At 42.2% G+C, this 108,851-nt stretch overlaps 1 protein-coding gene across 1 annotated transcript; it reads left to right on the forward strand.

Annotated features, from left to right (window-relative positions):
• Positions 1–5,570: 5,570 nt before the first annotated feature.
• On the forward strand, positions 5,571–87,512 carry LOC140739658 (adhesion G protein-coupled receptor E3-like). The gene is made up of 21 exons (XM_073068032.1): positions 5,571–5,626; positions 27,866–27,961; positions 29,148–29,264; positions 30,002–30,139; positions 36,962–37,102; positions 37,735–37,894; positions 51,507–51,682; positions 53,225–53,356; positions 55,495–55,580; positions 58,174–58,257; positions 60,790–60,964; positions 62,721–62,840; positions 66,760–66,947; positions 67,367–67,537; positions 69,008–69,202; positions 70,651–70,886; positions 72,367–72,433; positions 74,972–75,063; positions 82,059–82,227; positions 84,160–84,246; positions 86,458–87,512. The coding sequence occupies exons 1-21, from the start codon at positions 5,587–5,589 to the stop codon at positions 86,497–86,499; spliced, it is 2,712 nt and encodes a 903-aa protein (XP_072924133.1). The 5' UTR covers positions 5,571–5,586; the 3' UTR covers positions 86,500–87,512.
• The last annotated feature ends 21,339 nt before the right edge of the window (positions 87,513–108,851 follow it).

Genomic DNA, 108,851 nt, shown 5'->3' on the forward strand with positions numbered 1-108,851 from the left:
AATTATTTATGGTTTTATATTGCTATATTTCTACACTATTCTTGGTTGGTGCGACTGTAGCAAAACCAAATTTCCCTCCGGATCAATAAAGTATGTCTGTCTGTCTGACTCGTGTACGAGTAACCTCGCTCCATGGTGTTTAGGACTATCCGTTCTAAGTCAAACCTTGTTCCTGAATTATCTACCAAGACCAAGACTCTGGGTAAAACACCCCTTGGAACCCATCCCACGCTCGCTACGACGGCAGCGTCTCCCTCCTCGGCCTCCGCGCCCGTGTTCAGCACTTGGGTTCATTCCACCGCCACGTCCTTGCAACAGACCTTTTTAGTTTCCTTTTGTAAGCTTTTAAAAACTTCCCAATCCTCTGTCTTCCCACTATTTTTTGCTTCCTAGTATGCCCTCTGCTTTACTTTTACTTTGGCTTTGACTGCTCTTGTCAGCCACGGTTGCATCCTTTTTCTATTCAAAAATTTCTTCTTCTTTGGAATATACCTGTCTTGCACCTTCCTCACTTCTCGCATAAACTCCAGCCACTGCTGCTCTGCCATCCTTCCCGCTAGTGTCCCTTTCCAGTCAACCTTGGCTAGTTCCTCTCTCATGCCACTGTAATTTCCTTTACTCCACTGAAATACCGACACATCAGATTTCGACTTCTCTTTCTCAAATTTCACAGTGAACTTAATCATGTTGTGATCACTGCCTCCTAAGGGTTCCTTCACTTCCATCTCTCTAATCACCTCTGGTTCATTACACAATACCCAATCCAGTACAGCCGATCCCCTAGTGGGCTCAACAACAAGCTGTTCTAAAAAGCCATCTCGTAGGCATTCTACAAATTCTCTCTCTTGAGATCCAGTGCCAACCTGATTTTCCCAATCCACTCGCATGTTAAAATCCCCTACAATTATCATAACACTGCCCTTCTGGCAAGCCTTTTCTATTTCCTGTTGTAATTTGTAGTCCACATCACTGCAGCTGTTTGGAGCCCTGTAGATAACTGCCATCAGGGTCCTTTTACCCCTGCGATTTCTTAGCTCAACCCATAAAGATTCTATACCTTCCAATCCTATGTCAACTCTTTCTAATGAGTTAGTATAATTTCTTACCATTAAATCCACGCCACCCCCTCTACCTACCTGCCTGTCCTTCCGATACATCGTGTATCCTTGGACGTTCAGCTCCCAGAGACCTGCATCCTTTAGCCACGTCTCAGTGACGGCCACAATATCATACCTGCCAATCTGTAACTCTACAACAAGATTATCCACTTTATTCCTTATGCTGCGTGCATTTAAATATAACACCTTAAGTCCAGTATTTTGTATTTTTTGCATTGATTGCACTGCAACTTTATTGCACTGTAACTCATCCCAATGGCTGCAAATTTACTCCATCACCTGCCTGTCCTTCCTGACATCCTTACTGCTCACTACCTTAGATCTATTTCTGTTTTCCCTCTCCTCTGCCCCACCATTCTGGTTTCCATCCCCCTGTCAAATTAGTTTAAACCCTCCCTAACAGCTCTATTAAACCTTTCCACCAGGATATTGGTTCCCCTAGGATTCAAGTGTATCCCGTCCTTTTTGTACAGGTCACATCTGCCCCAAAAGAGGTCCCAATGACCCAGGAACTTGAATTGCTGCACCCTGCTCCAATCCCTCAGCCACACATTTATCCTCCACCTCATTCCATTCTTACTCTCACTGTCACGTGGCACAGGCAGTAATCCCGAGATTACTACCTTTGAGGTCCTTCTTCTCAACTGCCTTCCTAACTCCCTATATTCTCCTTTCAGGACCTCTACCCTTTTCCTACCTATGTCATTGGTACCTATATGTACAATTACCTCTGGCTCCTCACCCTCCCACTTCAGGATATCTTGGGTGCAATCAGAAACATACCGGACCCTGGCACCAGGGAGGCAAACTACCATCCGGGTCTCCTGATTGCGTCCACAGAATCGCCTATCTGACCCCCTAACTATCGAGTCCCCTGTTACTACTGCTTTCCTCTTCCTTCCTTTCCCTACCCTTCTGAGCTACAGGGCTGGACTCTGTGCCAGAGGCATGGCCACTTTTGCTTCCCCCAGGTAGGCTGTCCCCCCCAACAGTACACAAACAGGAGTACTTACTGTCAAGGGGTACAGCCACTGGGGTACTCTCTAGTACCTGACTCTTCCCTTTCCCCCTCCTAACCGTGACACACCTGTCTGCCTCCCGTGGCCCTGGTGTGACCACCTGCCTGAAACTCCTCTCTATCACCTCCTCACTCTCCTTGACTAGGCGAAGGTCATCGAGCTGCAGCTCCAGTTCCCTAACACGGTCCCTTAGGAGCTGCAGATCAGCGCACCTGGCGCAGATGTGGACGTCCGGGAGGCTAGGAGACTCCAGGACCTCCCACATCTGACACCAAGAACAACAAGCTGCCCTCACACTCATACTTCCCCTTTCCACAAATAACAGGAAAAACTGAAACTTAAACCTGCCTTGCTTCGCCTGTTTCCGCCCAAGCCCGTTGAGCCAAAGCCCCTAAGCCTTCATTCTGCTCCCGGCTCAACCCTCTGCCTGCAAACGACGCTGCCCGCTGTTTAAGGCTGTGTCCTTTTTAAATCTTCCCCGCTTCACTGCCCGACGTCACACGCCTGCACGATCCCGCCTCTCTTAACTCCAATGAGAATAACAAAAAATCAAAATGAAACAAATAAAACTCATTCAGGACTTCCATTTGGAGGCTCGTCCCACAGTCTGAATTGTTCCAGCAGCTGGAACTCGACTGAAACTCAACGGGTCACGTATCATCTATGGAGGGGAATAGACAGTCGATATTTTGAGTTGAGACCCACTTCTGCACTGTAAAGGAAAGAGGCATACGCCAGAATCAGAAGATGGGGAGGGGAAGGGAAAAAAGCTGGCAGGTGATAGGTGAGACCAGGTGAAGGGGAAGGTGAGTAGGTGAGTAGTATGAAGATAGGTGGGGGAATAGGTGGAAGAGGTAAAGGGCTGAGAAGATGAAGGAATCTGATTGGAGAGGACAGTGGACCTTGGAAGAAAGGGAAGGAGGATGGGGGACTAGAGGGAGGTGATGAGGGAATGGTACAAAAGGAAAGGAAAGGGGGAATTATAGGAAATTACCTATCAAACAGTAGTAAAGCAAGGCAACTGGACTTGCTGTGTTGTCTATAACATATTTCTCCACTCATCCGAGAAGTTTCTTCAATTCCCATCCATGGTGGGTAGTTTTTTGGCTTATAAACTCTAAGTTATTTAAATGAATAGAGATGTGAACTTTTGTAGAGGCGCGGGGGGTGGATTAGGGGTGGTATTAGGACTGCATTGTAGGTAACTTATAGGTGGTGTCATACCCCACTGTCTCTGTTCAGCGATGGGTTTTCCAATTTGACGAAGACGGCTTCTTTAACACCTCTTACAAACCACCTGTCCTCCCTGTACAAAACGTGCACATTGTTATCATTGAAGGAGTGTCCCTTGTCCTTTAGGTGTAGATATACAGCTGAGTCTTGACCTGAAGTCGAGACTTCCTATGTTGGGCCATCTGTTTGTGGTGGTTGTTTTGCCTCACCAATATGCAGATCTGAGCAGTTCTCATTGCATTGGGATAGCCTATACAATATCGATCTGTTTATTTCAAAAAGCACAAAATCCCTGTGTTTCCACACTGAGGATCCTACACCCAAGCCTAAACAGAGCAACATTGTATATTCTATCCAATGGATTGCAAACGGCACAGATCGTTGTCAAACTGGAAAACCCATCCCTGAACAGACAGGGTGAGGTACAACACCACCTATCAGTTACTTACAATGCAGTCCTAACAAATCACAGAGTTTATAAGCCGGAAAACTACCCATCATGGATTAGAACTGAAGAAGCCCCTCGGATGAGTGGTGAAACGTCTTCAAGACAACACAACAAGTCCAGTTGCCTTGATTTACTACATTTGATATACAATGACCTGGATGACTGGGAACCTTCATAGAAGTTATACAGGAAGTTATCTTTCTCCCTCTTCTTGCTTCTCCTCCCTCCTTCTCTATTTTTCCATTCTGGTTACCCTCCTGACCTTTCTCCTCACCTACTCATCACTCCCTTTTGGTTCCACTCCCTCTTCCCTTTCTTCCATGGTTTTACCTTTACCAGTTCTTTACCTCCTCCAATATCACTCCTCCCCCACAAACTCACCTTTCCCCCCTTCACCTGGTCTCACCTATCACCTGACAGCTTGTACTCCTCCCCTCCCCCATCTCCTTATCCTGGCTTCTTCCCCCTTCATTTCCAGACCTGATGAAGGATCTTGGACTGATTGGGAGGGGTTTTCAATCCTTCGTTACTACAGTGGGAGTTTCTACCTGCTTCAAAAGGGCAGCAATAATACCGGTGGCCAAGAAAAGCAGGTGAGCTGCCTTAATGACTATCGTGCAGAAGCACTCACATGTATGGTGATGAAGTGCTTTGAGTGGTTAGTTATGACTACAATTAACTCCTATCTCAGCAAGAATCTGGACCTAGAGCAATTTGCCTATCGTCACAATAGGTCTACGGCAGTTGCAATCTTATTGGCTCCTCATGCAGCCTTGCACTTACTGGACAATACAAATACCTGTGTCAGGATGCTCTTTATTGACTACAGCTCAGCACTTAACACAATCATTCCCACAGTTCTGATTGAAAATCTCCAGATCCCGAGCCTCTGTATCTCCCTCTGCAATTAGATCCTCAGCTTCCTAACTGGAAGATCACGATCTGTTGAGATTGGAAATAACATCTCCAACTCGCTGACAATCAGCACTGGCACACCTCAGGGATGAATGCTTAGCCCACTGGTCTACTCTCACTACACCCATGACTGTGTAGCTGGGCATACCTCAAATACCAGCTGTGAATGTGCTGACGATAGAACTATTGTTGACAGAATTTCAGATGGTGACAAGAAGACAAGGAGTAAGATTTATCAGCAACGAGTGGTGTCACAGCAGCAACCTTGCACTCAATGTCAGTAAGACCAAAGAGCTGATTGTGGACTTGAGAAAGGGTAAGATGAGGGAACACACACAAGTTGTCATTGAGGGATCAGAAATGGGAAGAGTGAATAATTTAAAGTTCCTGGGTGTCAATGTCTCTGAGGATCTGTCCTGGACCCAACATACCAATGCAGCTACAAAGAAGGAAGGACAGTGGCTATATTCATTGGAGTTTGAGGAGATTTGGTCTGTCACCAAAGACATTTGGCCCCTTATTGAAATGATAGTTGGGACACAACCTCATGATGCCCAACAAATATGAGTCTTTTCAGTTTTACACAAGAGCTTCTGCAGATGTTGAAAATCCAGTCCAACACACAGAAAAGGCATAAGGAACTCAGCAGGTCAGGCAGCATCTATGTAGGGGAATAATGAGATGACATTGCGTGCTGAGACTTTCATCAGGACTATTGCCTTTAAATGTTTTCAGGAAGGGAGTTTCATTTCTTTCTCTATTGATAAGTCAGTATGATGGTGAGATTATACAGAGTATAAAACCCAGAGCTCACAGTGACAGCTGACATTAGAAAGGGCGAGGTGTGCAGAGAATGGGTCTCGGCAACTTGAGTAGCTGCCTGCCTCTTCTGGGTAAGTGTTAATTCTGGAATATTTCTCGTTTTATCCCTGGTCCACTCTTTTCCCTTCCCTCTATTTCACTTTTCTCTCTACTGTCTCTCACTTCTATTTCCCCTTTCCCTCCTGTCTCCCTCTCCTCTTCTTCCCCTTCTCCCTTAACTTTCCTCATCCTATTTCTGTTCCTTGTCCACTCTTTTCCATTTCTAATTCTACAATAGTACCCACTTTTTTCAGCAGGTTTGATGGAAAAGTTGTGATTAGGGTGGAGAGAGTGGAGGGCAGTATGCTCAAATTGCATGAGGTTCAAATAAGAGAGAGGAGTGCTAAAGTTGAGACAGCTAATGACATGTCGTCAGTTAGAGATAAAAAGCACCAGAGTAATAAGAAGAACTCATTTTCTCAATATATTTATTTATTTGTTTGTTTGTTTGTTTGTTTATTGTTTTGTATTTGCAGAGCTTTTTTTCTTTTGCACGTTGGTTGTTTGTCCATCTTTGGAGCAACAGAGGTTGAGAGGTGACCTGATAGAGGTGTATAAGATGATGAGAGGTATTGATCGCGTAGATCGCCAGAGGCTTTTTTTTCCAGGGCTGAGATGGCTAACGTGGGGGGCATAGTTTTAAGGTGCTTAGAAGTAGGTACAGGGGTATGTCAGAGGCTAGTTCTTCACACAGAGAGTGGTGGGTGCATGGAATGCACCGCTAGTGATGGTGGTAGAGGTGGATACAATAGGGTCGTTTAAGAGACTCTTAGATAGGTACATGGAGCTTAGGAAATAGGGGTCCATGTGGTAAGGATTTTCTAGGGAGTTTCTGGAGTAGGTTACATAGTCAGCACTACATTGTGGGCCAAAAAGCCTGTAATGTGCTGGAGATTTCTATGTTCTACGTAGGCTGATCCAGAAGATTAAGGCACACGGGATTGATAAAGAGTTTGTAAATTGGATTCAAAGTTGACTTAATTATAGAAGACAGAAAGTAGTGGTAGAGGGGTGTTATTCTGACTGGAGGTCTGTGACCAGTGGTATTCCACAGGGATCAATGCTTGGAGCTCAGTTGTTTGTGCCTCATAGAACTGACTTTAGTGAAAACATGGACGGGATAGTGATTGCCAAACGATACAGCAAAATATAAATCAATGTTCAAAGTTCAAATCCAAAGTAAATTTATTATCAATGTACATATATCTCACCATATACAATCCTGAGATTCATTTTCTTATGGGCATTAACAGTGAATACAAAGAAACACACAAAACAAGATAGACAAATAACCAATGTGCAAAAGGCAACAAACTATTGAAGAGTTGCAGATATGGACAGGATGATTTCAGGTGCAGTTTAATGCAGCCAAGTATGAAGCATTGCACTTGGGATCCAAATCTATTGTACCCTGAAAGTGAATGCAGAGTTTAATGGGGTGATAAAGAAGGCAATTGGTATGCTTGCCTTGTCTTTGAGGAATTGAGTTTAAGATTAAGGAAATTATATTACCCAATGATAACATGGAGTCTTGATATGACAATCAACCTAATTTGACCTTGCACTCTCTTGTCTGCCTGCAGTCTCTTTGTAACTGTAACACTTAATTCTGCAATCTGTTATTGTTTTTCCTCCTACTACCTCAATGCACTGTTGTAATGAAATTATCTGTAGGAATGATGTGCATAATAAAGTTTTTTGTTGGAGCTCAGTTAATGTGGCATTAATAAATCAACTGATCAGTTTACCAGCTTTATAAAGTTCTGGTTAGGCTGCAACTGGAGTATTGCATTCAGTTCTGGTCGCTCTAGTCTGGGACTGATATGAGGCTTTGTAGAAGGTGCAGAAGAGATTTGCCATGGTGCTGCCTTAAAAGGAGGGAATGCACGGTAGGGAGAGGTTGCACAAACTTTGGTTATTTTCTTTGGAGTAGGAGAGGCTGAACGAAGGCCTGATAGAAGTTCGTAAGGTTAGAAGGGGATAGATAGAGCAGGGAGCTGGTATGTTTCTCCAGGGTTGAAATGTCTGATACTGGAGGGTGTGCTGTTAATGTATTTAATGTGTGTGGCTGGGGGATGGGGAGGAGTTGAAAGAAGTTATGTGGGGCAAGCTTTTAACACAAAGTAGGTGGTGCCTGTAATATGGTAGGCACATGAATAAACAGAGAGGGATTTGGATATTGTGTTGGCAGAAAGGAAGAGATGATTTAAATGCTAGTTTAATTAGTTCAGCAGAATACTGAGGAGCCTGTTCTGCGGCTGTGTGCAGAAGTAGGTCCTGGGTCAATTTAATGTGCCCAGAGTCCAGTAAGGGTATTCATTTCCCAGCCCTTTGGGCATCTTCTCCTGATTGAAGAAGGAGCGGAGATCAGTGGACCAACCCTCTGAAGTTGTTGGACCAGATTTCAGATTAAACGGACATCACCCTAAAAGGACCAGCCATGAATTCACGGTTTTGTTCAGGATAGATCGCATGGGCCAGTGCATGGTCCAGTGGGTGAATGTTCACTGGGCAAAGATGCTGCAATCGGAGGTGAGGGAGGTGACTAGACTCGAGCTTCTGAGGAAGTGAGAGTCAGCGGACCAAGGTTTAGTCTTGATCTCAGGTACTGTCTGTGGACTTTGCACGTTCTTCCTGTGAACACAAGGTTCCTCTGGGTGTTCCAGTTGCCTCTCACATCCCAAGGATATGCAGGGTTAATTCTCACTGGAAAGTACCTCGTAGAGTAGGTAAAGAGTGAAATAGCTAAAGGGGAATTAATGGGAATCTGAGGGAGAATGTTGCCAGAAAACAGAGAAATAAGAAGGGAAACAGGACAGATGGGATTGCTCTGCTGGAGCTGGTATGGAATAGATGGGCTGAATGGCTTCTGGCTGTCACACAAGTCACTAACATGGCAATGACCATCCAGTGTCACGAGAGGGACATCCACCCAGTCACCTGGTTTACCCAAGTGCTTGCTTCCCGAAAGCCCCAAGGATCTCAGTTCATCCTGTCCTGCCCTGGAGACTGACTTATTGAGAGCCCATGTAGGACAATGGTCAGTTCCACCAATGTTAGGGAGTATGTGAGCCAATATTTGGACTGTCATCCCACAAACCCTGCTGGATTAATCAGGTGAGAATAGATTCTGTTAAAGGTACAGGCCAAGTCTCCTATTCTCTCTGGATCCTTGACTGGGGACAGGGCAGGAAAATGTTCAGAAATGGAGCACCATCCATAATTATCACACTGATAGCAGAGGCTTGGAGGGTTGAATGGTCTCATCTTATCTTCTATGTTTCTATGGGCAGGAGGAGCTGTCATCGATCATATCTTCATGATCTGGTGATGAAGCCTCCACCATTTCCCCACCAGTTAGAAGTGTGAGCCACATTTCAAAGTATCTGGGACCTTGCAAATGAGTCTTAGTGCATTATCAGCTGCAGGTCTGTCAGTGGACTCTCCAAACCCTGGTACCCATCCCAGGACAGACTCCTTCACAGCTTGAGCCAGGAATTACAACCCACACATCTGTCTCTGATCTGCCCTTCATATGTACTTGATTGGATGTCATAGAGGTAGATTTAACATCCGCCGGACGACGCTGAGGATGTTCTACGAGTCTGTGGTGGCCAGTGCTATCATGTTTGCTGTTGTGTGCTGGGGCAGCAGGCTGAGGGTAGCAAACACCAACAGAATCAACAAACTCATTTGTAAGGCCAGTGATGTTGTGGGGGTGGAACTGGACTCTCTGATGGTGGTGTCTGAAAAGAGGATGCTGTCCAAGTTGCATGCCATCTTGGACAATGTCTCCCATCCACTCCATAATGTACTGGTTAGGCACAGGAGTACATTCAGCCAGAGACTCATTCCACCGAGATGTAACACTGAGCGACATAGGAAGTCATTCCTACCTGTGGCCATCAAACTTTACAACTCCTCCCTCGGAGTGTCAGACACCCTGAGCCAATAGGCTGGAGTTGGACTTATTCCCACTTGGCATGATTAACTATTTATTATTTAATTATTTATTTATGGTTTTATATTGCCATATTTCTTCACTATTCTTGGTGCATCTGTAATAAAACCCAATTTCCCTCAGGATTAATAAAGTATGTCTGTCTGTCTGTCAATACTCTGTACATAACTCATGTTGTCTCTGCCCACGATATATTTGATGGGATCATTAGTGATTGGTTTCTGAGTTGTGTTTGAAAGAAAACAATAGTTGAGAGCTTAACATCAAAGATAAACTTTGTATCGAAAGGACAGGCAGGACAGCACAGGCAGTCGTGTAGCTCTGTTGTTGGAGATGGAATTACATCTTTTGAAAGAAGTGATACAGGGTCAGAGAATGTTGAATCTCTGTGAGTGGAGTTAAGAAGCTGCAGGGATTTAAAAAAATGGGAATCATATATATATCTCCAAATAGTAGGCAAGATGTGGGGTTGAGATTGCAAAGGGAGCTAGAAAAGTCAAGTAATAAGGGTAATGACACAATAGTAATGGGGAACTTCTATATGCGAGGGGATTGGGAAAATCTGATTGTTGTCGGATTGGGAGGGAATTTGTTGAAGGCATATGAGATGGCTTTTTAGAGCAGTTTCTGCTTGAGGCTACTTGGGAAAGGCGATCTTAGATTGGGTATTGTGTAATAACCCAGGTCCTATTAGGGAGCTTAATGTAAAGGAACACTTAGGAGGCAGGGATCATAATATAATTGAATTAATGCAGCAATTTGAAAGGGAGAAGCATAAGTCACATGTATCACTATCGCAATGGAATAAAGGGAATTAGAGAGGAATGAGAAAGGAGCTTGGCCAGGATTGAAGGAGGATACTGGTGGGAATGACGGCAGAACAGAGATGGCTGAAATTTCTGGGAATAGTTCACAAGCGCAGGATAGAAGTTGTTCTGTAATTCCAAAGTTACAGAACCTGGGCCTCTGTACCTCCCCCTGCAACTGGATCCTTGACTTCTTAACCAGAAGACCACAATCTGTGTGGATTGGTAATAATATCTCCTCCTTGTTGACAATCATCACTTGTGCACCTCAGGAGTGTGTGCTTAGCCCACTCCGCTACTCTCTTTATACCCATGACTGTGTGGCTAAGCATAGCTCAAATACCATGTATAAATTTGCTGATGATACAGCCATTGTTGGTAGAATCTCAGGTGGAGACAAGAGGGCATACAGGAGCAAGATATGCCATCTAGTGGAGTAGTGTCACAGCAACAACTTTGCACTCAACGTCAGCAAGACTAAAAATATGATTGTGGACTTCACGAAGGGTAAGATGAAGGAATACACAATCCACATAGAGGGATCACAAGTGGACAGAGTGAGCAGTTTCAAGTTCCTGAGTATCAAGATCTCTGATGACCTAACCTGGTCCCAACATATTGATGCAGTTATAAAAAAGGCAAGACAGTAACTATACTTCATTAAGAGTTTGAAGAGATTTGGTATGTCAACAAATACACTCAAAAACCCCTATAGTTGCACCATGGAGAGCATTCTGACAGGCTGCATCACTGTCTGGTATGGGAGGGTTACTGCACAGGACTGAAAGAAGCTGCAGAGGGTTGTAAATTTAGTCGGCTCCATTTTAGGTACTAGCCTACAAAGTACCCAGGACCTCTCCAAGGAGCAGTGTCTCAGAAAAGCAGCGTCCATTATTAAGGACCTCCAGCACCCAGGGCACTATCAGTTAGGAGGTACAGAAGCCTGAAGGCACATACTCAGTGACTCAGAAACAACTTCTTCACCTTTGCCATCCGATTCCTAAATGGACAATGAACCCATGAACACTACTTCACTTTTTAAATATATATTATTTATGGTTTTTGCACAATTTTTAATCTATCCAATATACGTATACTGTAATTGGTTTACTTATTTATTTATTATTGTATTCCTTCTATATTATGTATTGCATTGAACTGCTGCTGCTAAGTTAACAAATTTAACGACACATGCCGGTGATAATAAACCCGATACTGATTCTAATTATTTCAAGGGTAATAGAATATAAAAGCAAGGAGATAATGCTGATGCTTAATGACACTAGTCAGGCTGCCCTTGGAGTATTATCAACAGTTTTGGGCCCCATATCTCACAAAGGGTGTGTTGTCATTGGAGAGAGACCAGAGGAGCTTCACGGGGATAATTCCAGGAATGAAGGGGTTAACATATGAGGAGCTTCTGGCAGCTTTGGGCCTGTACTCACTAGAATTTAGAAGAATAAGAAGGGATCTCATTGAAACCTACTGAGCGTTGAAAGGACTAGATAAGGTGGATGCGGAGAGGATGTTTCCAATAGTGGGGGAGTCCAGAACGAGTGGACACAGCCTCAAGATTGAGGGGCAACCTTTTAAAACAGAGGTAAGAAGGAATTTTTTAGCCAATGAGTGGTGAATCTGACACCTAGTCTGTGGGTATATTTAAGGCGGAAGTTGATAGTTTTCTGATAGGTCAGGACATCAAATGATATGGCAAGAAGGCAGTTGTATGGAGTTGAGTGGATTCCAGATTCAGCCATGATGGAATGGTGGAGCAGACTCAATGACCTGGATGGCCAAATTCTGCTCCTATGTCTCGTGGTCCAATGTGAAGGGAGATCCATTCTGTACTTACCCCATGATGTCTCTGCCTCAGATGTGTTTGTGGCACACTGCAGAGGGAGATTTACCATGTATTTAACCCATGATATCCCTGCTCAGGATATGTTTGATGGGACAACACAGAGGCAGTGTTACTCTGTATTTACTCCATGTAGTCACTGCTCTGGAAGTATTTGATGGGATAGTGTTGAGCAGGGGTTCCAGACCCTTTTTTATGCCATGGAGCCTCACCATTTACTGAGGGGTCTATGGACCCCAGGTTGTGAACTCCTGGTATAGAGAGATATTTAAATTGTGTTTAACCCTCTCCTGCCCTGTCTCTCTACATTTGCTTTGTGACACTGAGTGGATGATCAAATCCTTGTCCTAATTTAGTTGGAGCTTCTGTGCCAAAATCCAGTTGAACCTTGATTAAATGTCGGGAATGAGTATTTTTCTGAATCTAACAATTGTTGGGCAACTGGAATGTGCTGCCGGGGTGGTGGTTCAAAGTTCAAAGTACATTTATTATCAAAGTATGTACACATATAGAACTTTGAGATTTATCTCCCAACAGGCAGCCACGAAACAAAGAAACCCAAGAACAAACCACACATATATAAATAAAAAGACTGTCCAACACCACATCATGCCCATAAAAAATAAAAGTATAATCCATAAAAAAGACGGTCGAGTTGAGTACCCAACGTGCAATGAAAAACAAAACATCATGCAGACAGCAGCCGCAAATAGCGTTGAAATGGTAAAGTCCCACAGTTCAGTGCAGAGCCGAGTAAACGTGGAGCAGCAATCAGAACCAGCTCATACTTCACCCCAAGCCTCGAGACCCTGACCTTTTCAATCTGGCCCGGTACTTACCTCTCCATCCGAACAACGGGTTCTGCCACCTGGATACACTGGCCCTGCCGTCTCGATTCAGCTTGTAAACTTCCATCTGCATGTCGTGTTCAACGCTCTGGGGCCTGGACCCCGCGGCTTCGATTCGGCCTCTGCCCAGCCTTTAACACTTCTCCACACTCTCGGTGACAGATCCGCCACCTCGCCTCCGTTCTGCCGCATCGAATTGCCTCCAAGTCCACAGGAAAGTTACAAACTATTACTTGTTATAATTGTTTGTCAGAAAAAGTGTGGTTCCAACGACCCCAGAGACTTCCAGCCTCTCATTCCAACTCCAGCCTGCACAGTAACCGCCAGTACATCCAGGCCAGGACTTTCCTTGTCCCACCCCACCCACCACCATTCCAACCCCTTCTCTTTCAGGCCCCACCGTCAGCGCTTGTATCCACAGAGCTTCCGTCTTCCTCCCACTCCCGTAGAAATGCCTGTCTTCTCCTTACTGCTAGAGACATTTACTGGTGGCTTACTTTCAGTGAGTTGGGACCATGAGTTGATCACTGAACACCCCAACCCTCCTCTTTCCTCAAACACTACCAAACCTCTTCCCTCCTCTGATCCCAGCTCTCATCCACGCCGGGTCTTCTCAATTCCCTCTACCCTCCTCCCACACCCCACCCGGGGCAGAACGTTTTGTCCTCCATAAGAATCCCATCTTTGTCCTTCTGCACCCGCTATGAGGGCAAACTCTTCTTCCCACGCCCCCGCCTCCACCCTTACTTCTTTGGCAAGGACTCTCCTGTCTGCAATCTTCTTACTCACTCCTTGAGTAGGACCCCACTAAGGAGCACCAGGCCATTGTCTCGTGCGCCATTATTGACTCTGAGGATCCCTGACCCACTGTCACCAGCCTGAGAGTTCCCTTACTCCGCACCTCCCATTTCTACCTCCTTCCCAAAGTCCAGAAACATGACTGTCCAGGTAGACCCATTGTTTCTGCCTGTTCCTGTCCCACTGAACTTGTGTCTGCACACCTCAACTTTTTTATCCCCCTGGTCCAGTCCCTTTCATCCTAAGTCTGTGACACCTCATACACTGTTGATCATTTCAATGACTTTATGTTCCCTGGCCCCGATGGTCTCATTTACACTATGAGTGTCCAGTCCCTATAATCATCCATCACTCATCAGAAGGATGTTAAAGCTCTCCTTTCTGGACAACAGACCCAACAAATTTCTCTCAACCACTACTCTCTTCCTCAATCATTTTTCCATCAGCTAATCCCACTTCCTTCAAACCAAAGGTGTAGCCATGGGCAGTCATATGTGTCCCAGCTATGCCTGCCTTTTCATTAGCTACGTGGAACAGTCCATGTTCAAACCCTACACCTGCATCACTCCCCAAATCTTCCTACTCTATATCGATAACTGCATTATTGATCATCTTGTACCCATGCTGAGCTCATCGATTTTATCAACTTTGCCTCCAGCTTCCACCCTGCCCTCAAATTCACTTGGTCCATTTCCAACACCCCTTTCTCGACCTCTCTGTCCAATTGACTCTCATAGCTGTCTGGACTGTACCTCTTCCCATACTGTCACTTGTAAAGCTGCCATTCTCTTCTCCGTTACTCCACTCCTGCCACATTCCAGAGCAACTGAAATGTCCCCCTTCTTCAAAGAAAGGTGCTTCCCTTCCTCCACAATCAATGCTGCCCACACCCACATTTCTTCTATTTTGCACACATCTGCCCTTACCCTGACGCCACACCAGGGATAGGATTCCTCTTACCCTCTCTTACCAGCCCACTAGCCTCCACGTCCAGTACGTAATTCTTCGTAAGTTCTGCCATCTCCAACGGGATCCCGCCAACAAGCACGTCTTTCCCTCTTCCCACTTTCCGCTATCTGCAGGATTGCTCCCTACGTGACTCCCTTGTCCACTCGCCCTTTCCCACTGATCTCCCTCCTGGCACTTATCCTTGCAAGCGGAACAGTGTCACACCTGTCCCTACACCTCCTCCCTCACTACCATTCAGAGCCCCAAACAGTCCTTCCAGGTGTGGCAACATTTCTGTGAGTCTGCGGGGGTCATCTCCTGTATGCAGTGTTCCTGGTGTGGCCTCCTGTTAACAGTGAAACCCCACATACCTTGGGAGACCACTAAATTCAAGTCTACTCAATGATCCCTATTTTAAGGAACAAATTAAAAAAGAAATTGGTATTTACTTAGAATTCAATGATAATGGAGGGGTTTCACCTCCCATTCTGTAGGATACTCAAGGCTTTCTTAAGAGCTATGGAAAGCTATTATAAAAGAATATAAACAAGCGGTTCCGGTGACGTCATCGTCCAGAATGGCAGCTTATGTCAATAGTTCCTCAGAGAAATGCTGTTTTCAGACATCCCACCTCTCCCGGAAGTTCCGGCTCCCTGACGCCCACAAATTATATACAATATCCCGGAAATTGATTTTTTGAGCGAGAAAGCGCGCGCGCGAGAGGGAGAGAGAGAGAGAAAGTGAGCGAGAGAGAGAAGAAAGAGAGAGAGAGGGAGAGAGAGAGAGGAGAGAGAGCGCATGGGAGCGAGAGAGAGAGAGAGAAGAGAGAGGAGAGAGAGAGCAAGAGAGAGCGAGCGAGAGAGGAGAGAGAGGAGAGAGAGAGAGAGAGAGCGAGAGAGGAGAGAGAGCGCGTGGGAGCAAGAGAGAGAGAGAGAGAAGAGAGAGGAGAGAGAGAGAGAAGAGAGAGGAGAGAGAGAGCGAGAGAGAGAGAGCGAGCGAGAGCGAGAGAGGAGAGAGAGAGCGCATGAGAGCAAGAGAGAGAGAGCGCGTGAGAGCGAGAGAGAGAGAGCGCGTGAGAGAGAGAGAGCGAGAGCGAGAGAGAGAGCGAGAGTGAGCGAGAGCGAGAGAGGAGAGAGAGAGCGAGAGAGAGCGAGAGAGAGAGCACGTGAGAGAGAGAGAGCGAGAGAGGAGAGAGAGAGAGTGCGTGAGAGCGAGAGCGAGAGAGGAGAGAGAGCACGTGAGAGCGAGAGAGAGAGAGAGAGAGAGCGAGAGAGAGAGCGAGAGAGGAGAGACAGCGTGCGTGAGAGCGAGAGAGAGAGCGAGAGAGAGAGCACGTGAGAGCGAGAGAGAGAGAGAGAGCGAGAGAGAGAGCGAGAGCGCGTGAGAGCGAGAGAGAGAGAGCGTTTGAGAGCGAGAGAGAGCGCGTGAGAGCGAGAGAGAGCACGTGAGAGCGAGAGAGAGAGAGCGAGAGAGGAGAGAGAGAGCGCGAGAGTGCGAGAGAGCGCGTGAGAGCGAGAGAGAGAGAGCGCGTGAGAGAGAGAGAGCGAGAGCGAGAGAGCGCGTGAGAGCGAGAGAGAGCGCGTGAGAGAGAGAGAGAGAGAGCGAGAGCGAGAGAGAGAGAGAGAGGAGAGCGAGAGAGAGCAAGTGAGAGGGAGAGAGAGAGAGAGTGTGAGAGAGAGCGTGTGAGAGCGAGAGAGCGCAAGAGCGAGAGCGAGAGAGAGTGCAAGAGAGAGAGAGAGAGAGCGAGAGGGAGCGCGTGAGAGCGAGAGAGAGCAAATGAGAGAGAGAGAGAGAGTGAGAGAGAGAACGAGGGAGAGAGAGAGAGAGAGCGAGAGTGAGAGAGCGAGCGAGAGCGAGAGAGGAGAGAGAGCGCATGAGAGCAAGAGAGAGAGAGCGCGTGAGAGAGAGAGAGCGAGAGCGAGAGAGAGAGCGAGAGTGAGCGAGAGCGAGAGAGGGGAGAGAGAGCGAGAGAGAGCGAGAGAGAGAGCGCGTGAGAGAGAGAGAGCGAGAGAGGAGAGAGAGAGTGCGTGAGAGCGAGAGAGAGAGAGAGAGAGCGAGAGAGAGAGCGAGAGAGGAGAGACAGCGTGCGTGAGAGCGAGAGAGAGCGAGAGAGAGAGCACGTGAGAGCGAGAGAGAGAGCGAGAGAGAGAGCGAGAGCGCGTGAGAGCGAGAGAGAGAGAGCGTTTGAGAGCGAGAGAGAGCGCGTGAGAGCGAGAGAGAGCACGTGAGAGCGAGAGAGAGAGAGCGAGAGAGGAGAGAGAGAGCGCGAGAGTGCGAGAGAGCGCGTGAGAGCGAGAGAGAGCGCGTGAGAGAGAGAGAGAGCGAGAGCGAGAGAGCGCGTGAGAGCGAGAGAGAGCGCGTGAGAGAGAGAGAGAGAGAGCGCGAGCGAGAGAGAGAGAGGAGAGCGAGAGAGAGCAAGTGAGAGGGAGAGAGAGAGAGAGTGTGAGAGAGAGCGTGTGAGAGCGAGAGAGCGCAAGAGCGAGAGAGAGTGCAAGAGAGAGAGAGAGCGAGAGGGAGCGCGTGAGAGCGAGAGAGAGCAAATGAGAGAGAGAGAGAGAGCGAGAGAGAGAACGAGGGAGAGAGAGAGAGAGAGCGAGAGTGAGAGAGAGAGCGAGAGAGAGAGAGAGAGCGCGTGAGAGTGAGAGAGAGAGAGAGCGAGAGCGAGAGAGAGCGAAAGCGCGTGTGAGCGAGAGAGAGAGAGCGCGTGAGAGCGAGAGAGAGAGCGAGAGCGAGAGAGCGAAAGCGCGTGTGAGCGAGAGAGAGAGAGAGAGCGCGTGAGAGCGAGAGAGAGAGCGAGAGCGAGAGAGCGAAAGCGCGTGTGAGCGAGAGAGAGAGAGAGAGCGCGTGAGAGCGAGAGAAAGAGAGCGAGAGAGAGCGAGAGAGAGAGCGCGTGAGAGCGAGAGAGAGTGCGAGGGAGCGCGTGAGAGCGAGAGAGAGAGAGCGAGAGAGGAGAGAGAGAGCGCAAGAGTGCGAGAGAGCGCGTGAGAGCGAGAGAGAGAGAGAGTGAGAGCGAGAGCGAGAGAGAGAGAGCGCGTGAGAGCGAGAGAGAGAGAGAGAGCGAGAGAGGAGAGAGAGAGCGCGTGAGAGCGAGAGAGAGAGAGAGAGAGCGAGAGCGAGAGAGAGAGAGAGCGCGTGAGAGCGAGAGAGAGCACAAGAGCGAGAGCGAGAGAGGAGAGAGAGAGCGCGCGTGAGAGCGAGAGAGAGAGCGAGAGAGAGTGAGAGAGAGAGCGCGAGAGTGCGAGAGAGAGCGCGTGAGAGCGAGAGAGGAGAGAGCGAGAGAGGAGAGAGAGAACGCGTGAGAGCGAGAGAGAGAGAGAGAGAGAGAGAGAGCGAGAGTGCGAGAGAGCGCGTGAGAGAGAGAGCGCGAGAGAGCGAGAGAGAGCGAGAGAGAGCGCGAGATTGCGAGAGAGAGCGCGTGAGAGCGAGCGAGAGAGAGAGAGCGAGAGAGGAGAGAGAGAACGCGTGAGAGCGAGAGAGAGAGAGAGAGAGAGAGCGAGAGAGGAGAGAGAGCGCGAGAGTGCGAGAGAGAGAGAGAGAGCACCATGGCAGAGTGTTCCATAGAAAGAAAATATGAAAGGTACTTCACCCCAGACTACACTAAAGCTGCCTAATAGAGGTAAAAAATAATGACAGTGTTGCTCGCTGCACCGTTTGCAACAGTGACTTTTCTATTGCCCGTGGTGGGTTAAATGACTGTTGAGGTGAGTTTAACAGGTGTCATTCGTTCGTTAGCATAGCTAACGTTATTTAAACTAGCTGGCTCACTGCTAAGGAGCTTCTCTATTGCAGTCATCCCACCTCTCTCCCGCAAATTGATGGTGCTACCTCCCTGAAATGAGTTTTTGCAGGGTGGGATGTCTGTATTTTGCCCCGTTAATCCATCAAATATAAGATCTTTCAAAAATATCTGAATTGATAAGGGGGACAAGAATGGGGAAAAAGAATGGAGATAAAAAAGCATCACTGTGGAGCCTGCGGCCGAGCGGGGTGCAGCGAGCGGCTCTCCTACCCGACCGCGTGGTAGCGAGGCTGACGATGGGCCTCGTTCAGGCGAAGTGGCAAATATGATCAAAATTCTGGAAGAGATATGGGAGTTCCAAAAAGATATAAAACAACAACTAAATGATATCAAGCCAGAGCTTGACAATGTCAATCAAAAAATAGCGGTGGCAGAGACACAAATTGAGAAGATGGAAGTTCTCGTGCAAAACGTGGAATGGATACTAAGTAAGACAATAAAAATATTAAGTCAACAAGTAAGTAAACTGATTGACCTGGCAGGAAGATCACAACGGAAAAATATCAGGATATAATAAATGTTCCCAAAGGAGCGGAGGGTTTGTCTATAATGGAGTTTGTACGAAAGTTGCTGTGAGACGCGCTAGAAATTCCTTCGACTATGGAGCTTGAAATTGAGAGGGTGCATCATGTGCTCGCCCCGAGGCCTACTGGAGACAGAGAAGATAAGCTATGCTCAATAGTAATTAGATTCCTTCGATACAATCCCAAGGCGGAGATTCTATGAAGGTCTGGGATAAGAAGGGGATGTTTTTGGATGCAAAATTAATATATTTCGATCAAGATCACCTCCCCAGCAGAAACATAAAGAATACTCTGAAGTAAAGCAAGTATTAAAGCAAGGAAAGATTAGATTCCAAACTCCGTACCCTGCTAAACTGAGGGTGTTTTATGACGATGGTACCCAATTATACCAGACAGTGGAAGAGGCGACTACAGACATGAAGGCCAGAGGGTTGCCCGTCACTGGGATCAAACCGAGGGAACATCTGGCTGAGCAGTTATCCCGCTCTGCTTGGGAAATAGTGAGAGAATCGAGAAAGCAGGGGATGGCAGGAAGGCGAGAGAAGTATATCAGGAAGAGACTGTGAGTTTTCCGAAGACAGCCCTCACCCCCTCCAGAACAGCCATAAGGTTTGGCTAACGTTAAATGTGTTCAGAAGCTAAACAGAAGCAAAAATAGACAGTGATATACCTATCTCGAGAAATACTCATTATAATGTGGATTTTATATTACTCAATTATTCTTTTTTATTCATTCATTCACTCCTTTATCCCCACCTAAATGAGAATATATATATATATATAATACACAGGGAAATCTTTTCTGTGTAATGGATATTGATTTGTTTATTTTTATGGGTACTGCAATGGGGGCCCTCAACACACAGGTAGGAGGGGCTATCCCCCACAGCTAAACGTTTCCTCTAGCTCAACCCAGGGTCATCTACTAGAGACCTCAGCCTTAGAATCACACCTTCGTTGCCTTTTTTTGAATTATTATTCACACTTCTTGATTCTTAATTGTTCAGGGAGTAGATTGATTAAGCTTTATTCTTCTAATTTCAATGATAAATTGACAGACAAATACGCATGGCTAAGGACAAAGTAAAATTCATTTCTTTTAATGTCAATAGGCTGTTAAATCCAATCAAACTTAGTAGAATTCTATCCAAAATGAAAAAAGAACAAGCCCATATAGTATATTTACAGGAAACTCACTTAAGTGATAATGAGCATGGAAAAAAGAGAATGGGCTTCACTAATTTGTTTTTCTCCTCATATAAATCAGGACGTAGGAGAGGAGTTGCTATTCTTATCTCAAGTAGGCTAAATTTTGAAAAAGTATTCGAAATGGGAGATAAGGAGGGCAGATACATTCTGGTAAGAGGGAATATAGATGGAAATTCAGTTACTCTATTGAATATATATGCACCCCCAGGAAGTGATATTGGTTTCTTTCAGAAAATAAAAAAATTATGGTAACAGAAACAGAAGGTCTCCTGATATGTGGGGGAGACTTAAATTTACAATTATAATAAAGTTAGACTTTTCCAATAGAAAAACCTATGAAACAAAATCCTTACATAAGAATGTCAATACATTTTCTGAGGATGTTGGTCTAGTTGATATATGGAGGGACCTTTTCTCCAACAGAAGGGATTACACTCATTATTCTGGCCCCCTCATTCTGTATGTACAAGAATAGACTATTTCATAACATTTGGAAAAGACAAAGACAAAATAAACACCTGTGGAATTGGGACAATAGATGTAAGTGTCCATGCACCTATATATTTATCTGTTGATTTTGACCTACAGCTAAAGAATACTATTTGGAAACTAAATTCAAGTCTACTCAATGATCCCTACCTTAAGGAACAAATTTAAAAAGAAATTGGTCTTTACTTAGAATTCAATGATAATGGATATGGGATACTCTGAAGGCTGTTTTAAGAGGGAAAATTATAGCGATATCTTCATATAAGAGAAAAATAAGGTATAAAACATTAGAGGAATTACAAAATAGGCTGAAGGAACTAGGGAAAAAACGCAATTTGAATTTGGCACTGGATACATTAGAGGAAATTTTTAAAATTAGGAATGAAATTAATAGTTCGGCTATGCAAGAAATCAGGAAAAATGTAATGTTTCTGAAATAGAGACATTATGAAAGTAGATCTAAGTCTATGAAAATGCTGGTGTGGAAACTGAAAAAAAGATAGCAGAAAATACAATTCATAGAATTAGGGATCCAAGAACAAAAATGATAAAAAAAATAAGCCAAGGGAAATTCAAGAAGCTTTTGAAGTGTTTTACAAAACTCTATATTCCAAAGTTCCAGGGGAAGCATAACCCAATGATCTGAAGGTCACTGGTTCGAGCCTCAGCTGAGGCAGTGTGTTGTGTTTTTGAGCAAGGCACTCAACAACACATTGCTCTGCGATGACACGAGTGCCAAGCTGCTTGGGTCCTAGTGCCCTTCCCTTGGACAACATCGGTGGTGTGGAGAGGGGAAGGCTTGCAGCTTGGACAACTGCCGGACTCCCATACAATCCTGCTCAGGCCTGCGCCCTGAAAACCTTCCAAGGTGCAAATCCATAGTCTCACGAGACTAATGGATGCTTATAAATAACCCAAATTGACACCTTCCTGAATTCTCTAGAGTTACCCGCTTTAAGCGAAGAACAAAATAGAACGATGATTGCTGACATAACTGAAGTTGAATTGAAAGCTGCAATTAGTAGGCTTAAGTTAAGCAAGGCACCAGGATCAGATTGGTATATGGCAGAGTGGTACAAAGAATTTAAAAATGAGTTAATTCCTGTCTCTCTCTGCACACTGACCTGAGCTCTAAAAAAGGCACAAATGTCACCCAGCTGCAGGGAAGCAATAATCTCAGCTATAGCAAGGATAAAATGGAATGTGGCTCATTTAGAACAATATCTTTTCTTACTGTAGATTATAGATTATTTACCTCCATCATGGCCAAACAATTAGAAGAGTTTCTACCCACACTGATACATAATGATCAAACAGATTTTATACAACAACGCCAAACACAAGACAATATATGAAGGACACTTCATTTTATGGATCATGTACAAAAAAATAAAATTGAAGCAATAGTGATTAGCATGGATGCGGAAAAGGCATTCAAGTTGGTTAATTGGAATTTCCTTTACAACGTTTTACGTAGATTTGTTTTACATGACACGATTATTAAAACTATACAGGCACTATATGACAATCCTACTGCTAGGATTAAAATCAATGGAGATTTATCAAATAGTCTTATCCTAGAAAGGGGCACGAGACAGGGTTGTGTATGGTCACCGCTGCTCTTCGCATTATATCTGGAACCATTAGCTCAATACATCAGATTAAATGAGACAGAGCATAAATTGGCCTGTTACACGGATGACATTTTGATATATCTAGGGCAACCAATATACTCTTTACCTAAATTGATGCAATCCTTTGAACAATATGGTCAATTATCAGGATACAAAATCAACATAGATAAAATCCAATTACTCTCATATAACTATAGCCCACCAAGAGAAATTGAAAGTAGATATCCCTGGGCATGGCAAACAGAGTCTTTCAAATATTTGGGCATCATTATGCCAAAAGATTTGGCAAAATTATCAGAATGCAATTATCCGCCTATATATATATAAAAAACAAGGAAGATATAACAAGATGGAACCTAATTCCTTTTTTTAGTTTCAGTTCAAGGATTGACTGCATTAAAATGAATATACTGCCCAAACAATTATATCTCTTTCACACCCTACCAATAGAGATTAATTAGAATCAAATCAATGAATGGAACACAATGTTATCAAGATATATATGGCAAGGTAAAATGCCTAGAGTTTGTCTCAAAATTTGCAATTAGCCAAGGAAAAGCGGGGAGGGGGCCTACCTCTCTTAGAGATTATTGTTTTGCAGCACAGTTGAGAGCTGTGATATGTTGGTGCAACCCATCATATGATGCTCAATGGAAAAATATTGAAGAGAGGATACTTTGCATTCCCATACAGGCAATTTTGGCTGATAACAACCTACAAAGTACATAAATACTATTGATAACCCATGGGTGAAATGGACTCTGAAAATATGGAAAACTATTAAAAAAGAATATAAACTAGAGGGAGATATTGCAATTCTTAAATGGTGTCCATATGACTCGGACTTTACGTCGAATAAACTGGATGCTAGATTTAAGGACTGGACAGCTAAAGGAACAACAGTTTTTTGAAATATAATGAAAAAAGGTACACTGTTCAGTTTTGAAGTGCTTAAAGAGAAACACTTATTAGGAGGGTTAAAAATGTAACCAAGGCAAGTACATGTTTGATGGAGCTATTTAGAACAGCATGTAATTCAGATAATGGTAGGAGAATCATTTCAAGTGTGTATAAGGGTTTGTCAAATCTTCATACATATTCGACTTCATACATTAAAACAAAATGGGAGAAGGAAGAAGGGATAATTATATCTGAGGAAGAATGCACAATCATATGGAGGTATCAATGGAAGTGTACCAATTCACAGAAATGGAAGGAGTTTGGATGGAAAAACTTGATAAGATATTTTATTACACCCTTTCAGGAATCCCATTATGATAGTAACCTCCCTGTTTGCTGGAGAAATCATGGAAATCAAAATGCAAATCTTTATCATATATTCTGGGATTGCTCTGTGATCCAAGATGATTGGAGTGGGATACACAATGTCCTACAAGACATTTTAAAATGTGAAATACCCTTAGAAAGTAAGACCATTTTGGGTATATACCTCAAGAATGGTTGAAAAGAGGTAAATATTTAATGAATATACTGCTGGTGGCTGGTAAAAAGACTCTTACCAGGAAATGGTTATCACAGGAGAGCCCAACTTTAAATGCATGGATAGAAATTACAACGGACATTTACAAAATGGAGAAGATAACAGTATCTGTTAATCATAAGTTGGAACAATTTGATTTATACTGGGAAAAATGGTTTAACTACATAACACCTCATAGGCCTGATTGTATTCTCACAAATCAATGAATATGTTGTAAAAAAAAGAACACTCCCTATTAGTACATAGTTTTTTTTTCTTTTGCTTGTTCTTTCTTTCCTCTCTTCTCTGTAAGTGTATACCTCAGATAAGTACTATGTGGAGATTTGCGGCAAATATGAATATATGATATATATGTACAGTCTAAAATACATCTTATGGAAATGTTTGGTTGATGATGAACTTTAATAAAAAATAAATTACAAAAAAAAGGATTGGGAGACCACTTTGCCAAGCACCTTCGCTCCAGCTGCCACAAAAAGGGATCTCCCGGTAGCCACCCATTCCCATTCCTATTCCGACATGTCAATCCACGGCCTCTTCTGCTGCCACGATGAGGCCACACTCAGGTTGGAGGAGCAACACCGTATGTTCCATCTGGGTCGGCTCCAACCTGATGGCATGATCATCAATTTCTCTAACTTCTGATGATTGACCCACCCCCACTCCTCTCCATTCCTGTTTCTTTCTTTCACCTTATCTTCTTACCCACCTATCACCTCCCTCTGGTATCCCTCTTCCTTCCTTTTTTCCATGGTCTTCGGTTCTCTCCTATCAGATTCCCCCTTCTCTAACCCTTTATTTCTTTCACCAATACAGTTTCCAGCTCTTTAGTTCACCCCCCCTACCCCTCCCCCATTTCCCGGTTTAATCTATCACTTGCCACCTTGTACTTCCTCCTCTCCCACCACCTTCATACTCTGACTTCTTCCCTTCCATCCCAGTCCTGACGAAGAGTCTTGGCCCGAAATTTCAACTGTTTACTCTTTTCTATAGATGCTGCCTGGCCTGCTGAATTCCTCCAGCATTTTGTGTGTGTTGCTTGGATTTCCAACATCTGCAGATTTTCTTGTGTTTTAGTTGCAAGAGAAATGATTGTCCCCTTATCTTGCAACTATATACTCTTGTCCGTTTCTCTCCCAAATCTTTCTTTCCAAATTCCAGGGAAACCAAGTTTGCCCCCAGTGGCGCCATATTGTGATGCACAGATATTTCTTCCCAGAGAATAGCAAAACCCTGGAACTCTGAATTCACAAGGTTGGTGAAGGCTGGATCATTAGAAATATGTAAGGTGGAAATAGAAAAATATTTGCAAAATCAAGGTATTGAGTCCTTGGGAAATTGGCACAGAAGTATCAGAACCAGGTTCATTATCACTGTCTCATATGACATGAAATTTGTGCTTTATGTCAGCATTATAGAGCAGACTTAAAATTACTGTAAATTATAAAATAAGTGCATGGTACAAGAAGAAGGAATAGTGAAGTAGTGTTCATGGGTTCTTGTACCATTCAGCAGTCTGAAGATGGAGGGGAAGAAGCTGTTCCTACGATGTTGAGTGTGTGTCTTTACAATCCTGCACCTGTTTCCTAATGGTAGCAATGAGAAGAGGTTATGTCCTGTAGAGTGAGGTTCCTTAATGATGAATGCTGCCTTGTGAGGCACTGTCTTTTGTAGATGTCCTCGATGATGGGAGGGTGTTGCCTGTGATGGAACAGACTGAGTCTCCCACCTTCTGCAGACCCTTTCAATTCTGTACATTGGAGCTTCCACTGGTGGTGATGCAACCAGTCAGAATACTCCCCTCCATAGAAATTTTCAAGCCTTTGTTGACATACCAAATGTCCTCAAACTCCTGGCAAAGTATAGTGAGTTTGTATACGATGACTGCGTCAATGTATTGAGCCCAGAATATGTTGTGCTCCTGGCAAGTCCAATGGTACAGCACTCCAGTCGTTGGAGGTCATCTTTTGGAGGGATGTGACAGAGAATAATTAGTTCCTTTGTTGATGGTTGAGAGAAAATTATATTTAAACTGGAAATCTTAAGTTTAAAGTAAATTTATTATTAAAGTAAGTATATGTCGCCGTATATTACCTTTCAATTCATTTTCTTGAAGGTACTTACTGTATAATGCCCTGGTTAAGATTTTTACTGCTATGCTGTAGGTATTTCATTTTTGCAGCTTTGTAGGAGCAGTCTGTTCTACTTTTAGCATGATATGGTTTGAGCTAATAATAGGGGGCAACGTTGTATCAGCCAATCAGGATGGTGGAATTGGGAGAAGGTTCTAGAGCATGCTGGCAAAGAGGTTTCGGTGATGGACGTTGGTGTGGATCATGGAGCTGGGAGAAGGCATGAGGGAAGGTGGCTGAGGAAGCTGTCCCTGTTGCACAAGGTGCTGTGTGCAGATGAATGGCTTCAAGGAGGAAGGACCAATATTCCCTTGGGGGAGCCCGTTTGTTTAATATGGATTTCCAGCAATATTCGGAAGGTGGTGTGTGCTTTCGTGCAGATTGTGGGCCAGTGTGTGAGTTAAAGACAACTTCAAGATGAGCTCCAACTTATTTGCACATTTGGACTGGGTTAACTGTAGTGGGCCCTTTTTAGTTTTTCCTTTTTTTCCTACGAACTGTCTGATAAAGTTAAAATTGATAAATATACTTTCTTTATAATTGTATGCAGCGTACAATCTGCTATTTCTTGCCAATGGCTATTGCACAGGGACAGTACTTACACAGTATTTGCACAGATTGGGGTTCAGGTGGTCCAGGCATCTGGTTTTGGTCCTAGACGCACCATTTGAGGAAGGTTGCTTTCTCACCACTGAGTCCCAGTGGCTGTTAGTGAGGGGCTAACAAGCCACATAGTGAGGGGCACTGGGTGAAAAGTGTTTACAACTGGAATATAAAGAAATACAATAGAATTTATGAAAAACTATAAATAACAAAGATTGAAAAACACAAAGTGCAAAAGAATTCACACCATGCAAATAATTTTTTTTAAAAATAAATAGAACAGTAAACATGAGATGTAGAGTTCCTGAAAGTGAGTCAATAGGTTGTGGAATCAGTTCATCATTGAGGAGAGTGAAGTTATCCCTGGTAGTTTAGGAGCCTGATGGCTGCTGGGTAATAACTGCTCCTGAACCTGGTGTTGTGGGATCTAATGTTCCTATATCTCACCATCCAGAACCTGCCCTCTTATCAATAGTCCCATCAACAAAGCAGTACAGAGCCTGAAGACCCACACTCAATGTTTTCCAAACAGCTGCCATCAGTCCTGTCATCAGATTTCTGAAATGTCCATGAACTCACAAATTCTATCTCATAACACTTTGTTTGGCTATTAGTTAATTTTTATAATTTAAATGTTCAAAGTAAATACATTATCAAAGTAGTTATATGTTACCATGTGCCACCCTGAGATTTATTTTTCTGAAGACATTTACAAGAAAATAAAGTAAAGTAAATTTTATATAAAACTCTGCATAAAGGAAGACTAACAAACAGCCAAAGAGCAAATGAAGGCAAACTTGTTTCTCACACCACCAGGTAGGTTCAGGAAGTTATTACCTTATAACCATCATCCTCTCGACCCAGTGTAGATAATTTCAACAGGTGATGTGGAGTCATGTGAGCTTTGGACACTAGTGTCAGAAGTCAATACCGGTGGCTGGATTTTGGTCACTGAGAACAAAGCACTGACACTCCTGTGTTCAATGCCATCAATCCAAAGACTGGTTTTACCCATCTCAGGAGGTGGGGCTATTAACTCTCTCTCCCTCCCACAGTTGTCATCAGCCCTGGCTATGTTCAGTATTGGGGTGTTGTGTTTCAGGAGAGAAAGAATAAAAATGGTGGAGCAAACATCTAACTGCCTCATTTTCTTTCTTCTAGTTATCTTGTGCAGTAGTATGTTCCGAAACATTCTGTCCCAAAATCACAGCTGTCAACCGGGTTATCAATTTGATCCGTCACGAAACAAATGTTTGGGTGAGTGTTAAATCCCCTCAGGTGACTGAGTTTGGTTGAGGTTTAAGTTGATGATACAGTCCAATTAATGGTGTCAATGAACGTACACTCAGTGCCCACTTTATTAGGTACACATGTACACCTGCTCATTAATGCAAATGTCCAATTGACCAATCATTTGGTAGTAACTCAATGCACAAAAGCATGCAGACATAATAAAAGGGTTCAACTGTTGTTCAGACCAAATGTCAGGATGGGGTAGAAATGTGATGTAAGTGACTTTGGCTGTGGAATGATTGTTGGTGCCAGATGGGGTGGTTTGAGTATCTCAGAAACTGCTGATCTCCTGGATTTTCACACACAAGACTCTAGAGCATCCAGTGATTGGCAGTTCTGTGAGTGAAAACACCTTGTATAAAGAAAGTGTTATGTTTTGTAACTCTGAAACATAAAATTAATTAAAAGCAAAACCACAGAGACACAGCCAGGGATAACTCATGTACATTTTGTTTCATCTAAATGATCCAGAACACTTAATCAAAGAATATATTTACAATATTACTCAAATTACTCAGAGCCATGTACATTTAGTTTTGTTTTTAATTTAGTGGGATGTGCAAATATGATGTGGTGGCATGATGACATGTGCCATTCACATACTTTTAGTTTTTACACATAACCCAGAATTAATCATTTAAATGAATACAAAATACTTAATCAAAGAATATATTTAGAGAAAGCTCAAATATTTCTGAGGTATTAAATACACATCAGAAAGATCAGAAATATAATTTAATTTATTTTCCACTCTATAGCTCTGAATAAAATATTTATTTATTTAGAGATATAGAGTGGAACAGGCCTTTCTGGTCCAATGAGCCACACTGTAGCAACCCACCTATTTAACCCTAGCCTAATCACAGGACATTTTACAATAACCAATTAGCCTACCAACAAGTACGACTTTGGACACTGGGAGGAAACCACAACACTTGGAGGAAATCCACACACTCCTGGGGAGAATGTACAAGCTCCTCCCAGACAGTGTCAGAATTGATAATGCCCTGAGTTGCAATTGCATTGTGCTAGCCGCTTGCTACCGTGGCACCTGGATGTAATTTTCTAAATTCCACCAACTACAGTAGAATCCACTTGTAATGGAGAGCAAAATGTTTATGATTGTAAAGAATTTTCCCTCTTTACACAGATATCAATGAATGTGAAATGACTTCATGTGGACCTCGCAAAATGTGTTGGAACACAGTTGGTTCTTACAACTGTCATTGCAATGTTGGGTACAATACAATCAATCAGGTCTGTGAAGGTGAGGACTTTAAATAACTATGAAGTCAAGAATAAAATTCAAGACTAAATTATTAGTTGTGAATGTGTTAGAGAATGTGAATTAAACACAATTTTGAGGGGTATAGATAGGGTAAATGCAAGCAGGCTTTTTCCACTGAGGATGGGTAGGACCATGAAATGTCATGGGGTAAGGGTGAAAGGTGAAAAGTTTAAGGGAAACATGAGGGGAACTTCTTCACTCAGAGGGTTTGTGAGAGTGTGGAACTAGCTGTCAGCGTAAGGGGTGCAAGCGAACCTGATTTCAATGTATAAGAGAAGTTTGGATAGGGGCATGGATAGCAGGGGCAAGGAGGGATACGGTCATGCATTAGTTACAGGTCGATGGGAGTAGGCCATTTAAATGGTTTGGCATGGACTGGATGGGCTAAAAGGCCTCCTTCTGAGCTGTACTTTCCTTTGACTCTATGAGGCACTACGGTCGAGAGGCGGTTAGTGCGACGCTATTACATTTCAGGGTGTCAGAGTTTGGAGTTCATTTCCAGTGCCATCTGTAAGGAGTTTGTACAAAAGTCTGGGCAGAGTAGTGGAGATGAAATTTCACTCTGATAAGCGTGAGGGTGGAGATCTCAAAGGTAAGACCCTCTGAGATCAAATGGGTCTCCGGGGTCAAATGGTAGGACCCTAGAGAGTATTGAAGTGTAAAGGGACCTTAATGTGTAGTCAAGCAATCCCTGAAGTGTTTCTCTGTCAGTGCAGATATCGACGAATGTAATTCCTCTCCGTGTGACCATGAAGCAACATGTCAGAACACAGATGGTTCATTCCAGTGCATCTGTAGCAGAGGTTTTCAGTCGACTGAGAAGACTGGCTCCAATGGAAGAAGGAGCTGTGAAGGTAATGGCCGTAAATATCTGTGACATAGAATAAAGATGAAATTGCCAATCTCCAGGGTGGTCAACGTCAAGGTCAAAGTTCAGTTTATTGTAATATGCACAAATATACGTACGTATGCATTAGTGGAATGTAAAACTTACCTGATGGGCCGAATGGCCTAATTCTGCTTCTATGTCTTTTGATTTTTCAGTCTTACCTTCAGCAGCATCACAGGCACAAAGCATCATATAAACGTCATTCACAAGACTCTGATTAACTGGTCCTGTTTGGGAGAACTCCAAAAGAACAAAAACTAATCGTGAATGTTGCCAAGATTCCCTTTAGTTACTTGGGACAGTATGCCATATCCAAGAAAAGAGGTTCTGGCAATGGAGAGGGTTCACAAGGATGATCCCGGGAATGACACGGTTAACGTATGAGGAACATCTGATGGTTCTAGGCCCGTGCTCACTTGAATTTCTTTAGCAGAGGGTGGTGAATCAGAGGAATTCATTGCCTCAGATGGCCATGGAGGCCAAGTCATTCGGTGTATTTAAAGTGCAAGTTGAGGGGGACTTCCGGTCGGCAGCCATATGGAGTAGTCGCAGAGAACAAGCGCTCCATTCTATTTTCTATCTCCACACTCTTTCTTCCCCCTTCTCTCATACCAACCTGTTAGACTTTTTGCTCTTCCACCTGTCTGCAAATACCCTTGCTTCACAATCACTTCAAGGAGTACTAGCCCAGGAAAAAAGACAAATCAGCGGCTGGCCTGACTGTGGAGGCCATCTCTACACTACTAGACCAACATCGTGCAGCATTAGTGGCTGAATTCAAATCTTCTTTCAGCCTGCTGGAAGCGAAACTTGACCAAATACAATCCAAAGTGGAGGACGATGGCCAATGCTTACCTTCTCTCGAGCTCACCACGAGCGATCTGATCCAGCACGTCAGTGAACTGGAAACTATCTGCTCCAGCTTACGTGAAAACAATATCAGGTTAACGTCTAAAGTTACTGACTTGGAAGGCCGGAGCAGATGGCAGAACCTACGCACCCTGGGCTTGCCCGAATCTATCAAAGGCGGGCGTCCTACTGAATTTTTTTCCACTCTGCTTTGTGAGATTTTCGGGAAGGAGACCCTTCCGTCCCCGCCAGAGATTGACAGAGCCCACCATTCACTAGCAGCTAAATCAGCTCCAGGACAGAGACCATGTCTGGCTATCCTTTGCCTGCACCGCTACAAGATTAAAGATCTCCTGGTCAGAGAGGCCCGGCGGAGAGGGAAGCTATAATACTACGGCCAACAGATTCGGGTTGTGGAAGACTACTCTCCTGAAGTTTTGAGCCTGTGAGCTGAGTACAGAGAAGTAATGATGGAGCTATACAACCGAGGACTCAGGTCTCTCCTACTATCTCCTGCGCATCTCCGCATCACACTTCCCAGCGGTGTAAAGAAGTGGCTACGCTCCATGGACAAAGCACGGAACTACATCAATAGCCTCCCCACTGCATGGAACTCTTCATAAAATACTTTTTTTTCCATACCCTCTGCAGGCAACGTTAGTAGTGCCTGGATAGCGAGGTCTGGTCTGACTTGGCCGGGTTAGGTGCTGACTACTATGAAGGGTGGAATAATATTCACTCAAACTGCTCTCTCTCTCTCAAGTATTTCCTTTTATCTCCAATTCAATGAACTCCACAACCTTACATGGGAAGAGCACTGGATAAAGTCTGCTTTTTTAAAATTATTTTTTCACTTTTTTCAAATATAAGTTTATATTTCTGTTTTATGGTTCATTTTTCAGAGCCATGTTTAACAAACCTTGGGGAAATTGTTTACCTCTCATTAAGCACAATGTCAGTTTAGGAGTGTTAAATGCTTACTGTTTCCTTTAAATAATAACGGGGTGGCAGATGATGCTACGAGTGATAGCAAGTTGTACTGTTGGGTGACTATTGGTCTTAAGAGCTTGTTGCTATGTTCTTTGGCAGCTGTCTTGTGGGTTGGGGTGGGGGGAGGATATTCCAATGCCAATACTGTTTTAAGAACCTTTAAAAGTCCTCGTTATACAGGATTTATTTCTGCTCTGCTTCTCTTTGTTTTACATTTTTGCCTCAGAGCTGATACCCAAAATCTTGATACCGCTTATGCCTATCAATCTGTATCTTTTTTAAAGGAGAATGGTTAGTCCGTTAAATTTTGTCAGGTGGAATGTCAAGAGGCTGAAGCACCCTGTTAAAAGAAGGAAGGTGTTCTCGCATCTCAAACAGTTTAATACAGCAATTGCATTTCTACAAGAAACACACATTCGCAATTCTGATCATTTCTATCTTATGTCACGATTGATGGGGTAGCACTTCCACTCCACTTTTCAGGCTAAAGCCAGGGGGCTCTCAATTCTCATTAACCAAAACGTTCCCTTTGAGCTCCACAACACAATATCAGACACAAATGGCCGTTTTGTCATTGTCTCGGGGAAATTATATAATATATTGGTAGTGCTGGCTAACATATATGCTCCTAACTCAGACGATGTGGGCTTCTTTGAACATTTTTTCCTGCACTGCCTGATCTCAGTTCACACTCTCTCATACTAGGTGGAGACTTCAACTGGTAATTAGATCCGGTGCCAAATCAATCATCTCCTTTTCCCAGAGTACTAAGCAAATCTGCTTCATTAATTCAGTCCTTCCTTTCCAACTATGGCATCTCCAATGCATGGCATTTTCTCCACCCAAATAACAGAGAATATTCTTTCTTCTCACGCGTTCATCACTCCTTTACTAGAATTGATTATTGTATAATTGATAATCAGCTGATTCCTTTGGTCTGTTCCCGTGTTTATCAGAGCTTAGTGATATCAGACCATACCCTGGTTGTCCTGTCCATAACTCTTTCTGGCCTTCCACAAATAAATAAGCACTGGCGTTTCAATTCGACCTTACTGTCAGATAATGATTTTGTAAAAATTATGGAGGACCATATAATCTTTTTCCTTAACACCAATATGTCACCTGAAACCTCAAGCCTGGTTGCTTGGGAAACTATGAAAGTATACCTCAGGGGTCAAAGAATCTCCTACTCTGCGAATATGAAAAGAAAGACCCATAAAGAACGACTAAATATGGCCAATCAAATTAAAGAAATAGAGCAACAATATGCTCCATTTTAAAATCCAGAGCTGTATGAAAAACGAGTGGAACTCCAAACCAAATTTGATCTTATTTCCACTCACCCAATTGAATGCCAACTTTTGAAGAGCAAGAGCTGGTTTTATACCCATGGTGACAAATCTGGCAAATTTTTAGCCAACCAATTAAGGGGCCTTAAAGCCAAACAACACATCACAAAACTTTGAATGGAAAATGGAAGCATCACCTCAAATCACTCTGAAATCAATGACACATTCAGGAATTATTACTCCTGATCTTATTGTTCTGAATCCCCAAACAATAACATTTTGGTCGAGAATTTTTTAAACAGCTGAAATATCCCCAAACTCTCTCCTGATTTCAAAATGAGACCAAGTGAGCCAATATCATTAGAGGAAATATCCTCAGCCATTTCGTCACTGCAGACTGGTAAATCTCCAGGACCCGACAGGTTCCCAGTAGAATTCTTTAAATCATTTTCATCACTGCTCTTACCTCAATTAACCTTGATTCTATCTGATTCATTTAAACAAGGTAAATTGCCAGCATCATTTAATGAGGCATGCCTCATTCTTCAAGCAAAGAGAGGCAAGGATCCAACAGAGTGCTCGTCATACAGGCCAATCTCTCTGTTAAATGTCGATGTCAATATTTTAGCTAATGTCTGGACCTGTAGACTGGAGAACATCCTACCCTCAATTATTTCTGAAGACCAAACTGGCTTTGTCAAAAACCACCTCCCCTTTTTTAACATATGATGCCTCTTCAATTTTTATACTCACCTTCAATTGGAATCCCTGAATGTGTCATTTCCTTAGATGCAGAGAAAGCCTTCGACCATATGCAGTGGAATTACCTCTTTGCTGCTTTAGAAAAGTTAGATTTCGGACCAAATTTTATCATGTGGATTAAATTGTTATATTTGTGTCCCACTGCCTCTGTTTTGACCAACACTCAGCAATCCCAACCCTTCAACCTCAAACGTGGAACCCACCAAGGGTGCCCTTTAAGCCTTTTACTGTTCAATCTGGCCATAGAGCCACTGGCTATTGCATTCCATAGTTGTGCAGACCTGATGGTGATTTGGAGGGGGTGAGTTGAACACAAAGTTTCCCTTTATGCTGATGATCTTTTACTTTTTATATCAAACCCAATCACCTCCTTACCCCCCATGTTCTCACTCCTTGACAAATTTAGCCAGTTTTCTGGATACAAACTTAACTTACACAAGAGCGAACTTTTTCCAATAAATAGATAAGCACAAACGTTAGAGTTTCATAACCTCCCTTTTAAGGTAGTGAATAACCAATTTACTCACCTTGGTGTTACAGTAACAAGGAAATATGTATCTTTTTGGAGAAAACTTTATTAATTTGTTAAATCAAACAAAACAGAACCTAGCGCAGTGGTCACCCCCTCCTTGTCCCTGATGGGCCGAATCAACGTTGTCAAAATGAACATCCTTCCTAAATGTTTATACCTTTTTTGATCCATACCAATTTTCATTCCTATAGCCTTTTTTGACTCACTAGACTCAGTCATATTGCCCTACCTATGCAAGGGCAAGTGTCCCCAACTGAATAAAGTTCATCGTCAAAAATCTAAAAGTGTTGGGGGCAGGACTCTGCCCAATTTCCACTTATACCACTGGGCAGCTAACATTCATTGTCTCATCTTTTGGTCTCATTTTTTATAATCAGTCTGACTGCCCATTATGGGTGACAATGGAGCTGAACTCTACTAAGAATGTTTACATCTCCACACTTCTTGGATCCGCACTCCCTTTTCGTACATCTAAACCAATTGCTAATGCTTGTCATCAGGCACACCCTGAGAGTGTGGACTCAGCTCAGAAAGTATAGTGGCCTCCATGGCTTCTCTCTTTCAAGTCCTATTCTACATAATCATCTCTTCCAGCCTTCTATACATGATTCAACATTTCAAGACCGGTACAGAAAGGACATCAGACGCTTTAAAGATCTTTTTTAGACGACTGCTTTGCATCATTTGAACAAATGTCTGCAAAGTTTAATCTCCCCAACACTCATTTCTTCAGATATTTGCAAATCAGACATTTTATCTGGCCTCTGATACCAAACTTCCGAGACACCTGACACAAACGTCATTGATTTATTTCGCTGTATGAATCCATTGCACAAGGGTCTAATATCTATTATCTGCAACAAGATGGCGGCTCTCAGGTAAGCCTATCTTGACAAAATTAAAACTGCCTGGGAGCAAGATTTAAATTTTTCATTGTCAGAGGAGGCATGGGATAAAGTCCTCAAATTAGTTAACTCAACCTCTTTATGTGCCCACCACTTCCTGTTACAGTTCAAGGTCGTACACAGGGCCCATATGTCTAAAACTCAGTTATCTCACATTTACCCAGATGTTAATCCCTGTTGCGACAAATGCAAAAGGTTCGAGGCTTCCCTTATCCATATGTACTGGACATGCCCTAGTTTGGAAAAATACTGGAAAGATGTCTTCCAAACTCTATCCCAAATACTTAATTACAATCTGGAACCTAACCCTTTGATCGACCTTTTCGGCACCTCCAGAGAAGGGGACATGCACCTAAGCCCAACTAAACATCGCACGCTGTCTTTTGCCTCTCTGTTGGCCAGGCACGCAGTTTTGCTCAGGTGGAGGGATGCTGCCCCGCCCATCCACACTCAGTGGCTCAGGGACATCATGTCCAGTCTACACCTTGAGAAGATCCACTACTCAATCCTCAATTCGGAAATAAAGTTCTAAAAGGTGTGGGGACCCTTTCTTGAATATTTTCAAAATTCCTAGCCAGACTAAAGGTCCATTCTTTCTCACTTTCCTCAGTACATAAATCCCTGGCCTCCAGCATTTCCCAGTAAAACTCTTCGGACTCAGATTTGTTGTTATACAACAGGAAGTGGGAAAGCTCAGAGGATCTGACCGCATCTGTGGAACGAGGAACTGGAAACATGAGAAAATGGGAAAAGAAAGTGTGTCCCTGATAGAGTGGTGAGACCATGTTGTTAAAGGAGACACAATGCATCCAGGTAATGGATGAATGACCACAATTAAAGAGAAAGTAAAATGAAAATGTAGGGTGCAGAGTCGAGCATGCTGGAAATCTGAAACCAGGGATGGTGCTGGAATCTCCCAGCATTCTGTTTCTCATTCACAGATGCTGCCTGACCTACTAAGTATTTCCAATGCTGACTTTCCAATGCAGATTCAGGGAGGAAGTGGGCAATTAACTGAATTTTAAATGTCACTAAACCTGGTCATGCCACAGTCATATTAAAGAGGAGTGGAGCACTGAGAGTCCTCTTTCCTCCCCTGTTCCCATCCAGTGAAAAGCAGCTCCAGTACAGAAGGTGAGGCTGCTGCTGACCTTCCACACTGCTGTCAATAAGCTCATTAAATGGAGAGCAGGGTACCAACCATCCCAGTTTCTAACAGGTGACCGGCCATTTGGTTCCTTGAGTCCATTCCAGCTCTTCCTTAACTCCAATTTCTCATCTCCTTTCTCAAACCATAAGGCTCCTTCCCAAGAATACTCACTCAGTCCTTTGTTCCAGCGGAGGTCTTCTCTGGATTAAACAACACAGTGCAGAGTTACTCCATCCTGACCCACAGAGCCCGGATATAAAAGGGAGCAATCCATGTTTACTATTGAGAGAGATTTTCCCTGTTCACACAGATATCGATGAATGCAAGGCCTCACCTTGTCACGAACATGCAACTTGTATCAACGTAGTGGGATCCTACCAGTGCAACTGCAATGCAGGGTTTCAGGCATTACCTGCGACCACCAACCTCATGGCAGGGAAAGTTTGTGAAGGTAAGGACTTTGTCTCAGCATGAAAATGGAGAATAAATCCCATCTGATTGAGGATATCATTCCTCCTCAATTCACCTACAGGGTCCCCCAGCTAAAGAATTTAATGGGCTCTGTCCTATGTAAATTGCACAGGGGAGTAATTGTGGGAGGTGGGGAAGTTATCATTGGTTTTTCTGTTGTTTCCTTTGATAAATCTGATCACTAGTTCAAATGGGAAGGGAAAAGGGACTGACAAGCAAATGGGAATAGCTCATTGTGGTCAGCATGGATGAGATGGGCCAAAGGTTCTTTTTCTCTGCTGTATTACTCCATGACTTTATATTTCAGAGTTTGTGAAATGAATTCATTGAACAGTCATGTTCCTTTCGGAACAACAAACAGAGTACAGCATTGTCCAGGGACAGGTGTGACTGAAGGAGGCAACTCTGGCTGGCATGGTGATTACTATTGCAAACTTGATTCCCAAACTCCCACACAGTCTAATGTCAGCCTCTCAGAGCAGGTTCAGTGAGGGTCTGAGTAATCCATGGGGACACGGAGGGGAATAGTCAGAGATGGACCATGCAAAGATGAGAGGAGCTTGGAGTTTGGCATCAAAAATGATAACATTTCTCAGTTCTGTATGAATGTAGGAAGCAGCATCAATGCAATTGTTGATGGACTGGAGAAAGCTGAGGGAGATGGTCTGGACAGGTTTGAAACAAGGACACATGTCCCACCAAAGTTCAGGTGTAGCTTCTCCCATGTGAATTCGTACAGCCACACCGATGACCACGAGAAAGTGAGAGACGAGTAAGAGATATCAATGAGTGTGAAGCTTCTCCGTGTCACCCCCTCACAACTTGTTACAACACATCGGGTTCCTACCTTTACAACTGTAATGTGGATTTTCAGGCAACTCCAGCGACAGTCAGCCTCACTGCAGGAAGATTTGGTGAAGGTAGAGACTTTATATCACCATGAAAGTGAAAATTAATCACAGGGCTGTGTGGGTGTCATCAATCTTCCTGGATTGTCTTGAAGATATTCTTGGAATTAAAGAATTAACTCACAGGGTTTGCATTGTGTAAATCGTGTGGTTGGTAAACAATGATGTTTTCTTTGTTTTATCATTATTTCCAGATATTTTTAGAATTAGGGACAGAATTCATGGACTAGGCAGGTCCTTTGGGCACAGGATATCATGCAATACAACTGTGAGGACTGTGTCCAATCTGATTGACAGTTTTAGCTCTCATTTCATTTTTCAATCTTTTTATTGATTTTCAAATAAAGAATATACAAATCAGAGGAGGAGTTTAGCAAACAGATAATATAAAAGACATATAAACCGCAATAAAAAAAACAAAAAGTATATAATGTCAAAATCAGATAGGTAAAATGTTACGCTGTTATATATACAATATAGTCCAAAAAAAAACTACAACTCCTCATACCAATCAGAAAAAAAGATTGGAAATTTTATTTGATATAGGGAAAATCCCCACTAACTAAACTAAAATAAAAAAAAGAGAAAATAAAAAGAAAGATTGGGCAGTCCAATTGAGGATAAAATTAGAAAAAAGTAAAAGAGAAAAAAACAACATCCTTCCAGTCATCTCCGAACATTCACGGATAAGGATTTTCCCAAAAGAGAATAAAGAAAAATAAATAAATAAAAAATAAATTAAGTCATGTGAAAATATTGAATAAAGGGTCACCAGACTTGTTCAAAATTAAAAGATGTATCAAATGTCTGGCTTCTAATTTTGTCCAAGCTTAGATGTGACATAATGGAGGAGAGCCAATAAAAATCAGTAGGTGGTCTTTCCAGTATAACAAGATAGCTCTCCTGGCCAGTAAAGTTGAAAAGGCTATCACATGTTGAGTGGAAGCAGACACTTTGCTTGCTTCCTCTGGAATAATCCCAAAAATCACGGTAAGTGAATTGGGTTGAACATCCACATCTATAACTTTATATAATATTCGAGACACATCCCTCCAAAAATTGCTTAAGCTTACATATGACCAAAGTATACGAGTTAGAGTAGCTACTTCTGCGTTACTTCTGTCACAAATAGGGCTTATATTAGGTAAAATATGCGCCAATTTATTTTTGGACATATAGGCCCTGTGTACTATCTTAAACTGAATTAAGGTATGGTGTGCACAGATAGATGAATTATTGACTACATAATAAATTAAACTCCATTGATTATCTGAAAGTGAATGTTGAAGTTCTACTTCCCAGATGCGTTGAACCCTATCATTAGGTGACATGCGAGCATTCATTAACTGTTTATAAATGATAGCTATTAATTGGTTTTGAAAATGTTTAAGCTGAAAAATAGCATAAGCCACATTTAAAGAGCAGGCCAAGGGGTAATTCGGTAAAAAATCACGTAAAAAATTCCTAACCTGTAAGTATCTGAAAAATGTGTATTAGAGATGTCATATTTATCCATTAACTGTGAAAAGGACATTAAACAGTCCTGTAAAAACAAATCTAAAAAAGTTTTTATTCCCTTAATTTTCCATGTTAAAAAAGCCTTATCCAAAGTTGATGGTTTAAAAACGAAATTAGAATAAATATTACTAAAAAGTAGAAAATCTTTTAATTCAAAAAATCTACGAAACTGAAAGCAAATTTTTAAAGTATGTTTAACAATAGGGTTGAGAGCTTGTCTACCTATTCTGGAGAGCGAAAACGGAAGGGGACCTCCTAATAAAAAAGCTAACAAAAACCCCATTACTGAATTTTCCTCTAACTGTAACCATGAAGGGCGATCTTGGTCATCTATATCATAAATCCAAAAAGTAATATAATGAATTTTAGTTGCCCAATAATAAAATCTAAAGTTTAGTAAGATCAGTCCTTCATCTTTTTTTGGTTTTTGCAAAAAAAGTTTATTCAGTCTAGAGCTTTTATTATTCCAAACATCAGACAAAATCATAGAATCTATTTTATCAAAAGATGTTTTTGGAACAAAAGAGGGAACTGCTTGAAATATATAAAAACATTTTGGTAGAATAACCATTTTTATAGCATTTATTCGACCTATCAATGACATTGACATAGGCGACCATTTAGAAAGCACCTGTTGAGTATATTCAACTAAAGGGGAGAAATCATACCTATATAGGTCTTTAAAATATTTAGTAATTTTGATACCAAGGTAAGTGAAATGGTTTTTGGCAATATTAAAAGGTATTTTATCATAATAATCAAAATAATTATTATTAGGAAAAATTCAGTTTTATGTAAATTAAGTTTATATCCAGAGAAAATACCAAATTCTGTAAATATAGATAACATAAAAGGAATAGATTTCCTAGGATTTGAAATGTAAGTTAATAAATCATCCACATATAACAAAACCTTATGTAATTTAACCTCTCTTAATACCCTGCACAGAATTAGAATCCCTAAGAGCAATAGCAAGTGGTTCTAAAGCCAAATTAAAAAATAAAGGACTAAAAGGACATCCCTGGTGGGTTCCTCTATATAATCTAAAATATGGAGACCTGATTATTAATCATAACCGCAGTTACCAGGGCATGATAAATCAATTTAATCCAGGAAATAAATCCTGGACCAAAATTAAACCTTTTCAAAACCTGAAATAGATAAGGCCACTCCACCCTATCAAAGGCTTTCTCTGCATCCAAAGATACAATACATTCAGATTCTTTGGTTGAGGGGGAATAAATGATATTTAACAATCTTTGAATATTAAAATGTGAGTACCTATTTTTGATAAATCCTGTTTGGTCATTTGAGATAACATTAGGCAAGATAGTCTCAAGCCTATTTGCTAGAATCTTAGAGAGGATTTTAAAATCTACATTCAATAAAGAAATAGGTCTATAGGATACACATTCCAGTGGGTCTTCTTTTTTTTGGAATCAATGAAACTAGTACTTCATAAAAAGTTTTAGGAAAGTTCTCAAAGGATGTAGAATCGGTAAACGTTTGATGAAAATGCGGTATAAGCATTTCATGAAAAGTCTTGTAAAATTCTACCATACAACCATCAGGTCCCTGAGCTTTACCTAATTGCATAGAGGATATAGCCTTGGCTATCTCCTCTTGTTTAATAGTTGTATCTAATATATCAACATCTTGAATTGAAATTTGAGGTATGTTTAACCTTTGCAAAAATCTATTCATAATAATAGTGCTATCAGAGAATTCAGATTTATAAAGATTAGAATAGAAGTCCATAAACATCTTATTAATTTCATAAGGATCTAAAGTTTCTGTTCTATCTGGTCAACAAATTTTTGAAATCTGTCTTCTGACCATCCCAACCTTTAAATGACCCACCAAAAGCTTAGCAGATTTTTCCCCATGCATATAAAATAAACTTTTAGATATAAAAATTTGCTGTTCAATGGGAAAGGTCAGAAGCAAATCATACTGTGATTGAAGTTCGACCCTTTATACAGGTCTTCAGTAGGTTTAACTGAATACGCTTTATCTATCTGTTTAATTTTATTAATAAGCACAGACAATTCTGCTTTAGTTTTCTTTCTCAGAGCTGCTGAGTATGAGATTATCTGTCCCCTAAGAAAAGATTACAACATGTCCCATATAACCAGATTTGACATTCCTTCAGTTGTATTAAATTCAAAAATTGTAGAAATTTGCTCCTTAATAAAATTAACTAAAGCTGGATCCTGTAACAATATGGGATTCAGTCTCCACTGTGACATTTTCAAAAAGCTATCCGAAAGCTTAAGGGTTAACTTTAAAGGCGCATGATCTAAGAGCGCAATGATGTCATACGCACATTCAACAATGGAGTTTAACAGACGTGTATCTAAAAAAAAGTAATCAATTTGAGAATACTTATGAAGAATGTGTGAGAAAAAAGAGAAATCTTCATCATTGGGGTGTTTATATCTCCAAATATCAACGAGGCCATATTCTAATAAAAAAGACTTAATACAAGCTGCCACTTTATTAGGAAGCGATGGATTGGTAGATGACCTGTCAATCGCTAGATTTAAACAACAATTAAAGTCACCACCCATGATCAACTTTATATTCATTGAGATTCGGTAACTCAGAAAAAAGTTTCTTAAAAAAAAAATCAGAATTATCTACATTAGGTGTGTATACACACACCAGAGCTACCTTTAGCTCGCATAATAAACCAGTAACAATTAAATATCTTCCAATCGAATCAGTAGTAGTATTAAAGTGTAAAAAAGGGATTTTGGGGCTAAGAAATATAGAAACACCTCTGATCTTACAATTAGACAGCGAGTGAAACAGAGGACCTTTCCAGAAACAAAAAAACCTGTCCTCATCCTGTTTTCGTATATGATAGATAGATAGATAGATAGATACTTTATTCATCCCCATGGGGAAATTCAACATTTTTTCCAATGTCCCATACACTTGTTGTACATACAATACTTAACTCAGTAATAATATGATATGCATCTAAATCACTAACTCAAAAAGCATTAATAATAGCTTTAAAAAAAAAGTTCTTAAGTCCTGGCAGTTGAATTGTAAAGCCTAATGGCATTGGGGAGTATTGACCTCTTCATCCTGTCTGAGGAGCATTGCATCGACAGTAACCTGTCGCTGAAACTGCTTCTCTGTCTCTGGATGGTGCTATGTAGAGGATGTTCAGGGTTTTCCATAATTGACCGTAGCCTACTCAGCGCCCTTCGCTCAGCTACCGATGTTAAACTCTCCAGTACTTTGCCCACGACAGAGCCCGCCTTCCTTATCAGCTTATTAAGACGTGAGGCGTCCTTCTTCTTAATGCTTCCTCCCCAACACGCCACCACAAAGAAGAGGGCGCTCTCAACAACTGACCTATAGAACATCATCAGCATCTCACTGCAGACATTGAATGACGCCAACCTTCTAAGGAAGTACAGTCGACTCTGTGCCTTCCTGCACAAGGCATCTGTGTTGGCAGTCCAGTCTAGCTTCTCGTCCAACTGTACTCCCAGATACTTGTAGGTCTTAACCTGCTCCACACATTCTCCATTAATGATCACTGGCTCCATATGAGGCCTAGATCTCCTAAAGTCCACCACCATCTCCTTGGTCTTGGTGACATTGAGACGCAGGTAGTTTGAGTTGCACCATATCACAAAGTCCTGTATCAGTTTCCTATACTCCTCCTCCTGTCCATTCCTGACACACCCCACTATGGCCGTGTCATCAGCGAACTTCTGCACATGGCAGGACTCCGAGTTATATTGGAAGTCAGATGTGTACAGGGTGAACAGGACCGGAGAGAGTACGGTTCCCTGTGGCGCTCCTGTGCTGCTGACCACTGTGTCAGACCTACAGTCTCCCAACCGCACATACTGAGGTCTATCTGTCAAGTAGTCCACTATCCAATCCACCATGTGAGAGTCTACTCCCATCTCCGTTAGTTTGTGCTTTAAGATCTTGGGCTGGATGGTGTTAAAGGCACTAGAGAAGTCAAGGAATGTAATCCTCACAGCACAACTGACCCCATCTAGGTGAGAGAGTGATTTGTGCAGCAAATACGTGATAGCATCCTCCACTCCCACCTTCTCCTTATACGCAAACTGATTTTCTTGCGCAAAAATAATATCTGCATTAAGTGTTTTTAATTTCTTAAAAATCTTTTTATGCTTAATGGGGTGATTGACATTTCCAATTGGACTGTTCCAATTCCAAGCTATTATATTAATTTTATTAACATCCATGTTTAAAATTGAATTTAAGATTACATAAAAGAAATGTTACACAAGTACAGATGAAACCAAAAGGCGCCGGTACAACCAGAAGGAGTGATGCATTTACGAAAGAGAATTCCATCAAAAGAACTGCCCAATCAAGAAAAAAAACCTACTCTAATAGACCCCTCCCCCCTCCCGCCTCCCAAAAGATAAGAATTAGCTGGTCCCATGCTAAACTAATAACCCTTGACCCTGTTCTCCATCTTGCAGTTCCATATATTAAAATAAAACAAAGATCCCACGGAAAACAGCCCTAATGAAAGGCACAAACAGAATTCAACTATTATAATGTTATGCCTAACAGTAATAAATACATAATCAACAACGGCCATCTTAGAATCAGCTAAAGTATCTTAAACACATATTCAAAAAAAGAGAATAAATCCAAGCAAATAATATTACAAACAATATTCTTTCTCTCAAAAAAGAAAAGTAAATGAGTATATATATAAAACAGATCTAAAACTATAAGTATTGAAACAAATAAAAGAAATAAAAAGATTAGTACACAACTGGTCCTACACGGACCATTAGAGTACAATACTATAAAGGCTCCCTACAAAACAGTTTTATATGTACTAATTATTAATAAGGTAAAAAAAAATTAAATCAGCCACGTCCCATACCAAAGACTGAAAAGGCATAGGACATGCTTAACTCAGAAGATCCATAAACAACTCGTACAGCAAATACTTCAGAATTGCCTATTGAGTAACGGGGTTAACTTTAATATTTTATTCAGTAGGCTTAACTTTAAGATTTTTAATGTACTCTCATCCCTCCTGAGGAGAATAGATTCTCAGTGACAGAGATTTTTCAGGAAAAATTATCAGCTTTGCTGGAAAGTGAAGGGAAGGGTATAAATCTAATTTATACATTCCACTCATAACTTCTCGGTATTTCCTTCTTTCGGCAAAGATTTCAGGAGGATAGTCTTCGACTATACGAATCTGTGCTGAGTTAAAGATTAATTTCCACTTCTTTATGGCTTCTTGAAGAATAGCTTCTTTAGTCATATAATAATGCAGAGAAAGCATAATTGGTCGAGGATGTAATTCAGATGAATGCTGAGAAAATGGAATTCTATGGGCTCTGTCAATTAAAGGGCTAGCTTCCAGGGTCTCACTAAAAAGTGAGTACAACATATCTGAAAAGAATTTTAACAGATAACCAGCTTCAGTATTTTCAGGCAGTCCTAGAATACACAAATTCCTCCGATGCCCTCTACTATCTAAATCAACCATTCTTTCCTTCGTTTTAGATAGTTCTGAGGTAATTTCATTGATTTTCTTTTCCATCGAAGATACCTTCATTCCTTGATCTTTAATAGTTTCCTTGAATAGATCATGCTCATTCTCAATTCAGGTTGTAGTCTGCTGAAATGTTTGAAGTTGAGAGTCCAAATTTTTCAGAGAGTCTTGAGTTGTAGAAATAGCTTTTTCAAGCTTCCCGTTTGAACCGGCCAGCTTATCAATTTTAATATTAAGTGATCCTAATTCCAATTTCATGTCTTGTATTGAAGAAAATATTCCTCTTAATGTAACAGATTCCTCCGTTTTCTTGGTTTGTCCGTTTGTTCCATTTCAGTGAAAGTCTTGCCACTTCTCAGTTCAATGCCAGAACGACTTTTTTCGGCCATTGTAATTAAGTCGTAAATCCTTCAGTAGAAGTAATAAATCATCACAGCTAAAAGGGATCTGTCAGTGGTATATAAAATATATTAAAAGAGAGAGCCTCTAGGAATGCGACTTACTCCATATGCTACAAAATGGAGAAAACAGACAGTTTTAGCTCTCGTGGTCATTACTGCTACAATCCTGCATCCCAAATTCCCACATGGACCAACATGTTACTCTCTGAACCCATTCAGTGGAGGGGCTGGGAAATCTATTGGGACTGAGATGTGATCAACCCCATTCCGGGGTCAGGGAAACATTAAAGATGAGTCGAGCTACGGGCATCCAGTACACCTCTCCACTGGGAGGTTCAAAGGTCCAATTTAATGTCAGAGAAATGTATATAATATACATCCTAAAATGCTTTCCATTTGCAAACATCCACGAAAACAGAGAAGTGCCCCAAAGAATGAACGACAGATAAACATAAGAACCCTAAAGTCCCCCCAGCTTTCCTCCCTCACGCGCGTAAGAGCAGCGAGCAACAATCCCCCTCCCCCACCAGCAAATAAAGCAAGCATCGGTACCGTCTCCGAGCACTCATCGTGAGCAAAGCAATAGCAAAGACACAGTCTTGCAGTTACCCCACAGACTTCACATTTCATCCGGCATTTGACATTCCACAGGTTCTCTCTCTCCCTGATAAGGGAGAAAGAGGCATCTCCATTGTCTCCCCAGTGAGCGGGGAGACATAACAATAACCCATTTGTTTTAAGACATTAAAGGTCTGTTACATTGCTTTTTTTGAGCACTGTGCCTAAAGGTTGCACAGATCCCGGGTCTTCGGGCCCACAGCAGATATCCCGACTCCCCCGATGACACACGTGTCTCCTGCTGTGAAACCGACCCTCGATCCGCCCGTCACCAGAGCCCTGAGATGTTAAGCTTCTGAATTCGAGCCGGACTCTCAGGCTGAACCCTTGGCGTGCCGAACAACGGGCAGTCCTGAAACTCTGAGAACAGGTCCCATTCCCACAAAGAACTTAAGTCAGTGTGTAACTGCAGGGCAGGGTCTTCAAAAGAACCCTGAATAGGAAAAATAAAGATATTAAAGATGGAAATAGAGCTGTTTCCGAAGATGCAAGCAAAGGAGTTGACGTTTAACCATATAACCATATAACAATTACAGCACGGAAAAAGGCCAGCTCGGCCCTTCTTACTCTCACCTAGTCCCACTGACCCGCACTCAGCCCATAACCCTCCATTCCTTCCCTGTCCATATACCTATCCAATTTTACTTTAAATTACATTACCAAACCTGCCTCTACCACTTCGACTGGAAGCTCGTTCCACACAGCTACCACCCTCTGGGTAAAGAAATTCCCCCTCATGTTACACTTAAAATTTTGCCCCCTAACTCTCAACTCATGTCCTCTTGTTTGAATCTCCCCTACCCTCAATGGAAAAAGCCTATCAACATCAACTCTGTCTATCCCCCTCATAATTTTAAATACCTGAATCAAGTCCCCCCTCAACCTTCTACGCTCCAAAGAATAAAGACCTAACTTGTTCAACCTTTCCCTGTAACTTAGGTGCTGAAACCCAGGTAACATTCTAGTGTTATGAAACCAGTAACTGGTTTCACTTACCAGCAAAGATAGATATGTCAGTTGAAGTCCAATGGTACTATTTTCAAAAGTTTTATTAATAAAGGGGCACAAAAATTAAGGTTAATACAAACATTCAGATAACATGCGTCAATACTCAATCTAAAACGCAGGTACATTAATAATCACTCAGAAATAAGCTCTTTCGTTGTCTAGGGTATAATACTGAGTCCAATTGGAAATATATAAAGAGTCACTCTGAAGTCTGCAGGCTTTTCCCTTTTGGTTTCACGTGTTGGAGAGAGAGAGAGAGAGATTGTTAGGAAAAGAGACACTTGCCGTTGTCTTTATGAATCAAATCCTCAGCCTCAGAGGATTTGGCTTTCCTGGTGTTAAATAAAAGCGGTTTTCCGTTGGTTCTAGCCACAAACCCCGCATTCGGAATTTAACGCACGTGGCTTTCTTCAAAATGGCTTCCCGTTCCCACGGGAAGCGGTATCGTGCTTCTTGGTGTCTCCTTGGTGCGTCTGAGGGTCGTCCTCTTTCAGACCCTTCTTTATACTGCCTCACGGGATCTCAGGTGTCAATCAGGTTGCAGGTGATGCAATCTCTCTCTCAACCAGCCCACTTTGCCCGAGGGCTTTACAATGTCCCTGCGAGTGGGCACGTCTGCAGTTCCCAGGTGTCTCCTGAGAACAATGCCACAGTCGCCAGCTTTTGTCCCAGTGGAATGCGGTATCCAGCACGTCGCTGTCTTTCCATTTCCTGTGTCCATTCAGCCTGTCTCTCTCTCTCTTGCTCTCTCTCTTGGGTCATTGACCCCCCTTTCACTAGGGCTCTTGCAATTCTCACAAAGGAGGGGGCTGGTATCATAACACTAGTAAATCTTCTCTGTACTCCCTCTATTTTGTTGACATCTGTCCTATAATTTGGTGACCAGAACTGTACGCAATACTCCAAATTCAGACTTACCAATGCCTTGTACAATTTTAACATTACATCCCAACTCCTATACTCAGTGCTCTGATTTATAAAGGCCAATATACCAAAAGCTTTCTTCACCACCCTATCCACATGAGATTCCATCTTCAGGGAACTATGCACCATTATTCCTAGATCACTCTGTTCTACTGCATTCTTCAATGCCCTACCATTTACCATGTATGTCCTATTTGGATTATTCCTAACAAAATGTAGAACCGCACACTTATGAGCATTAAACTCCATCTGTCATCGTTCAGCCCACTCTTCTAACTGGCCTAAATCTCTCTGCAAACTTTGAAAACCTACTTCGTTATCCACAATGCCACCTACCTTAGTGCCATCTCAACGTTGCTCCACCTCCTTTTTTAAATAAGTAGGGAGAAAAGAGAGTGAAAATAGTGAGGAGGTATTCATGGGTTCATTGTCCATTCAGAAATCTGATGTCACAGAGGAAGAAGCTGGAAACAATACGCTCAGCATGTGTCTTCAGGCTCTTGTACATCCTACCTGATGGTATTATTGTAAAAAGGGCAGGTCTTGGGGGTCCTTAATGGTGGATGCCACCTTTTTTTGGCGTTGCAATTTGAAGCTGTCCTTGATAGTGGGAAGGCGACTACCCATAGTGGTGTGGGCTATATTTACAACTCTGCAGGTTTTTCTTATCCTGTGTGGTGAATCCTCAAAACCAATCGGAGATGCAACAAGTCAGAATGTTCTCCATGGCACATCTTTAGCATTCTAACTCATCACATCACTAGAGAAGGTGGGGCTACCACTGATTCCTCCAGTGGGATCTGCAGGTGTTGATAGGCAGCTTCCAGATCCAATGACCGGGAGAGCAGGCTAGCAAACATCTTGGCCTCCAGCAGGTGGAAAGCTATTGGTTCCCTGATTCAATTCAATCCAGGCTGGTCTGTACCTTAACTCCATACACCCGTCTTTCTGCCACGACTCTGAAGGTCTTTCCCAAGAAAATCACTCAATTGTTTGTTCCAAGGAAGGTCTGGTCTGTGTTTGGCAACATGCCTATGTTTTGCTCCATGCAGACCCACAGAGTGTACCTGTAACAAGGAGTAAACAGTGTTTATCATTGTGAAAGATTTTGTCCTTTCTCACAGATTCGACAATTGTGAATACTTGCCCTGTGACAAATATGCAACTTGTAACAGCACAGTGGGTTCCCACCAGTGTAACTGCATCATATTGTTTCTGGCATTTTCCAATACTGCCAGCCTCACCACAGGGAAGATCTGTGAATGTAAGGATTTAATATAACCACGATATAGAGAATCAATTCAATGTTGGGGTTGCCATTATCAACCCTACACCATTGTCCTTCAGATAACTCGAAGTAAAGAAGGATATTCTGTGCAAGTTCCACAGTAGGGTTATTGTGATGGACATGGATTTCATGACCTGTTGAGTTTCTCCAGGAGCAATTCTGTCCAGAATAGCCATCTGTAGCTGGCATGGTGGTTACTATTCTGATCTAAGATCGGAAACTCCACACGATCCAATGTCACCATCTGGGAGTAGGTTCAGTGAGGGGCTGGGAAATCCATGGGGTTATCCAGAGAGGGAAGGGGAAGAGATAGAGATAGACCTTGTAACTGAAACTGCCTCATTGTAGGCTCGTAATGAGTTATTATCACTGTGAATTCAGTCTCCGATGGTGATGAATGGAAAGGTGTGTCTTCTGTCACTATGATAGTGTGGTGAGTACTCATGGAACAACCAACAGCAATCTTGTCAGTAGGAAAGATGTCTTTGTGTTCCAACATCTTATCAGTTATTCTCTTTTCCCAATCCTCTGGTATTGGTGAGTCATCAAAGTTGACTGACTTCAATGTCAACTTTCCTAATAGAGGAGACTATTTCTTTCTTTTCCAATCTTTTGATTGAATTTTTCAAAAACAGATGCATAACAGCTTCACCCCACCCCCTCCGGTCTTCTCCTATCATTTCGCAATTCTCCCCCGCCACTTTCAAATCTTACTATTTTTCCTTTCGGTTAGTCCTGACGAAGGGTCTCGGCCCGAAATTCGACAGTGCTTCTCCCTATAGATGCTGCCTGGCCTGCTGCGTTCCATTGGCATTTTGTGTGTGTTGTTTGAATTTCCAGCATCTGCAGATTTGAAAAGGATCTGTGGAGTAAAGTAACTTGAGAACCCGTGTCAAGTATGACTCTAGCATAAATACCTTCAGTCTGTCTGGAGACGTCAGAACTTGGCCCCACTAAGCCTTCAGGGCCTTGACTTCTGGACTTCTGATTGGACCATCAGACCTCAAACATCAGCATCGATTCCAGGGCACAGCATTCACCAAACACCAGACCTCGAACACTGAACACCTATTGTGAATCCAGGGGCTCATTCCAGGAGGATATTACAGATCACCTTTTAAGACAACTTGTTCATTTTAGTGAGCGATGTCCCTATGACAAAACATTTCCTCAGTTGCAGCTGCTGTGGAGGAATTTGAATTCAGATTGGACCCGGGGTGCTGAGGCCTGTGGAGCAGGATCTGTAGTAGATGCAGCACTGTGCCTCCCTGATGCTAGATACAGGGGAATCTGTGCAGGAAATGGTTAATAACCAATGATGTAGAGTATGAGGAACAAAGATCTGAGAGAAGCTCCTGTGGGACTAAATACACCATTCACTTTCCAGTCAAGATCTGTCATCATTAACATCATCTTCACTCAAAGGGTGGAGTAAGAGTGGAACGAGCTGCCAGTGGAATTACACCCTATCCTCATTATCTGCATCTTCAGACAATACAGATTCAGTTATGCGAGGAACCTATTTCTACCAACTTCTCCTAATATGCGTCCTAAACTCACAGTTATGCGAGGAGCACTGCTTTCCCACCAATACAAGTCAGGTGGACAAGCCTCACAGTCTCACTCCCGCCAGTCTCGCATTGGTTTTGGCAATGTGTGGATGTGCGACCTTGCACTCTTAAACTTTTGCTGTTTTTACCTACGGTGCAGTGATTTTGTGCTCGAAGTATTTAACTGTGCCTCCTAGGCGTCTGATGTCAATTTCTGGGCCATCAGCCAAGCAGCAGAGAACCACTTTAACATTTGAAAAAAAGTTGGAAATTCTAAACAGGGCGCCGTCAGGTGAAAGTAACACAGCTCTGGGATGCTACTTCGGCCTGGGTGAGTCCATGATCAGAAACTTAAAGAAAAATGCTGAGAAAATAAAAAGTGCAGTGATTGATTCACCACAAGTGTCTTCAAAGATTGTTACCAAAGTGCATAACCCGATTATGAGAAAAAATGGAGAAAATGTTGAGTTTGTACATTGAGCATGAAACAAAGCAAAAAGCAACACTTAGTTCTGATCATCTTCGTGTGAAAGCTTTGGAAATTTATGGTCGCCTTTTTTTAGAGGCTAGTGAGGAAGTGTCAAATAATATTGTTAGCTTTAATGCAAGTACGGGATGGTTTTCTAAGTTTGTTAATTGTCACAGGCTTCACAACTTAGCCGTGCATGGTGAGCAAGCTAGTGCTGACCACAAAGCTGTTGGATGCTACCCTGAGCAGTTGCGGGCTATGATAGCTGAGTTAGGCATCACACCAAAGCAGGTGTTTAATGCAGACGAGACCGGGCTTCTTTGGAAGCGTATGCCGAAACGCACTTACATAAGTAAGGATGAAAAGACTGAGTCAGGGTTCAAGGCAGCAAAGGATAGATTGACTCTGCTTATGTGTTCCAATGCCGAAGGAGACTGTAATATGAAGCCTCTCTTAGGCTACGTCCACACTACACCGGATAAATCCGTAACCAAAGCTTTTTCTCTTCGTTTTTACCCTCTGTCCACACTAAAATGGTGTTTTCATCCCCCGAAACCGGAGCTTTTCAGAAATGCTTTCCAGGGTGGGTATTTTTGAAAACGCTGCTCGGGAAGATCACTGTGGACGGGGTAACCAGGGAAATCTGAAAACACTATCAGATGGCAGCGTGCTATTTCATTGTTATCTTGAACACAACCTAAAAATTTCAGAACAGACGGCAATGAGTCTGAAGCCAGAAGAGTTAGAAATCTACTCACTAAATACTTTGATCCATAACTTACTGAATAAATAAGTATACTCACTTTGCCCTGTTTTCTGTCCTTGCTTGTATGAAGGTGGTTTACCTATTTATGCAAGTACTTCTCTGACAATAGATGTGTAACAGTCGAATGTAAGATTGTATGGAAATACAAGATAACACTGATGCAGACATGTTTTACACATTTAACAAGGTGCTTTATTAATGCAACAGAGTTAGTCAGTTTTTCAACGTTCATCGTCAGCCAGGTCAATCTGTCCGTGAACTCCCTGTCGGTTGCCTCCGTACGCTCCAGTATTTTAATTTTTTTTACTTTTAAGTTCTCCTGCATGAGAGCCAACAGGTGTCTGTCGTTTTAAGTTTTTCTGGTCTGTAACTACACAAATGTGCACTTTCACGGCGAGATTTGACACCAAACATATTGCTTGTTTTCGGTAGATGTGTATTGCGCATGTGCAGTAGGAGGAGATTCACTGAAATCTCCGTTTCAATGTGGATAGAGATATTCTCAAAAACGCATAGTGTGGACACCTATCGTTTTCACGCAAAACCGGCGTTTTCAAAATTATCTGGTCTGGTATGGATGTAGCCTTAGATTACCATTCTCTAAACCCCCATGCTCTTAAGGGTTTGAGTACTATACACCCTAGTATGTTAACTTTCTATGATTTATTACATTGAATATTAGCTTAAATTGATGAAATATAATATGAATGTTACCTTGTGGTACTGCTTTTGTGTCGTATTGGTATGAAAATGTGAATAAATTACAGATAAAACATATTTAGGAAGCCCTCCAGAACACATCCCTATTTTCTCCATTTAAATAATTATTCACATTATGCATATTCACATTATGAGTTGACTGTGAGGAATGTATCCCCTGCATATAACGAGCCTAGGGTGTATTAGAAGAGGGGTCAATTTCAACATTTAACAGAAAATTTGAATACGTACATAGATGCGAGGGGTATGGAGGGCTATGTTCTGGGTGCAGGTCAATGGGGCTGACAGAATAACAGTTCAGCACAGACTAGATGGGCAGCAGGGCCTGTTTCTGTGCTGTAGTCCCCTATGACTCTATGACTACATCTGTGTTGGTAATATTTGTACCTCTCTTCCTCTCTACAACAGATGTGGATGAATGCCAGGATAAAAATGCGTGCGGAGTGAACATGACCTGTCGTAACTCCTTTGGGTCTTTTTACTGCGTCTGCAAAGCTGGATATCACCAGAAGCAGGGAGACACTCAGCTGGCCTGTACAGGTGATAATAGAATGATTACTGAGAGCTGAGAATCAGGACAAGCAATGCTGGAAACCATTACAGAAGTCCCCAGAACCTGTGCAAAGAAAAAGAATTTGTGCTAATGAAGAGTTTTAAACTTTGAAACATCAACTCCATTTCTCCCTACACAGTCTCTGACAAAGCTGCTGAGTTGTAGGTGTCTTGCTCTGGATTTCCAGAATCTGCAGAGCATCTTGTGTCTCTACAAGTTTCTGAGTATCACTGACTGTCAAGGAGACACTTTGGGGTGTGTAGTGGAATGTGAGGAATGAGGCTGGGGCTGGGTCAGTGTGGAGTGTGTCAGGGACAGTGGGGAATGAGGCTGGGTCAGTGTGGGTGTGTCAGGGACAGTGGGGAATGAGGCTGGGTCAGTGTGGATTGTGTCGGGGACAGTGGGGAATGAGGCTGGGTCAGTGTGGGTGTGTCAGGGACAATGGGGAATGAGGCTGGGTCAGTGTGGAAAGTGTAGGGACAGTGGGGTAGTGGAGGCTGTGTCAGTGCAATATGTGTTAGAGACAGAAGGGTTAAGTAGGGGTTAGTGGGAGTGGAGGCTGAGGCTCGGTCACTGTTGAGTGTGTAGAGAACAGTAATGAGTGAGGCTGGGTCAATCCTATTTTTTTTTCTATCTTCTATCGGGTGTTCCTGTTCGTGAGTGCTATTGTTAAGGGATCAACAGGCTGAGTCCTGGCTTCTGGCGTTGATCCAGAATTCTTTTTCCGAATCCCTTTCTGGGGCTTGCCGTTCCTGTTACCCGTTTTACTTGCCTGTTAACTGTTCTCTACAAAGGACGTAAACACTTAAGACAAACAGAGGCATACACTCAAAGACATACAATCATATTCTCCATATAATTTCTTTTCCATTGGCCAATGGATCCAGGTTGTAATCTTAAGGTCTCAGTTGCCTTCATTTTAACACCATCCTTTAATTGCCTTTGTTTTAATACCGTCTTTTAATCAGAGCTCTCAGGACTCTTCTTCCAAAGCCTGTCTTGTTCTGAGTCTGAACTCAGAGATGATCACTGGCTTGTATGGGGCAGCTCCGGTCCCTACCCCGGTCTGACCTCTATCTTTCAAGCAAGTCTCATGGGTGGGTATGCTGGTCTGGTGTTGATGATAAGAAAGTTTCTCCGATGGGTTCATTGGGATCACATGTCATAGGGATCCCATCCTCGTTGCCAGATTCTGTTAGAGAATTTAGTACTGATCATAGAGAAAGTAGGCTCAAAGCTAGTTACCGCCTTAAATTGTGAATTCACGGGCATGTCTCCATCAACATGAGGTTACAATTCAAATTTATACAGTAAATCTAATCACACGAGGTCAGCCGGTCTCCAGACACTGTTTCCACAATTTATACAATGTTAGTACCAATACAATCGGTTCCTCATTGCTCAGGGTACCAAATAATCACATTACCTCTCAGACAATTAGCACCTATATAATCGGTTCCTCATTGATGATATGATCTATTGTAAGACAGACTCATTCTATTTTTTCCTCATGCTCTCCCCACGGTTCGGCCAACCCCTAGTCTTCAAGCCCTTTCCTCCACATGAGGGTCATGAGGAGAAGAGAAGGGATAAGAGGAGAGCCAGCGTAGTGAATGGAAAAGAGAGAAGGGGGAGGGTGAGAAATTACTGGGAGTTTGAGAATTCAGTGTTTATGCTGTCAGGTTGGAGGCTAACCAGACAGAATATGAGGTGTTGTTCCTCCAACCTGAGAGGGCTGATCACTTACACATTTAACTGTTTTCATGGCTGTGGAGATGTTTACAAATTGTCCCTCCCAAACCAGCAATGAGGCCCATATCAACATTTCCACATTAGTGTGGCTTGTGCCAACATTACAAGTACAGTGCCAACCATGGTATCGGTTCCTTTGGGTGCCAGTGAGTGTGGGATTGGACGAGGCATCCACAGTTGTTCTTGAGGTCAGGAAGATGTGGCGTCGAGTCACAGTCCTGTGTGTCCGGGTCTGATGCTGCTCGTTGTGGGAGTACACCAGCTTGGAGTTACAGAGGTCAGCGCTTCCCTGTCTGATCGGTAAACAGCAGGAAGGTGGGGGTAGAGTTGGCAGGTAGACGCACTGATCTCTAAAATGCCATCTTCATTCCAGTGGATCCACTTTCCTGTACTGTCTCTGAGAAGCAGAACTCTACGCCGTCGCAGTGCAACTTGGATTATTCAGCAAACGCCCAGCAGGTATGAGAACTCACTCTGTTTCTCCAAGGCGCAAACTTAACTTCCATTATCCCCGAATGTAGATATGTTGGAATGTTTTCCATTGTTTGCAGTCCTCACTAGATGTATCATTCTTCCTGTGTCTGCCCTTCACCCTCTTCTACATTCATGTCTTCTTTTCACCCACCAGATTAAACACTGTTCCTCACTCTTTGTGAGAATATTCTGTCTAATTCCAGCTTGCTGATTTTGCATTAAAGCAAGTTGAGAGTGCTCAAGTTACTCTCTAGATGTGGATGTTGGTTGCTTGGCAAACATCCGTTGCTCATCTCGATTTGTACTAATCCAAGACTCATTCCTTTTTATTCTGATCACAAACAAGAAAAAGATCTGCAGATGCTAGAAATCCAAGCAACACACACAAAATGCTGGAGGAGCTCAGCAGGTCAGGCAGTATCTATGGAAAAGAGCACAGTTGACGTTTCGGGCCGAAACCCTTCAGCAGGACTGGAGAAAAAAGATGAGGAGTCAGAGTAAGAGAGTGGGAGGGTGGGGAACGAAAAACCCAAGCTGAAGTGGAGAGGTGAATTAAAGAGTTGGGAAGTTGATTGATGAAAGAGATACCGGCCTGGAGAAGGGGGAATCTAATAGGAGAGGATAGAAGGCCATGGAAGAAAGAAAAGGAGAAGGAGCACTGGAGGGAGGTGACGACCAGGCAAGGAGAAAAGATGAGAGAGGGAAATCAGAATGGGAAATAGAGAAGGTGGAGTGGGGGGGGGGGGGGGGTCATTACCTGAAGTTTAAGAAATCAATGTTGGATGCTACCCAGATGGAATATAACCTTCAACCTGAGTGTGGCCTCATCACATCAGTAGAGAGGACCATGGATGGACATGTTGGATTGGGAACGGGAAGTGGAATTAAAATGGAAAGTAGCCACTGGGAGATCTCTCTTTTACTGGCAAACGGAGCATAGATGCTTGGCGAAGCAGACCCCCAATCTACATCGGGTCCCACAAGAGGCCACACTGGAAGCACCAGATACAGTAGATGACCCCAGCCGGCTCACGGGTGAAGTGTCGCCTCACCTGGAAGGACTGTTTGGGGCCCTGGATGGTAGTGAGGGAGGAGGGACAGACAAATGGACAAGGGAGTCACATAAGGAGTGACCCCCACGGACAGCAGAAAGTGGGGGGGAAGGGAAAGATGTGCTTGATGGTGTAACCCCACTGGAGTTGGCAGAATTTACTGAGAATTATGTGCTGGATGCAGAGGCTGGTGGGGTGGTAGTTAAGGACATAAGGAGCCCTATCCTCAGTCGGGTGGCGGAAGGATGGGGTGAGGACAGACACGTGGTTGAGGGACGAATTGATAGTGGAGGAAGGGAAGACCCTTTCTTTGAAAAAGGCGGATATCTGTTTCATTCTGGAATGAAAAGCCTCATCCTGAGAGCAGATGCGGTGGACTGAGGAATTGAGAGAAGGGGATGGTATTTTTAAAGGTAACAGGGTGGGAAGAGTTATGGGCAAGGTAGCTATGAGAGTCAGAGGTTTGTAATAGACATCAGTGGATAAACTGTCTCCAGAGATAAGGACAGCGAGATCAAGAAAGGGGAGGAAAGTGTCAGAAATGGACCAGGTAAATTTGAAGGCAGGTTGGAAGTTGGAGGTAAAGCTAGTCATGGGTCCAAGAAGCAGCACCAATGCAGTCGTCACTGTAGTTTAGGAACGATGGGGAAGTGACACCAGTGTAAGCTTGGAACAGTGAGACAGCACAGTGCAGCAGCTGATATAGTTCCTGCCTTATACACCTGGTGTCCTGGGTTCAATTCAGATCTTCAGCACTGTCTGTGTGGAGTTTGCACAATTGCTCTCTGACCCTGTGGACTCTCCCAGGAGCTCCAGTTTTCTCCCACATCCCAAAGATGTGCAATTTGGTACATTAATTATCAGCTGTAAATTGCCCCTAGTGCGTTGTTGAAGGGTAGCATGTAGGGAATATTGTTGGATCTGGAAAGTGGAACAGTATGGCAGAGCAACAGGCCCTTCACCCTGCAATGTTGTGCTGAACTTATTAAACACCAAACTAAACTAATCCGTTCTGCCTACACAATGTCCATAGCCCTGATTCTCTGCACGTTCCTGTTCTTATCTAAGAACCTCTTAAATGTCTCTATCATAATGTAAAGAAAATATAAAGGAATGAGTTTAACATTAGCATCAATGGGAGTTTGAGGGTCAGCATCCACTCAGTGGGCTGAAGGGTCTGTTTCCATGATATCTGAATTTATGACTGAATTTCAACTTGATCAGCTGACTGTTGGTCCATGCCTATGGATTGTTTGGCCAAGATCTGTACCACAGTTCTGCTGGACCTTATAAAGGATATTTTAGGCCATTCCTTTCTGCTTTTCCTTGCACAGAAGTGTCTTTTTATTGACCCCGTGACCTCCAGTGAAAGTTGCCATCAGAAGTTGTGTTAGATTCACCTGTGAAGCCAAGGAGTTTTAGAGGCTTCATTTTCAGACTTTTTTTTCGGATTGCTTGTTACTCTTGATTATTTCTCTGTTTGGTTGTTGCATTATATTTAACTGTTGTCTTCTTCCTCTGCCCAGTTAAACTCTGCAGATATGCTGAAGTTAGCTGATTGCTACCGTGGTAAAATCTGTCAGAATTTCAGTGGGACAAACGATACCAAGGTAAGGAATTAGACGCCCAACAATTTTATCCTGGGGTAAAAGTGGTGTGTCCCTGAGGTGGAGAGAGTAAAGAGAATATTTACAAGGATATAGTCAGGAGGATTTTGACTGAGGAATGATTGTTAAAGTTAGCTTCCTTGGAGTAGAGAGCACAGAAGATATGTAAAGGTCTTTTAACATCCAGAAACATCAGTAACAATGGACCAGATGTATTTGGAAGAAAGTTGGGAAGGAAGTTGAACAGATACTTTCTTCCAGGGTAGAAACACCAAATACTGTAGGACAAGCATTTAAGGTGAGAGTGGGGAAGTTTAAAACAGATGTGTGGGACAGGTTTTTACACAGAGTGTTGGATGTCAGGAACAGGCTGCCAGAGGTAATGGTGTGAATAGTGGTGTTTAAGACACTATTCAATAAACACATGATGTTTCAGGGAATGGAGGGATATAGATCATGTGGAGATAGAAGAGAAATGGTTTTAATTTGGCATCATGTTCAGCACAGATATTGTGGGCTGAATGGCCTGTTCCTGTGCTGTACTGTGCTATGATCTATGTATTATGGAAAACAGAGCTGGAGAGGAGTAGATGTGAATGGAGGGAGTATGGAGTGTGGTCGGGGTAGGGAGAGCAGAACAAGAGGGCAGAATCTGAAAGTTAGAGCCATGCCTTTCAGGAGTGAAACTTGAAAAGACTTGTACACTCAGATGATGGCGGAAACGCAGAACACTCCTCAGTGACCCATCAATGTTGGGTCAAAGGTGGATTCTAGACCCACGAGGGATGGGTTTTGTTAACTGGAGGTAGTAACGGGATGGGGGAAGATCACCAGATGGAGTTAGGTTACATGGGTGTTACGGAATGGTGGAATGTTCTTACAGCACCTTTCTCATTGATTCATAGGAAATTCACAACACAACATTGCTCTTGCCCACACATTGTCTGTACTGGGATAGTTACCAAAGAATGATGGAGGAGGCAAAGGGAGTCCAAAACAGGTAGAAAAAGAGAAAGGGTTGAGAAAGTGGGAGCAAGGGAACAGAAGACGATGGAGAAAAAGAGGAAATCAAAGATGTGAAGTGAAGGGAGAGGAAAGGGGAGTTGTAATAGAAATGAGAGTGAAAAAGAATGTAGGTGGAGAAAGATTCAACAATTAGTGCAGTAGGAATAAAAACAGGAAGGGATACAAATCTTTCCATAAAGAAGGGAACTTTCAATAGCCCCAAGAAAATAAACAGTCATGGAAAACTAATAGAACTGCCAATTTTCAAAGTAAGTTTATTATCAAAGAACATATACATCACCATATACAACACTGAGATTCATTTCCTTGAAAACATTCACTGGAAAATAAAGAAATACAATAGAAGTTATTAAGAACCACAAATACCAAAATGTGACAAATTACCAACATGTTAAAGAGAATAAATTATGTAAATAATGAAAAATGTAAATAAATAATACTGAGTAGTAGGGTCCTTGAAAGAGATTCTTTTGGTTGTCGAGTCAGATCAGTGTTGAGAATCACAGAATCACTGACATGTCATGAAATCTGTTGTTTTGAGCAGTTGTACAGTACAAAACATAACTAATTATTATAATAATTTGACAGTCTTCATTTTTAATGGGCTCTATTGGATTTCTTTGTTTTGTGGCTACCTGTAAGGAAATTAATTTTAAGGTTGTATATATTATATATTCTTTGATATTAAATGTACTTTGAACTTTTAAATTATTATAAACAAATAGTGCAAAAGTGGAATAGTGAGGATCACGGACCATTCAGAAATCTGATGGTGGTGAAAGAAGCTGTTCCTGAAATGTTGAGTGTGCATCTTTAGGCTTCTCTATCTCCTTGATGGTAGTTATGAGAAGAGAGCTTGTCCTGGTGGTGATGGTCCTGAGTGATGGATGCTGCATTCTTCAGGCACTACCTTTTGAAGATGTCCTCAATGGTGGGAAGGGTTGTACCCATGATAGGTCTGGCAGAGTGGACAACCCTTTTCAGTCTCGTTCAATCCTGTTTTTAGAGCCTCAATTCCACGCAGTACTGGAATCTGGCAGAATTCATTGCATATAACTGCTGGAAGGTTTGGTGTCATAGCAAATCTCTCAAACTCCTGATGAAGCATAGCTACCAATGTGCCTTCATGATCACATTAATGTGTTGGGCCCAGAATAGAATCTCTAAGATGTCGACACCCAGGGGCGTGAAGCTTCTCACTCTTTCCACCGCTAGCCCCTAGCAAAGTTTAAAAGAAGCTGGATAAACTCAGCCAGTCTGGCAGTATCGATGGAAAGAGAAACCAGTCAACATTTTGTGTCAGTCACCCTTCCACAGAACTGGGGGAAGAGCAAATGGAAATTGCTGGACTCTGCAGGTCAGCCAGCATTTGTGGAGAGGGAAACAGGATTAATGTTCTTGCTCAATGATCCTTCATTAGAAAACCAGCATGTTCCATTTTTTTCCCAGACATTCAACATCTGTAGTATTTTGGTTCTCAATTGATGAGGTGTTCATTTTCATCTCTAGGATATAACAGCATTTGTAAACGATGTTCTTAATAGTTCGCGGCTGGATAGCATGCAGACCACTCAAAGGCTGGAGATGGCAACGGCCACAGTGGACCTCTTGGAGAACATGGCAATGGCGATTGCCCTGAAACTACCCAGTTCAAAGGCAGAGACCATAGAAACAAACTCTTTTGGTAAAGTATTGGACACTGAAAACATTGACCACTGGGGCAAAGGTCCTCAAAGCTAGTTATTGGGTCTGCAAAACTAGTTTCAAGTTAAGGAAAGGGAATGTGGTGATTACTTTCTCAATAATTAGCTGGTTTTGAAAATGATTACATGTTGGCTCTTGATAGAAACCTTTGTTTAATATTTCTAACGCTTAAAAATCAACCAAGCTAGAGGAAATGTGGAAGAAAGAAAAATGCTCGAAGTAGTCGGTAGTTCAGGCTGCATTTCTGGAAAGATAAATAGTTAATGTTTCATGCTGAAGAGGTTAACCATTTTTCATTCTAATGTTTCTGCCTGACCTGCTGAATTTACCAACATTTCCAGCTTTTATTTCTGATTTGCTTTGGAAGGCTGTGCTGAAACATGCCACATCACTGATTGTGAGTGTCCACTCTCATGTGTTGCACATGTTACCCTCACCCTCACTGCTGCCTGTAGCTCACAATGTCCAGGCTCCCATCCAGTGCAGATCTGAGAGGGTGCCACCCTGTCAAAGGTGCCTCATTTTGTATGGGACATTCTGTCATTTGCTCAGTTGGTGAGAATACAGGACACTATATCATAGAAGACCAGGAGAATTCTACCAAAGGTCCCGGACAAGATTATCCACAAACCCTCATTCACATTATATAATGAGCTATTTAATTTACTTGTGACCTCACTGTCTGCAAACAAACTACTCCAAAGTATTCACCCACAGTGTAGTATCATAGAAACGTTGTGCAGAAGGCCATTCTACCCATTGAACCCAGGGACATTACAGTCTGCTCATCCCCTGTTTCTTGATAGCCATATAATTATTTTCTCTCCAACACTCCATGTGTTCTCCTATTTGAAAGCTCATGATGAAACAGTTCCACTTCCCATCCATGCAGTGGGTTCTGAGACCACTCACTGTGTGGAAAGGCTGTCTCTCCTGGCACCCCTGGTTCAACAATAATCACCTTTAAATCTCTGGTTTTTGGTTCTCCACCCTTCTTCAATGGAAGACCATTCTCTTCATTAACTCTGCCCAAACCATTGCCAATTCTGAAGATTTTTATCAAATTATGCCTCACCCTTCACTGCTAAAGAAGAACAATGCCACATTCTCTGGTGTGTCAATGGATCTGATGTTCCTTATCGACTGCATCTTCCTGCTTTATCTTCTCTTCGCTCCCTCTAAGCATGGTAACCAAATACAAGGTAGTTCAATTATCCTTTATAGAGGTTCCACCATACATCAAAAATAACATCTAGAAGGATGTTTTGATGTTGAGAAAAAGACTAAAATCATGAAACTTCAGTGTAGGTTCTGTGCTTGTGATATGGGAACAGGAATCCTCACTATCTCTGGTAAGGAGTCAAGATCACTGTCTGTGCCAAGGATAAGAAGTGTTGGTAAGATATTAGACCTGGTGAACTAACATATTTGAGCCAGAATTTATCATTTTACCTGCTTTTGATCAGTGCCCCCAGAGGGTGAAGAACATGCATGAGTATTTTCTCTCAGTTCTGTGGGAACTTGAGTCTAATTGCTTTCTTACTCCAATAAGCTAACTCAGCCTAAGAAAGCCCAAATTGTATCCATCAGATGGGATTCTCAGAAAGCCTGAACAAGACCTTGCAGAGAATTATTGTTCATAGAGGTAGAGGTAGAGAGGGAGAGAGGGAAGAAAAAAAAATGAGGACATCCCTTTTGCCTCTGAATGCTTCACCTTATTGTAACTTTCCTCATAGTTCTTACGGTCAAGGTGCCTGAAAGGAACAATGCAAGTGGAGACCAACTGGTGAAATTGGAAACTCAGAATAATTCCTTTGAGATGAACTGGAAAACCATTGCTGGAGAAAATAACACTGGTAAGTTTTCTGTCTCTTTCCCATGCTTGTGTACACGGTATAAGAATGAGTTTGGCCAGTGATTTACGGACTCATTCACAGGGGATGTTCTACCTTGTCCAGGTTGTTGACTGAACTATTACTCTGTGGGATCAGTCTGTGTTCCGCTACATCAAAATATGCTGCTGTGTTTGATCTTATTGTGTAAACCTCGGTGAAGACAATTCTGCCTTGAGTAGAAATCAAACGTCGTTTAGAATGAGCAGTGTTTGGCCATTGATTTTAATCTATGTGTAATCAACATTAAGATCAAATTTATGGTATAAAACTCTGTATTAATCTAAGACAACTCAGTATCAGACTGACAGATATTTGCTAAATTCAAGATATCTGCTCATCTGATCATGGAGTAGGTCAACATGAGATTCAATAAAATGAATGTGGGAATGAAAGGGTTAACATATGAGGCAGTTTGATAGCCCTGGGCCTGTATTCACTGAAATTTAGAAGACTGAGAGCAGATCTCACTGAAACATATCGAATATTCAAAGGCCTAGAAAGTGTGGATGTGGAGAGGATGCTTTCTGTTGTGGGAGTGTCTTGCACACAGAGCACAGCCTCAGAATAGAAGGACATCCCTTCAGAATGGAGATTAGGAGGGATTTATTTAGCCAGAGGGTGGAGAATCTGTTGAATTAATTTGCCACAGACAATAGGATGCAATCTCACTGGCTCTCCAATTGGCCTTGGATCACCTGAATAACAGCAACACTTACGTCAGGCTGCTGTTTATTGATCCCAGCTCAGCGTTCAACACAATCATACCTTTAATTCTGATCAACAGTCTCCAAAACCTGGGCTTTTGTACCTCTCTCTGCAACTGGATCCTTGACTTCCTCATTGGGAGACCACAGTCAGTGCAGATTGGAAATAACCTCCTCCTTGCTGATAATCAAGACTGGTGCACCTCAGGGATGCGTGCTTACCCACTGCTCTACGCTCTCTACACCCATGACTGTGTGGCTAGGCACAGCTCAAATTCTATCTATAAATTTGCTGACAACACAACTATTATTGACAGAATTTCAGATGAAGATGAAGAGGTGTACAGGAGTGAGATACAGTGGAATGCAAAAGTTTGGGCACCCCGGTCAAAATTTCTGTTACTGTGAATAGAAGTGAGTAGAAGATGAACTGATCTCCTAAAGGCATAAAGTTAATTTTCAACATTTTAATCAAGATTAGTGTATTATCTTTGTTTTGTATTAATTTTTGGAGTGAAAAAAAGGAAAGGAGCACCCTTCAAAAGTTTGGGCGCCTCAAAAGATTTGAGCTCTCAGATAACTTTTACCTAGGTCTCAGACCTTAATTAGCTTGTTAGGGTTGTTCACAGTCATCATTAGGAAAGGCCAGATGAGGCAAATTTCAAAGCTTTATAAATACCCTGACTCCTCAAACCTCGTCCCAACATTCAGCAGCCATGGGCTCCTCTAAGCAGCAGCCTAGCACTCTGAAAATTAAAATAAATGATGCCCACAAAGCAGGAGAAGTCTATAAAAAGATAGCAAAGAGTTTTCAGGTAGCTGTTTTCTCAATTCGTAATGTAATTAAGAAATGGTAGTTAACAGGAGCAGTGGAGGTCAAGTTGAGGTCTGGAAGACCAAGAAAACTTTCTGAAAGAACTGCTCGGAGAATTGCTAGAAAGTCAAATCAAAACCCCCGTTTGACAGCAAAAGACCTTCAGGAAGATTTAGCAGAATCTTGAGTGGTGGTACACTGTATTACTGAGCAGTGACACCTGTACAAATATGACCTTCATGGAAGAGTCATCAGAAGGAAACCTTCCCTGTGTCCTCACCCCTCAAAATTCAGTGTCAGAAGTTTGCAAAGGAACATCTAAACAAGCCTGATGCATTTTGGAAATAAGTCCTGTGGACTGATGAAGTTAAAGTAGAACTTTTTGGCCGCAATGAACAAAGGTATGTTTGGAGAAAAAAGGATGCAGAATTTCATGAAAAGAACACCTCTCCAACTGTTAAACACGGGGGTGGATCGATCATGCTTTGGGCTTGTGCTGCAGCCAGTGGCACGGGGAGGATTTCACTGGTAGAGGGAAGAATGAATTCAATTAAAAACCAGCAAATATCACACCGTCTGTAAAAAGAGGATGGATTCTACAACCGCATAATGATCCTAAACACACCTCAAAATCCACAATGGACTACCTCAAGAGGTGCAAGCTGAAGGTTTTGTCATAACTATCATGCTCCCCCGACCTAAACATCATCGAAAATCTGTGGATAGACGTCAAAAGAACAGTGTATGTAAAATGGCCTAAGAATCTCACAGAACTAGAAGCCTTTTGCAAGGAAAGAAACCCACAAAAATACAACTGCAGATGCTGTGGATCAAAGAATACGTACACAACGCTGGTAGAACTCAGCAGGTCAGGCAGCATCCATGAGAAAAGAGTAGCCAACGTTTCGGGCTGAGACCCTTCATCATGAATGGGGGGGAAGAGTGGGCCGAAGCCCAGTAATAGAGATGGGGAGGGGGTAGGGCCTAGAGGCACCAGGTGGAAAACCAATCAGAGGAACGATAAAGGGGGGAGGGGGAGGGGATAAGCATGAAAGAACTGTAGAGATAAAGAAGCAGAAAGTTGAAAGGGCAGAGAGGCAGAGAGGGACCTGGGATAGATGGAGGGGGAGGGAATTACCGGAAATTGGAGAATTCAGTGTTCATACCACCAGGCTGGAGTCTACCCAGACGGTAGATGAGGTGTTGCTCCTCCAACCTGAGTTTGGCCTCATCATGGCAGTAGAGGAGGCCATGTATGGACATATTTAGATGGGAATGAGAGGCAGATTTGAAGTGGGTGGCAACCGGGAGGTCCTGTCTATTGTGACAGATGGAGCGGAGGTGCTCAACGAAGCGGTCCCCCAATCTGTGTCTGGTCTCGCCGATGTAGAGGAGGCCGCACCGGGAGCACCGGATGCAATAGACGACTCCAGCAGACTCGCAGGTGAAGTGTTGCCTCACTTGGAAGGACTGTCTGGGGCCCGGAATGGTGGTAAAGGGGGAGGTGTGGGGACAGGTGTAGCATTTGCGCTTGCAGGAATAAGTGCCAGGTGGGAGTTCTATGGGGAGGGACGTGTGGATCAGGTAGTTGCAGAGGGAATGATCCCTGCAAAAAGCTGAGAGGGGTAGGGAGGGACAGATGTGCTTGGTGGTGGGGTCCTGTTGAAGGTGGCGGAAGTTGCGGAGGATAATGTGTTGGATCCAGAGGCTGGTGGAGTGGTAGGTGAGGACAAGGGGAACCCTGTCCCTGTTGTGGTGACGGGAGGATGGGTTAAGTGCTGAAGTGTGGGAAGTGGAGGAGATGCGGGTGAGGGCATCTTTGATGACAGCAGAAGGGAAACCACGATCCTGAAAGAAAGAGAACATTTGAGAAGTCCTGGAATGGAAAGCCTCATTCTGGAAGCAGATGCGGCAGAGACGGAGGAACTGGGAATAGGGAATGGCATTCTTGCAGTGGGCAGGGTGGGAAAAGGTCTGACTCCCATAACTATCTTGACTATACAACAAATTGGCCTAATTCTGCACCTTTGTCTTATGGTCTTATCTTTCCCAGAAACGCACCATTTTCTGTGGACCTCCAGATTTTGAATCATCCACAAGACACAGGTCAGGAATGTGATAGACTCCCATTTACCCGGAAGAGTGTAGCTTAATCAACACAAATTAACTTTCCACGATAGGGCAACCCACATGATGGTCTCCTTGTCCATCCCCATTGACAGCTGATTTTAATACTCAAAAGACTTACAAAGCGCTACTGCAATGGACATGTTTTGTGTTGATCTGCCTTTATATCCAGCTGCTGGAGTGTTTCTGTGATGTCTCTCCACATTCACCAAAGGCTGATCTATTATCTCCACAGAGTTTCAGGCCTTTTCCTTAATTGTATTCAAAGACTTGGAATCCCTGCTGAACCAAGAGGTTAAAGGCGGCCGTCCATCTCAGAACAATGTGTCATTAAACTCCAAGGTGATAGCCGCCACCATCAGCAACAAGGCCATCAGCTCTAATCGGAAGGAAAAGTTCAATTTGACTCTGAAACTCAACCAGGTTTGTAGATACAATCTGTGATGTTCCCCAATTGAAAATGAACTTCCTGCTAAAAATGGGAGGCTGAACAGGCACAGATCCTGGGTTTAGGTATAACATTTCCATGGAAACTGGGTTTGGGCCATTTCAGGTCAGTTTATGGTGGCCTTTCCAGTCACCATTACTCAGGGACAGTACAATGGGGCCTGATAGAGGAAGTGGAGATCCCTCACCTGAGAGAGAAGGGGGAATGTTTAGAGACTGGTGGTGAGACACATCAAAGGAGGAGTCCCTTGCTGTCATTTCTCAGGTCATTGAGTAACTGGTTACAAAGTACAACCACCATTTCATTGAAAGGAAAATACCCGTTTCTAAAAATGAAAATGAAATGAGAATATTTTCAATAATGGTTAAAAGAATATGTTCCTATCTGGAAACAGGAAAAGGAAGATGGTGAAGAGTCAGAATGTGTCTATTGGAATAATACCAAAGAGAGAAGTGTCTGGTTATCTGATGGTTGTGAACGGATCCATTCCAATCAGACCCATGTAATCTGCCAGTGTAACCATCTGACAAGCTTTGCTGTTTTAATGGCTCCAGTTCAGATTGAGGTAAGAAATCATTCAATAGAAAAATCTGTAGTCAGATGAAAAGGGGTGAATGAAGAGAGTCAGAGTGAGAGAGACACAAACACAGAAACAGACCCTTCAGCCCACATTCGCCATGCTGATCATCGAGGGTCACCTACATTAAAATTTGTTTTGTAGCTTTCTATATACTGGTGATACAAATCCTCATCTAGATGTCGCTGAAATGTGGTGATGCACCTGCCTCTGTCACCCCCTCAAGGCAGTGTGTCCCATTGGGTGAAAACAATCCTTCCACAAATCCCTTCAAATTCCTTACCCCACCTGCTCAACCTCTGCGACTGCATTTCGACATTTCATGACAGTTTCCCATAGTGCGGAGGAAGACAGGATAACTGCCAAATGTTGGTAAGGGGCTTGTAAGAGGAGGAGTCGCTCTGTCACCATTTCTCAGGAAATTACGTAGCCTCAGTTTCAGAGAACAAGTCCAGAAGCTCACTCAGCAGCACTCTAGCTGTGGTCTACACAATGTTGCTTAAAGTTTACCATTTCCTGTCTGTACTGTACTTATATTTTATTCCTTGACTAATGCTGGGAATTAACCCATGCTTTCTTTACTGCCTTAGCGACCTTTATTTCCACCTTTGGGAATACATTGACTTGTACACACTGTTCCTCCACACACCAGGTCCTCACCATTTATGCTGTAATTCCTACCCTTATTACAGATAATTCAAGGACCACCGATGCTGCCTAACCCGCTGAGTTCCTCCAGCAGATCAATTATTGCTCCTACCTTTGTTAGACGTGCCAAGGTTATGGTACGGTATTAGTTATGGGTGGCACTGTAGCGTTCCTGCCTTTATTAGTTGTGCCAGGGATACAGTACGGTATCAGATGTGGGCAACACGGTAGTGTAGTGGTGAGCACAATCGCTTTGTACCACCAGTGATCACCAGTTGTGGTTTGATTCCCACCACTGCCTGTAAGGGGTTTGTACTTTCTCACCGTGACTGCGAGAGTTGCCTCCGGGTGCTACGATTACCTCCCACGTTCCGATGACATACGTTTGGGTTCGGGTTAGTGAGTTGTGGACATGCTAAATTAGTGCTGGAAGAGTGGCAGCATTTGTCAGCTGCTCCCAGCACGATCCTCGGTCTGGGTTGTTTATCAACATAAAATAACACATTTCACAATATGTACTGATGTTTACATACGACAAATTAAGCGAATCTTGCTTTAAGCTTAGAGATTAAGGGATCAGAATCGGAGATCCTAGATTGTCAGGATCTAGCGATAAGTGGTGGAGGGGTGTATTGATGGGTTGTATAAAGAGAAGATGGAGGAGCCATGTGTGGAACAGAATCACTGACACAGGACTGTAGGGGCTGGACATCCCATGAGTGTGAACTTGCAGTAACTCTGTCTAATGCTGTCCCTGGAGACTCTATCACAGCCGATTACTGAGCGTGGTTCCCCACTTTGTGCTTGCAGATTGACGACAGGCACTGGGAGGTGATCACCTACATCGGCCTCATCATCTCCCTGTTCTGCCTCGCTGCCTCCATCGCCGTATTTGTCAACTGCAAATCCATCCAGAATGCTAACACCAATCTCCACAAGCACCTAAGTATCACCCTCTTCCTGGCACAGTTCATCTTTCTGATCGGAATACGGATTAAACAGCCGGTAAGAAATCCAAATTACCACCTCTAATTCTCAGATGTCTTCTGAATGTGCAGTTAGTCAAATTCTGCAGCAAAGCAAGACTTAATGTGGGAGTGGTGGGATCTCAGTCCATGCTCTCCCACCACTCTCCTCTGGTGTCCTCTCCTTCCGTTGGCCCATCATGACCAGATCCTCATTGCAATGGTGGCCAAAGCCTCCGAGCATTGGAGACCCTCCCCTTCCCCACAGTCTTGTCAACACAGAACGTTGCCCTTTCTCTCCCTCTGCCCTCCTGCCCAATGACCTCACGGGACACATCAAACCTCCCCATTCACATTCGCCCTGGGGTGCAGTGGATTAACCGTGTCACTGAGTTTCCCGGTCACTGGAGAATGAGTGACATCAGCACACTTTGCAGATCTGGAGCTGCAACAAGATATTTTGTAAAAGTACCGAAGTTGTTCTAAGTTTATGGACTCACAAGAGTTTGTAAACACTGGAAACCTGGAGCAAATCACAAAGGAGCTGGAGGAACAGAGGAGGTCAGGCAATGTGAAACGTCTAATGTCTGTGTCCCTTCATAGATACCTACTGACCCTTGGAGTTCCTCCATCTCCTTTGTGTATTATTCTAATTGTATCACTGAATTACTACTCATTAATAAATCTTTGGTGTGTATCACCACCGTGTTCTTTATATGTTTGCACATTATCTCTTCCATTGTGTACATGTGTTGGTGTACTGGTTTATTTCAGTGTCTCTGTGTTAGTATCTCTGAGTTACACACACAAAACGCTGGAGAAACTTAGCGGGTCAGGCAGCATCTATGGAGGGGAATAAACAGTTGAGATTTCAGGCTGAGACCCTTCATCAGGATTGGAAAGGAAAGTGGCAGATGTCAGAATCAGAGGGAGAGGAGGGGGAAGGAATACAAGCTGGCAGGTGATAGGTAAGATGAGGTGAAGGGGAAGGAGTGTGGGTGGTGGGGAGTGTCAGGTACGAATACAGCAGCTGGGAGGTGATAGGTGAGATGAGGTGAAGGGGAAGGAGTGTGGGTGGTGGGGAGTGTGGGGTACGAATACAGCAGCTGGGAGGTGATAGGTGTAAATGTTAAAGGGCAGAAGGAAAAGGAATCTGATCGGACAGGAATGTGGAGCTTGGGGGAAGTGGAAGGATGGGAACTAGAGGGAAGTTATGGGCAGGTGAGGAGAAGAGAAGACGTAAGGGGGAGCTGGAAAACGTTGTGTTTCGCTCTGTGTTCCAGTTCCAATGTCAGTCCGTTTCTGACTCTGTGTTTTTCACTGTGTCTGTGTGAATATCTTTAGCTGTGGTTATCTCTCTCTGTTTCTTTCCACTTGTCTATAACCGTCTGTGTGTCTCTGCATGTTCCTGCCTGCGTCCCTGTCTCTGACTGCCCTCTGCTTTTGCCCCGAGCTGCTCACTATCCACTGTGTTGCCTCTTTCTTTAGGTTGTGTGCGCCCTGATTGCCGGGTGTCTGCATTACCTCTTCCTTGTTGTCTTCGTCTGGATGTTCCTGGACAGTTTGCAGCTTTTCATCACATCCAGTCACCTGACAGTCACCAATTACACTCGCAGACATATCATCAAACCAAGATACCTGTACGTTTCTGCTTATGCTGTTCCTGCTGTGATCGTCATTATCTCAGCGGCAATAAATCACGGAGGCTATGGAACAGAGACCATGTGAGTATTAAATGATAAGAAAATGTGATAGAGTGATACAACCGACTGATGCAGAAAGAGCCTTTCCTTCCATCTGGTCCATGCTGGTTTCCTGTGGATTTGGCCCATCAGTCCCATTGCCCCTCTCCCTATCTCCCTCTACCCCTGAATCTTATCCTCCCATAAATTGCCATAAACTCCCCTTTGATGCTTTCTCCACCCACCCACAACAAGGGGCAATTTACTGTCAATAACACACTGTTGGGATGTGGGTTCAAACCGGAGCTCTCGGAGAAATCCTGAGGTGGTGATGGAGAGAACATGCAAACTCCACTTGGACAACAACCGAGGTCAGGATTGTCCCGGGTCCTGGAGGCAGCGGCGCAATTGGCTGCACCATTGCCCTCACACAGGACGTGAGCTGAGTCCTGTACCAGCTCTGAGAACAAAGCATACAATTCACCCGCTATCCTTCATCTGAAACCTTGATAATTTTGTATTAAATATTCCCCATGTGGTGATTGCATGGAGAAGTGTAGGAAGCTGTCATGAAACTTGTAAAAAGGAAAAGACTTGTGAGGGTTATTGTGGGTATTGTCTATGATGATGGCAGGGACTGGGGAGGGTTTGGCTTCAACCGCTGACAGATCCTGTCCCAACTGATCTCAACTACTGTACCACTGAGAGGTCTGAGATTGGCCATGGGCCAGAGGAGAATCCTCAGAAGGCACAGGGGCAACAGAAGTCTACCAATCAACCGTGACTGGAACCCATTTCCCTAGTCTAGGTTCACAGCTCTTTAAACCCTGATCCAACACCCACTTCTGCAGCCTGTTGACCTGTGATCACAGGGGAGAGTTTGCAGTGACCTGATATCCCACTGATCTCCATCCAAGGACCTGCAGAAGTGAGTCTGACTGATATCACAGCATCACAGAACATTGTGGAGCCAGTCGTCTAATTCCCTCATCTTCTTCTGGGATTGACCACAATGAGAGAGGCAAACAAAGCTTCTGTTGAAACACCAGCTGCCTGATGCTGTGAGACCTGGTTACTATCAACCCTAGTCTCTGCAGGTGGGGCAGAGAGGGAGACGGGGTACTAACCCTCCCCATCCCTCTCAAGTGGCTCTGCCCTCCCAGTTTTACAGCAGATGCCTAACTCTGGACGGAGGTTGAGTTCCAGTTCAGAGCTGAGGGGGAGTCACATTGTCACGTGCTGTCACTGGAGGAGCAATCAGAGCCAAGTCCTGTCTGCAGTTTCAGATGGACAGAACTTATCAAACAAAACTATATCAAAGAAGAGCACAGGCCATTTTCCTTCACATTCAGGCCAACATCCTTAACCAATGGCATGATTGGTCATCAACGCACTGCTCTTTTTTGGGATCTTGCCATGCAGAGATTGCCTGCTGCTCTCCTGCACTGTAGATCAGCTGACTTTCTCAATGTATTTCACAAACTGACTGCCACCCAGTGACGAAACTCTTCCATTTTCACAGCTGTTGGTTGAAGCACGAGTCGGGGTTTAACTGGAGTTTCCAGGGTCCGGTCTGTTTTGTGATTCTGGTAAGCTTCCTGTTTCTCTCTACACACTAGCCATTCCAGACCAGGGTTCTCTCTTGTTGTGTGCTTCAATTTCAGGCCCCTGTGTGTGTCTACATGGTGTGTCTCTATGCCCAGGGTTCACAGACACCAGATATCACTGTGCTCTGGAGTCTCTCGGTGTCCAGGGTTGAGAAGGACGAGCTTGGGGGATACACTGAAGCTCGGTGCAGACACTGCAAAAGCTCAGTGGGGAAGGACCACAGTCAAGGGTGGTGCCTGTGCTGTGGGGCTGTGTCCAGTGTAACAACCCCTCACGAATCACTCATGGACTGTGAGAAGCATCGTGTCCTCTCAATGTTAATGTGTCTGACACTCAGCGTGGTCAGCACATTTGATAACTGAAGAAATATCAGTGAACCTGGCCCTCAGGTTGTGTGTGTGTGTGTGTGTGTGTGTGTGTGTGTGTGTGTGTGTGTGTGTGTGTGTATGTGTGTGTGTGTGTGTGTGTGTGTGTGTGTGTGTGTGTGTGTGTGTGTGTGTGTGTGTGTGTGTGTGTATTGCACCTCTGACCTAGGGGTTAGCCTTTGACCTCTGATCTGTTGTTTTCACTCCTAACCCTGAGCCCCTGACCCCATTAACCCCAGCCCTGTGTTATCCAGTACTCCAGCCACTGACCAATGCAAAGGGTGCACCCAGCCTACACATATAACCATATAATCATATAACAATTACAGCACAGAAGCAGGCCATCTTGGCCCTTCTGGTCCATGTGGAACGCTTACTCTCACCTAGTCCCACTGACCCACACTCAGCCCATAACCCTCCATTCCTTTCCTGTCCATATACCTATCCAATTGTACTTTAAATGACAATACCGAACCTGCCTCTACCACTTCTACTGGAAGCTCGTTCCACACAGCTACCACTCTCTAAGTAAAGAAATTCCCCCTCGTGTTACCCCTAAACTTCTGCCCCCTAACTCTCAACTCGTGTCCTCTTGTTTGAATCTCTCCTACTCTCAATGGAAAAAGCCTATCCACGTCAACTCTATCTATCCCCCTCATAATTTTAAATACCTGAATCAAGTCCTCCCTCAACCTTCTACGCTCCAAAGAACAAAGACCTAACTTGTTCAACTTTTCTCTGTAACTTAGGTGCTGAAACCCAGGTAACATTCTAGTAAATCTTTTCTGTTCTCTCTCTATTTTGTTGACATCCTTCCTATAATTTGGTGACAAGAACTGTACACAATACTCCAAATTCGGCCTTACCAATGCCTTGTACAATTTTAATATTACATCCCAACTCCTATACTCAATGCTCTGATTTAAAAAGGCCAGCATACCAAAAGCTTTCTTCACCACCCTAGCCACATGAGATTCCACCTTTGGGGAACTATGCACCATTATTCCTAGATCACTCTTTTCTACTGCATTCTTCAATGCCCTACCATTTACCATGTATGTCCTGTTTGGATTATTCCTACCAAAATGTAGCACCTCACACTTATCAGCATTAAACTCCATCTGCCATCTTTCAGCCCACTCTTCTAACTGGCCTAAATTTCTCTGCAAGCTTTGAAAACCTACTTCATTATCCACAATGCCACCTATCTTAGAATCATCCTAGGTAGTTTCCTCCATCATTTTCACCCCCACCCCCAGACCCTCTCTGAGTCGTGTGTGCACTGGGCCCAGTGATAACGGAATCTTCATGGTTGCTTTCATCCCTTTGAGACATTGGCACATTTGCAGATTAGATACCACTTTACCCCAAGTGTTGGGACAATTCGTCAAATGCTTCACACTTTGGAGATGATGGGAGATTTTGATCTAAAAGCAAGTTCCTGTTGTTAAACTATGTTAAAGTGTGGTATCTCTTTCCACCATCTTCATTGTCTTTTTATTTAACACTGAGTAGGGGTGGGCCTAGGCCTTGTGTTTGGTTGTGTCTGTCGGCATAATTAAGAAGGGCAGTGAGGAGGAATAGGCAGGTTGAGGGGCACCAGGTCATTGATTCAGGGCCGGATAGAAGAAAGCAGAGAAACTGGGGTCCTGCTTCCCAACCTTCTGGCCTGAAGTTCCCAGCCCACAGATCCCACTGACTCATCTTAGTGGTGAAGGGTGAACAATTCCCATTAATTCCTCTCCTGGGTTTCCCAGTCATCCCAATGCATCCACATCCTGTGGGAAATTGCATCCCTGAGTCACAACTGGAGGAATGTTGGTTTTCTAAAGTGTGTGAGTGGAGAGTTTGAGGGGGAGACATGGGGGACAAAGAGAATTTTAGATAAAGCAAGAGAGATTATCATGGGCAAAGCCAACGAACATTGTGGAGTAAGTGTGAGTGTCAGTGAGTGAGAATGGAAAATGGGAGGGGTGAATTCAGTGTGGGATTTGAAGGATCCACTCTGCCTTTCTCATGAAACTCACTCTTCTTCTCTCTCATCCTCTTTTACTCTTCCCTCTATCATTCCCTCACACTCTCTCTAACACACACACTATTTCTTTCTTGCAATTTCTCCCTCTACTCTCGCACTCTCTCTTTCTCTCTCTCCAGGTCAATACAGTCATTTTATTTTCAACTGTCTACTTACTGAGACGCTATTTCAACTCGCGCAACAAGGAGGTGTCGAAGCTTAAGGAAACCAAGTAAGTGACTTGATGGATGTATCTAAGATGATATGAGGCAAACAGTAGACAGCCAGCATCTTCCTCCCAGAGCAACAATGGCTAATACAAGATGGCATAATTTAATGTGATTCAAGGAAAAGTATTGGCGGGGGGTGGAGCACGATCTTGGACATAAGTTGTTCATACAGAGAGTGGTGTGAGTGTGGAACACGCTAACAGGGGTGGTGGTAGAGCGGGATACATTAGGGGCATTTGAACGACTCTTAGATAGGCACATGGATGAAAGATGAATGAAGCCTTATGTGGGAGGAAAGGGTTAGCTTAATCTTAGAGTAGGTTAAAAGTTTAGCACAACATCATGAGCTGTAGGGTCTGTACTGTGCCTGTTCTCTATTCTATGTTCCACTATGTGTTCATCACTAGCCCAGCCTGTCGGGACCCCGACATGGGGCAGAGTCCTGACATGGAAGCTGCTGTTGTTCGTGACCTGGCAAAACACAGAGACACTCCTACTGAGAGCCAACAGCACATGACCCATGTGGCTAGGTCCCAAATGTCTGAACATCCTTGATGTTACAAAGTAAATATATGCACTTGCATCCTCTTTAGATAATTATAGGGAGGGAACACCAAGATCTCCTTGCACATACCTCACCTTTCAGAATCATAATCAGGTTTGTTAGCACTGACATACTAATGGTCTCTTTATTATGCATATCTATTAGATGCACCAACATCTTCTGCTGCTGTAGACCATCTGCTTCAAGGTTTGATGTGCTGTGTGTTCAAAGAACCTTTTCTGAACACCACTGTTGTAATGTGTGGTTCTTTGAGTTACTGTTATCTTTCTCTCAGCTTGAACCAGTCAGGCCTTTCTCCTTTCTCCTCTGACCTCACAAGGTGTTTTTGCCCACAGAACTACTTTTTTTTTGGTCTTTTTTTTTCCATTCTCTGTAAACTCTAGATCAGCCTTTCTCAACATTTTTGTCCTAGAGGAACCCTTGAAATAATTTTCAGGTCTCTAGGAGCCCCTGCATATAAATTATTATATCTAGAGCTCACAGTACATTATCATGATCAGTAAGTTGTAGATATATTCATCCAAAAACAATTGTCAGTGCTCTTTTGAACAGAGAATGAAGTTTTAGCCAGGCTTTCTTGAAATAAACAGATAGTTAAGGTTAGCTTACCATTCTTAAAATTACTGTTTCTTTCTTTCATAAATTTTACAAACTCATAAGGCAAAAATAATAAATTTCTCAATGCTGGGTCAAACTTGAGATAAGCACACATGGATTCCACCTTCAACTGAAATGAGACGATTTATATCCTTGCTCTTGATGCTTGTTAAACAAGAGAAAGCTTTCTCACACATGTAAGAAGTTGAAACTGCAGCAAAATGTTCATTGCTTTCTTATGAATGGCAGGATTTTTTTTCACAGAAATCCAGAAGTTGTCCAAGGGCAGGTCAGTAAATCTCATCTTGAGTGCAAGATCAGACTGCATCTAACAAAGTTCTTCCTCTTCTCTCAAAGACAAGTTCCAAAGCTGAGCAGAAGATCTAGAAAATGGATCCTCTCCCAGTCATACACTTGTGTTGAAAGGAAGGAAAAATAGTCTTCAATTTTGTCAACAGTTCTTCCAGGTCATTTTCAATAAGACTTGAGACTTTACGATCCTTCCACACTCTCAAGCAACAGTGGAAATATTTTAAGCTTTCCTTTTGCAGCTTGATTTTTCCAAAGTTGGTTTCCTTTTAAATCCAAATTTCTTGCTCCTTGAAGTCAAAATATTTTCTCCAGGGCCTTGTTCAACTTTTTCATATGATGAAAAATGTATGTTATGTAGGCTAGTTTCTGCAACCTTTCTTCATCTTCAAAACACTTAGCAAAATCTAGCCTACTAGATTTTCTTGAAAGTACTCCTGAACAACCTTCAGCTCAAGTACAACCTTCAGCTCAAGCACCCTGTTGAGAACACTTCCACCATGATGCCACTGGATTTCTGAATGAAACAGGGGATTTGTGTGCTCTTTGGTTAGGTTTTTACACAGTTTTTAAAATTTTCTCAATTGAACTGGTCTTCGTGCTACCAAATAATTTGCTTCTTGAACCCATTTACTGACTGTGAATTTATTTTCAAAAGCTTTCATCTATTTATTTTGAGATTCCAATAGTCATTCAAAATAATCAGCACCTTTTCATGTCATATGGATGTGATTTGTAGTTAAGCGTCTTTCAAATTTTGTGGGAGCCATAGCGATATTTGTAAGTTGTTTGCTGCAGACTAGGCACAATGGCGTAGGACAACATGAATCACCAATCCATGTAAAACCCATTGATTACTTTAGACCCGCTGACTGTTTTTGCCTCCAGGACCCAGCGGAGACTGGTGGACGACTTCTAGGTCTCTGCTGTGGTCCCGAGCACCGAGGTCATTGGTGCGTGTGCACACCCCGGCTGGCAGCTCTCCACATCAGTACCCTGCAGATATACCTGAATAGCGACCATCCTCCAGACGACACACTTTCTCTGCCTGCAGGAGGACAGGCGGCTTCCAGTGGGCAGCATCAGCCCTGTCACTCTGAGAAAACTGCCACACTTTTACCGAGAGCTGTTGAGAATGGAGTCTAGTCTCATCCAGACAGGGTGTTCCTGCAGTAGTGGAGGGGAGTGCTCTAGCTTCTAGGGGGACTGGTCCCCATCCTATCACAGTGGGTGTTGAAGGGGTTTTGGCTGGATCACCACCCGATCACCACACGGGAGAGGGTCCCACACAATGTGAACCATCTTGCAGGGGTGTCCACCGTGTTCTTCTGCCACTCTCCGAAGCATTTCTTGTGCTCCTGCACACCTTTCACTTCCTTGCCTTTGTCTGCCAATCGGACTCACCTTGGTGAACTGTTTTACAATCTGTCAGCGAAAGAGGTCCCCAGTGGAAACCTCTTTATGCAGGGGTCCTTCCCCTGTACACTGGGGAGTGGAAGGTGTTGCACTGGGCGGTACTGTGCAACAGGTCTTTAAGCAGGTTCACTGACACCCCATCCACCAGTCCATTCCGTGGCCGGGAGGAGTCAGTGTACCAGGCTTATGTGGAGTGTGAGAGGTTGCAGCCCCTGTTTGAGTATCTGAAGCGGCTGCTGCTCAGGTTCTGTTTGCACTTCAGCCCCGCGCTCCTTGTATGCGGGCCCCCAGTACGGGAGGGGTTTACCTGGTGGGCTTACTCCTGAGCCTGGCCAAGATGGCCATAACGGGTCTAGGCGGCGGAAAGTCGAGAACTCCACCAGTGCCTACTGCCTCCCCTCTACTGAGGATATGTTCGTGTCCGGCTGACCATGGAGAAGGAGCATACGATCACAATGGTACAGTGGGGGATTTCTGAAAGCGGTGGTACCCCCTCCCCAGGGAACTGACTGTTTTTTAGACAGTAATAATCATATTTTAATTTGAATGTATTCACTCACTGTTTTGTAAATGTTTGTACTTTGTGTATTTGTTGTTTAAATAGACTCGAATCGTTTTGTTAAAAGAGACGGACTTTTGTGTCCGTTGTTGCTTCAGTGAAATGATTTAGAAGATTGTAATTCTTCATCATTAACCTTATCAGAATTATTCGTAGGGCTAGGCCTAGAATTCTCCTCTCCCAACTCACACCTCCTCTTCAAAAGTCGCCACAATTTCCTTCCAATTTTAGACTACACCGGCAGACTTTGTTCACTCCCATAAGGGGAAGTTGGGAGAGGTAATTTGGGATGCCCAAATTGGGTGAGTTCATTCAATATTTGGATAACACACTTCACACTCCTTATCAGCCTACCATCCTCTCCTCCGTGCAATACAGCCCTCACCAATTATAAGCTTCCCATCCTCCCGCTCGCGCAATACAGCGCTCACCTTTTATCACCTTTTATATGGCGTTAAGAACTGAGAATGGACTCAAGCAAACAAACATGGTCCGACTGCGCAATGCCACACTGGGCTGAGAGAACTCGAACGAGATTGCTGGAGGGGCTGCTTGATCACTGCTCACCACTGTGAGTATTGCGCGAAGTTCAAACCACGATGTTTATTTTTTAATCATGATCTCTAGCGCCCTTCATGGAACTTCAGTTGAGATTCCCTTATCTAATTACTGTGCTGCGTGAAAATCCTAGGGTATCTATCAGCAGTTCCGAGATACACAAGCCACCCCATCAGGGCACCAGCAATTATTCCACATTCAAAGTCACCCAGATCACATTTCTTCCCCATTCTGATAAACAACCGAACCTCTTGACCATGTGTGCATGCTTTTATGTATTGAATTGCTGCCACATGATTGGCTGATTAGGTATTTGCATTAACGAACAGGTTTACAGGGTGTGTCTAATAAAGTGACTACTGACTGTATATCATGATATTTGTTGATTTGTAACAACAAATTAACTCTATCTTTTATATTTTGTTTTACAGTATTTTTACAGTATTTTGTTTTACAGTTGATCCTGGTGAGTGAGTGGGGTTCCAGGTTCCCAGGTAGGGTCTCTGTCCATGGTGTTGATCTCTGCCGATGGTGACACTGAAAGTGGAGAGCTTGTCAGGTCATTGGCCGGAGATTGCTGGTGGAAATGTTCTTGTGTACATGCTATGTGAGAACAGTGTCAGGACTGACACGGTTGCTGCCACTTACCCTCAAACCCAATGACCAGGGACAGGTGCATAGACAATGTAAGGTGATGGTATCACCAAAAGATGGGACACATCATTAAGGTCTCATTCAGGAGGCACTTCAATAATCTGAGCATGACCAGGCAGAGCCAACATTGTATCATGAAGGGAAACTCATGTTTCCTATCGTGAATCTAATAATAAATATGGTAGAGAAGGAGGAGCCATTGGGTTTTCAGAAGGCATTTGGACTTGATGACAGAAGTACTCCTTCTGGGGCTAGATCTGCATAGACAGATGAGGTGATTCTGAACAGCCCTGAAGACTTCTTCCCACTCACCCTCAGGATCCATTCTTGGTTATGGGGCCGGTGGTGCTTGGCAGCAACACAGGCAAATGCATCAGTCACCCTAAACACAAGTAAAGCATCTCTAGCCCTGTCTCTCCAAACTTTATTAGCTAGGGGCTCTATCATTCAGTTGATTTAATCCTGTCTATCAACACTGAGGGATGTTCAAAGGCCAAAGGCAATAACCTGCTGGTCTATCCTGAGTGTCCGACACATCAGACATCTGAAACCCAAATTCTGGCTTCTAGCTTTTTCCTGAAAAGAAGAGGCCAAATTACTCAACATCAACATGACCAGATGATCTTATATTGTTGTGTTGCAGTTTGTGCACAAATGGAATGGTGTGCACTGCAGAGAAGGTTTACCAGGCTGATTCTTAGGCTGGGTTGATGTTTGAGAGACATTTAAGCAGAATGGAATTTCACTCATTATAGTTTAGAAGGGTGAGAAGGGCCCACATTGCAAAATAGAAGAATATGAAGGGGATAGAGAAGGTGTGAGAGGATGGTATTCATTACTTAGAGTAATGAACACTTTCCGGATAGGGGGTGACACATTACAAAATAGAATCAGGAGAAACTCTTTTACTTGTGTTATGTACCCCGTAACTGGGTTAACAGACCAGCAGAAATGGAATGATACGTTGGAGTCTGGTGGTACTGTAACTAAAAGTGTTTATTAGTAAACTAAGCAAAACAGTATCAAAAATGCAAATATACATATCAAACAGGTTAGCAATGATAAATACAGAAGTGCAAGAATAAGAATCAAAACCAAGCTCTATCAAAGTCTAGGGGTAAAAGAATAGTCATAAGGGAATATAGAGTTCAGTTCAGTTCAGTTCGTGCTGAGGTAGTTGTTGTTGTGTTGCAATGTTGGAGAGAGAGAGAGCGAGCAAGAGATGAGCAGCTGCAGCAGGCAAACCTTCCGTCGTCTTCTTGTTCCGTTGTACCGTTGGGGTCACCAATTGTGACCCTTCCGTTCCTGGCTAGACCATTCTTCAGTGATGAACTGGTCACCCAGGCAAGGGTGGACACACACACAAGTCCCCACCGGTCTGCCTTCATCCACCGTACTCCGGACCGATTCTCCTAAACCGATCCTCCAGGCCCCCACCTTCCTGTGGGTGCACAACGCTCTTCCAGTGTCCACTGGTGTGTCTGAGGGTGTCTCCCCAGACCCGTCTTTTATCCCCACTGACAGGATATCAGCCATCCATCAACTCAATATGTCCATGTCCATCAAACTAGTCCACTCCCTGCTGTCTCAGCAAGAATGTTAAAGAGCAAAGAAGTGTCCTCGTAGCAAAAGATTTTTTACCTTTCCATCAGTGAAGAAGCCATAATACTTAACTCATCTGTCTCTCTCTCTCTTATCTGTAGCAGATGCCTCTACCTCTGTTCTTCATCTCTCTCTCTCTCATTAGCAACATAGTTCCTGGGGGTGGGGGGGTGTCAGCTCTGGACCCCATTTCCATCAGGTTTGTTCATCACACAGAACGCTTGAAAGATCGCTAATCTCTACCCCAGGGTGATGCAGATCTGGAGTTATTGAGAGTCAAAGAGTTTGTAGAGTACAGGACAGTATTGTGGAAACCAAGATTAGACCAACCATGACCTTACCAAATGACAGGGAAGGTTCAAAGAAGCAACATCTGCACCTGCTTCTTGTCTTATGTAGCACAGAACCCTGAACTGGAAATATATCACTGCTCCTCTGCTGTAACTGAGTCTAAATCCTGGGACTCATTTTCCCATCATTTCATGGGAGCACCTGCACCAGAAGGAAAGCAACACTTCCAGGCAGTGACACACTACCACCTTCTCAAGGGCAGTTTTGATGCAATAAGCAATATCCTTTCCAGTGATGCCTGGGGCCCAGCAATGTATCCAATACACACAAGAATGTGCTGTTGGCTGCTGAGAAAGTCCTGTGGGTATGAAAGATCCCACATGAAAGGAATTTCATCATTCCTGTGATTTTCATTCACCTGGTTTCTTTTTCCTTTTTCTCTACAGAACCCTAACCATTAAAGCTGCAGCACGGATGTTTGTTTTGGGAACCACGTGGATCTTTGGAATATTTCACATTGATCAGAGCACTGCAGTGTTCTCCCACTTATTCACAGTCATCAACAGTCTCCAGGGTCTGTTCGTTTTCCTTATTTACTGCGTTGCCGATCGCCGGGTAAGAATCTCTTCCCCACAGACACATACTGCGAATGTTTGGGCAACTGGGATGTAAAGGAACAGAGGAACCTAAGAGTATGAATTTGAAAGCAGTGTCAGAGGTGGACAGGGTGGCGAAAAAGGCACTTGGCACACTGGCCTTCATTAGTCAGGGCAATGAGCATTGGCTATTGAACATAATTTTGCAGTTTCATAAGTTGTTGGTGAGGATGCAATTGGAATACTGTATATGCTTTTGGTCACCCTGATATCAGAATGTCATGGTAAATTGGAAAGAGGGCAGACAATATTTGAAGATGTTTCCAGGTTTAGAGGGCCCGAGTTATACGGAGAGGTTGACCAGCTTAGGTCTCTATTCCTTGGAACATAGGAAAATGAGAGTCAACCTTGCAGAGATGTTTGGAAGTATGAGAAACATATACTGTATAAGATGGGTGATAAGTCTTTTCCAGAGGGTTGGGGAGACCAGAACTAGGGGGCATAGATTTAGGGTGAGAGGGGAAAAATTTAAAAAGGGACCTGAGTGGTAGAGGATGGTGAGTATATGGAATAAGCTGCCAGAAGAAGTGGTTGAAGCAGGTACAGTAGTATAATTTAAGAAGTATTTGTATATGTACATGGAGGGTTGAGGCTTTGAGGGATGGGGGTTGAAAGGAGCAGACTCAATGGGCCGAATGGACTAATTCTGCTTCAACGTCTCATGGTCTAACACAGGAATTTGGAACTAACGGGTGGGCATTGTGGTTGGCATGAGCTTGCTGGGTCGAAAGGCCTCTATCCAAACTGTATTGCTCTATGACTCTGGAACTCGATGAATTTCTCCTCCTGATCTTACTCTCCACATATAATCATCATAGTGATGAATGGTTAGAGAGTCTTTTACTGAAGCATGAATTTGAAGCAAGAGTCAGCCACATGGTCCTTTAGGTTTTCTTCACCATTTAATCTGATCAGGCTGATGTGATTGTGACCTCCAATCTTCATTTTCATCCCCTCCCCCTTTATAACCTTTCATCCCCTTACCCAGAAGCTCTCTGCCTCTGTAAGTTTTTTTCAAAGATCATGATTTCATTCCTCTTTGATAAAAGAAATTTGGTGGTGTGGTGGGTAGTGAAGAGCACAGTCTCAGGCTACAGCCAGACCTTGATCAGTGAGCAAAATGGGCAGAATAGTGGCAGATGGAATTTGAAGATGGTAAGTGTGAAGTGATGAGAACAAGTAAGGGTTGGATATACACAATGAATGATATGTTCTGAAGGAATTTTGAGGGACAAGGAGCCCTTGACATGCAGTTTCAGAAATCCTTGAAGATGATAGAATGGAGAGTTATGTACTTGGATCCTAAGTTGCCTCTGCACATTCATTCATACTTATGATTTGTGAATTTATCCTCTTCTTTTGATGTTGGTGATTTGGCATGACACCTGAGCAATCTGCTTCCTGTAAGCCTCAAAGCACTTTCCAGTCCCAGTATTAGTTCCATGAACTACTTCCATGGGAGGCAATGTGGAAAGTCTAATCCTATCTGACCGAGTATCTTGGAGATTTCCTTTTCTCTGAGTGATCCACTGAAGGTGCCAATGGGACACAGTGACTACGTAAATTGTAATTCTTACTTGGCCTTGGGGCTCTGAAGGGTGATTGAAAGATAGCTTTATTCTACTAGGTAGGAATTAACAAATTCTTTAAAGCTTGCTACAAAATAATAGTTAGTGTGTAAAGGTTTCTCTCACCACTCATAACTGTGTTATGACACTTACATAATCAATACAAAAATAGATAGTGACGACCATTGCAAAAATAAATATCAGAAAATGGAAAAAAGGTGCAAAATTCACAATTAGCACAAAGAATCAAACAATTTTATTGTGTAGAAATAAAATTCATTAAAATTGGGTGTGACTAAAGTATCATTCTCATTTCATTGAAGGTGGTTGATGAATTACAGAAATGGTTGATCAGTAAACGGAAGAGCATCACCATCACGTCCATAGAGGTGGAGATGAGCATTACTGAGGTGAGAAGCTTTATCCAGAAGGACAGAAATCTTCAGAAGGTCAGGCTATGTCCGCGGAGGCAGAAATAAACTGAGTGTCTTTGGTCGATGGCAGTAATGGTTCTCTTTTGACATCTGTAGAAGAAGAAAGAGTGAATGTTTCAGGAACTTCATTCCTCCAATCAGGAATAGGCTGAGAAGTGGGAAATAATTCACAGACAATCACCACCTCCATCAAGAGCACATCAATCCACTTATCCCTGAGATTCAATGATGTCATTGAGTCCCTTCCATCAACATCTTGGAGCTGTCACCATTAATTAACTGAACCAGATCAGCCACATTTACTGTAGTATACATGTGGAATGAGCAGCCAGAGGAATTGCTTGAGTTAGGTACAAAACAATTTTTAAACGGTAGTTGGATGAAAATGGATAGGAAAATTTTAGAGAAATGGGATAAGCTTGGATGGGGCATCCTGGTTGGTATAGGCTAGTTCGTGACGAGGCCTGTTGCCATGCTGTATCAGTATCAGATTTCAGAATCAGTTTCTTGGAACAACCTGAAAGATCTCAGAGATGGTATTTGAAATGATGGGCAAATCGATTGAAAACCGATGCACACCATGCTATTGCTTGCATGTTGGCCGGGGGTGAGGTGGAGCAGTGTCAGTGCTTTTGCTGGTGCAAGTGTTGGAGGAAGCTGAGGGGGAGGACATTTACTTGTGCATGGGAGGGGGAGGGGGGTTCATTGGGATTCTCATATTCCTGTCAGTCAATCCTTGGTGTAATTTGTTTTGTGGATGTCTGCGAAGAGTGAGAGTTTCAGGCTATATTCTGCATACTTTCTCTGATATTAAATTAACCATTTAAACACCAGGAAACCAGGCAAAGCTGATCTAGCTGAATGTGAATTTGATGCAGCTTTTACATTCTCAGTTGATGAGATTACCTGCAAAAGTACATTTTGACAACAGAATGACATCTAGACGAAGAGTTAATTGAGGAACAGACAAGTTCCAGATTGCAGAATAAAATGATTACCACAGGTATAGCAATAAATCCAATTTTCTGACACAATGATGAGGACATGCTATTTCATAATTAGTGAAGTCCCTGAAACTTGGGCAGCATCGCTGCTGCATTCAATGTCTCTACTTTAGTCTGCGGTTTCCTGTTTCCACATTAGAACAACACACATCACTATTTATTAATTATTAGCCCTCACAATTCTTTCCCCTGCAACACAGTTTTATTATCACTGACATATGTTGTGAAATTACTTAATTTCTGGACCCAGAACATAAATACATAAAAGTTACTAAGAGTTACAAAATAAATAATGCAAAAGGCAACTGGATAGAGTTCATGGTGTGTTCAGAAATCTGATGATAGAAGACTCCTATCCTCGTCCCTGATGGTGGTAACAAGAAGAAGACATGTCCCGGATGGTGAGGGTCTTTAAAGATGGATGCACCTTCTTGAGTCTCCTCGAACTCCTAATGAAGTAGATGGTATTTGAGCAGGGCCTAGCCACAGGAGTCTGGACAGAGTAGAGCCATGAGCTCAGCACACATCCTTGACTGTCAGTGAGGAGGAGATGTTATGACTGATCCATAATGATTGGTCTCCTGATAAGGAAATCTATGACTGTGAATCACTTGATGACAATAGTGGGCCCGACACACTGCTGGATTCCTACAACATCCTCTCGTGATCTCAGCTCGAGACCCACACCCCATCCCCGAACCACCTATTTAAGTCCCACATTGGTGGGGTTACGGCTCCTGACAATGGACAGTGAACCCACACAGCTGAAGCTCTAATCCGTGCAAATAATGAGATTGTTTCTGCCTCCACTTGGCTTTTGCTGCCCTCTGCTGTTGCGTGAGATCTGATGATTGAATAACAAGTCAATTTGCTCCCCTTGCTGGGAATGGTGTCTGCAGGGTCTCGGCAAGGTAGCTTGGCCTTGCCCTATCCTCTGCCCACCACACACGAGTAGGCACCAGCTTTCCAACAGACCATTGTGGGCCAACACAGGTGATGAGCACACTGTGGTTCTTGTTCCCATTCAAGCCCTCCTGCTGACCATGAATGCCAAGGAGCTTTCACTCTCCTGGCAGAACCCCCAGGGTAGTAAATAGAAGAATTTTACCTCCTTAAAGTTGTTCTTAACCCAATTTTGTCTAAAGCAAGACACATAATAGCAATCTCATTTTGTTTTATCTAGGCTTATAAAGTAATACAATCAGACTCATTCATGACCCAATGACAAGATTCTTCCCAGCGGAGTTTCTCTCTTTCATTCTCTTTCACTCTCGCTGTGCGTCTGGCTCTGAAGATTGTGGATTCAAGACCCACTACCAAGAATAGAAAGCTACTTTGCGGGAGTGGTCTCACCAGCAGAATTATTTGGCTTGTACTGAGCTTGTAAAAAGGCAGAATCTAACTGGAATTCTAGAAGTGTGTGCATATGGAAGTGAGTCTTTGTAAGAATATGTGTGATATTTGCTGTTATGATGAGTGTGATTATAAATAAATGTCAGGAATTTTGCTACATTTCCAAGTTTTACACAGATATCCTGTTATTTTGATTGTTGTTCCTTATGAGATTTATGACTTTGGTGCCAACATTGTTGAGAGTTTACCTGAAGTCACAGTGAGATACCAGATTTGAACTTGACCTTGTCCTAACATGTTGCATCTGTAGAGGTTCGACATAAAGATCAGATACACAATGTACACCAGACTCTAACGGATACAAAACTCATGTAGTAGATTGGCACAGAACTTGGACATGTGCACAATTCATGTTCACACATAGGCACTCACTACACAGACCTAAAGCACATGTAGAGCAGAAACATACACAGATGCACATGTGCACAAACACTCACATAAAAGACAACCATGCACACATAGACCTCAAGCACATATGCAGCAGAAATACACAGGCGAGAAATACACACACACACACACACACACACACACACACACACACACACACACACACACACACACACACACACACACACACACACACACACACACACACACACACACACACACACACACACACACCAATTTGAGTTCCCATTGTATCCTGTGATTGGCTAACTCAGCACCAGAGAAGCATCACGTCTCTCCTCTTCTGCCTTTATAAATGGAAACTCAGTGCCAGTGTTGTGCGCTACATCCCTTTTCAAACCATCTATACGAGAAATAAATATGATATTTTTAGTAGGAATAAAGCTCTTTATTTATGAATTTGTTCGTGCTTGAAAATCACTGGACTATTGTTCAAAATTCATAAAATAAAAGTGTCTTAAATAAATAAATCTTATTGTATGAAGAGTCCATTGTGTAATAATTAAAAGTGAGTGAGATTTTGAACTGTAGAAAGATGGTTGTACATGGATTATCACGTGGTGAGAGGAATGACCCCCTGTCATACTAGAGAAATGGGTGTGGCAACACGAGTCAGTGTTACATCAGGGGTCTGTCCTCGACTGACTTGAAGACCCATGAGATGTGTTCTTGGTGGAGCAGCTGTCACATTCACTGCCCACAGACACTGGACATCACTGTCTCCAAGCAAGGCCACCTTTCAGCCCAGATATTCCCCACAACCAGCACAGCTTCTGGGGGCTAGGGCTGGAGGGATCAACATCTCCAATGGAATGACCATGGAATGGTTTGCAAATCCCACCACAAATCCCTTTCCCCTCTTCCCCCATCAAATCACCAAAGTCTGTTGTAGGAGGCCCAGTAGAACTGGAAACTCAGGGAATTGGAGAAGGAGTCTGGCTCTGTTCGTCCATCGACCCTGTTTTGGGCCAGATCAATGCCTCCTGGTCCTAAGGATATTCCTTCAGTTTTTTGAGTTGAGGTTCAATTCCAAGGAATTGTAGGAACAGTCATTATTGCCCACTGTTTCCTTCCATTGTGAACCCCGCTGAAGATGAAGGTGGCTTGTTGAGGACATTACTGCTGGCCCATTTCTACTAAAGTTGCTCTACTCTGCTGAGGTACACACCCATTCCTGACCTCTCCTAAGCCCCTACTTCTCCTTACCTAACTCTCCTTTCAACCCCCACCCTTCTGACCTTCTCAGTCCAACTAACTTCTCTTAACTCCACCTCTGGTGCTTTCCTACAACCTCATCCTTCATAGATTCCTCCCCCTCCCGTGGTCCCCCTCCATCCTCTCTGCTCTGGGTGGAGTGGGAAACGGTGGAGACCACAAAGTGAAAATCTACCTCCTTTGGGACCTGGATCTTGGTGAGTTTATTGTTGTTCTCTGGGCCTTCAGTTACAATAAATCCATAAATAAGCAGTACAAGAGAATAGTGAGGTACTGTTCATGGATTCATAGACCATTCAGTAATCAGATGGTGGAGAAGAACAAATATTTCCTCAAATGTAGGTGTGGGTCTTCATTTTGAAGCCATGGTGCTTTAAGAAGGGAGAGTCCATCATTCAAGACCCTCACCATCTGGGACATACCCTTTTCTCATTTCTACCATCAGGAAGGAGGTACAGGAGCCTGAAGCCCTACACCCATCATTTCAGGAATAGCTACTTCTCCTCTGCCATCAGATTTATGAATGGTCCATCAATTCTACCTCACTATTTCTCTTTTGCTCTATTTATTTATTTTTGTAACATATAGTCAGTTTTATGTTTGCACTGTACTGCTGCCACAAAAGAATTCATTTCATGATATACTGAATGTCAGTGTGCTAAGCCTGGTTCTAATTCTGCCCTTGGTGAATTCATTGTTGGGTCTCTCATCATCAAGCCTGTGTTTGGGGACGGTCTCCATGCCTCTCTAATTCTCACAGGTCCTCCAGAAGTTGCCCTCCTCCTCTCTGAACTCGGACCTCAGGAAGTTGTGGGCTGCAGACTCCCCACCTGAGAGCTGAGTCTATATGAAAGGGTTTTCTTTCCTTCCTCTCCTGAGGACCCGCTCTGCGTCGGTCTATTCATTGTGGTGCAGAGAGCCGTCACATTCCTACAGCTCTCAATGTCTCCCCCCACACGTGACAGCCCAGGCACTGTAGACACACACACACCCGTTCTCCTGTTGTCCATTCCTGTCCCTACAGTCTCGTCCCATCCTTTCCTCCAGTTCAACAACAGCCTGCAATTGCCTGTCATTCTGGGTAAAGATGTAGATCAGCTTTATTTATCACATGTACATCGAAACATACAACGAAATGTGTTGTTTCTGTTAATGTCCAACACAGATCGAACATGTGCTGGGGCATCCCACCGGTGTTGCTACACTTCTGGCACCAATGTAGTATGCCCACAGCTTACCAACCCTGACCCGTATGTCTTTTTGGAATGTGGGGGAAAGTCAGACCACCTGATGGAAAACCACATGATCACAGGGAGAACTTAAAAACTCCTTAAAGATAATGTCAGGAATTGAATCCAGATCACTTGTGCTATAAAGTGTTATGCTAACTACATTACTGTGCTGCCCTCAAACAGCACCATGCCATCCTATTCCTCCAGGGACTGACCCAGACGTCAATCTCTGGGCATATGCTAAAACAGAAGATCTCTCCTTGCAGCATTTCTTTCACAGGCCCTGATGTTTGTCACTTTCCACCTTCTGAAATGACCCAGCAAGTGACTCAGTTGCAACTTTACTGTAAACAGAGGAAGAGTAAAATGGGGTGAACCACCCAGCATCAACCTGGACTCTGGATCGGAACCCAGTCAGGTTGTTCCAAGCGAGATTTTCCTCCTGAACTTGTTAAGAAACATTCTGGATTTGCTCCGGCTATGTGTATGGCTTATCAAAAAAAGCTGTATCCATCACTTCAATACCCAGCTAAATTAAGGCTTTTTGTCAAAAATTCTGGGGTTCATATTTTTGATGACCCAGCTGAAGCATTGCATTTTATTAATTCTCTGCCTGACGAGTCTGAAGCCTGAATTTGGATGATTTCAACTGTTTGATTGTCTCACGATGTAAGTAGTGATGAAATCAGAAGATTTGATGGTTATAGAAAGCCTTTACCTTAAAATGTACTTTTATTTCTGAAACAGACTGGTTTGGATGGTTTTAAGCTCAGAAGACATAGCAGGAGAACTGTTGAAAGACTGCAGATAACTTTGAAACATCTAGAATTTTTTTCCTGTTTGTAGCATTTAAATGAATTAATTGCTTTTTTGCTCTGTATGCTTTTGTAAAGATCTTTTAAGTAATTATCTGGATTTCTTTACTTTTTAAAGATAGATTGGATAATTTAGAGGTGGTGATTGTTTTTCTTCTGTGCAAATATTTCAAGAATTTTTTTGGACTTATCTAATATTATGACAGTTATTCTCAAAATTGAAGGCCATTTTTCTTTTAAAAAAAACAATGTTCCTTCCAAATCAATGATATTGAGTTATATGTCGACTGTAATGAGTTTTATATCTGGAAGAGGGAGAAATGAATTTTTTTCATTTTTACTTTTTATTTAGGCAGGTGGAGTTTATAATTGTTTTGTATGCATTCTTTGGGGCTTGCATCGATTGATATCAACTTATTTCCGGGCTTTGTCGTTTGCGTGGATTTTTTTCTTTTTTCTTTTTTTCTTTTTTATCCCCATTATGGAATTCCGGAGCGTAGGCTAATTATTATTACTGTTGTTTATCTCCACCATTCTCGATTATCTTATCTTGACATGCGTCTAACTATTTTTTTTAGATACAAAGTCTCATGATGATATTTAAACAGTTAAATGTTTTAAGTTGGAATGTCCATGCTTGGAACCATCCTATTAAGCACAAGAACATATTTAAAACTATTAACCGATTCCAACCTGATATAATCTTTGCACAAAAGACGCATATCAGGTTATGTGATAAAAATCGAATTTTAAAATTTTGTGAGGATTCTCAGTTTCATGCAAACTCTAAGTAAAATTGGAGGTGTTTCTATTTTTATTGATTCCAATATTCCGTTTAATGAGGAGGATATTATAGTTGATATTAATGGTAGATTTTTGATCATAAAAGGAACAATTCATAACAGGAAAATGGTCTTGGTTAATATTTATGGACCAAATTATCCCTCATTTTTTAAAGCTGTCTTTGCTCTATTACCTGATCTAAATGGATATATGTTATTAGTGGGTGGTGATTTTAATAATTGTTTAAATCCTTTAATGGATAAGTCATCATCCAAACATCAACACCCTAATCTTTCTGTATCACTTATTAATTCTTTTTTAATTGATTATGGCTTACTTGAAATTTGGAGGCATATGCATCCTAGTGATACAGAATATTCTTTTTTCTCACATGTTCATAATAAATATTCAAGAATTGACTATTTTATAGTCAACCCTCGACTTCTATTTCATGTTCAGAAATGTGAATATGATGCAATTGTTATCTCTGAACATGCTCCTCTAAACCTAATATTTGAACTGAAAGATGTTGCTTCTACCAGACCACTTTGGCGTTCTCCAGAACATTTGTTACAAAGTTCAGAATTTGTTGAGTTTATTGAAACTCAGATAAAAGAGTTCATTCTCTTTAATAATATAGGAAATGTCTCAAAGTTAGTAATTTGGGATACATTAAAAGCTTATTTATGTGGTCATATTATTTCATGTATAGCTAAGTTGAAGAAACAGACAAGAATGGAATTAGATAAAATCTCTAAACAAATTGAAGACTTAGAGAACGTTATTGCAACCTCTCCTGTTGTTTTGTTTAAAAGAAGAGTGGAATTACAATCACAATCTAATTTATTATTAACCTATCCTATTGAAGGATACTTGCTTAAATTGAAAAGTTAGTTTAATATTTTTGGGGATAAAAATAATATGCTCTTAGCTTCCCAATTAAGGGCAGCTAGAGCTAAGAGACAAATTTTAAAGATTCATAAGGAAAATAGAGATAAAGCAAGTAACCATGAAGACATCAATAATATTTTTCAGGATTTTTATTCTGATCTTTATAGATCCCAATTTCCTGCAAATTCCTCCAAAATGAAGGCTTTTTTTTACATAAGGTTAAATTTCCTCAAATTACCATTGAAGATCAATAGATGCTTGATGCTCCAATTACTGAGCATGAAATTCAGAAAGTTATGTTGTCAATGCAATCAGGTAAAGCTCCTGGGCTTGATGGTTATTCGGTAGGATTTTACAAAAAATTTGGAAGATTACTTTCTCCATACCTTTTGGAAATATTTCATGAATCCTTTGAGAAGGGTAGTTTACCTTCTTTTTATGAAGCTTCCGTTTCCTTAATCCTTAAGAAAGATAAAGATCCTGCTGAATGTCCATCATATCAACCTATTTCGTTATTAAATATGGATCGCAAAAATTCTCTCTAAGATAATGGCTAACCATTTGGAAAATAGTTTATCTAAAATCATCTCTATGGATCACACAGGCTTTATTAAAGGCTGTTACTCTTTCTCCAATGTTCAGGGATTGATGAACATTATATATTTATCATTATCTAAGGAACCTCAATGTGTTATTTCTCTTGACGCAGAAAAGGCATTTGATAGAGTTGAGTGGTCATATTTGTTTAAAGTATTAGAAAAATTTGGTTTTGGTAATAATTTCAATAGGTAGATTCAAATGATCTATAAGAATCCTATTGCTATGGTCATTGCTAATAATTTCAGGTCTTCTTTTTTTCGCTTTCACTTGGTACTAGACAGGGATGTCCATTAAGCCCTTTATTATTTAATCTCGTACTGGAGCCTTTGGCCATAACACTCCGTGAAGCTAAAAATATTCATGGTATTTCTATGAAAGGGACCATACATAAGATTTCTCTTTATGCAGATGATCTTTTGGTTTTTATTTCAAACACTGAGGAATCAATTCCTAATTTTTTGGAAATACTAAAAGATTTTGGAAAATTTTCAGGATATAAACTTAACTTGAATAAAAGTGAATTGTTTCCATTAAATGCACCTGTTTTATATATAATGATATTTCATTTATAATTGTTAATTCTTTTAAATATTTAGGTATTATGATTACTAAAGAATATAAAATCTTTATAAGGTTAATGTAATTCCTTTAATGGACTCCATGAAACAACTATTTTCTAGATGGAATCCACTTACTCTTTCTTTAATAGGTCGTATCCATGCTGTGAAAATGATGATGTTACCTAGATTTTTATATATTTTTTAAAATATACCTATCTTTTTAACTAAAAAATTTTTTGATCAAATTGACTCTATTATTTAATCCTTTATTTGGAACAATAAAAGACCAAGAATTAATAAGTATCATTTACAAAAATCTAAAAAAGATGGTGGACTTGCTCTTCCTAAATTAAAATTGTATTATTGGGCTGTTAATATCCGAAAATTATGTTTTTGGATATATTTTTGGCTCAATAAGAGCCAAAGACCAGCTTGGATTGATTTGGAATTAAAAGCTGCCAAACAATTTTATCTAACCTCATTATTAGGAGCTCCATTATCTTTACAGCTTTCTAAATTTCCAAATTTAAATCTCTACCCTGTTATTAAACAGTCCTTATGGATTTGGTTTAAGTTTCACAATTTTTAAAATTTTAAACAACTTAAATTGTCTAGTTCTCTATATTGAATTTTTTTATTTAAGCCTTCAATAACCAATCCCAATTTTCTCCAATGGAGAAATAAGGGGATACGTTCTTTTACTTATTTATTTTATGATGGTCGATTGATGACTTTTAAAGAGTTAATTAGCAAATATTCTCTCTCTCATACACACTTTCTGCAATATTTTCAGACTAGACATTTCTTACAACAGTACTGATCTAAGTTTCCATATCTGCAAGAATCTGATTTGTTGGATACCATTTTGAATTTGAATCCTTTAGTAAGAGGTTCCATTGGTAGAATGTATAATTTATTTTTACTACAAAAAGATAACCTCTCACTAAAGATTAAACAAGATTGGGAGAGAGAACTTAATATGACCTTTGTTAATGAAGATTGGTTGTGAGTTCTGAAAATGGTAAATTCTTCTTTGATATGTGCCAATCATTGTTTAATTCAATTTAAAATTGTTCACCGTTATTATTTAACAAAGGAGAGACTATCCAAAATATTTCCTAGTATAGACAATTACTGTGATAGGTGTAAAACTGAAGTGGCCACTTTGTCACTTATGTTGTGGTCATGTTCTTCATTAACATCCTTTTGGCAATCTTTATTTTCAACAATTTCTAAAGCTCTGAAAATCAATTTACAACCTAATACATTGACTATTCTATTTGGAACAGATCCGCATCATATTCAGGGTATTTCATCTTCAGATCAACATGTAATTGCATTTGTTACATTGTTGGCAAGAAAGGCTATTTTATAAAAATGGAAATATACCTCTGTCCCTACATTAATTCAATGGTTTTCTCAAGTAATGTTATGTCTCAGTTTGGAAAAGATTAGTAGAACTTTTGATCCTCGATTCGATTTTGAGAGAAGATGGGGCTCTTTTGCCAAGTATTACCATTTAATTTGAATTATTTTATCTGGTTTCTTCCAATTTTATTCTATGTAAACATGAATTGGCAGTTGATGATTCTTTTTCTTTATTTATGTAGATGATGGTAAGACGTATTGCTCCAGGGGTTGATTCCTAATGGTTTTTTTCCCCTTCTTTCTTTTTTTTGTAGTTAGTGGTGTTTTTTTTAGTTAGTTGGGGTTCTCTTATTTTCCTTCTTTTCCCTATTAAAAATATATTTTTTCATCTTCATATATTATGATCAGCTTTTTTTCTTCAGCTTTATTAATTGTACATATATCAATTTGTAGAAGTTTTGTATCATTTTATAGCTGTAGAAGATTATGTATCAATAAGAAGATTCTAAAAATGAAAATAAAGTACACTCAGAAATAAACAGAGAGGCAGATGATAGGTGGAGCACAATGAGACACAGGTGGCAGCAATACAGGCAACAATGAGAAACAGATGAGGGCGAATTAATCAGTGTTACAGGGGCTGGAGTAGGGTTAGGGTCGGGACAGGAGCACATGGGGCATAAAAATAAACGAGAGCAAATGGCAATACAAAACCACAGACTGATGGCTAGGGGAAAACACACAAAAAGACTGAGTTCACCTGCAGGTACCAACACCTTTGGGCTGCAATGGCCCAGAACCTCAGTGATAGGCTACATCACACCACAGCGTATCACACAAGTCTAATGGCCTATGCAAGTAGTATCATCACTGTTCAAAATCTGCTTTCAGGGCTTCCCTGACGGATAAAAATTGGCTCGATCATCTCCCATGGGTCCTGCTGTGACTCAGAACAGCTCCAAACAGGACACACAGTTGACCGTGGCTGAGTTGGTATTGGGGCAGCTGTTATGAGTGCCAGGTGAATTTTATTCCTGATGCTATGACCACCTGGTTGGCCTCTCAACTGTATTGCCCCCCTAATCAGTAATTCCTTTGCTCATATTCCTGCCTCCCATCATGGTGAACAGCATTGTTGCGTTCCTGGTGATTTACATTCTTCCTTGTTTGTTTTCGTCCGACATGACACCCACTGACATCCCCTTATGATGGCCAGTTCCACATTTTGGAACTGAGAAAAAAGAATTTTATTTAGGATAAGAAGGGTAAATGGGAATATATTTCAATAGATTGCCTTAAGCTGACCCACCAAGAATTGGAGGATTCTGCTACCATGTCCTTTATGTTATGACACACCTATGAGAATGTCAATACACCTCTGGATGACCCAGAGGACTCTGCTCTTCCTCTGCCCATGGAACATAGGACCTGAGCTGGGCAGTTTGTCCAAGCTCCAATCAGGCTCACAATTCTGGCTTTAGTGATTTCCATGTGGGCTGTGGTGGGTAACATAATTGGTTGATACCTCCATAATTGATATCCATCGACATTATATGGGCTTCATTTGAAGAGGTTGTTCTGATACTATGGCACAATTATGCAACGGAGTTTTATTCCATGTCGTGTACAGTTCCTGATGTTCAATAAATGAGTTGCTTTGGTTTTTCATAAACACAAAATGTCTCTGCCATTTTAGTTGTAAAAAGCTGCACAGTTATATGTTCGGCATGTGTCCATCATTGGTCAAGGGGTGTGGTTGTAGTTTCGGGGTGGGTCCGTTGTTCGTCAGCAGCGTAGTTCTATGTTGTGAGCGTGTCTGTAATTGGCAATGGTATGGTTATATGTTTGAAATTGGTTCATCATTGGCCAGGTATGTGGTTCAATTTTGGGGAAGTGTCTATTATTGGTCATGGTCTGTGCATCACTGGTCAGGGTGTAGTTGTAGTTTTGGGTGGGTGTATCGTTAGTCAGTGGTGTAGTGGTATGTTGTGGCTGTGTTTGTAATTGGCAATGGTATGTTTGGGATTGGTTCATCATTGGTCTGGTGTGTAGTTGTAAGTTGGGGATATGTCTGTCATTGATTTGGTGTGTGGTTATTTGTTTGTGGTGTGTTCATCATTGGTGAGGGATGTGGTTATATGTTGGGGATGTGTCCATCATTGCTCTGGGGTGTGTCGTGTGTGTGTCCAACATTTGTCAAGATGTGGTTTTATGTTAGGGATGAGTCCATAATTGATCAGGGAGCTGTGTGTTGTGTGTGACTCCATCATCTGGGTAGATGTGGTTATATGTTGCAGTGAGACTATCATTGATCAATCTGGTTATAGGTTGGTGAGAGTCCATCACTGTTTTGTATATGGTTATATATTGTGAGTGTTTCCATCAATGGTCAGTGTGTGCTAATACGTGGGAGTGTGTCTATCATTATTCAGGGTGTGTTTATCAATCGCAGTCATATATTCACTGGGGTGTGGTTATGTGTCGGAGGTGTGCCCGTTATTGGTCAGCATGTGGTTATGTGTCGGAGGTGTGCCCGTGATTGGTCAGAATGTGGTTATATGTTGCAGTTTCTCCACTATTGATCAGGTGCATTGTTGCACAATTACTGGTGATTTTATTAGGCACAAGAGTGGAAGATGGTGAGGTTTTCTGCTGTGCAGCCCATCCACTTCAAGCTTCGATGTGATGTGTATTCAGGGACACTCTTCTGCACGCCATTGTTGTAACATGTGGTTATTTGAGTTACTATTGCCTTCCTGTCAGCTTCAACCAGTCCAGTCATTCTCCTCTGACCTCTCACATTCACAAGGTGTTTTCACCCACAGAACTACCGCTCATTGGATTCTTTTTTTTTTACTTTTGGCGTCGTTCTCTGTAAACTCTACGGACTGCTGTATATGAAAATCCCAGGACATCATCAGTTTCAGAGATATTCAAAACAACCCATCAGCGCCAACAATTATTTCACTGTCAAAGTAACTAAAATTACATTTCTTCCACATTCTAATATTTGGTCAGAATAAAAACTGAACCTCTTGATCATGTATGCATGTTTTAATGTATTGATTTGCTGCAACATGATTGGCTGATTAGGTATGTATTAACTAGCAAGTGTACGGGTGTACCTAATAAAGTGGCCATGAGTGTGTGCGTGTGTGCGTGTGTGTGTGTGCGAGTGTGAGTGTGTGTGAGTGTGAGTGTGTGTGTGTGTGTGTGTGTGTGTGTGTGTGTGTGTTTGTGTGGGTGTGTGTGTGTGTGTGTGTGTGTATACATATATATACACACAAACTTCAATTCCCCATCAAGAAGGCCTCAAAGCCCTCCACTACTTTCTGGACAATAGACCTCACCAGTTCCCCAACACCACCACACTCCTCAGGTTGGCGGAACTGGTACTCACACTTAATAACTTCTCTTTTGGCTCTTCCCACTTTCTTCAGACCAAGGGTGTAGCTATGGGCACTCGCATGGGCCCTAGCTATGCCTGCCTCTTTGTGAGTTATGTGGAACAGTGTATGCTCCAAATCTATACTGGTACTGCTCCCCAACTTATCCTTCGATACATTGACGACTACATCGGTGCTGCTTCTTCAACCATGCTGAGCTCATCAATTCCATCAACTTTGCCTCTAACTTTCACTCAGCCCTCAAATTCACTTGGTCCATCTCAGACACTTCTCCCCCCTTTCTCGATCTATCTGTCTCCATCTCTGGAGATAGACTGTCCACTGACATCTTCTATAAACCCACTGACTCCCATAACTACCTTGATTATACCTCTTCTCACCCTGCCAAATGCAAAAATTCTATTCCCTATTCCCAGTTCCTCCGTCTCCACCACATTTTCTTCAAGGATGAGGTTTTCCGTTCCAGGACATCCCAAATGTCCTCTTTCTTTAAAAATCATGGTTTCCCTTCTGCCGTCATCAATGATGCCCTCAGCCACACCTCCTCCATTTTCCACACTTCAGCCCTCACCCCATCCTCCCGTCACCACAACAGGGACCATGTTTCCCTTGGCCTCACCTATCATCCCACCAGCCTCCAGATCCAGCACATTATCCTCCACAACTTCCGCCACCTTCAACAGGACCCCACCACTAAGGACATCTTTCCCTCTCTACCCTTCTCTGCTTTTTGCAGGGATTGTTCCCTCCGTGACTGCCTGGTCCACACGTCCCTCCCCACAGATCTCCCACCTGGCACTTATCCCTGCAAGCGTAAGTGCTACGTCTGTCCCTACACCTCATCTCTTACCACCATTCAGGGCCCCAACAGTCCTTCCAGGTGATGCAACACTTCACTTGTGAGTCTGTTGGGGTAATCTATTGCATCCAGTACTCCCGGTGCGGCCTCCTCTACATCGGCGAGACCCGACGCAGATTGGGGGACCGCTTCGTTGAGCACCTCCGCTCCGTCCGTCACAATAGACAGGATCTCCCGGTGGCCACTCACTTCAACTCCCCTTCACATTCCCATTCGGATATGTCCATACATGGCCTCCTCTACTGCCATGATGAGGCCAAACTTCGGTTGGAGGAACAACATCTCATATACCGTCTGGGTAGTCTCCAGCCCCTTGGTATGAACATCGGATTTTCCAACTTCTGGTAATTCCCTCCCTCTCCCTTCCCTCATCCCACCTTCACTCTGTCTCCTCTTCTAGCTGCCTATCACCTCTCATGACTCTACCTTCTCTTCTACTACCCATAGTGCTTTCCCCTTAGATTCCTTCTTCACCTCTCCTGCCTATCCCCTCCCCCACCCCTTGATCTTTCCCCTGATTGGTTTTCCACCCTCCCCCCACCTTCTTCATAGGGCCTCTGCCCCCTCCTTCTTTAGTCCTGACGAAAGGTTTCGACCCGAAACATTGACTGCTTCTTTCAATGGATGCTGCCCGACCTGCTGAGTTCATCCAGCGTTTTTCCTCTAGCAGTTGTATGTGTTACTTTGGATTTCCAGCATCTGCAGACTCTCGTGGTTATGTGGTGTATGTTGCAATGTATCCATCATTAGTCAGTGTGTTAACAATTTGGAGTATTTCCATTATTGGTCAAGTTGTGGTTGTATGTTGGCGTGTTTCCATCAAGTATCAGGGTGTTGTTATATTTTTGGGGCAGAATTATGATTGGTCAGACATGTGGTTATATGTTGGCGTGTTTCTATCAAATGTCAGGGTGTCATTATATGTTGGGAGTGGAGCTATGATTGGTCATTGGTGTGGGTATATATTGGAGGTGTATACCCATGACTGTGTCACCAACCACCGCTCCAATCTGCTAATTAAATTTGCTGGCTACACTACACTCAAATAATAATGAGGCAGCTTAAAGAGAAGTCATCACCCTGACATAGTATTGTCAAGAAAACAACCTCTCCCTCAGTGTCAAAAAAACAAAGGAGCTGGTTGTGAACTACAGGAGGAATGGAGTCAGGCTCACCCCTCTTGACATCAATGGATCTGGGATCAAGAGGGTGAACAGTTTTAAGTTCATTGCCATGAACATCACCAAGGATCTCACGTGATCTGTACGTACCGGCTGTGTGGTGAAAAAGGCACAACATTGCCTCTACCACCTCAGATGGTTGAAGAAGTTTGGTATGGGCCTTCAAATCCTATGAACTTTCTATAGGGGCACAACAGAGCTGGCTGCATCACTGCCTGGTATGGGACCTGTACGTCCCTCAATCGCAGGACTCTGCAGAGAGTGGTGCGAACAGCCCAGCGCATCTGTAGATGTGATCTTCCCACTATTCAGAACATTTACAAAGACAGGTGTGTAAGAAAGATCACTGGAGACCCGAGTCACCCCAACCACAAACTGTTCCAGCTGCTGCCATCTGGGAAATGGTGCTGCAGCATAAAAACCAGGACTAACTGGCTCCAGGACAGCTTCTTCCACCAGGCCATCAGACGGATGTACTCATGCTGACACAACTGTATTTCTATGTTATATTGACCATCCTGTCTATGTAATACTATCCTATTACATTCTACTTATTATAAATTACTATAAATTGCACATTGCACATTTAGACAAAAAAATGTAAAGATTTTTTATTTCATTTTAAAATCTTTTCCATTAATTATTATTGAAGATTGACAAAAAAGATACATTAAGTCAATATATCATTATGTACAATAAGGAATTAAATTAGCAAATAATTGATTAACAAAGCTAAGCAATATATGAATAATAATAATAAGAGAAAATAAAGTGTTAAGAATATTTTTTGAAAGAAAAAGGAAAAAAAAAAGAACCCCTACTAACTATAAAAAATCCCTACTAACTGGGAAAAAAAACCAAAAAAAAACCTTTGGGAGCACAACCCCAGAGCTATACATCATACAAACTTAAACAAAAAAAATCAAACTGCCAACTCAAATCCACTTAAAGAAAAAATCAGAAGGAAGCCATATTAATTAACTCAAATCAGATGATAGTAGCGGGCAAATGAGCCCCACCTTTTCTCAAAATCAAATTGAGGATCAAAAGTTCGGCTTCTGATTTTCTCCAAACTGAGACATAACATCACCTGAGAAAACCATTGTATCAAAGTAGGAGTGGAAGCATCTTTCCATTTCAACAGAATAGCCCTTCTGGCCAATAATGTAACAAGTGCAATTACATGCTTGTCTGAGGCAGAAATACCATGAATATATTGAGGCATTATACCAAATAAAACTGTCAATTTATTAGGTTGTGAATTAATTTTTAAAACTTTAGAAATTGTAGAGAAAACAGACTTCCAAAACTGTTTCAATACAGAACACGACCAAAATATATGTGTCAATGTGGCCATCTTGGTTTTACATCTGTCACACTGACTGTCAACATTAGGAAACATTTAGACAATCTCTTCTTTGTCAAATAGTAACGATATACAATTTTAAATTGAATTAAAGAGTAATTGGCACAAATCGAAGAAGAGTTAACCAACTTCAAAATCCGCATCCAATCATCTGTTATCAGGGTCATGTTAAGCTCTCTCTCCCAATCTTGCTTAATCTTAAGTGAAAGGTAATTGTGTTGTTGTAACAATAGATTATAAATTTCCCAATAAAACCCTTCACTAAAAGATTCATTTTTAAAGTAATATCTAACAGGTCAGAGTCTTGTATATATGGAAAATTACTTAAGTATTTTTGTAAGAAGTGTCTGACCTGAAGATATTGCAGGAAATGTGAATACGAGAGAGAGTATTTAGTTACTAATTTCTCAAAAGACATCAATCGGCCATCTTGGAACAGATCCATGAAGGAATAAACTCCTTTATTCTTCCAAAGAAGAAAGGTAGGATCACTCAATGAAGGTTTAAATAAATAATTTTGATAAATTAAACTAAAAAGTTTAAATTTTTTGAGATTAAATAATTACAAAACTGGAACCAAATTTGTAATGACTGCTTAATCACAGGATATAAATTTAAATTAGTAATTTTGGCCATTTGTACAGTTAGAGAAGCTCCTAATAATGAGGTTAAGTGAAACAGTTTCACAGCATTCAATTCCAAATCAGCCCAAGGCAGTTGTTCATTTCTATCAGCCCAATTTAAACAAAAACACATATAACATATATTAACAGCCCAATAATACATTCTTAAAGTAAGACCTTCATCTTCTTAAAGTGAGACCTTCATCTTCTTTTAATTTTTGTAAATGATATTTACCAATTCTTGGTCTTTTATTACTCCAAACAAAAGATGAAATAATAGAGTCAACTTGATTGAAAATTTTCTTTGTTAAAAAAATAGGGATATTTTGAAATACATATAAAAATTTTGGTAAAATCATCATTTTAACTGCATGAATTCGGCCGACTGATGAAAGTGTAAGTGGATTCCATCTACAAATCTAGCTAGAAAATTCTCCAGCCAATTATCCATTATCTTTGAAAGAATTTTAGCATCCACATTTAACAATGAAATAGGTCGAAATGAAGCACAGTCAGTAGAATCCTGATCTTTCTTAAGAATTAAAGAAATTGAAGCTTCATAAAATGTGGGAGGTAACTCTCCTATCAAAAAAGAATCTTTAAGTGTCTCCAACTTATATGAAGAGAGCAATTTTTCAAAATTTTTATAAAACCCTACAGAATAACCATCCAGTTCAGGAGCTTTACCAGACTGCATTGAAAAAATAGCTTTCTGAATTTCACTTTCAGTAATAGGAGCATCAAGAGTTTGTTGATCTTCAACAGAAATTCGAGGAAAATTGATCTTTTGTAAAAGGTATTCATTTTAGAAGAATCAACTGGAAACTGAGAATTATAAAGTTCAATATAAAAGTCTTGAAAAATTTTATTAATATCTTCATAAATACATGCTAAACTACCATCTCCCTTATGAATTTTAAAAATTTGTCTTTTAGCTCTAGCTGCTTTTAATTGAGATGCTAATAGCTTATTGTTTTTATCTCCAAACACATAAAATTGACTTTTCAATTTAAGCAAATATCTTTCAATAGGATAAGTTAATAATAAATTATATTGTGATTGGAGTTCAACTCTTTGTTTAAATAAATCAATGTTAGGAGAGATTGCATAATTATTACCCAAGCCTTTAATTGGTTTGGAAATATTATCTAACTCTGTTTTTGTCCCCTTCTTAAGCTTAGCTGAATAAGAGATTATCTGACCACACAAATATGCTTTAAATGTATCCCATATAATCAATTTGGACACATCTCCTGTATTAGTAAAAAGAAAAAAAATCTTTATTCTGAGTCTCAATAAATTTTACAAAGTCCGGACATTGTAATACACTTTCTGGTAAATACCAAGGCAAATTTGCAATAGCGACATCATTCAATTCAAAGGCTAAACTTAAAGGTGCATGATCTGAGAGAGCTATAGCATCATATTCACATTTCTGGACTTTGGACAAAAATCAGAGATCAACTATAAAATAATCAATTCCCGAATATTTTTTGTGAACACGTGAGCGAAAAAGAATAATCTCTATCATTAGGATGTAAATGTCTCCAAATTTCAACCAGACCAAAATCAATTAAAAGAGAGTTAATACGTGATGCAGAACAACTTGGAAGCTGCTGATTAGTTGAATTCTTGTCAATCAAAGGATTTAAACAACAGTTGAAATCACCACCCATTAACAACATATATTCATTTAAATTCAGCAGTAAAGCCAAGACATTTTTTAAAAAAGGATCATCTACATTAGGCCCATATAGATTGACCAGAACAAATTTTGTATTACAAATTGTTCCTTTAACAATTGAAAATCTACCATTAATATCTGACACAATGTCTTCTTGGATAAATAAAATATTAGATTTAATGAAAATAGATACTCCCTTTGTTTTATTTTGACAAGTAGTGTGAAATTGAAGGCCCTTCCACATTTAAAAAAAATCTATTTTAATCACCTGTTTTGATATGCATTTCTTGAGGAAAAATTATATCGTTTTTGAATCTATTAATAATTTTAAAAGTCTTCTTTTGCTTAATAAGATCATTCCAGCCACATACATTCCAACTTATAACATTTATCTGTTTAATTGCCATAAAAATTTTATTTTATTTAGCACATAAATACACGCATACCAGAGCAGGCTAATCAAAACTGGTGGTGATAAGTATAACCATGTACAAAATATGCATGCTCCGGAACTCTGTAATGGGAAAACAATGCAAAAAAGAAAACTAAAATTAATCATAATTAAACGTATAAATCAAAACTAACCTCAATCCTCCCACCACCCCAAAAAGCCCAAAATTCGGCAAAAGATAAAATGCCTCCCCATAGAGTAAAAAAAGAGACTCCACAAGCTGCCCATTTTATAATAGTGGTTCTAAATAGCTTTCCTTAATTCCTCCCCCCAGTTACAAAAAAAAGGCAACATATGACCCTAAAATAGAAAAGCTCTGCAAAGGAAAGAAACATATTTTACTAAATATAAAAAGCCAAACACTACAAAGCAATAACACCACCATATCAAGTCATGTTAACTGGTTCTTCTGCCCACTTACAGGCCTTGCTTCTAACTGATATATATGCAATTTAAATATCAATTGGCTTTAATGCCTTCCATTACTTTACAGAGTATTATTGTGCTGGAAAATGGACACTGTTGAGACTGGGTAATCATTAAAATATGAAACAGATTCCCAGCTAAAATGGTTAATGCAAGAGGGCACGACTTTACAGTGATCAGAAGAAAATATAGGGATCTCAGAGATATTTTTTTCCTAGACCAGTGGGTCCATGGAAAGATCGGCCATGGGTAGTTATAGAGGCAGACACAACAAGGACATTCAAGAATCCTAAATAGGCTCATAGTAAAAGACGAATAGAATTATCTACAGGACAGAAGCATTAGATTAATCATGAAGTAGATTAAAAGGTAAGCAGAACGTCATGGGCCAAAGGGCCTGCACTGTTCAGTTTTTCTCTACAACATCTAGTTCCCCATATTCAGCATAAAAGTTCAGAGAAAGAAATGTTTATATTTAATCCTTAAAAACATGCTGGGGAATTCAAAAACAATCTCCAAGGACACCAAAAACAATAAAATTAAACAAAGAGAAAAATACCTTTGTAATCTCTAGTGAAGAAAAATCTGCACTATTTTCCATTTAACTGACACGCCCAATGAAAAACTCATTTAAAAAAAATTATCATCTATCGACTAAGCACTTCCAACTAATATATATATATATATATATATATATATGTGTGTGTGACCTTATGAAAACCATTACTTAATTAATGAAAAAAGGAGGATAAAAACAAATAATCAAACAATCTGTCCATTGTCTTAATTTGCTCAGTGGACCAAACAGATTTCGGAAAAGTCATTCATCATTCACAACGTTCACATCTTCTTTAAATGGTTGATTGAGCAAAAAACATCTTAAGCAAATCAGAAATATTGAAAGCTTATCTTCTTTCTGAAAGAACCATTATTCTGCAGATCTAAAACCATTCAAACCTCAGCTACAACCGGAGTAGAGTTAACATAGTCCAACGCTTCTTTGGGGTCCAGAAAAACAGGTGGAGTCAAATCTTTGGAAAATAATTTTAATCGGGCTATATATTGAAGTGATGGGAATAATCCCTTATCATAGGCTATCTTCATGGTTGGAACGAATTTAGACCACAGGTCCATGACTTCCATGGATAATCATCATAAAAATGAATCTCAGAATCTTTAAATTTAAAAACTCTGTTTCCTTGCATATTTTATGATTTGGTCTTTAACTTTAAAATGAAGGAAAGAGACTAAAACTGACCTTGGTTTGTCTCGGCGAGATGTCGCAGTGAAAATTCTATGTGCTCTGTTGATGTCGGGAAGCGGAGGAAAAATATCCGGAAACAGAGATTGAAACAAGTTAGCAAAATAGTCTAATAAATCTCCGGTCTCAGATCCTTCCTTCAATCCAACAATTTGAATATTATTCCGACGAGATCTTGTTTCCAAATCGATTATCTTATGTTGAGACTTCTCCAAGCGAGCTGAGATCTCCACGATTTGCCGCTTCACCTCTTTACATTCAGAGTTCAGGGAAATAATGTTTTCCTGCACAAACTGAAAACTCTCGTAACGACTTCATCTCAGAAGAGGTAGCATCAATCTTTACAGTTGTTACGTACCCCGTAACTGGGTGTCTAACCAGCAAAGAAAGAAGTATCCGTTGGAGTCTGGTGGTACCATTTTTGAACAGTGTTTATTAGTAAAATATACAAATCAATATCAATAATGCAAATATATAGATAATACACGTTAGTAATAATAAACCTAAAAATGTGGGTATAATAATAAGTAATAATAAACAAGCTCTATCGATGTCTAGGGGATAATGAATTGTCATATATAAGTATAAAGTTCAGTCCAGTTCATACGTGCTGAGGTAGATGTTGGTTGTTGTGTTGTAATTGTTGGAGAGAGAGAGAGAGAGAGAGAGAGAGAGAGAGAGAGAGAGCGAGCGAGCGAGCAGTAACAGCTACAGGCAGGCAAACCTTCCTTTACATTCTTGATCCGTCATTCTGTTGTGGCCATTCAGGTATGACCCCTCTGTCCTTCAGCTAGACCGTTCTTCTGTGGTGAACTCGTCACTCTGGCATGAGCGGACACACACACAACCCCCCCACCGGCCCTGCTATAACACTGTGAGTTAAACTGACCGATCCTTTGTTCGGTCTCTGATGCCCCACACCTTCTTGTGTGTTCCAGCACTCAACCAGTGCTCAATAGTGTGTCTCCTGGTGTGTCTGAGGGGTGTCTGCCCAGACCTCACTTTTATCCCTACTCACGGGGTCTCAGGTGTCAATCAGTTTTGAATGGCTTTGTCCATCAATCCAGCCCACTCCGGCTGTCCACTGAGGAATTTTAATGAACAGAATGGTACAAGATAAACAACCCTCTCAGAAGCCATAAGTCTTTCAGAAGTCATAATATGGTGAATCAACAAGTCTCTCTCCCCTCTCTTATCAGTAGCAGATGTTCTGGCATGTTTTTGTTCCATCTCTTTCTCATTAGCAGCATAGCAACAGTAACGGTTTGTGATTCTCCCGGGGGTGGGGGGATGGGCAACTCTGCACCCTTCTGCCCATCAGAGCTGTTCATCCTTCGTAACACCGTGTTGTTGTCTATTTTCTTACGCAGACCCATCAGTGAATTTTCCAGACGCTCTACCCAAGCTGGTGTTTCCTCCTACTTTTTCCCTTTTCCTTTTTTTTGTAATTAATTTTTTTATTGAAGTTCATCATCAAACAAACATTTCCATAAGATATATTTCAGACATTGTACATATATATCATATAATCATATATGTCACAAATCTCCACATAGTATTTATTTGAGGTATACACTGCTGGATTCAGGAAGCTGCTTTCCACTTCTTAAAGATCGTGACATAGTAACAACTATTCTCCTCTAAGACCCAACAAATAAAAGTTAGAAATTCGAAGTTTAAACTGGGGAAAGGGAAGAATTAATTGCAGCCACACAGATCTGCGTGTCACTCCATTAGACAGCAGGTGGAGTATCGATGGAGTACTTTGCTACGCTCCGCGAACCCCGACAACAAGTCAGCAATCGCCCTGCGACGTTCTTACTGTGAATGGGCTGTTCGAAGACCCTTCTCATTTCAGAGACGAAGGAGGGGAAGGAGGATCAAAGTTCTGGTAGGTTATCCCAGATTGCAGTGCCCCGTGCCAAGGCATCCCCTCGTAACAGCCCCAGGATGTACGCGATCTTTGATCTATCCAGAGCGTCCGTACGTGGCTGTAGCTCAAAGACCAAGGAGCGTTGTAATGAGAAAGCCCGGCACCTCCCTAGGTCCCCAGCGTAGGGCTCCGGCTTGGGTACATACGGCTCTCAAGGGAATGATGTTGCCGATCCCGGGGCGAAGCCATCCCGATCTGTGTGGTTTGGTCTGTCAGGGTTCTTGGAGAGAATGGTGTAAGGGAAGCAGACACCCAGTTCACTGACCTTCCTCACGTTCGTGGATAATGTACGAAGGGTTTTTGTGACCTCCCTGAACAGCTGGTCGTGGGCGCCCAGTAAGTGGCCCTGGCTCGCGAGGGCCTGTTGCATGGGGTCCAAGTCCGCTGGGTTCATTCTTGGCCAGTTCGTTCTCTTGCAAGGACGTGGCTGCGGGGGGAACCCAAGTGCTGGACACGGGCACGGAGGCAGGATCAAGAGGCATTAGTGCAGTTGCGAGCATGGAATAGGTATCCAGAAGAGTCTTTACACAGAGACCAGGTTCACGTACAGAATCCAGGAAAATGATGAGGAACTTAGAACTGACAGTCCTAAAGAACCATGAAACGAGTCGACCAACGAACTGGCAGCTCCGTGTTGTGATTACAGGGTTCTTATCCTACATTTACTGATGGAAGGCAGCTGTGTGTAATTAGTGGAATTGGGAATGATTGGAAGTTAGATGAGGGGATTGAAGCCCAATTACTGAGGTAATAGCAAGGTGGGGAATTGCCAGATGGGACCATGACACTTCTCACAGTGTGGAACACAAGAGCCCACGGAATTTCAATTCCCACCTCCCAGTTCAAGCCCACTGAGCGATCCTGTCTCAGTTCTGATCAGCTGGGTCAGAAGAATAAAGAGCAGGCACAGGACATCTGACCCTTCAGATCTGCTCCTCTGTTCATCCACATCATGGCTCATCCTTCACTTTCACACTATTTCTGTTGAGTCCCATAGTAACATCCTCCAAGAGCACCACAGCCTGGTTGTGGTTTGGAGGCTTGTGTGCCTCAGTGATTCTGAGAGCAATGTTGGCTGGAGTCAGGACATTGTGCTCGTAG

The sequence above is a fragment of the Hemitrygon akajei genome, chromosome 16 (assembly GCF_048418815.1).
Source record: "Hemitrygon akajei chromosome 16, sHemAka1.3, whole genome shotgun sequence".
NCBI classification, from domain to species: domain Eukaryota; kingdom Metazoa; phylum Chordata; class Chondrichthyes; order Myliobatiformes; family Dasyatidae; genus Hemitrygon; species Hemitrygon akajei.

What these genes read in the sequence shown, in the direction of transcription:
- LOC140739658 (XM_073068032.1), top strand. Translation starts at nt 5,587, where the DNA reads ATGGGTCTCGGCAACTTGAGTAGCTGCCTGCCTCTTCTGG. An exon ending in TGGAAGAAGGAGCTGTGAAG is followed by an intron (nt 30,140 to 36,961) that starts GTAATGGCCGTA and finishes CTGTTCACACAG; the next exon opens with ATATCGATGAATGCAAGGCC. An exon ending in CACTCAGCTGGCCTGTACAG is followed by an intron (nt 53,357 to 55,494) that starts GTGATAATAGAA and finishes TCTTCATTCCAG; the next exon opens with TGGATCCACTTTCCTGTACT.